This window comes from Ursus arctos, unplaced genomic scaffold (assembly GCF_023065955.2).
Source record: "Ursus arctos isolate Adak ecotype North America unplaced genomic scaffold, UrsArc2.0 scaffold_23, whole genome shotgun sequence".
Classification (NCBI taxonomy): Eukaryota; Metazoa; Chordata; class Mammalia; order Carnivora; family Ursidae; genus Ursus; species Ursus arctos.
In genome coordinates this window covers 39,535,859-39,665,554 of record NW_026622908.1, presented here as the reverse complement: position 1 = coordinate 39,665,554, position 129,696 = coordinate 39,535,859, and the positions used below count along the sequence as shown (strand labels likewise).

At 52.1% G+C, this 129,696-nt stretch overlaps 17 protein-coding genes and 1 non-coding gene across 39 annotated transcripts in view; 12 read left to right on the top strand and 6 right to left on the bottom strand.

Annotated features, from left to right (window-relative positions):
- The window catches only part of TTC9C (tetratricopeptide repeat domain 9C), an 8,552-nt gene extending 1,233 nt beyond the window's left edge, over positions 1-7,319 (bottom strand). The window contains exons 1-4 of one of the 5 annotated variants that reach the window (XM_026487745.4): positions 7,088-7,224; positions 6,237-6,531; positions 2,434-2,616; positions 1-500 (exon numbers count right to left, since the gene is read on the bottom strand). The exon at positions 1-500 is cut by the window's left edge and continues 1,233 nt beyond it. In XM_026487745.4, coding sequence (XP_026343530.1) covers positions 406-500; positions 2,434-2,616; positions 6,237-6,474 — 516 coding nt within the window. In that variant the 5' untranslated portion in view covers positions 6,475-6,531; positions 7,088-7,224 and the 3' untranslated portion in view covers positions 1-405. Of the gene's footprint in view, positions 501-2,433; positions 2,617-6,236 lie in introns of all 5 variants that reach the window. The other 4 variants (XM_026487744.4, XM_026487743.4, XR_006408385.3 and 1 more) reach the window with 4 other exon arrangements.
- Positions 7,320-7,899: 580 nt separating this feature from the next.
- On the top strand, positions 7,900-22,030 carry HNRNPUL2 (heterogeneous nuclear ribonucleoprotein U like 2). Its single transcript, XM_026487740.4, has 14 exons — positions 7,900-8,760; positions 10,701-10,836; positions 11,120-11,196; positions 11,401-11,540; positions 11,843-11,933; positions 12,031-12,143; positions 12,577-12,840; positions 13,030-13,152; positions 13,553-13,681; positions 14,329-14,497; positions 15,985-16,185; positions 17,226-17,299; positions 17,555-17,662; positions 17,777-22,030. Exons 1-14 carry the CDS (start codon positions 8,220-8,222, stop codon positions 17,855-17,857), a joined length of 2,247 nt encoding a protein of 748 aa, XP_026343525.1. The 5' UTR covers positions 7,900-8,219; the 3' UTR covers positions 17,858-22,030.
- A 1,323-nt stretch (positions 22,031-23,353) lies between these two features.
- Positions 23,354-35,620, top strand: BSCL2 (BSCL2 lipid droplet biogenesis associated, seipin). 5 transcript variants are annotated; one of them, XM_026487713.3, is made up of 12 exons: positions 23,354-23,997; positions 25,866-26,076; positions 27,539-27,855; positions 29,577-29,658; positions 33,003-33,146; positions 33,936-34,070; positions 34,244-34,341; positions 34,480-34,621; positions 34,750-34,816; positions 34,983-35,063; positions 35,164-35,244; positions 35,386-35,620. In XM_026487713.3, the coding sequence occupies exons 2-12, from the start codon at positions 25,999-26,001 to the stop codon at positions 35,526-35,528; spliced, it is 1,368 nt and encodes a 455-aa protein (XP_026343498.1). In that variant the 5' UTR covers positions 23,354-23,997; positions 25,866-25,998; the 3' UTR covers positions 35,529-35,620. The 5 variants fall into 5 exon arrangements, with proteins under 5 accessions (XP_026343498.1, XP_026343497.1, XP_057173173.1 ...); XM_026487712.3 differs by having other exon boundaries at positions 34,977-35,063; XM_057317190.1 differs by having other exon boundaries at positions 23,558-23,641; positions 34,977-35,063.
- On the bottom strand, positions 23,946-25,928 carry GNG3 (G protein subunit gamma 3). Its single transcript, XM_026487718.4, has 4 exons — positions 25,841-25,928; positions 25,262-25,480; positions 24,741-24,840; positions 23,946-24,465 (listed from the first exon to the last, which is right to left on the bottom strand). The coding sequence occupies exons 3-4, from the start codon at positions 24,837-24,839 to the stop codon at positions 24,337-24,339; spliced, it is 228 nt and encodes a 75-aa protein (XP_026343503.1). The 5' UTR covers position 24,840; positions 25,262-25,480; positions 25,841-25,928; the 3' UTR covers positions 23,946-24,336.
- Positions 35,621-35,920: 300 nt separating the features above from the next.
- LRRN4CL (LRRN4 C-terminal like) lies at positions 35,921-38,464 on the top strand. The gene is made up of 2 exons (XM_026487716.4): positions 35,921-36,444; positions 36,999-38,464. The coding sequence occupies exon 2, from the start codon at positions 37,004-37,006 to the stop codon at positions 37,715-37,717; it is 714 nt and encodes a 237-aa protein (XP_026343501.1). The 5' UTR covers positions 35,921-36,444; positions 36,999-37,003; the 3' UTR covers positions 37,718-38,464.
- A 2,113-nt stretch (positions 38,465-40,577) lies between these two features.
- UBXN1 (UBX domain protein 1) lies at positions 40,578-43,282 on the top strand. Of its 2 annotated transcripts, none has more exons than XM_026487641.4 (10): positions 40,578-40,679; positions 40,791-40,878; positions 41,018-41,071; positions 41,161-41,255; positions 41,351-41,420; positions 41,662-41,853; positions 41,948-41,999; positions 42,148-42,261; positions 42,783-42,975; positions 43,140-43,282. In XM_026487641.4, the coding sequence occupies exons 2-10, from the start codon at positions 40,820-40,822 to the stop codon at positions 43,187-43,189; spliced, it is 879 nt and encodes a 292-aa protein (XP_026343426.1). In that variant the 5' UTR covers positions 40,578-40,679; positions 40,791-40,819; the 3' UTR covers positions 43,190-43,282. The 2 variants fall into 2 exon arrangements, with proteins under 2 accessions (XP_026343426.1, XP_026343425.1); XM_026487640.3 differs by having other exon boundaries at positions 41,161-41,267.
- A 2,259-nt stretch (positions 43,283-45,541) lies between these two features.
- On the bottom strand, positions 45,542-46,775 carry LOC113246920 (ubiquinol-cytochrome-c reductase complex assembly factor 3). 2 transcript variants are annotated; one of them, XM_026487661.4, is made up of 3 exons: positions 46,581-46,775; positions 46,349-46,488; positions 45,542-46,265 (listed from the first exon to the last, which is right to left on the bottom strand). In XM_026487661.4, exons 1-3 carry the CDS (start codon positions 46,698-46,700, stop codon positions 46,193-46,195), a joined length of 333 nt encoding a protein of 110 aa, XP_026343446.1. In that variant the 5' UTR covers positions 46,701-46,775; the 3' UTR covers positions 45,542-46,192. The 2 variants fall into 2 exon arrangements, with proteins under 2 accessions (XP_026343446.1, XP_026343447.1); XM_026487662.4 differs by having other exon boundaries at positions 45,542-46,488.
- Positions 46,776-51,371: 4,596 nt separating this feature from the next.
- Positions 51,372-53,300, bottom strand: CSKMT (citrate synthase lysine methyltransferase). Of its 2 annotated transcripts, none has more exons than XM_026487810.4 (4): positions 52,816-53,300; positions 52,438-52,529; positions 52,209-52,360; positions 51,372-52,045 (listed from the first exon to the last, which is right to left on the bottom strand). In XM_026487810.4, the coding sequence occupies exons 3-4, from the start codon at positions 52,273-52,275 to the stop codon at positions 51,390-51,392; spliced, it is 723 nt and encodes a 240-aa protein (XP_026343595.1). In that variant the 5' UTR covers positions 52,276-52,360; positions 52,438-52,529; positions 52,816-53,300; the 3' UTR covers positions 51,372-51,389. The 2 variants fall into 2 exon arrangements, with proteins under 2 accessions (XP_026343595.1, XP_026343594.1); XM_026487809.4 differs by having other exon boundaries at positions 52,209-52,341.
- On the bottom strand, positions 52,606-52,754 carry LOC113247015 (small nucleolar RNA SNORA57). Its single transcript, XR_003313128.1, has one exon. It is a non-coding gene; the product is annotated as a small nucleolar RNA SNORA57 (small nucleolar RNA).
- On the top strand, positions 52,917-56,356 carry CUNH11orf98 (chromosome unknown C11orf98 homolog). Its single transcript, XM_026487811.4, has 4 exons — positions 52,917-53,023; positions 53,171-53,295; positions 55,513-55,610; positions 55,694-56,356. The coding sequence occupies exons 1-4, from the start codon at positions 52,985-52,987 to the stop codon at positions 55,801-55,803; spliced, it is 372 nt and encodes a 123-aa protein (XP_026343596.2). The 5' UTR covers positions 52,917-52,984; the 3' UTR covers positions 55,804-56,356.
- Positions 56,357-59,401: 3,045 nt separating this feature from the next.
- On the top strand, positions 59,402-64,000 carry INTS5 (integrator complex subunit 5). The gene is made up of 2 exons (XM_026487732.4): positions 59,402-59,545; positions 60,851-64,000. The coding sequence occupies exons 1-2, from the start codon at positions 59,466-59,468 to the stop codon at positions 63,828-63,830; spliced, it is 3,060 nt and encodes a 1,019-aa protein (XP_026343517.1). The 5' UTR covers positions 59,402-59,465; the 3' UTR covers positions 63,831-64,000.
- Positions 64,001-64,206: 206 nt separating this feature from the next.
- Positions 64,207-79,427, top strand: GANAB (glucosidase II alpha subunit). 6 transcript variants are annotated; one of them, XM_026487733.4, is made up of 25 exons: positions 64,207-64,305; positions 67,192-67,296; positions 67,443-67,551; positions 67,794-67,921; positions 69,649-69,828; positions 70,307-70,372; positions 71,185-71,254; positions 71,423-71,510; positions 71,598-71,694; positions 72,146-72,326; positions 72,912-73,065; positions 73,269-73,504; positions 73,587-73,713; positions 73,819-73,898; positions 74,347-74,490; positions 74,587-74,683; positions 75,016-75,117; positions 75,294-75,537; positions 76,924-76,988; positions 77,177-77,253; positions 77,358-77,432; positions 77,604-77,717; positions 77,840-77,952; positions 78,097-78,197; positions 78,336-79,427. In XM_026487733.4, exons 1-25 carry the CDS (start codon positions 64,268-64,270, stop codon positions 78,443-78,445), a joined length of 2,901 nt encoding a protein of 966 aa, XP_026343518.1. In that variant the 5' UTR covers positions 64,207-64,267; the 3' UTR covers positions 78,446-79,427. The 6 variants fall into 6 exon arrangements, with proteins under 6 accessions (XP_026343518.1, XP_026343519.1, XP_057173167.1 ...); XM_057317184.1 differs by lacking the exon at positions 64,207-64,305 and adding an exon at positions 67,012-67,099; XM_026487734.4 differs by lacking the exon at positions 70,307-70,372.
- Positions 79,428-80,426: 999 nt separating this feature from the next.
- On the top strand, positions 80,427-84,926 carry B3GAT3 (beta-1,3-glucuronyltransferase 3). 2 transcript variants are annotated; one of them, XM_044379904.3, is made up of 5 exons: positions 80,427-80,688; positions 81,841-82,015; positions 83,226-83,586; positions 83,758-84,048; positions 84,325-84,926. In XM_044379904.3, exons 1-5 carry the CDS (start codon positions 80,607-80,609, stop codon positions 84,349-84,351), a joined length of 936 nt encoding a protein of 311 aa, XP_044235839.1. In that variant the 5' UTR covers positions 80,427-80,606; the 3' UTR covers positions 84,352-84,926. The 2 variants fall into 2 exon arrangements, with proteins under 2 accessions (XP_044235839.1, XP_026343607.2); XM_026487822.4 differs by having other exon boundaries at positions 80,435-80,688; positions 84,426-84,926.
- A 166-nt stretch (positions 84,927-85,092) lies between these two features.
- On the bottom strand, positions 85,093-87,546 carry ROM1 (retinal outer segment membrane protein 1). Its single transcript, XM_026487726.4, has 3 exons — positions 86,352-87,546; positions 85,718-85,964; positions 85,093-85,604 (listed from the first exon to the last, which is right to left on the bottom strand). The coding sequence occupies exons 1-3, from the start codon at positions 86,939-86,941 to the stop codon at positions 85,386-85,388; spliced, it is 1,056 nt and encodes a 351-aa protein (XP_026343511.1). The 5' UTR covers positions 86,942-87,546; the 3' UTR covers positions 85,093-85,385.
- EML3 (EMAP like 3) lies at positions 87,455-97,138 on the top strand. Of its 4 annotated transcripts, none has more exons than XM_057317182.1 (22): positions 87,455-87,789; positions 88,606-88,777; positions 88,859-89,119; positions 89,223-89,336; positions 90,386-90,453; positions 90,625-90,745; positions 90,968-91,138; positions 91,331-91,400; positions 91,487-91,597; positions 91,844-91,939; positions 92,334-92,489; positions 92,652-92,793; positions 93,257-93,408; positions 93,492-93,617; positions 93,700-93,831; positions 94,291-94,358; positions 95,096-95,184; positions 95,256-95,353; positions 95,486-95,573; positions 96,110-96,208; positions 96,481-96,611; positions 96,698-97,138. In XM_057317182.1, exons 1-22 carry the CDS (start codon positions 87,768-87,770, stop codon positions 96,899-96,901), a joined length of 2,691 nt encoding a protein of 896 aa, XP_057173165.1. In that variant the 5' UTR covers positions 87,455-87,767; the 3' UTR covers positions 96,902-97,138. The 4 variants fall into 4 exon arrangements, with proteins under 4 accessions (XP_057173165.1, XP_026343508.1, XP_026343507.1 ...); XM_026487723.4 differs by having other exon boundaries at positions 87,456-87,789; positions 88,862-89,119; positions 90,622-90,745; XM_026487722.4 differs by having other exon boundaries at positions 87,456-87,789; positions 90,622-90,745.
- A 293-nt stretch (positions 97,139-97,431) lies between these two features.
- Positions 97,432-105,915, top strand: MTA2 (metastasis associated 1 family member 2). The gene is made up of 18 exons (XM_026487725.4): positions 97,432-97,940; positions 98,682-98,749; positions 99,200-99,293; positions 100,888-101,005; positions 101,139-101,202; positions 101,382-101,499; positions 101,797-101,899; positions 102,075-102,174; positions 102,331-102,519; positions 102,623-102,697; positions 102,823-102,881; positions 103,071-103,168; positions 103,290-103,429; positions 103,712-103,940; positions 104,144-104,233; positions 104,508-104,626; positions 104,727-104,875; positions 105,092-105,915. The coding sequence occupies exons 1-18, from the start codon at positions 97,913-97,915 to the stop codon at positions 105,255-105,257; spliced, it is 2,007 nt and encodes a 668-aa protein (XP_026343510.1). The 5' UTR covers positions 97,432-97,912; the 3' UTR covers positions 105,258-105,915.
- Positions 105,916-107,512: 1,597 nt separating this feature from the next.
- On the top strand, positions 107,513-117,954 carry TUT1 (terminal uridylyl transferase 1, U6 snRNA-specific). 2 transcript variants are annotated; one of them, XM_026487735.4, is made up of 9 exons: positions 107,513-107,687; positions 109,189-109,379; positions 112,770-113,085; positions 113,277-113,377; positions 114,630-115,096; positions 115,720-115,829; positions 115,986-116,096; positions 116,256-116,348; positions 116,767-117,954. In XM_026487735.4, exons 1-9 carry the CDS (start codon positions 107,606-107,608, stop codon positions 117,909-117,911), a joined length of 2,616 nt encoding a protein of 871 aa, XP_026343520.2. In that variant the 5' UTR covers positions 107,513-107,605; the 3' UTR covers positions 117,912-117,954. The 2 variants fall into 2 exon arrangements, with proteins under 2 accessions (XP_026343520.2, XP_057173164.1); XM_057317181.1 differs by lacking the exon at positions 116,256-116,348 and having other exon boundaries at positions 107,546-107,687.
- A 918-nt stretch (positions 117,955-118,872) lies between these two features.
- EEF1G (eukaryotic translation elongation factor 1 gamma) lies at positions 118,873-128,852 on the top strand. Its single transcript, XM_026487736.3, has 10 exons — positions 118,873-119,100; positions 120,182-120,340; positions 120,991-121,054; positions 121,210-121,352; positions 121,869-122,012; positions 123,759-123,888; positions 124,267-124,471; positions 127,984-128,156; positions 128,251-128,375; positions 128,616-128,852. Exons 1-10 carry the CDS (start codon positions 119,089-119,091, stop codon positions 128,772-128,774), a joined length of 1,314 nt encoding a protein of 437 aa, XP_026343521.1. The 5' UTR covers positions 118,873-119,088; the 3' UTR covers positions 128,775-128,852.
- The last annotated feature ends 844 nt before the right edge of the window (positions 128,853-129,696 follow it).

Genomic DNA, 129,696 nt, shown 5'->3' with positions numbered 1-129,696 from the left:
GAAACACAGAAAAAACTCTTTTGTCATTCTTTCATCCTTTACTAGCTCTTTCCTCTGTGTATGGATACATGTCACAACATCTATCATTAAAATCTATGCCACAGAGAGGATTAATTGCACCTATCGCTGATTGTATATCTCAAGGCAAACATCCCCAAGAATATCATGTATAGAAAGCTATACAAATACATAGATGGAGAGGCCAAAAAAACCCCCCAAAAACCAAACAAAACCCACCAAAGACACAGACTGCATAAATGCCAAAGACTTTGTGCAGGGCTAGAAACAGAAGAGAAATCCACCTGGGTCAGAGGTATGGGGTTAACTTCTCTTGCAGAGGCTCAGGTTTCCCCTCCATGGGTCTTTAACTTTCAAGTTCAAGTGGAAGAGCATCTTTCTTCTTTGTTAACCAAACATGCCCAGGTAGAGCTGTCTCTCTTTCTGATGATAGCTACTGAGTTCCGACTGTGTTAGCTGGAGGTACCGCCGGACATTGGCGTCTTAGAATAGGGCAAAGAAGGCAATTAGAGACAGTAAGAACACGATCACACCACCTTGGGGCAGGAAAGGATTGTTCACACACTTCCTTTTTTTTTTTTTTAAACAACTTTTTTCTACTTTTATAGAGTCAGGTATTTCCTCCTTAGCCATGGCTAAAATTAATAAACAAGCCCTCTGAAATGTCCAAAGCAAACGTATTGATTATAAATACTTGGGGAAAATACCAAGTTACTGTAACTGGCTTCTGCAAGCTAGCATTTTTACCCCCACTTTAGGGATGAGGTTATTTACAAAAATAGGTCAGCGATAATCCCAAATCACATTCCAAATAAATGATATAAACCAGCACTATTATTTCAAATCAAGATTCCAGTCTTTCAAAGGGACTTACTATAGAAAGTAGGCTTGAGGAGGACCAGATTTCTGAATCTGGAAAAAATCATTTGGGTTTACTTAGTATTATGCTGGAACAATTTTTTTTTTTTGGAGGTGTGTAAGTATCAGAATAAACATATTCTCTGGGGGAATAAGTTTGTTCAGATCTACAAAGTATGCAGAGTATTTTTTACTCTCTAGAGCCCAGGAATCTTCCTGTGAAGAAACACACATAAACGTGGGTATAGGACTTCAGCTGCTAATTTTCTTCAATGAGGCTTCTTCTCTACCTTTAGTTGTGGAGTCTGTTCTGCCAGACTTCAGGTTGATTTCTGGGGTATTTAGGATGATTTGATAGTTATCTAGTTGGAATTGTGGGACGAGGTGAGCCTAGGGTCCCCCTACTTCGCTGCCATCTCCCCCCTCCACATACTTCTGTGTTTAAAAATCTTTCTAAGATCTGAATATGTCCTAACTATTCTTTGCAATAGTAAATCTCATTCATTAATGCCACTGTGAATTTTTTAAAAAATCTCTGTACAGGAAGAAAAATCTCTGTACAATCAGGGCTGGCTGTTAATTTGATAACGAGAAAGAGTCTGAGGAAACAGCTGTTGTCACAACTATAAAGACTCTAGAGATACCATACATGGCTGGCAGTTCATCTATGCGAAGGTACGAAACACGAACAAAAGCCTCATGTTTTAGGTCTTTCTTAATTCACACTGGCTTTCCCATTCATTTATTCTACCATTATTATTATATTTTATATTTAGCTTTTATCTTTAAGTAATCTCTACACCCAATGTGGGGCTCGAACTTACAAACCCAAATTCCAGAGTCACATGCTCTACCGGCCGAGCCAGCCAGGCGACCCCCCCCCATTCATTTAGAGAGTTTTTGCTGCATTGTTATGTTAGGGGACCCTCTACTTCTAGCATCTCGTAGCTGCTCTAAGCCAGAATGCAAAATGCGAGACAGTTTTCAGTGCTGAGCCACCAACACAGGAATGAGTCTGTAATCCACTTCACGATATCCTTGCCTTGGAAACAAAGAACCAAGTCTCAAATTCTCTCTCAGTTGGTCTGCCCCTTTTCTAGGTCATACTGGGCTTCACTGAGCTAAAGGATAAAGTGATAGCTAAAGCAGAGGCCAGACCCAGTGGGGGAGCTGACAGAAATGAGGGTCATCGTGTATATTCGCTGGACTCTGGATCCTATGTCAGTTACAGTCTCCGAACTGACACTTGAAAAACAATGCTTTAAAACCTCTCTCACTGGGGGAAGGAGGGGAGACTACATATATGCCTGTCGAAGCATAAATACTTCTGGAGGGTGTACAGTACTGCTTTCCTGTGGAGGCAAGAATACAAGGAGAGAAGAAGGCCAGTTTACCAAACACCTCTTTATACTTTTTGAACTCTGAACTATGTGAATGTATGATTGCCTATTCAAAAACATTTAATAAATTGCAAAAGTAAAATAAAATACTGCCCCCCCCCCACCTCCACAGGACAATTTTATCTGTTCTCACCACTGCCAGCCCCTTCGCTCTCACCTTTGGGCTGCCTATTGACCGCAGCCAGGAGGTAGTACTGAGCCTGGTCGTAGTCCTGCAGATGGAAGAAGGCCACTCCAGCCCGATACAAGGCCTTGGCATTATCAGGTTGTCGTTCCAGGACTTTCTGACTGTATTCTTTCACTCGTTCGTAGTTCACTGGCTCCATCTGAAGGAGACAGGCTAACAGGCCAAATGAAAGGAAGACAGAAGAAGGAGGAGGGGCTTATTACACTCCGTTCCCCCGGCCAACTGGAGGCAGGACCAGAGGATAATACCAACAGTATTCACTCATCTAATGCATCTAAGTGTCTACCACATGTCAGACATTCTTCTAGGCACCGGGGCTGCAACAGCAAACAGAAGCTTTACATACCTTATAAGTGACTTTAATAGCTACCGAACGCTTATTATGTGCTAGTGCTGGGTTAGGCCCAGCTATAAAACTGATAGGAACGTACTTTAAAATGTATTTAAAATTCTTTTTCATTTTTCTTCTTCTACCCAAGGCTCTCTGTCTTGAACCCCCATTTAACCACAATTATTGTACTGCAGCTTTTTTTAAATAAAAGATTTTATTTATTTGAAAGAGAGAAAGAAAGAGTGCGCACCAGCAGGGGCAGGCAGAGGGAGAGGGAGTCAAGCACACTGTCCGCTGAGCAGGGTGCCTGAGGGAGGACTCAATCCCAGGACCCTGAGATCATGACCTGAAGCGAAATCAGACGCTTAACCGACTGAGCCACCTAAGCTCCCCTGTACTGCAGCTTTATAAACAACGGTTGCCATCAATTGTGTGAGGAAATAGCAAACCCTTTGCTTTGTGCGTGATAAAACATCATCTCCTTTAGGTATGCCTGGGTGGCTCAGTTGGTTAAGCGTCTGCCTTCAGCTCAGGTCATGATCCCAGGGTCCTGGAATCCAGCCCCATGTCGGGTTCCTTGCTCAGCGGGGAGCCTGTTTCTCCCTCTGCCTGCCTCTCTCTCTCCCTCTCACCCTAACAAACAACAACAACAACAACAACATGACGTCATTTAATCTTCTCACCCACTCTATGAAATTGGTGTTACTATCCCCACGTAATGGACAAAGAAATCAAGCTTGGTGAGATAAAGTAACTTGTCCAAGATCCCACAGGTTCTAGGTGGAATATGAAATTTGAACCAAGGACTCTATTTCCCAAATCATCATTCTTGATAATATACTTCACTACTACCTTGGATTATACTAGGGGACTTCCAAATACAAATCTGTTTGGGAGGCAATGTTCAGCCTTTCTATAATGAAGAAGGGAAATGTGTTCCCTATTTCATGACTGTAGGAGTTAAACATAGTGTTATTTAATCACGGTGCTGAGAAGAAAGGAGAATCGGGGCTTCCGAGGACATTAAAGGGCCCCGGGCTTACATCTGCATCCCTTCTACAACATCCCCACCAAGTGGTCATATGGCTTATACACTTAACTAATCCATCGCTGTAGCTTCATTCATCATTTGACAACTGGGTATGCAGCACTGACCATATGTTAGGCAGAGCTACGAGCAGCAGGGAAGAGGCACAGACAGACATCTTGATGAGTAAATACCACTTGCATCCTAGCCCCCAAGTAGGAGGAGTACACAATAAACAAATGAATTTTTAGAAGTGTTTTGAGGAAAACAGAACTGTGCTAGGAATAGAGTGAACGAGGTCGGAGTGATGCTTCATGACACAAGGCCTCTCGAAGAAAGTGACTTTTGAACCAAGATCTGAATGACCAGGGTCACTCAAGGGACAGGGCATTCTAGCCGAGAGAGAGAAGAAATCCTACAAAGCTGGAAGGTAGAAATAAATGTGCTTTGCAAATTCAGTGTATGGAGGATCCAGACCATGTCAGGCCCTACAGGTGAGGGTCTGAGTTTGGGTTTTTTCCTAAGTATAATGAGATACCACTGGAGGACTTTCGGCAGTGACACGATCTCATTCCCTTATCTGTACAATGGAGATAATCACAAGTACCTGGAAGAATGTTTATGAAGATGAGAAATATTGTAAAAAAAACTGGCTCACATGTTACAGGCATTCAATGAGTGAAAATGGTTAATTGAGGTGGGTTGTTTTGTTTTTTTTTTTTTAAGATTTTATTTATTTATTTGAGAGAGAGCAAGAGTGAGAGAGACTTGAGAGGATCTGGGATTATGACCTGAGCTGAAGACAGGCACTTAACCGGCTGAGCCACCTAGGCACCCCTGAGTAAGTCTTTACGGAGCATCTCCCAAGCACCTCCAACAGAGACTCTACGGATGGCTAAGCCATAGTCTTTGCCTTCAGGTCCACCTACAAAGTGAAGATACTGGCTGACCACTCTCTTTAAAAGTGAACATTCCCATGCCTGTGGCATTCAACGTCCCCATTCTCTGCTTTTTTCCCCAGCACTTAACATCATCTCATATGTTACATATGTCACCTTTGTTAATTGTCCATCTCCTTATTTGAATATACATTCCATGAGAGCAGCTCTTTTTATCGGTCTCATTATCCTCCCATATCCTTAGTACCAAATCAACGTTGACTTGAATGACTTGAAACATTAGCTACTATAATTACTATTATTGGTACTTGAGTCTAAGCGTAGTGCTGGACACACACTATATATAACAAAGCTAGATTTTCATCAAATCATAAGTGAAAAACCACTGTAGTAAAAAAATCACTTTTAAATAATCATCACAAAGTATAAAAACTAATCCTAATAATTTCCATGGCCTCAGCTGGGACCATTAAAATGCTTTAATATATTAAAAAAAAATTTCATTACCTCTATGGTTATTTTGCCTGCCATAGAACTACCTAAGAAGTCTACTTTCTTTTCACAGATTAATCCCAGTGATACTAATTCTGGCATCTGTCTCTTCATCCCAGGCCATATGGAGATGGATGACACTAGTTATCCAAGAGCTGTGTTTTTTTTTTTTGTTTTTTTTTTTTAAAGATTCAGAGAGAGAAAGAGAGCACATAACTTGTCAGAGGGACAGGGAGAGGGAGAAGCAGGCTCCCTGCGGAGCAGAGAGAGCCCCACTCAGGGCTCAATCCCAGGACCCAAGGATCGGGACCTGAGCCCAAGGCAAAGGCCCAACCGACTGAGCCACCCAGGCGACCTGCTGATTTTTTAAAAGATTTTATTTATTTATTTAAGAGAGAGAATGAGTGGGGGGAGGGGCAGAGGGAGAAGCGGACTCCCCGCTGAGCAGGGAGTCGGACTGGCTGGATCCCAGGCCCCTGGGATCAAGACCTGAGCTGAAGGCAGACGCTTAACAGACTGAGCTACCCAGGCACCCCCAAAGGGTGCTGATTTAAAGGAAGGAGGAAAACGAGGAAAAGTTGTCCTAAAAGATCTAATAATGACTGACACCGCCAGCTAAAGCAAGTGCCTTCTTTCCTCTATTTTACATATTAAAGAAACAATGCCGTAAAGGTAAGTTCAGTGTTTTCTCCAGAACGTGCAAAATTCCCTAAATCTATCCGCATCACCTAGGAGTTTGTTAGAAACGCAATTTGGTAGTCCTCCCCCCCCCCCTTACAAGCACACCTCAGACTCACTAAATTGGAATCTCTGCGGGTAGGGCTCAGTTAACAAACTCTCCAGGTAAAGTCTGAGAAGCACGGCCCTGTAGAAACTCATTTAGAGCCCTCTAGATTGGAAATACATTTCAGTTCATGGCAGAATAATTACATGACAGCAGAAGAGCACGCCCGTGTTTTTCCCAACCTTCAGATTTTCGCGTGCCTGCCTTGATACTCTACCCGCCCTTCAGCCCTGTTCTTACCAGCCAGATTGTTGTAGCAGTCTGTCTGGGTGGTGTGCAGTATGTTCTCCTGTTCAGGTGTGAGGGCCGGGCCCTGAGGTCCTAGATTAGGTATCGGGGAGGGCAGACTTGGATCCAGACCCCGCAGCTGAAGCAGAGCTCGATGGTACCTACTTACAGCATCTCGGTACTTCCCTTCTCGGTAACGCTGGTTCCCTTTCTCCTTGTACAGCTGAGCCTCCTGCAGGCGCTTCTCCATAACTCTTTGCCGCCCAGAGCTCTTGCGGAATTGGGAAGTGAAAGAGCAATTGAAGCTCTGGAGATAGGAGCAAAATAACTGATTTAGATAGCCGATTTAAGAAGGCAGGAAATTACCCTTCTCCAGGTCTCCCCCCAGGGAATGAGTTTTGCTTGTTTCTTCTACAGCCCCTTCCGCTCTTCTCTGCAGTATTTTTCAATCTCTAGATTTACAGGACTAAACAGGGAGAGGATGTATGAATAGTAAAGCCAGAGATTAAGTAATTTCTTAAAGAGATTGCGGGGCGAACAGACCCACCCGAAAAATCAAAGGCCGTACTAAGGAACTGTGGCAGGCGTGGGAATGCCGGCGGAATTTGCTTCCTCCTTTCTTTTGGACACACCTCCCTGACCCGGAAGTGGAAGGGAATGGGCGGGGACAACCGCTTAAAGGGGTCTACAGGGCTTGCCTCCACCCTTGCTCTTTATTTGCACGTATTCAATAAGCATTTGTTTATGCCTGTGTCAGAAGCTAGGAACCGAGCTGAATGCGTTCCGTGCATCCAAACCCCAGGAATAAACTGACGCGGCAGCAGAGCAGCTCAGTTGCAAGTCCACCAAGCCCCTCGACCAACCGCTCGCCCTCTGCAAATGCCCAAGCACGGAAGTCTCCTCCTCGGCTTCGGTATACGGGCGGAAGCTCCTACAGTACCGGGGACAGAGTCCCGACAGTTTGGTGTCTAAAAGGTCGCGCGCATTGCGCCACGCCGCCCAATCAAAAGCGGCCTCGAAAAAGTAATCCCGCAGAAACGACCCCGCCTCTCCAGCCCCCTGCGGATCAACCCGGAAAAAAAAAAAAATCTCCAGGCAGCTTCGCCAATTGGAAGAACCCGGGCGATCACGCATGACCAATCAGAATTGCAGATGTCGATTCAAGTTGGCCAATAAGAAAGCTAAAAGGCGAGGTCCGGGTGTCTGTTGCTGGGTAGAGAAGTTGAAGGATTCAGAGAAGAGGGCCAGGGGGTCCCTGTATATTCCTTGGTTTGGGGAAGCCCTTTGTTTACTAAAGAGAAAGACAATTGCTAGTAGGCTTTCAAGTTGCAACGGCTTCCCTCCTGGCTTTTTTTTTTTCCTCTCAAGAAGCTGCGGCACGTATAGGTAATAAGGAAGAAAGACCAGCAAGGAAGCCCTAAGACCACAGCGCGATCGGAAGCCAGACGGGAGTAAGGGTGGTGACGGGGTGGGAGGGGCGTATGGGAAGGAAGCTCCCGGCGGCTGCGCAGAGCCCGAGGCTGGAAGTACGGGAAGGAGGGCGCGCACACCCCTCCGTGCTACGAGGCACTTGAACCGTAGCCAGTCTTCCCAGTCTCCGGCTCCGGTGCGGCTGCGCGGTGAAACTACTGGCGGCGATTGGCTCAGGGGTGAGAGGGGGCGGGAGGTAAGGGGAGGGAAGTCCGTCGTCCTCGGCGCGCGCCCACCCGCCCGCGACAGGGTAACCGAGGGGGCTGTAAGGGAAGCAGTTCCCCGCTGCGTTGTTTTGCGCCCCGTGAGCCCAAAGGGGGAGGGGAGCAGAAGGAAGAAACAAACACTACTAAGCGGAGGCTGCGCGCGGCCTTCGCTGCCTGCGTGCGTACGTGCGTGCGCTCGCTCGCGCGGGCTCAGTGCTGGCGCGTGAGGCGGAGGCGGGCGGCGGCGGCGCCTGCGCGGTCGGGCTCGGTCGACGGTTCGCAGGGGAGGAGGCGGCGGGAGGCGGAGGAGGCGGCGGCGATGGAGGTGAAGCGGCTGAAAGTGACCGAGCTGCGGTCGGAGCTGCAGCGGCGGGGCCTGGACTCGCGCGGCCTCAAGGTGGATCTGGCGCAGCGGCTGCAGGAGGCGCTGGACGCCGAGATGCTCGAGGACGAGGCCGGCGGTGGCGGGGCCGGGCCCGGCGGGGCCTGCAAGGCGGAGCCTCGGCCTGTGGCCGCGTCGGGCGGTGGCCCGGGCGGGGACGAGGAGGACGACGAAGAAGAAGAGGAGGAGGACGAGGAGGCGCTGCTTGAGGACGAGGACGAAGAGCCACCCCCTGCCCAGGCCTCGGGCCAGGCCGCGCAGCCGCCGCCGGAGCCCCCGGAGGCGGCAGCCATGGAGGCCGCGGCCGAGCCTGATGCTTCCGAGAAGCCGGCGGAGGAGGCCACGGCCGGGTCAGGTGGGGTAAATGGTGGCGAAGAGCAGGGCACCGGCAAGGGGGAGGAAGACGAGCCGGAGGAGCGGAGCGGGGACGAGACGCCGGGATCCGAGGCGCCGGGTGACAAGGCCGCAGAGGAACAGGGTGAGGAGCTGGCAGCGGAGCCCGGCTCCAAACTGCCCCCGACGCAGCACCCAGCCGTGCACCGCGGGGTCCGATTCCTTGTTCTCACTTGCCTGAAAGCGCAAGATTCCCGTCGCCTTTTGGTGGGACTCCCCGGGGGAGGTGGCTTTCATTCTCTACCTACCTTTCTGGGGGGTTTGTCTGCCTCTTGTGGCCCCGCTCTCTGCAGGAGGGAGGTTCCTGCCTAACTTGATTCCTTGGTGGTAGTGGATGGAAGTGAGCGATTTTGCATGCGAACTGCTTGTGAGCTACCTGTGGAGCAGTCTCCCGCGGTACTGGTTATCTTTTCCTAAAGCGGGAATGCGCTGAGAAATTGGGCGATTACACGGACAGCCAGACCGGACTATTGGAGGCTTTGGCCTCTGGGTTACCTGACTATTGACATTTCTGCTTTAAAAATATTAAGCAATAAGCTAAGTTCGCCAGAGTTCGCTCCTTGCCGTTGCTGGGGCTTGAGCCACGCAGTAAATCTGGAAATCTAACCTTGCTCCTGCTCTAGCAGCCTGTGGTGTGAGGGTGTGGAGTTTAATAGTTAACTAGTGAAGAGAAGGACTTAATCTAGTGCATTTAGAACTAGCCAACCTCTTGGTAGAGGTTTTATCTTGCCTGAATTCTTACGATTAAATTTTAATCTTCCCACTGAGTCGGTGAATAGGCAAATTTGTGGATTTGCTGTACACTTGGTGAGCCTTTTACATTTTAGGTCCCTGACTTCCTGAACTGAAATGATTGAGGTGTTAGTGGCTCCATTTGAGTAACCTCGGAAGAGAATGTGTAGAGTCGCCCCAGGGAGTTAGTGACCTTTCTCTTTTCTTTTGAAGTGGTTGGATGGTTAGAGCTGATCCATACCTGTCTGTCAGAGTAGGCAGGAAAACTAGAGCTGCTTCCAAGTCTTACTATGAAGTGGGTTGCCTTAGTTTTTATAACAGATTTTTTTAAAGCTGCTATTAGTAATCATGGTATAATTGGAACCCATTCTAAGACAGTCACATGCAACTTCCAGATTGTTTGTTCTATGTCCTGGAACAAAAATCCCATTACATAACCTTTGACTTAACGTGTATCCCAAATAGCAGATAAAAAAGGTTGAAAGAGGACTACTTTAAAGAAATTATTATTAAAAATCTTTGTGTTGCAAATTACCAAAGCCTAAGGAAAAATTCCAGGTTTTTTTTTTCCTTTTGCAGAGAGTGTTGCTAAATATATGACAACACCTTTCTGCCCCAAATTCTGTGCAGTAAAGGTGCAGTATTATTTATGGGTCTCTTGTGACTTAATGGTTTGCTCTTGGCAACTTTCATTAAAAACCCATGATACAAATACAGCTGTATATATGCACCTGAGTCTGTTTGCTGTGTAAGTAAAAGCTGTGAATGGCTGTGCATTCTAACCTAGAAAGGCAAACTCTTGAAAACACACACACACACACACACACACACACACACACAATGAGGCATCTGTGCATTAAGCTGTGGAAGAGTGTTGGAAAATGTGTATTGTGTCTGGCATACATCGAAATCTGACAATCAAGAGTCAAAATTAAATTAACCTGTGAAGTTTTTTAAAGACTTAGGGGATTTTTAAAGATGTCATATTGGTGGGAAAATCTGCAAGTTTGACCTGATTTAAGCAGATAAATTTAGAATGCAAAAATTGTCCAATTTTTATCTACTGCTTGACTGTAATTAGCCCATAATGTCCGTCCTTTCTTTTTTTCTAAAATAAAATGCCAGCCAATGACAGGAAGATGATCTTTAGAAATAAAATGTTCTGTGGATGCAGTGGGAATAACCTGGCTGTTCTGATTAGACACTCAGCTCCCCCTTCAGTTGCTATTGGTTCTGAACTTATTCTACATTCCAGTATGAAAACTGCTGATTTTCTTTCCCTCCTTTTTGTAGGAGATGACCAAGATAGTGAAAAGTCAAAACCAGCAGGCTCAGATGGTGAGCGGCGGGGGGTAAAGAGACAGCGGGATGAGAAGGATGAACATGGCCGAGCTTACTATGAATTCCGAGAGGAGGCTTACCACAGCCGGTGAGGGAAACAGTCCCTTTCATTGAAAGGAGTGTTTGCTCTGATTTTGGTATACTTGATGTTGATTGGAGAGTTTGGAAAGAGGGGTGGATTAAAGATGGAATAGGTTTTTATAGGCATAAGTTTTAGGTTGAATCTGCTCTGAAATCTCCTGTTGCTGTTTTCTCATTTGTTGAAAGAAGCTAGAATTTTGTATTCACTGATAGTTTGAAACATTTTACAGACACCCCTCAAAGAAGAGGGCTTTGGATACACTGTATTTGCTTTTCTCTCATACCTACAGCTCAAAGTCTCCGCCACCCCCTGAAGAAGAGGCAAAAGATGAGGCGGAGGATCAGACTCTTGTGAACCTGGACACGTGTATGTATAAGGCAGATAAGATAGGTTAGGGTTTTCAACCAATCGAATGTGATTTGGGATATTAAAATTTCATGGCCCACAATTTTTAAGAGATTTAGCAATGGGAGACTTTGTATCCATTCTTGACCACTAGGTATATTTGTGTTCTGGTGGTGGCTTTCAAGGTTTGAGCTTTGGAATAAACAGATTGCTTCTTTCTAACAGATACCTCGGATCTCCATTTTCAAGTGAGCAAAGACCGCTATGGAGGGCAGCCGCTTTTCTCAGAGAAGTTCCCCACGCTTTGGTCTGGGGCAAGGAGTACTTACGGCGTGACAAAGGGGAAAGTCTGCTTTGAGGCCAAGGTAGTGTATGCAGTTCATCAAGACCAGTCATTCATTAAATTATTCATTAAACTATGTATTGGGTTCCTGCCCACCAGAATTTTATTAATGCAGTAAAAGACACCATGTTTTAATGATAATCTTAGCTCCAGTAACCAAGAAATTGACCCTTGTGGTTTTGGTTTAAGTTCATTGACAGCTGTTATTCTGATGTTGAGTCGTGATAGTTGTTTTTAGTTTATGTAAAGGTCTTCTCTTTCTAACTCCAACTTTGTTCCTGAGTTGGTCAGAGTATCTGAGAGTTCCTTTTCTGACTTGGCCAGGTAACCCAGAATCTCCCAATGAAAGAAGGCTGCACAGAGGTTTCTCTCCTTCGAGTTGGATGGTCTGTTGATTTTTCCCATCCACAGCTTGGTAATGTCATTTTTAACTTAATCATTTGTGTTTGCTGCCACATTACTTACTCCATGGGGAGTTTGGGTGTAGGTAACTAATTTGTTCACTGTTCTAGGTGAGGATGAATTCTCTTATGGTTTCGATGGACGAGGACTCAAGGCAGAGAATGGGCAGTTTGAAGAATTTGGCCAGACTTTCGGGGAGAATGATGTCATTGGCTGCTTTGCTGTAAGTGCGCCTAAAAGTTGTGGATTCATAGCAAGAAGTGCATAGAGGGTCCTGGGAATTCAATTTGCTTCCTTTTTTTTTTCCTTTTTTTTTTTCCCCCCCAAGTAGGCTCCGTGTTAGGCGGGAGCCTACTTCCTTTGCTTGTTGTCAAATTTCTGAAAGCAGGTAACGTCTGGAAATTATCAATGAGTTTGGTTGGTGCTTGAACTCATGACTGTGAGATCAAGACCTGAGCTGAGTCAGGTGCTCAACCCACTCAACCACCCAGGCGCCCCTCAGTTTGCTTCCTGTCAGCTCCTGTCTTTTGTGCATTTGATGCATTGTTTGCCTAGTTGTGTTCAGCAGTCTAAGTTTAAAAAAACATTAAATTGTAAGATTTAATCAGTCTCAAACCCTGTAAGGTCCTAAATGCTCTTGTTTGTTGTCATTGTAGAATTTTGAGACTGAAGAAGTAGAACTTTCCTTTTCCAAGAACGGAGAAGACCTAGGTGTGGCATTCCGGATCAACAAGGAATCCCTGGCAGAACGGGCCCTCCTACCCCATGTCCTCTGCAAAAATTGTGTTGTAGAATTAAACTTCGGTCAGAAGGAGGAGCCCTTCTTCCCACCACCAGAAGAGTTTGTGTTCATTCATGCTGTGCCTGTTGAGGAACGTGTGCGCACTGCAGTCCCTCCCAAGACCATAGAGGAGTGTGAGGTATGCCAGACAACACGCAAGGACCTCGTTAGTGCTTGTGCTTTGGGATGGTTGGTCTTAAGGCTTTTTTTTAAGGTTGCTTCTTAGAGCTTTGCTGAACTGGGGCAGGTGATGATGTTCTTAAATCAGGTTTTGTAAACATGATCCTCCTTTAGTTTTCATGGTATTCCTGGTTCTGTTTACCTCCAGGTGATTCTGATGGTAGGACTGCCTGGATCTGGAAAGACCCAGTGGGCGCTGAAATACGCAAAAGAAAACCCCGAGAAAAGATACAACGTCCTGGGAGCTGAGACTGTGCTGAATCAAATGAGGGTGAGTCGCTGGGGGAGGTGAGCTGTGGTGTTTGCTTTGGAGGTTCCAAGAAATGCCTGTAGCCTTTTCCAGGTGGAGTTGGGTCTTTTAAGTATCTGAGAACAAGGGTCCCACAAATAGAGAAATGAATTCTCAATACATGTTTAAAGTAGGGGTTTTTTTTTTCTTTGCTGTGTTGTTAGATTTCTGAAAGTAGGTGAAATCTGGACTATATCCAGATCAAGACTGGAAATGACTCTTAGAAAATGGACAATATACATTGACAGCATTGAGGAATAGGAGTGAACTGCTGTGATAGCTTTGGTGGCATTTAAAGAGGTGGCCTTTACTGGTGACTCTTGGGTTTTAACTTACTGCATAACTTCTTGAGTTTCTCATCACTTCCTCTCAAACTCACCAGATGAAGGGGCTTGAGGAGCCAGAAATGGACCCCAAAAGCAGAGACCTTTTAGTTCAGCAAGCCTCCCAGTGCCTTAGTAAGCTGGTCCAGATTGCTTCCCGGACAAAGAGGAACTTCATTCTTGATCAGGTATTGTTCAAACATTGGAAAAAAAAAAAACCCAAACCTGGGACACCTGGCTGGCTTAGTCGGTGGAGTGTGCAACTCTTGATCTTGGGGTTGTATGTTCAAGCCCCATGTTGGGTGTAGAGATTACTTAAAGAAAGAAGGAAAGAAAGAAAGAAATTTAATTTTACAGAAGGTCCAAAGATGAAAAATTATCTGGTAAAAATTGCTTACGGTCCCAAGTGGGATGCATACGTAGAGGGAGACTGAATTAACGATCAGAACCAGGTTACTTAATTATGACCAAGTGGTTATATTGTGGTCCTAATGTTTTTTGAACTCAGAGATGCCTTTTAGTCTTTTTACCAGAGAGTGTATGGACCCAGACTATAAAACATGTAATAGAGGTAATGGGAAACGCTTGATTGGATTCCTGGCTCCACCACTTGCTAGGTTTGTGACTTTGGACAAGTCTTGGTCTCTGAGTCTCAATTTTTCTGATGTGCAAAACAGGATGATATGTTAGGTAGAGTTTGAAGAATTAGAGGAAATTGTGTCTATAAGACCCCTAATCTCTTGCTTCACTTGTAAAAGATGCTCAGTAAGCGTTTTGGGTGCATATGAGTGGTAATTTTTATTCCTAAAACATCTGTTATCCTTCCTGTCCCTAGTGTAATGTGTACAACTCTGGCCAACGGCGGAAGCTGTTGCTGTTCAAGACTTTCTCTCGGAAAGTGGTGGTGGTTGTTCCTAATGAGGAAGATTGGAAGAAGAGGCTGGAGTTGAGGAAGGAGGTGGAGGGAGATGATGTGCCTGAGTCTATAATGCTGGAGATGAAAGGTGGGCTAACATGATACAAGTTAGGGAGCCTGTCCTTGGTCAGTGCACACCTTTCCAGGGCCTCTTAGCATCTGGAGTGCTTCTCCACATCTAAAAAGTAAATTTGGGGGCGCTGGGCTCACTCAGTCAGTAGAGCACGTGACTCTTGATCTCAGTGTCATGAGTTCAAGCCCCAGGTTGGGCATAGAGCTTACTTTAAAAAAAAAAAAAAAAAAAGTAAATCTGCAGAGTAAATTAATGGGTATGAGCACTTGTAGGTAAATGAATGAGAAGAGTGACTGGAGGGGCAGTAACTCCTTGACTCATTCCAGAGAAGATACAAAAAGGGAGGTAGTGATAGACCACAGGGTGATTAAAACTCAAAGCAGAGGCTTTGCTGAGTCAGTTATTCATTTGGTAAAAGCTTCAAGGATGTTTACTGTTTGTCCAGTACTATTCTAGGCATAGGGAATAGCCAGTGAAATGAGGCTTTGCCTTCATTGAATTTATGTTCTAGAGGGGGGAGGTTATTATGGTTCAAATGAAACTATGCTGTTTGGAGTGAACGGTCTCATCAGTATATCTGCTTTCTAGTATCACATTAGGCTTGTTCTTTTGTTTTGGTTTTTGGTATGTGCCGGAAAGTTTTAATGCAATACAAAGCCTTACAGCATTGTCTCCATCTTGATTGATTGCACTTCCAATTGTTCCCTTCAGAGTGTGATTTTTTTCCCCCTCACTGTGTTCACCTTCTGGCATCCCATACCTGTCTTACCAACTACTGGCTCTTTGAATTATGATAATGCCCAGGCATGGGAGCTGATGACACATCTAAGAGCTGGATTCCCCAGGTTAACTCAGAATGAACTCTGCCAGTCCATAACTGATATTCAGGCACTTGGAGGAATTTAGTTCAGTTTTGTAAAACTGAGGGTTAACTGGACTCATCTAGAATCAAGAGAGCCCCATTGAGCTGAATTGCATTGAGACCCAGCCTCTGAACTTGATGTCTAGAGACTGGCATTATAACGTGCTGGCCCATTGTGCACAGGTGGTAAATGAGCTCTCTTGTGTTCTTGTTTCCTGTTCTCCTGATCTTGGTTTGGGTCAGTATCTCATGGAATCTCTTTTAAAAGTGTATTTCTCAGCGTCTAATCTAATCAACACCAAAACTTTCTCAGTTATTTTTAGCCTCTGGCTACCTGCATCTGTCCTGAGAAGAAACTTTAACCCAATTCACTGTTAATTTATTATGGATCACTTGAGAACTTGTAAATCTACTTTGCAGATAGCCCTTTGCCTGGGGCTGTGACCATTTAGGGAAAAACTTTTGGTAAGGGAAGTGCAGTGTTCATTTAAACGTGAGTGAGTCTGAACCCAGCACCTTTGTGCGCCTTGGTAGATGAGGCTTAGAATATCCCATTCTTCCCATGGTGGGCTTTTCCCAGTGAGATCTTGCACATACGTGCGCTTCTCAGGTCTCACAAGCTTCTTTCTTCCTCTCACAGCCAACTTCTCTCTGCCTGAAAAATGCGACTATATGGATGAGGTGACATACGGGGAGCTGGAGAAGGAGGAAGCTCAGCCCATTGTCACTAAGTACAAGGAGGAGGCGAGGAAGCTGCTGCCCCCCTCCGAGAAGCGGACGAACCGCCGAAACAACCGCAACAAGCGCAACCGGCAGAACCGGAGCCGAGGCCAAGGCTACGGTGAGTCCCGGGGCCGTGCCGACCCCCAGCCCCAGTGTGCGGTCGGCGCCTCGGGGTGGTGTCGGTGCTCTGCACTGCAGGGTCCGCAGCCGGTCAGAGGCAATAAGGAAGTACCTTCTTTACGGAGCTCGTTCTTCCTGTGTCCTTCACCCCCCACCTTCTTAACGCTTTTCCCGGAAGCCTTCCTTCAGCGAAAGGTAGTTCTTTTGCAGCAGAGATGTTTGTTTCCCTGAACAGCCATGCTTGAGCCCCTACTCTGTCTGGTTTTCATTTTGACATACGAGCGCCCCGCTTTGTCTCCTCCTCACTGTTGCGGTACAGCCTAAGGACCTGTGCCGTGAAGTTGGACTCTCAACTTAAGGTTTCTTACTGCTTCGTTGGGTCAACGCGGCTTTGTAGACCAGAAAGTGAATGCATTGTTCAGTAACTTGGGGGGGTTACAAAGTAAGTTAGGCTAGTAGTGGAATTAATTTCCCTCCTGAATGTCTTGTTTGTCAGTGAAACCCCCCCCAAGTGTGCATTCACTGCCCTTTAAAAATGTTTGTGTGTGCGTGTGTGTGTAAGTCAACAACACTTTCGAGTGCCTGCTGTGTGCTAGGCGCTGGGAATACCTACTTCCTCCCCTAGCCGAGCTTAGTATTTAGGCTTTGTTTCACTGATATAAAATAATGGGTCCGGGTTGCAGGATATCTGGGGTCCCCTTCCAAGACTGAAAGTTTGTGATTCTATGAATGGCAGTTTTTACTCCTGCTTCTAACTCTGCCATGTATCCTTTTGCCATCTGAAATGTTTTGCAGGAATTGGGGAGCTTCAAAAGCAAGGTGGCTTGGTTTTCTTGTGTCTCTATTCCTCTGCCCTCCCCCTTCAGACTCTTTAAAAAGCTCCTGGCTGGGGCTTTAATTACCATTGTGTGAGCCTGACAGAAGCAGGCTTCCTATTCCCCCAGAATTGCCTTTGGCTCCGACTTTTTGATTTCCACTCAGACCTGGAGCCAGGACCCCATGCCAGCGGTCTGAGCGCGCTCTCCATTTCTCTTCCAGTGGGCGGGCAGCGCCGAGGCTACGACAACCGGGCCTACGGGCAGCAGTACTGGGGGCAGTCTGGAAACAGAGGGGTGAGTGCAGCTCTCCTTCTGCTCCTCCCTCTGGGTCGTGATGGCCATTCCTATTGGCTTGGGGGAGCAGAGTGGTTTGGGCTGTTTTCTCAGGGCTTAGGGTTTTGCCCATTTATTGTGTTCCTCTGGAAGAATGTATTCTGGGAAGATTAAGCCTGTTGATAATATCAAGCTATGATGTGTGTCTCATTTAAAATGGGATAGCAGTGGATCGTGAGGCTGACAACCCATAAATCTTTGCTCCTCCTTTCTCAGGGTTACCGTAATTTCTACGATCGATACAGGGGAGATTATGATCGATTCTACGGGCGAGATTATGAGTACAACAGATACAGAGACTATTACAGACAGTACAATCGGGATGTGAGTATCCTCTGGGGAGAGAGAGGGGGTGGCAGGACTAGAGGGATGAGTGTCATGCCTCTCTGTCCTCGGCCAGCTGTGGCTCCGAGTGATGGGGTTTCCCCTCTCTTCTAGTGGCAGAATTACTACTACCACCACCCCCAGGACAGAGACCGATACTACAGGAACTACTACGGTTACCAAGGGTATCGGTGAAGCCCCTGTCATTCTCGCCTGTCAGCCATTAAAGCTGAATCTCTAGGGGTGCCAGGCACCCCCCAAAACACAACCAAGGAAAACAGGGGCTGTTCGGGTGGGGCTGAGCTGCCGGGGAGGGGTGGTGGGGGGGAGGGTGCGCAAGCAGGGGCAGGGGAGGGGGGAGGAGGAAACAACAAAACTGTACATTTTTTTTAAAAGTTTGTTGAAAAGAATATTGTCTTATTCTATAAAACATTTCAAACCTAGTTAGATATTTGTAATCAAAAACATTTGCGCAGAAAGCAGCACTTAGGGCTGCCTGTCCTGTATCCTGCAGTTGGACAGGAAAAGAACTGAAAATGTCACCCTTCTGACATTCTAAGGCAGCTGGACTGGCAGCCAAGGAAGGGAGAGTGATGAGGCGGTGTGGAGAGGGTGGGCACGCATGTGAGGGCACTCTCTCCAGAGCAGGCAGGAGTGGGGACAGAGGGAGAGCTTGTGAATGGGGCAGTGAAAATAAACGATTGGCTCTTATCAATCACTTGCACCAACTAACCGTTTGTATTTTCTTTACCGACCTTTCCCTCTTGGGATATCTGGTCTGGTGGGCTGGGAGGCCAAAGTGTCCCTATCTCCACTCTGCCGCGCCTCGTGCTGTTTGGCTGAGGCGCGGAGACTTCCAGTTGGGTGGTTCTGTTATATAGGATTCCCAGGCCAAGGAGGCACGGGGACTGTTCCTGATTGCAGAGCAGAATAGCTTGCACCCTCTGGGTACCCGGTAACAGATTTCCACAGAACCTTGGGGGAGAACGGCATTGCCGCCCTCAGCCTGAAGACTGTGGTTTGCCAGTCTCTACTCTCTGTCTTCCAAGCTCGAGACAGGCGGGGAAGTCTCTGAAATCATCTCTGTTAGAGTATCCTCTTCTAGTGCGAGAGAAGGAACGTTTCTCAGGGTTTCAGCTCACACAGAAACGAGGCAGGATTCTTTTCGCTGCAGCAGGCTATGTATATAGGTGAATCCTGTGGTGTGGGCTGCCGGCCCCGGTGCTGAGAATAGCAACTATTTTATACAGTGTGGAGGGCACAAGCCCTGCTGGCTTTTTTGATACACAGGGAGAGAGTGGATAGGAGAGGGGAGGGGGGGGGGGGTGGGGGGGGCGGGAGGCAGCTCAGTGGGGCTGCCGAAACTGGGGAAGAGCAAGAATGTGAGCGTGTGTCCCGTGTGCATGAGAAGGGAGCACCCCCTCCCGACTTCTTGAAACAGGATTCCTCGAGGGGTGCTGTCCCTGCGTGTCCCCAGAGAGGCCTCGAGCCAAGAGACTTCAGTTGGGATAGTTTTTGTTTGTAACTTTACCAACACCCTCCCAGTTCTTGACAAACAGCTTCAGGTGGCTGGGCTCAGGAATTCGGGGGGGGGGTATGGGAATGCTCTTTCAGTACCCCGCTTCAGTTATGTAAGTCATCTTCCTGCTCAGCGCTGTGTCAGCCGAGAGCTTACTCCGCAAACACCACCGGACTGCAGTGCTTCCGAGTGGGGGCACCCTGGCTCGGGCTGCCTGCCGAGGCTTCACTTCTGTTTCCTCACCTGGGCACTTTCCGGGTTAACATTTTGTGCTGAGATTTGACCTCCCTCTCCCTCTGCCATCATTCCCTCCGTGCAGCCCTTCTCTAGGCACGCAGCCCACACCCCGGTCCCCCAGTCACCCCTGCCCCATACACCCTTCTGCCCGGCGAGCACCCGCGCCCCCGAGGCTGGCAAGGGGGTGCTGGTAGGAAGGAAGTCAGCTTGCTCCTAATGATGTCCTTTCTGTTGGCGCCTGCTTCTTTGTGGTGCCGTCAGGGGTCCGCGTGTGGCAGTGGGTGAAGTGATTGCATGAACTTTGCTGTAATCCACTAACTTCTTACTAAGGGAGTTTGAGAAAGCTTTGCTCGTACTGTCAGGCGAGGAGGTAAAAACTGGAGCCCAGAGAAATTCCCACAGGGCAAGATTATGTGACAATAGAAAATGGAATTTGAGGCAGAAGTTGCCATCTCTTTTTCAAATGTTCCATCCTCCAGCGAATAGCATCTTTTTTATAGTCTCTAGTCTCTGACGTGGTTTGTGGATGCTACGCCCTCAGGGCCAGGGGGACAAAGCTCAAGCTGTTTGGAGGTCTTGGGGGGGGGTGGAGGGCTAGAGGAGGGACTTGCTGTTAATTTTTGACACCAGAAAGTCATCTTAAAAAAAAACAAAAAAAAACCTGTTTTCCTGATGGAGAGTGAAACTGCCACATCCTTGTTGGTTTAACCCAAGAGATCACTTACAACAACAGTAGATGTCTGGGTTTTGTTTCTGTCTGTCTTTTTATTGTGAAAAAACAATGTTAAGGGGGGGTGGGAATGTGGATTACCAGGAGGGATCCCTAGCCTTGTTTTCCTTAGAAGACTTGTTTAGTGTTTTATCAGACGTCTGTTGTAGTTGTTGTAGATGGAAACGCACACCACATGGAGCCTGTAAATGTTTTTGCACAACCTGTAAAGCATTCTTGGAAGTGGCCAGTAAAAAAGGGTTTTACCGTTTAAAAAAAAAAAATGTAACTGTGTCATTGTTTACATCTGTAACTTTTCCCTCCCCTGTTCTCATTACATTCTGGCGAAAATGTAGGCACAGTAGCTTCCAGTTTTAGAATAAATAACCGTTTGGATTGAATTCACCCTATCTCCTGTGGCTGCACTGACTGGGGCGGAGTGTGTCCTCTGGGGGGATTGACTCATTTTTGATGCTCCTTCCTCAAGTTGTACTGGGTCCAGCCAACGATGGCTTTCCTCTTGCATGGCTACTATTCCCTTCCTGTTCAACGATTCACTTGGGAGCCAGCCATGCCTTCGCTTGAGGGCTGTTAGCTCCCTTAGTGCCTGCTTATGCTGGGCGCTTGAGCCATTGGAGTAGAAGAAAATAAATTCTAAGTCACGACCTCTCTGTATTTGGCCTATACTAAAACCAGTTGGATGCTTAAAGCTAAATGTAAGGTTCCATTCTGGGGCCAAATAAGTTTATTAATGAGTCGTTACGACTTAGGAGGAAAAGCCTTACTCCACGGAAGATATTTGTTGGGGGTTATTTCATAGTACATTTGGAGAATGAGAAGGTAACTTTAATTAACAAAAGCACTCTTGCGTTGTTAGCACTGAACTGATCCTAATTGTAATTTCTAATAAATGGTCAGGGACTTACTAAGGCTGAGATGCCACAGGTTCACAACCAGTGTTTTGAAAGAGTAGTGATAGAACAGATGCAGATCCTGCTCCGAGTCCTCCCTCCGTGTGGGACACAGATTCAGACCCCAGGGGCTCACAGCTTTGTATACAATAAAGGCTATCCTTGATTTCAGTGTTTGCACATTCTCTGGGGTATTTAAAGTCCGTTCTTGAGCTAATTAATCATTTTTAAGGTTAATGCCTGGTCTCTGGTAACCTTTTTTTTTTTTTTTTAAGGTTTTTTATTTGTCTTGGGGGGGGCATGTACAAGTGGAGGGTCGGGGGGACAGAGAGAGAAGCAGACCCTCTGCTGAGCGGGGAGCCCGATGCAGAACTGGATCCCAGGACCCTGAGATCATGACCTGAGCTGAAGGCAGGTGCTTAAGCGACTGAGCCACCCCGGCGCCCATCTGGTAACCTCTTAAAGCCCCCTTTGTCCCCAAACAGGGCTGCAGCCATTCACCGCCAATTTGATGAGTACGAAAATTGTGCAGAAAAATTGAGCAGAGGCTTAAAAAACAAAACAACACCTAATATCAAGATTACATTTATTGAGCACTTCTGTTCTGGCTTTTTACCAAGTCTGAGCTGATGTGGAAATTTTCAACTTACTCTCCTGGAATTTGCCCAACACTGTGATGCAGTAGAAAAAGAGAGAGGTTCTTGTGTCTGCTCTGCATTGCTTGCTATTTAAGCATATATAGTACAATCATTCATTCAATATTTGAGTGCCAGCTATGTGCCAGACACTTTCAGGATGCAGGGATTAAAACAGATTTGATCCTTGGGGCTCCTGGGTGGCTCGGTTGATTTCAGCTCAGGTCATGATCTCCTGATGAGACTCGAGCCCTCCTTGCCCTTATCCCCACCCCGGCGCTTATCGGGGCGTCTTCTTGGCATTGTCTCCCTCTGTACCTCCCCCGCAATAAATAAATCAGTCTTTAAAAGAATAAAGAAGAGACTTGATCCTTTCAGGAGTTTTCATGAAACACCAAGAAGGAAGTCATGGGGACTGCTGAACAGAATGGGGGTAGGTGCCCACCTCAGGAGGGCAACCAGGTTACTTTCCCTGTTTCTTCATCTCTAGGATGAGGTAATGAGATGACCTTCAGGACCTGTTAGGGCTCAGAAATTCATCAACAGCTGGAAAGGCGCTGTTCCTGAAAGTGCCCCAAGTTCGTTGGGTACCCCTGGACCTGTGGAGACATCCATAGGAGACTAAGTTCAATTCCCAGAGAATGACTTTCATTCCTTTGGTTTCCTCTCTGCATTCCCCTCCCCTTGCTGTCTCCTGTGTAAAGGTGTGGGGAAGCTGGGGGTGATGGCTATCCCTAATACCTCCTGTTACTGCAGGGTGGCTCCTCCCACCCCCACCCCCCAAAGTGTATCCCTTTTTTTTTTTTTCCCCAAGATTTTATTTATTTGACAGAGCATAAGCAGAGGGAGCAGGAGAGGGAGAGGCTCCCTCAACAAGGAGCTGGCCGTGGGTCTCCGTCCCAGGACTCTGCATGATCTGAGCTGAAGGCAGACACTTAACTGAATCACTCAGGCGCCCTCTCCCAAAGTGTATCCTGACACAAAACAGGAGCTGGCTTAGGCTTCCCCTGGGAAGGATATATCCCTGAATTTGGGGGATGTGGATAATGCATGAGGAGCAGACACACTGGGACTGTTACCTTCCCTGCCTTGGCCCTGGTCCCACCTCCATATGTTCACCCTTGGAAGGAAAAGGCTTCTAGAAAAGCATGCCGGGCTTAAAACCTCCGCCAAGTTTGAGTCTGGGAGGCGCTCGTGAGACATTAAGCCTTGGTTTTGGCATCTGGCCAGATGGCAAGCTGGGATCACTAGGAAGGTTGGTAGGCACACTAGGGGCGGGGACGTTGCTTCTGGCGGATGTGACAGAGTGGGCCTGAGGAAGAAATGGGAACACCGCAAGCCCTACCAGGAAACCCAAACTGAAACAATTTCGGGCTCATCCAACTCCTAGGGAGCCCAGGAGGCGACCGAGGAATGGCGCCGAGCACCGGCCGCACACTTCTGTTTACACCCCAAAGGGAGCCTCCACTTGGCAAGCTGTAGAACCTAGATTCCCACGCAAGATCCACGCGACCAGCGCCTGCTACGCTGTGCTTGCGAGGGTCCTCTTGTCCCATCTTTGCTTATAGCCACCCGTGTGCCTTCACCTGGATCAGGGGGACGTCGACTTTAAGACTCCGGGGTGGGTAGGAATGGGCATCGAGTTGGCAAGAGCCAGGGCAGCCATTTTGAGACCAGATGAGCACAGAAGGGACCATATTGAGAACTCTTGCTGCCTGGGGCCGCCATTTTAAGTATGGGCCTAGCTCAGAAGCCCTGTACGTGAAACCCAGTGACGGGGGGCTGCCATATTGGCGCGGGTCCCATGGCGGTGGCCATCTTGGAAAAGGGGCCCGCTGTGGGCGCGGCCATCTTAGAAGTAAAACCGGCCCCCTTCGCAGGAACTGGAGCCGAGCTCCTCCCCTCCGTTCCAGAGTTGCTGCGATCTGCGATTGCCCTCGGAATCCCTCCCTCGATCTACCCCGTTCGGTCTGTTTTCGTTTTCACTTGTGTGCAGTGCTTGCGCGCGCGCGTGTGCGTGCGTGTGTTAGTGTTCTCCGTAGCCTCTGAGTCTTTTGTAACTTAATTCTTCCACTTGAGACGCTGTCTCGCGCCCGCCGTCCCCCCCCCCCCCCCGCCCATCCCGGCGATCTCCGATCCTAGACAAGTCTAACCTGATTTGACTGGCCCTATTCCTGGGGTACGGCAAGCCTTTCACCTGCCGCACACATTCCCAGGTCTACAGACTGATGATCCTCTCCCCAAGAACGCTAACACAGGAGCTGTCCTCTGAGACTCTGGATGACTTTATTCTTCAAATGGCTTTACCCTTCTCATAGCTCCAGGTGAGACTGAGAGCAAGCACCCGGCCCATCCCTCTCTCCATTGTCTTGAGCGGGTCACAGAGAGAAGCCGGCAGGACGCTGGCAGAGTCTGAACGGCCCTCCTGGGGATGGAGCTAAGGGGGCCCTGGGTCAGGGGGTAGTTGGGGTACGCCGCAGTGGGCGAGGAAATGGGGTCCACAGATCCGTGACGGAGAGCTTTGTGCTTCAGATAACCTCATAGGGTCGGACAAGGGCTAGGGATGGGATGCAGGGACCCTCAGGGGCTCACGACAGTTACTGACCTAAGGAAGGGCCTAGGAGAGGGAAAGGTGAAGAGCTTGTGCCGAGGGACAGGGCAACTTAGAGGAGGGCACAGAAGAACTTCTTCTCCCGGAAGGGGTTCTCCGAAGTGGGCACAGGGGTGATGAGGGGATCCTCACAGGCGTGGGCATCACAGTAAGTCATCAAGTCGGCTGCTGCCTTGGACACCTGGGGCACAGCCAGGAGGGGAATTGTTAGCAAGATCCCCTGAGAGGGACTGCAGCCTCCCTCCCCAAATGGGTTCTCTTTTGCCATCTCTAGGGCTTCTTAAAACAGTATTCTCGTCCCTCATCCCCCAGATTGGCCTGGGGACAGCTGTCCTTACAGAGCCAGAGACTCCTCCCCTGATCGCAGGGAGTCCAGGAAAGAAAACATCTCCTAACCTGACATTTGGGGACCTACTGCACAACTGGGGCAACTAATGGGACCCAGGGTCCGCCCACCTTTATCCGGCACAAGCTGGCTTCAATCTTAAGCTGTTCCACCATTTTGCGGGCTTGCCCAATACTCATAGTGCTGTTCACAGGGGTCTCCCCTTTCATCCTGGAGAAAAGAGAGGGATACCTTAGAGCATGATGTGGGGGGTGAGGGGCTGCATAATCTCATCTGAAGACACCCCCCCCCCGTCCGTGTTCCTTTTTCATCAGTCTTTACAAGACTGGGGTCATGTGCCCCAATATTTTGTTCCTTTTATCCTCATCCTCCAGTGGCCTTTCCCATCCCTGTCTTCCTGGGCTAAGGAAATGGAGAGGGTTGGATGAAATGCCTTCCAAACTCCCACACGGCCTGGGCCACAGATCATTAGACATAAAACCGATTTAAGGCTTTTCAGCCCTTCCAGCCATGTGTGTTCCCAGCTCTGAAAGCCTGAACCAGAAAAAGCCCCGCCCTGATGAGGACACATAATCTCCCCCACCGCCCCCTTGAGCCCCAGGGGGAGAAAAGCAGGATGTTCCCTACTCACCTGAGGCCACAGGCAGCGGCAGCCCTGGGGAGTAGTCAGTGGGGTGCACAAAACCTGCCTGAGATGGGTGCCCCACTTTGCAGGGAGTTGCAGCTGGAAGTATCTGCTGCAGCAGCAGAAGCAGCTAATACAAAGAAGTCCACTGGGGAGGTCAGGTCAGAGGTCTGTCGAGGGCTGGTCCCAGTTGCTGCAGCTCAGGCACTGCCCAGACGCTGGTACCTGAAGGATGAAGGATGCTAGAAGGAGCTGCTCAGATCCTGGAGCATACCAACTGCCCGGCCAGTGGGGGAGCCTGGCTGCTGACTGCAGCCCCTACGCACACCCCCACTGTGAACTGTCTCCCTAGCTGCCCTTCCCCCATTGCAGGCATTCCGAATCTGGACTAGGACGGGGCTGGAAGGAGCTGAGGCCCAGGCCGACTCCCCCCTCCCCTTAAATGGGGTGGTCTGGACCTGTGACATCGCCTGCAGTGGAGTCTGTACTGGCTGCGGGGGACCCTGCTCATTTGAAAATCTGACATCAGCTGGGCAGTCGCCCCCCTCCTCCCTCCTCCCTCTGCTCTGACATAGCCCGTAGTACCTGAGTCTTCTTTTTTCTTTCCCAGGGACCCTCCATTCCCTGTATCCAGGAAAATGTGATGAGCTACAGGTACCAGCTTCTAGATCACCAACCACTTCATGTTCTAGCCACAAGTGACTCGAGTGGAAGATCCAGGGGCAACAAAGTACGTCAGGAAGATGCCTAAAGAACAAGGAGAAGAAGCTGCAGGAAAAGAGGTGTGCAGATACCAGATCAAAGAATCGGACAAAGAAGAGGTAGGGGGCACTGTGGGGAAAGTTATTGGGTGTTTCTTGAAATAGATGAGCTTCCAGGGTGGGTTTTGGGAGTGTGGGTATTGGTTTGAGAGATTACATCCCAGGCCTGCAGGGTCGTGCTTGGTACTGTGTGGAATGCGAAGATGTACACAATATTAACCTTACCCTCCGAGGGATCTTATTTGGGGTGAAGAGTCGTATACAAAATAGAAGGTACCGTCTGCCAAGATCTCGTGTACATAACGCGCTGCGGGTATTCCGAGGGAGAGTCCAGTTGGGGTCAGAGGAGGTCGATGACATTCTAAATGCTGGAGACAAAAAACGGAGCTGAAATGCTATCACTCTTGTGATAGGGGCCGGCCAGTCAGCCGGCCAGCAGGGCTCTCTGCCTTGGACGCCTACAGGTCCAAGGAGCTGTGGGCGATAAAAATCAGCGCCTGCTGAATATCCGCCCCTCTCCCCCTTTGCGGGGGTTTAAATGGCTGGTGGTGAAGGTGTGGGTGGAGGGCCGGGATTGCGACCTCGAAGGGCGGGCTGAGGGGGATGCTGCTGACTCATAGCGTGCCCTGGGGCATATCCTGAGGCCTGGAGGGAGGCGCCTGCCCTCTTGGGTCTGGGAATCGGACCGCGGGGAGGGACCATACGCAGCGCGCGTGGTGGGAAACCCGCCGCCCGGCAGGCCCCGCCCCTTGCGCCCGGCCCCGCCCTGGAATGAGGTCCCGCCCCCTCAATCACAAAGGCGGCCGGCGGAAGTGGGCGGGGCTTCCCCGGGAGACGGAAGTCCCTTGTCGCCGTTGCCCCAGCAGCCTGCGAGCTGGTGAGTCTGCAGGATCGCGGCGGCCGGCGAGCTGGTTTCCGTGCTGGCGCGGTTAGGTGGGGGCTTCGGGCGCCGCGCCCACCGCCAGCCGGAGGGGGTGCTGGCGGGGAGCGGCCGTTGGCTGCAGGACGCCCTGCCTAGCGTGGGCCGCGGCCCTGTCGGGGAGAGAGCACAACTCTGGGCGTAGAGGAGAAAGTCGGGAGGCAGCAGCGACCGCGCTTAGGCTGCTGGCTTTGAGTGCGGCTGTACGACCCTAGGCAAGTCGCGCATTCTCTGGGGGCAGCCACCTCGCGGTGTGGACTCGGCGTCATCATGTGTGTAAAAGCCTTTTAAGGTGCTCATCCTCTGTATGTTATATATTGTTATGAATGAGTATGAACGTGGCCTGTCCCAGAAATCAGGTGTCCAGGAGACAAATTCAGCTGAGGTGTTGGGGCAGTCGGGCCAAAGGAAGCACAGTGAAGGAAAAGGGAAGGGATAATTGGTTGAGAAACGTAATCACCTGGAGAAAAGCCCTATGAAACAAAGACTTTGCTGTGTTCTGCCATCTCTGGTTCCTCAAACCCAGTCCAGTAAGCTTGTCCTTTTTGTCCCCACCTCCCCTGGGAAAAGAGCCATTCTCTCCCCCTCTCTCTCTTTTTCCAGGAACCACCAGCTGCTTCATCCCATGGCCAGGGGTGGCGTCCAGGTGGCAGAGCAGCTAGGAACTCAAGGCCTGAACCTGGGGCCAGACACTCTGCGCTCCCTGCCATGGTCAATGACCCACCAGTACCTGCCTTACTGTGGGCCCAGGAGGTGGGCCAGGTCTTGGCAGGTCGTGCCCGCAAGCTGCTGCTGCAGTTTGGGGTGCTGTTCTGTACCATCCTCCTTCTGCTCTGGGTGTCTGTCTTCCTCTATGGCTCCTTCTACTATTCCTACATGCCCACAGTCAGCCACCTCAGCCCCGTGCATTTCTACTACAGGTGAGAGTGGTCTTCTACCGAAGTAGAGGAATTCTTTGAGAAAATTGCTGTTAGGGCCCTTAGAGTTTATTTACATAGGAGAAAATTTGAGCCCACTGTGTTTATATGACTTCTTACCTTTCACAGCCAAGGCTGAGGAAGCTCTGGGTCAGTAGGGCTCTAAGGTCCTAGTTCTACCTCTGGTTACTGAAATACGTTAAAAAGAAGAAAAAAAAAATCCCCTTTTAGACTGTCACTGTGAGGATCAATTCTGTTTGGATTGGGTCAGATCGATCTCAGGGCCACTGTAGACCTCTTAACCAACCAGATCCCTTGAGTCCTCTCAGAACTAACTTGGCCTTCAGTAGAGAAGGTATTAGGAAAGCAGCAAGTTGCCTTGTACATTACTTTCTCCCACTCCCGATAATCCCGCACATTAGAGATTATGGAAACACAAGGTGACAGGGAACATCAAGTCCTAGAGTCCTGCTTCTTACCTGGGGCCCAGGTCTCCTGATTTTACAGACCTTGCCAAATTCTCTCCCCTTCTCTTAACAGTGGCCATAGGATTGATCAAGAGATGCTGATAGGGGCATTCTTATCAATGGTCCAAAGTCATTTGTTTCCCTGTCTTGAGTCCCTGATCATGAACTCTACTTTCTAAGAGCTGCTTAAACTTTTAGGAGGTATGATCTCATGAAAACTTTGGCCTTTCTGCTGTAAAAACATGTATGCACAGGGACACCTGTCTGGCTCAGTTGGTAGGGCACGTGACTCTGACTCTTGATCTCAGGGTTGTGAATTCAAGCCCCATGTTGGATGTAGAGCTTACAGGAAAAAAAAGTTACACGTACACACACACATACATATAAATGCATGCCCATGTGTAATTTTGCTTACACGTTGAGGTTTGTGAGCCTCTTAAAGACCATCTGTGCGGGCACCTGGGTGGCTCAGTCAGCTAAGTGTCTGCCTTTGGCTCAGGTCATGATCCTGGAGTCTCAGGATCCAGCCCCATGTCAAGCTCTGCACTCAGCAGGGAGCCTGATTCTCCCTTTCCCTCTCACTCACTCTCTCTCAAATAAATAAAATCTTTAAAGGAAAAAAAAAAAAAGTCCATCTGTGGATCCCTCGGGAGGAATTTTCTCAAATTAGGCCCCAGACCAGAAATAGTCAGAATCTGGGGATAGGACCCAGGAATCTGGTGGGGTTTTTTTGTTTTGTTTTTTTGTGGTTTTTTTTGAGAGAGAGAGAGATTGAGAGTGTGCACGCACACCGGTGAGTAGGTGGCCGGGGTGGGAGGCAGAGGGAGAGGGAGAAAGATCCCAAGCAGACTCCACCCCCAGTGGGGAGCCCAACACAGGGCTTGATCTGAGGACCCTGAGATTATGACCTGAGCCGAAATCAAGAGTTGGACACTTAACCGACTGAGCCACCCAGGCACCCCCCGGAGTCTGCATTTTTATCAAATTCCCCAAGTGAGTCTTGAGAAACACTTCATTCTGAAACTATTCAACTAAGTGTTCATTGAGTCCCGTGTAAGAATTTCCGCTCTCACGAGAGGAAATAAGCTGAAGTAGCAAGAAGAGAATGAAAGAATCGTTCAGGTGTCTTGAATCTCCTGGCTGCATTTCTTTTCCAGGGATGGGGGACAAGAGGGAGCCCTAGGGGGCCAAGGAGGTGTACGGACAGGTAAGGCAGACTCGATAACTTAGTGGAGTATCATCCCCATTCTCATCTAGGACTGACTGTGATTCCTCCACCTCCTTACTGTGCTCCTTCCCTGTTGCCAATGTCTCGCTGGCTAAGGGTGGACGTGATCGGGTGAGTATGGGAGCTGAAGAGAGGTTTCATTAGAGCTTTGAAGACTTGAGATCGGAGGGATTGAGAAAGACCTGGCGAGCAGGGATTGAGTAATAGAGACTCAGAGGAAAGTTCTCAAGGAAAGGGAGGTTAAAGAAAAATTAAAGTCCGAGCCGTGTGGATTATTCTTTTCCTGCCGTAGATGTTAGCAATGCCCTTCTCCCGATTGTTTCAGGCAGGCCGTATCTACTAGATGAGATGTGTTTTAGACCTCAGTGAACCTAAATTAACCAGTCAGCTATTTCGCCGGATGAGGTTGGACTCCACCCAAGAGTTTTGAAAGCCTGTGTGTGAAATTATGAAGCTCTTGACAAATGTGTGTGATCTGCCATTACAAAGGGTACTGTGCCAGGAGATGGGCCGGATGCCAGTAGGACTTCCACGAACCCGGAAGCTCTGGGAAGTGCAGGATGGCGGGTGCATCTGTTTGTAATGGGCAAGCTGGTGGAGGCTCTGAGAGGGGAGGAGGATCCCGGCATGCTTCAAAGGGCCGTTGGAGCATCCACGTCATTGTTGAGTTGTTAGTCAGCAGCCTAATTCGTAGTAATCAGCAGTCACACGTACTAAGAATTTTTAAAGCATCTGAAACGTATTTTTTAAAAGTGGTTCATGGGAGGACACTGCCTGCCACAGGATAGACCTCAGTGGTCACTCCGAAGGGAGGAGTGTAGGTTGTAGCATCTGGGGGCCTCTGAGATTGGTGTTCAGACTGGCGTTGTTTGGCAGTACGAATAGCCTGCTCTGTGTCCTTTGACCTCTTCCTTTGACCAGGACATAGCCATACACCGTCAAGAAGATGTACCAGGTCCCATGAGTTGGGTCCCAAATGGATGTAGTGACGTGGAAGGTTGGATCTTGTAAGGCAGAGATTGGTCGTTTTGTTTTACTTAGTTATTTGAGGTGTGGGGAGCAGAGGGAGGGAGGGAGAATCTTAAGCAGGCTCCACGCCCAGTTCAGGGCCCGATGAGGGGCCTCGATCTCACCACCCTGAGATCGTGACCTGAGCTGAAATTAAGAGTCAGACGCTCAGCCAACCGAGCCACCCATGGGCGCCGAGATTCATCATTTTAATCCAGCTATTCAGAAAAGGAGTTTGGAGGTGATTACAGAATCTTCTGTGAAGACGTTGATTGGATGTGCTTTTGTGGCTAAAAAAAAATAATAGACTATGCTAAGAGGGAGCGCGAAACAAAGCCACAGCACGTCTGCCCCTGAAGTGGGGCGTGTGGTTGTGTGGCGGCCTGTTGCGAGATCCTAACGGTGGTTCAGGGAGCCTAAAACAACTGGCTGTGAAGCTGCGGGGTGAGGAAGGAAGGGAAAGGTGAAGGGTGGGGGGACTCCGGTCAGGGTAGTCTCTGATAATTAAAGCAGGTTGACCATTTTCTCCATCTACAGTGAACATTTAGGAAGGAAGGAATAGAGGAAGTCATGTGTCTATTTTATGTGTAACACTTCGCTGGAAGTAGAAGATGGGGTCCTGGTTTCAAGGAGCTCACAGGATGGATAGAGAAATCTATACGCTGCATTAAGCAGCAAAGTGTAAGGCGCAGCTTCTGCATTTCTGAAGAATTTGAGGGATCAGTGTGAGACTGTGGAGATGGCGAGGCTCGAAGTGGACCTTGTAAGGAAGGGTGGACGTTGTATGGGAATGGGGGAACAGAACGAGAATCTGCCCATCAGATGTGAACACAGGCATGGAGTCATTCACAAGATTCTGGTGGTCGAGTCCGTGGATCCCGTTGGAGGAGATGATGTTTGTTTAGACAGAATTACTAGTTGAAAAACTTATATAAAACAGCTTTATTCAGAGAAAACTCACATACTATACAATTCACCCGTTTAAAATGTATAGTTCAGTCGTTTTTAGTGTATTCAGAGTTGAGCAGCCAGACCCCCAGTTAATTTTAGAACATTTTCATCAGCCCAAAAAGAAACGCCTACCCATTTGCCGGCAGTCACTCCCCATTTTCCTCCAACCCACCCAGAGAACTACCTATTAAAATGTTTCAGGGGTGCCTGGGTGACTCAGTTAAGCATCTGACTCTTGATTTCAGCCCAGGTCATGACCCTGAGATCAAGCCCCGTATCAGGCTCCATGCTGGGTGTGGAGCCTGCTTAAGATTCTCCCCCCCCCACCCCGTGGCCCTCCCCCGTCCTTAAAAAATGTTTCAAAAAATTCAGTGAAGCAGCTGTCTTCATCTGGCGTCTTCCAGGGGCTAGGAATCTCATGGAATCCATTTTTTCAACAGATAATTCATTCTGAAAATAAGAATCTGTACAAAGACTTTAATCAGCGATTTTCTGCTTTTTTATCCTGGTGTTAGTGCTCAGAGCACCCTCAGCCGTGTCTGGATTTTGGGGGGTGGTTCGCTGTGGGTTTTTTTGGGTTTTTTTTTAATCCATTCCCTCTGTTTATTTTTATTTTTTTTTTAAAGATTTTATTTATTTATTCGACAGAGAGAGAAACGGCCAGCGAGAGAGGGAACACAAGCAGGGGGAGTGGGAGAGGAAGAAGCAGGCTCACAGCGGAGGAGCCCGATGTGGGACTCGATCCCATAACGCCGGGATCACGCCCTGAGCCGAAGGCAGACACCCAGCCACTGTGCCACCAGGCGCCCCCATTCCCTCTGTTTAAAAACAAAAGCTTTACTCTTGCCCCTGTGATTCTTGCGTACCACCCTGAGGGGTCATGCTCAGATAAGAATAGTTGACTAAGGATTAGAAGAATATAGGAATGGTCAGGAAAAACCAGGGTATGTTTGGTGGCAAATCTTTAACCTTTGAGGTTAATCCCAGTGAAGAAGCCTTCCCACTAGGAGTCTCAGGGTTCTAGCAACAGAAGCAAGGTAAGGGCCCCAGAGTGACCTGAAGTTGATCTGGAGCGACCGAGACTGGGAGGGGTGGCTGGGGAGTTGGTGCGCACTTCTGGCACTTGGTTAATTAATCATGTAAGTGAAGACAGGCTGGGCCCAGGGGGGTGGCCTCACGGGGACAGAGGCCTGAGTCACAGATGGCCCAGTTGGCAACATGACGGTTCACTTTTGGAAGAAGGGAAAAAAATGTGACCCAGCGTTTCTCAGAACAGAGCGGAGCGTGATTCAGCGAAGTCGCAGGATGCTGATCTCAGAAGTGGGAGGGACCGGCCACCACAAGGGGGCAGCACCTTCCTGGGAGGAGAGACTGAGCTGCCGGCTGCGCTAGCCAAGGAAGGGGGGGGTGGCGGTGTTTGGAGGGATGGGGGGAGGTGCAACAGCATGGTTTAAAAAAATAGGGCTTTTGTTAAGAGATGGGGCTACCTTGGGCAGGTGCTGATGTATGGACAGCCGTACCGCGTTACCTTAGAGCTTGAGATCCCAGAGTCCCCCGTGAATCAAGATTTGGGCATGTTCTTAGTCACCATTTCATGCTACACCAGAGGTGGCCGCATCATCTCCACTTCTTCGCGCTCCGTAAGTGTTCCTGGCCTGTCTGGGAGGGTGCGGAGGTGACAGCAGATGTCAGAACACCTGAGTAGGGCTTCAGGAGAAAACATCCTAGCTCTGAGGTCACAGACTCCTCAAGATAGGGAAGAGGAGTCAGTTTACCAAGCCACTCAGACACCCCAGGTGTCTGATGAGCATGTCCAGTTTGGGGGCAAAGTCTGAAGAGTGGAGGCAAAATGGGCTGAAGTCCTCACTCGGAAACATACTAGCTGAGAAACAGCTTCTTTAACCCCTTGGTTACAAAGCATTACTAACTGGGGATGTTAGTAATAGTCCCGTAGCAAGACTAGTTTGGATTCGGTGAAGAAATGGACAGTGCTTATGATCCCACAGTGGGTGTTCAATAGATATTAAGGCTCCATTCGTACATGAATTATCAACAGAGCCACATGATGAAGCAAATGCCTGAATGTCTACACGGAGAACAAAGCTTCGGGTGCTGCACTGAAACTTAGTCTATTCTGAATGGTAGAACTGCTTGGGGGGAAAGATCAGAGACTGAGTGGGGCTTAACCCTCGCAGGTTCTTAGAAGAGGGGAATGGAGACATGGTCTGGCAGAGCAGGCCTGTTACTCAAGCCGCTGGAATGGCTGGGCCAAGGGTGGGGGAGCATGGTAGCAGGTGCAAATGAGGGAGCAGGGGACCTGAGGAAGAAGCTAGCTTCACAGACCGTTCAGGAGCCTCGGTGCGGGGTGGGTAGAGCTGTGGAAATCGGGAGGTACCTGTCCCCAGCCTCTCCCCTCCTGGCCCTGGTAGGTGATGTTGCATTACCGCTCAGACCTGCTCCGGATGCTGGACACGCTGGTCTTCTCCAGCCTCCTGCTGTTTGGCTTTGCAGAGCAGAAGCAGGTCCTGGAGGTGGAGCTCTACCCGGAATACAGGGAGAACTCGGTAAGGGGGTGAAGGGAGACTAGAGACTGCTCTCCCCACGAGCCCAGAGTTCTGCCTGCGGAGCCTCTGGGCTTTGTCAGCCACGGAGACACTGGGGGTGGGCTTCGGCCTGGGCGGGTAAGAGTGACGGCAGCAGGATCGGGGCTTCATGCTCCCCGCCCTGCCGTCCGCAGTACGTGCCGACCACCGGAGCGGTCGTCGAGATCCACAGCAAGCGCATCCAGCTGTACGGGGCCTACCTCCGCATCCACGCGCACTTCACCGGGCTCAGGTGAGGGAGCAGACGCAGGCTCCGCGACTCCCCTGAGGGCCGGCCTTAAGCGCAAGAGCTTGCACCTTCCTAGCAGTGAGTTCTGGGGAGAGAGAAGGTCAGTGCCGTCCAGTAACTGCCACCCTCTTCCTGCGTCAGGTACCTGCTCTACAACTTCCCGATGACCTGCGCCTTCGTAGGTGTCGCCAGCAACTTCACCTTCCTCTGCGTCATCGTGCTCTTCAGCTACATGCAGTGGGTGTGGGGGGGCATCTGGCCCCGACACCGCTTCTCTCTGCAGGTCACAGAGGACCTCCTTCCCCTCCCCTTCGTGATCCTTCTTTGGTTGAGGAGTGGGCTGGGGCGCAGCCAGGGCCGGGGCGCGAGGTCCCTGATCACACTCGCTGCTCACAGGTTCCTCCCGCACAGGTGAACATCCAGAGAAGAGACCGTTCCCGAAAGGCAGTACAGCGAAGGATCTCGGCCCGTCATCCAGGTAAACGGGACGGGAGGGGGGCTCCTGTGTTATCCAGTACGAAGCTTTAGGCCCTCACAGCGGGGCTGAGGGGCAGAGGACAGGCTGGGGGAGGTGAGCTTGGCCCCGCTGCCTGGGAGCAGCCGCATTAGCCCTATCCCGCTCTCTACCCACTTTGGAGGCACAGGGCCCCAAGGCCAGGAGGAGTCAACCCAGCTATCAGACATCACAGAGGATGGCGAGAGCCCTGAAGATCCCCCAGGGGCAGGTACGGTGCCGCAGCTCACCCGCCCACCCTCCCCACAAGTCCTCAGTTGTCCCTTGCAGCCTCTTCAAGCCTGACCTCTGCCTTCCCCCTGTGGCTGCAGAGGGCCAGCTCCTTGAGGAGGAGAAGGCAGATCAACAGCCCTTGAATGGAGAGGAGGAGCTGGAGCCAGAGGCCAGTGATGGTGAGGGGCGCTCGGCACAGGGGTCTGGGTGGAATGGAGGTGGCATGCGGGTAGGAAGGAGGTTATATTGGTTGGGGGAGAAGAGCCCCAGGTTACTTAATTTCCCATTTGGGATTTTTGTTTCTCCCTCCTCTGGCCCAGGTTCAGGCTCCTGGGAAGACGCAGCTTTGCTGACGGAGGCCAACTTGCCTGGCCCTGCCCCTGCCCCTGCCCCAGAGACTCTGGGCAGTTCTGAACCCCCTGTGGGCAATCTCCGACAGCGCTCCACCTGTTCTAGTTCCTGAGGAGAACAGGGCCGAGTCCTCACATTCCAGTCCTTTCCCACCTGACCCCTTCCCCTCTCCTTCGGTTCCCCCAATAAACTATTTTCATGCCAGCTGCTTGCCTGACTCCTTGAAAGGGATTCATTGCCATTGGAGAACCCTGTGTTCCACGGGCATCCTCCCCGCCACCCTGCATTGGAGGAGGTGGTCTTGTCGGGGGCTGCCTGCTGATGGGGAAGGTCTCCAGACCTGGACCATTCTAGGTACAGCCGTCTCCATTCAAAGCCTAGAAAGTGCAAGGCGAGAAAACCTATCCTGCCTACTCCATCCACGTGACTCTGGGGAGGGGGATCGTGTAGGGCGGGTCTGGAGAGCCGGGCTGCATCATTCTGGCCTCTGCACCCCTCCCTTTCTCTGTCCATTGGGAGGCCGAAGACAGGAAATGACTGCCATGGATGTGGTAGGATTTTAACTGAAACAGCATTTTGAAGCCCAGGCCCCATGCTGTCACAGCTGTTTTCTCCTCTGATACCAGCCAGGTGGCCCCCTCTGTTCCCCTCCTCATCCCTCCACATAGCTTCAGCCCTGTGATTCTCCGCTCCTGGCTGCCTTCCACATTCCAAAGCCGTCTCTGAACCCAGGCATCCTGGCCTCCAGATGAAACAGCTGCTGTGGCTGCCCCCGATCCCCGGCCCCGTGACTCAGGCTCTCTGAAGGGACCAGCCCGTTTCTTGGCATTCACCGGGAAAGGGGGGGGCAAGGGAGGGGGGCTAGGTGGTGACATCAGAGTGGAAGGGTATAAAAGCTGAGCAAAAACAGGACTGAAATTGAAGACACCGACAAAACCTGCCGGCTGCCTGTGCTCCTGGGGTCGCCCCAGCCTTGCACCCACAGACCTCTGGCCGGAGATCTACACTGCCGCCAGACCTCCCCGCTGGTGAGGGGCTGCTGGGGGCAGGGAAGGGGGGGTGGGAGGTGGGGGGCAGGGATTGGAGCTCCCTAGACAGGTGGGGGGATTCCAGGGTCCTTAAGTTTCCCCCTTCTAGCCCATCTCTTCTTTCTCATTTCTGTCCGCTCTACTTTTGGGTTTTTGCATGTGTCGCTGACGGACAATTATTTTACTGAGATCTTTTCTTCGGGTGGCAGCTGGGAGTTATTCCACCTTTCTTCCGCAGACTGAGTAAATCATTTCCTCCTCTTTTCCCCTCCAGCACTTGGCTTATTCATGAACTGTTTCTGGTACTTCACCCATTGCCGGTCACACACCCATCTCTGGGGTCAGCCCACGTTTGTTGTTTCCCCCCCCAAACCAAGTCCAAAAGTTCAGAAGTCGGTTGACAAATAAGTGTGTCTGCCTCCTTTCCTCCTCTTTCCTGTTCACTTTTTGGCCCCCAGTTGTGTGTCCCAGTCCCCAGAGGTTTTGTTGAGGGAGGGGGCCTAGAAGGCATGGGGTTTGGACAGTCTTTACCTCTCCACCTCCTTCCCTTCCAGACTCCATGCTGGGCTCTCCCTGCCTTCTGTGGCTCCTGGCTGTCACCTTCTCCTTAGTTCCCACAACGCGGCCCTTGGCCCCTCAAGCCCTTAAGGAAGAGGAGGAAGATGAGACACCAGGGCCGCCTCCGCCGGCAGTCCTCTGTGACTACGACAGTTGCCGCCACCTGCAGGTGCCGTGCAGGGAGCTGCAGAGGGCCGGGCCCAAGGCCTGCCTGTGCCCTGGGCTCTCCAGCCCCGCCCAGCCGCCTGCCCCGCCGCGCCTGGGAGAAGTGCACGTCGTGGCCGAGGACAGCAGCGCCGTGGTGCACTGGTGTGCCCCCTCCTCCCCGGTCCACCAGTACTGGCTGCTGCTCCGGGAAGGCAGTGGGGCTACCCAGAAGGGGCCCCCGCTCAACTCCACGGTCCGCCAAGCAGAACTGAAGGGACTGATGCCTGGGGGCGTTTATGTCGTTTGCGTGGTGGCTGCTAACGGGGCTGGAGAAAGCAGCGTACCCCCAGCAGGTGCAGAGGGCCTTGAGGGGGTGGGGGGCCCCGCTTTCGGGCCCTGTGGCAGGCTGGCCGTGCCCCCCAGACCCGTTACCCTGGTGCACACGGCCGTAGGGGTGGGCACGGTGCTGGCCCTGCTGACCTGCTCTGCTCTGGTCTGGCACTTCTGCCTGCGGGAGCGTTGGGGCTGCCCCCACCGGCCGGCCTCCCAGCCAACAGCAGGGCTCTGAAGCAGCCTGGGGGCCTCTCGGGCCCAGCTGAGCCCGGGCTTGGAGAGGACAGCTCCGCCTGGACTCCCTGGGAGGGGGCGGTTGCCGCTGCAGCCCTGAATAGAATAGAAGGCCAGGCGCCTGGGGCCCCAGCTGAGTCTCAGGGCTCAGCCCGAGAGCTTGTTCACCTCCCAAACTTTCCGTCCTGCTCCAGGCTGCGGTTCTGAAAGGAGCAGAGGGGTTTGGCAACTTTTTCCTTAAAGGACCAAATAGTAAATCACATACTGCCGTTCCAGGGCATAAAATCAAAGATAATATGTAGGTACTTCTGCAGCCACGTAACCATGTAAAAACATAGAAACCATTCTTAGCTCATGGGCCTTTTCTTTTCAAAATCAGGCCCCAGCTGTATTAGGTCTGTTGGCTGTAGTTAGCTGATCCCAATCCCTGTCATAGACCCTCAAAAGAGCCCTGTCACATTGGTGGCTTCAGTGGGATTTTGAGAACAATCACCGCGGGATGGGAGTTTGGGGCAAGACTACTCCCTCTTTTACCTTTCATGTAGATATTGAAGATGGGCACACCTGAGTCAGAATCCAACTGTGTCTGAAGTGGGTGGAGATCAATGACTGGCATGGGGTAGAGAACCAGGGACTGCTTAAACTGCCGTCTGGGGCATTTCCCAGATCCAAGGATTTCCCCCACTCTCCCTCAATCTGTGTCTGTTTTATGTCCACTGTACCAACATTAAAGGAAATATAACAGGAAGACATTTTCATTTTTCATGACCCTTTTCATTCCCCTGTCCGCGCACCTATTTCTCAGAGTAGTGGACACTTTTAAATTCATCTGTAAATTCACTGGATGTAGGGGCGCCTGGGTGGCTCAGTCGGTTGAGTGTCAGACTCTTGGTTTCAGCTCAGGTCATGATCTCAAGGTCATGAAATCAAGCCCCGAGTGGGGCTCCAAGCTGGGCGTGGAGCCTGCTTGAGATTCTCTCTCCCTCTGTTCCCGGCCCCCCCGCCCAGGAAAATAAATAAAGCCTTAAAAAAAAAAAAATAAACCAACTGGATGTAGAAAAGTCTGAGTTGCTACAGAGTATAATCCTCATTTTTGCTGGTCTTACAACTTTTAATTATAGAACTAACATTTATACAAATTTCAAATACTGCTGAAGAATACAAAGGAAAGTTCCTCTTTTTCTCAAGAGGTAATCACCCCTAGCAGAGCAGATTTTTATTCAGTGACGGTATTTTCTTTGTTCACTCAATAGATGTTCCATGTGGGTAATCATAGTCTCCTTGGTTATGTTAAAGGCTGCACAGCTTTCCGTAGGACGATGATCCTTGACGGACAGAAGCCGTGGCTCTTTACTGGAACATTTGTCTTCAGTGCTGTGGGGATCTTTATGTATCCTCACGTTTGTGATTTCTATAGGGTGCTTACCTGGAAGTAGATGAAAGACGCAGTATCGGGGTGCCTGGGTGGCTCAGTCGGTTAAGCGTCTGCCTTCAGCTCAGGTCATGATCTCATGGTCCTGGGATTGAGCCCCACACTGCGCTCCCTGCTCAGCGGGAACCTGCCTCTCCCTCTCCCTCTGCTCCTCTCCCCTGCTAGTGCTCTCACTGCCTCTCTCAAAATGAATAAATAAAAAATCTAAAAAAAAAAAAAAGATGCAGTACTATACAATTAATGATTTTTTTAATCATTGGACCTCAGGATAAATTTAGAATAAATGCGTTCTCTCTAACAACTTACCACACTGTAGTGAATACCGTGTCGGTTTTATTTGCTCCCCTATTTCCTTGACATTTATTCATTTACAAATGAGGGCCCAATCTCTCATTACAAGGCCTGCTCTGCATACATTTACTCTTCACAAGAGATAGGATCGGCTGGGAGGAGGCGAGGAATTTGAAGCTCTAAAGGGTTTGAAGCGACAAGTAAGGAGTTGAGTTAGGATGCTGTGGAGAGGGAACATAGCATAGCGGTTTAGTGAATGCGTGCCGCATGGGTGTGGATCCCAGCTTGGCTACTTGCCAGCTTTGTGACTTTAGGTAAATTATCTCCTTTTTCTGTGTTTCCTGTGACTAATAATAGTATAATCATACAGATTGTTGTGAGGATTGAACAGGCATTAATCACGTAAGTCTCTAGTGGAGCTGGGAGGTGGAAAGGGGGTGGTCAAGGCAGGATTCCCTTAGAAAGCAAACCTGGGGTCCAGTCTCAAAAATGACTGGGACTGCCCGGACATCCCAGGCAGAGGGACTGGTAGGTGTAAAGGCCTGGACGAGCCTGAGGGCCTGTTTTGTAATATGCACGAGTTAGCAGCAAGTGGTGGGAGATGACACTGCGCACTACCAGTATTTACACGGTACAGCCTTGCCAGGCACCCAAGGCAAGTGCTTACTGTTCTTTTACAGACAGGACTCTAAACAAACAACAACAACAAAGAAAACGGACGAAGCCGGACTACTAGCACTTAAATTTCATCCTAAGAGACTAGGTGTCATGGAGAATTTTTAAGCAGGGAGGTGATGGCAGGATCAGATAATCGTGTTCTGCAAAGATCCTTTGGCAGTGGGACGGAGGATGGCTCAATTCCCCGGAGAGGATGAGGGGGTCAAAGACCACGCACATTTCTATGGTTCCAGATCAACAACGCCAAATAACATTCCAATTGGTTGCGCCCTGGGACCCCATGGAGAGCTTGCTACAGTCCGCCCACGGGTTTCAGGGCCGCACCACCCTTCCTCCCCACCGCCGCCGGGCGGCCCAGCTGGGGGGTCGCCTCCCGGGCCGCGACCCCGACGCGCCACCCGTCCCCGCCCGCGCCGGGTCCCGGCGGGTGGGCCAGGCCTGTGTTTTCTGGCTCTCGGCGGCACCCGTCCACGCCCGCTTCCACGTGACCCAAACAGATCCGGGCACTTCCGCTTGCCCTCGGCTTTCTTCTCGTCCGTGTCCGCTGAGGGTCCAGAGCCGGGTACGTGAGAGAGCGCCCAGCTGGGGCGTCGGGGGCGGGACTGCGCGCGGACCGGCGGCACCCCGCGCTGACCCCCACCCCCCCTGCGCCCTCCTTCGCGCCCTCCCCCAGGTCCCCGCAGAAGCGGCGGTGGCGGCGCCATGGCGGAGCTGACGGCTCTGGAGAGTCTCATCGAGATGGGCTTCCCCAGGGGACGCGCGTAAGGCAGCCCCCCAAACCCTGGCCCGCGGGCATCGCGGACCTGTCTGGCCTTTCCCCCAGCCTGGCCTCAGGCTCCACGCCCCAGCCTGACCAGCACCATGGCTCGCGGGCGCTATTCACGGTGTTTCTGCCCCCAGGGAGAAGGCTCTGGCCCTCACAGGGAACCAGGGCATCGAGGCTGCAATGGACTGGTGAGCGCTCAGACCGGGTGGCAGGGGCCTGGGGGACTGCTGGGAGGGGCAGCGTCAGTGGTAACCTCCCTCCCGACATTCCCTGCCAGGCTGATGGAGCACGAAGACGACCCTGATGTAGACGAGCCGCTGGCGACCCCCCTTGGACATGTCCTAGGAAGGGAACCCACCTCCTCGGAGCAAGGTGGCCCTGAAGGTACTGACTGAGGGACGCAGTGTGATTATTCACGAGGGCTCGAGGAGGATGAACGGGCAGTAATACTGATTGCTTGTTTGTAGGAACCGGCTCTACTGCCGGAGAAGGCAAACCCGTTTTGAGTGAAGAGGAGAGACAGGAACAGACTAAGAGGTATAGTAAGGAACAGTGTCGCGTTTCGGAGGGTCACCTTCCATCTGTCCACAGTACACAAGTCTGATGAACGAACTGGAACTTTACACTTTCCTTCTGTCCTGCCTTGGCGGTTTCCTTTCTGTTTTTTTTTTCATCTCTCTGGATACGTGTTCTCATATTTCATTTTGAGTCCCTGTTATAAACTCAGCTTCTCGATCTATGTCCATTTCTTTTGAGCTCTTTCTTTTCTGCAACATAGGATGTTGGAGCTGGTGGCCCAGAAGCAGCGGGAGCGGGAAGAAAGAGAGGAGCGAGAGGCTTTGGAACGGGAACGGCAGCGCAGGAAACAAGGGCAAGAGTTGTCGGCTGCTCGACAGAGGCTTCAGGAAGATGAGATGCGCCGGGCTGCTGAGGAGCGGAGGAGGGAAAAGGCTGAAGAGTTAGCAGCCAGGTCTGGGTGATGGGGATGTTGGATAATGAATGAGATGGGAAGCTAGGTTTGCTTTGTCAACGTCTGACCTACTTTCTTTCTGTCTGCATTCCAGACAGAGAGTCCGAGAAAAGATTGAAAGAGACAAAGCAGAGAGAGCCAAGAAGGTAGGTGATCGGGAAGACACTGGGGTAAGGAAGTAGATGGGCTAGTAAAAAAGAGTGCCTTTTCTAGCTTCAGAAGGAAAGGATGGGCATTCGATGTTCCTCTCAAGAGTGGGTGAGAGCCTGATCAGTGTTTTCCTTTGTCTTCCAGTATGGTGGGAGTGTGGGTTCTCGGCCTTCTCCACCAACAGAGCCAGGTCCTGTTCCCTCTTCTCCCAGCCAGGAGCCTCCCACCAAGCGGGAGTATGACCAGTGTCGAATACAGGTACTGATTCTAATTCCTGTCTTGCGTCTGGGACCCCTTCGTTGGCCTATGAGACACCTGGCTCAGAGGTTTATGCAGTGAGATTCTCTTTGCCAAACCTCTCCCTTCTTTGTAAATGACTTTTGAAATCCTATCTCTTCTACTCTTAGGAAAGATATCAACTTTCTCTTGCCCCAGTCTTAATTTAAATCCATACCTCCCTCTTACTCAGCAGTTACATTTTTAGTTTATGTTTTCATTTGGTTTATTACGTAGCTATTTGCACGATGGGGTATTTATCTAGATATTTTTGTATGATTTTTATCCTTGTGTTTGTTAAAATGTGAGGAAGCTGGAGCCTCTCTTCACTGCTTAGTAAAGCAAAGAATAAGTGGTTGTTCATTAGGGTGCTTTAAATAGTGATTATGCTGGTTCAGTCTCTCGAAGAGGAAACAAACCAACTTTGCAGCTCTTGTTTTCCTTACTTGGGCACCTCAATCAGTTTTGATGCTCAAAATACTGTATTTCTTGCTTGCCTTCAGGTCAGGTTGCCAGATGGGACCTCACTGACCCAGACTTTCCGGGCACGGGAACAGCTGGCAGCTGTGAGGCTCTACGTGGAGCTCCACCGTGGGGAAGAACCTGGGGGAGACCAGGACCCTGTGCAGTTGCTCAGTGGCTTCCCCCGGCGGGCCTTCTCCGAGGCTGACATGGAACGGCCCCTGCAGGAGCTGGGTATGCCGTCTGGGACCAGAAACAGGACTTAGGGGAGGGGAGGGGATGCCTGAGAAAGGAAGGAGTGCCAGGAGAAGACTTTGTGGAGATGGTGTGAGGCCAGAAATTTTGGGGGGCAAAAGACAAGGGTCTCTGTGGTCAGAGCTGTTTTCTTCCATCTTCAGGACTTGTGCCTTCTGCTGTCCTCATTGTGGCCAAGAAATGTCCCAGCTGAGAGGCCTTTATCCCACCATCCCTCTCTGACCTCTTCATCTTTGATAAAGCACTGACATCTCCTTCCTAATAAATAGACCCTCTGAGTTCTGTATGTGCCTGACTCCTTCCTGAATGGCTGGGAGGGACAAAACTGAGGCAGAGGAGGAAGCCAAAGAGAAGGCATTTAGGATAGACCCTACTTTTCATCTTAAGTTTCTTTCTTTCTTTGTTTCTTTTGTCAGAGAGGGGGAGAGGGCACACACACACACACAACCAGAGGGAGAGGCAGACAGGAGAAGCAGGCTCCCTGCTGAGCAAGGAGCTGGACAGGGCACTCGATCCCAGGGTCCTGGGATCATGACCTGAGCGGAAGGTAGATGCCCAACCCACTGAGCCACCCAGGCGTCCCTTTTTTTTTTTCTTTATAAGATTTTTTTATTTATTCATTTTGAGAGAGACAGCAAGAGAACAAGCAGGGGAGGAGAGAGGGGCAGAGGGAGAGGCAGGCTTCCTGCTGAGCAGGGAGCTCCATGTGGGGCTCGATCCCAGGACCCTGAGATCACAGTCTGAGGTGAAGGCAGACACTTAACCAACTAAGCCACCCAGGAGCCTTTCATCTTAAGTTTCTCACAAAGAAACTCAGTAACAATTTCTGGGTCTTTTTACTTGCTTGGGAAGTTGAGAGGGGAGAATTGTTGGGGTTGGGGCAGTATAATGGATAGCACTTTTTGCTCTTACAGGTAAGAGGCAGTGCATAGGCCTGAAATCCTTATTCCTGTGCCTTGACTTTTTTTTTTTTTTTTTTTTTTTTGCATCCTCCACTTGCCCATGCCTTGACCTCTTGATGCCAGCCTGGTTGCTGCTTTAGTAAAATAAGGATGATAGTGCCTGTTAATTCAGATTGTTGTGGGTATTACATAATGCTGACAGGGTGTTGTAGCACACTGCCTGGCACCTAATAAGTTTCCAATAAGTATTTACTAAAAGGGTAATTTAAAAAAAAATTATTTAAGACAGCGAGAGCAGGGGAGAGGGGCAGAAGCAGGCTCCATCCCAGGACCCTGGGATCATGACCTGAGCCAAAGGCAGGCGCTTAACTGGACTGAGCCACCCCTGTACCCCTAAAAGGGTAATTTTTAAAATGCAGCCATTCACAAATGGCCAGAGGAGCTTTGCGGTGACCTTTACAACTGCATTTCCTCTTCACTAAAAAGTACTGAGCACTTAGTATGCACCACACCGTTCTAACTGCTGTGTATGTATTAACTGAGTTAAGGCAGGTATCTGGGAATAGGGACAAGTATCCCATTTTGGAGATTGGGACACCAAAGCGCATGGCTCGCTGAAACCAACACAGGTAACCAACGGTGGAACCTGGGCACACCTGGGGAAGCCCGACTCTAGGGCTCAGGCGCTCAACCTCCAAGCTTCTGTGTCCTAGCCCCTCACTGCTGCTGATCACCACACCCTAATGCTCCCTCAAAGAGCTGCTAACCTTTTCCCTCTCATTCCCAGGGTATGGGACATAACAAATGTGTTTGGCTTAGGGCTTCACCATCCAGCAGCTGAAAACCAATGCTCCCATCTGGGTTTATACCTCCCATCTGGGTTTATACCTCAGTGTTACCAAGCTATTATTTACTGTTCTTGCTTTATTCCCGGGGACCTGGGATCGAGCCCCACATCGGGCTCCTCTGCTGGGAGCCTGCTTTTTCCTCTCCCACTCCCCCTGCTTGTGTTCCTTCTCTCGCTGCCTGTCAAATAAATAAATCTTAAAAATAAAAATAAATAAAAGCAAGCCCCCTCCCTTTCCCCCTTCAATTGAAATCTTGCTTGGAACCACAGGATGTAGAATAGATAACAGGGGGCACCTGGGTGGCTGAATTGGTTAAGGGTCGCACTCTTGGTTTCGGCTCAGGTCATGATCTCGGGGTTGTGAGATTGAGCCCCCCTCCTCCCACCATCTGCACTGAGTGGAGAGTCCACTTATGACTCCCTCTCCCCCTCCCCACCAGGGTCTCTCAAATAAATCTTTTTTTTTTAATTAAAGATTTTATTTGTCAGAGAACACAAGCAAGGGGAGCGACAGGCAGAGGGAGAAGCAGTCTCCTTGCTGAGCAAGGAGGCCAATGAGGGACTCAATCCAGGACCCCAGGATTATGAACTGAGCAGAAGGCAGGACACTTAACAGACTGAGCCACCCAGGCATCCCTCAAATAAATCTTAAAAAAAAAAGAAAACAGACACCAGGGAGTGAATTGGTTGACTTGGATGTGGGGTGTGACCCAAATGCCAGCTTTATCTTTCCTTCAGTGGCATCTGCAAGAGATCCCATGACTGGATTCAGAGATTGTGAACTACCACCTTGAAATCCTTGGAAGGGGAACGCCCCTCTTTATTTATTGAAAGGCAGCTCTGTGCCAAGCAATGCACTTTACATTTCCAAGTTAATGTTTTTACAACAACCTTCAAGATAATTATCACCTTTTATGGAACAGGACTGAGGCTCAGACAGGTTTTGTAATATGCAGGACTTTAATCAAGATGTCTGACTCAAAGCACGCGCCTTTCACTCCTAGCAAATTGGCCTCCAACGGTTCAGTAGCCCCAGTAAAGCATCATGGCACATGCTAAATGCTAGCAGCCCCTCTCCAACCTCAAAGGACAGGAAACCCAAAATGCCCTCCATGGGCATCTACTGCTACAAGATTTTCCAGGACAGTTTTGATTTCGAGAATGTCGCCAGGTTATCACCTAAAGTACACGCAAACAGACCACATGACCTGACTTGTGTTTTGAAGATGTGGTCGTTGCAGGGCAGGTGGGAGCCACAGTCATCCGCGTCCACCGCACGGGCCCGCAGAACACTCAAAACACAGGCGTCAGACCACAGGGCTCAGTAACTGGACCGAAGAACGAGATTTATTGGTTCCTTCAGTTCGCCACATCCGACGCCCCGGCCCGCGACGTAGGACGTGAGAGCGCAGTCAGGGCAGCGTTTGGGGGCGGACGAGGGACATGCTCACCCCGCAGCGGCTCCCAGGGCGTCAGGGAGGCCTGGGCGCGGCATCCCGGGTCCGGACTCCCTGCCGGGCCTAGGGAGGAGAAAGGCCGCGTCGGACTTCTGCGCGGGAGCAAGGTCCCAGCGCCCACGAGGAAGGTCGGGGCTCACGCTGACCTCCCCCCGCCGCCGACCATCCAGTTCTTCCTCCAGGCCACGTTCTCCTGCGTGGCCGCTGCCTCCTGCAGAGTGGCCAGCACTAACTCTTTGGTCCTGGCCGCCTCGTCCCTGCGCCGCGGGTCCTGCTCGGGCATCTCCTGCGGGCAGGAAGGGAGGTTCGCAGTCCTGACCCCCCAGCCCGGGGCTCTCCGCCCGCCCAACCCCACCTCGCACCACCAATTACTCCCACCTTCAGCATCGCCTGTTTCTGCTGCTCTCCCGGGGTCACCAGGACAAAGAGCGCGGAGCCCACGCCAGCCCCCGCGCCCAGAAGGGCACCCACGAGCAGCGCTTTGCGCAAGCCCTCCATGGCCGACCGCGCTACCGGCGAGGCGCCCTCTGGAGCCTCCCGCCCCCTAGGAAGCCAGCCACGCCGTCTCACCGCCCCCCGCGCGGGCTAGAGCGGCCCGCAGAGGCAACCATAGAGAAGGGGCCGGGCTAGAGAGGGCCTGATCGGCCAAACGCTCCCAATCTGGAGCGCCTGGGTCTTAAAACACTGGGCTTAGCGGGGGAGGTTGAGCGCGTCCCGAAGCGTTGGCATCGAAGGGCCGAGCACCAGACCCATTGTCACGAAATTCAAAGTGGGATTGCTAAGGGGAGCGTGCGTGTCAGAGTGGCTGTCGGCCTGGTTGCTGTGGGTTTTGCAGTTGTCCAGATCCGAAAGTTCCTGATCGATGCAGCGCGCTAGGACTGTGCTCTGTAGTTTCCTACAATGATTTGTGCATTTTCAGTACAGCACATACATCCAGATGCTTACACACATCAGTCGGCTGACCCCCTCCAAATTCCCTCAATTTATGAACAAAAACTCAAAGCCAAGTGTACTGGGTGAGGAAAAAGATTATGGGTGAGGAAAAAGATTATATATATGTATGAGTGTGTGTGTGTGTATATATATATAATTTGTAATATATGTATATATGTATATAAGTAATATACGTATATTATATGTAATATATATTACATATATAATAACCATACATTTTATATATTATTACATACATAATAAATTACATATTATTACATACATGTAATAATAATTACATATATTATATATATTATATATATCTTTATTTACTTCCTTTTTTAAAATTTTATTTTTAAGTAACCTCCACACCCAATGTGGGGCTCGAACTCACCACCCAGAGATCATAAGTTGCAGGTACCACTGATGGAGCCAGCCAGGCACCCCTGTTTAACTTGTTAAAAGTACATTTGTTGGGGGCGTCTGGGTGGTTCAGTCAGTTAAGCATCTGCCTTTGGCTCAGGACATGATCTCAGGGTCCTGGAATAGAGTCCCACATCGGGCTCACTGCTCAGCTGGGGTCAGCTTCTCCCTCTCCCTCTGCCTCTCCCCCACTGCTCGTGCTGTATCTCTCAAATAAGTAAATAAAATCTTTTTTAAAAAGGAGTAAATTTGTTGTTTTCTCATCATGGTATACCCTTGTATTCCCCCACCCCCCAACCAATGAAAACTCTGAATTTGGAGTAACATACTGAATTCTGGTTTGCAGAAGAAAGCACCCTTTAGTTGGGTGACTCTGGACAAGTCGTTTAAGTTCTTTGTGCCCTGGTTTCTTTTTTTTTTTTTTTTAAGATTTTATTTATTTATTTGACAGAAAGAGACAGCCAGCGAGAGAGGGAACACAAGCAGGGGGAGTGGGAGAGGAAGAAGCAGGCTCATAGCAGAGGAGCCCGATGTGGGGCTCGATCCTATAATGCCGGGATCACGCCCTGAGCCGAAGGCAGACGCTTAACCGCTGTGCCACCCAGGCGCCCCTGTGCCCTGGTTTCTGCAACAGAAAATAGGGCTAATGACAGTATCTATCTCATAGTTCTAGGATAATCAAATGAGTTTATATATAAAGCATTTAAAACCGTTCCTGGCAAACTGTTAACACCATATAAATATTCGTTAAATAAGATACAAAGAAATATGGCAAATCAGGAGACCCAGTGAGCTAAGGAATCAGGAAATTCCAAATTTGTTAGCAAAGCTCTTCACTCACAGGGCTTTAATCCAGATGCCCTTGTTCACTCCTATCCCTCCTGCCTTTCCCAGGCTCACCCAGGCAGTGAGGAGACACAAAGCTCCTATTCCACCTCTTGGGATTTTCCCCTCCCCTGGAAGGCCCATAATCTCCTAGCTTGTCATTCTCTTCTCAGAAGTGATTAAGGGGCCAGGCTCCAAAGATTAAAGAAGCAGTCTGTGGAGTGTACTGAGCTGGGTACTCCACTTTGAGTTCAACCACTCTGTACTCCAAGACTTAGCACCCATGGCCCTTGTGCCCGGGAGCAGTGAGGGTGGGCCTTGGCCTAGAGATAGCCCAGGCTCCTCCCAGCACCCAGAAAGTCCTAGGCTGACCAACCCTCTGTGGATGGACAGAGGAGAAATTGTCAGGGTCGAAGGTCACCAGGATGCTCAGGTTAGTACTTCCCCACCCTGTGTCCGGCTGCTGGCTCATCCTCCAACCTGGTCCATGCGCCCTGCTGTCCCCATTCAGGTTGTCTCCCAAAAGACCCGCCTGCCCTCCATTGTGGTGGAAGCCTCAGAGGTGAGCGAAGACAGCGGGGAGCTTGGCTGGCCACAGGAAGAGCTGCTGCTGCTCACTGATGAGGAAGAGGAGGCCGAGGTCTTCTTCCAGGACCAAAGTGAAGAGCCAGGTGAGGGAAGCGGCTGCTTCAGTGGGGTCGTTGTGACCTGGATATTCTGGGCAGGACTGAGATGGAAAACTCAGTTGTGTCCCCTGCGCCAAGGAGTATAGGTACACAGTAGGTGCTTAATAAATGTAGTGGAAAAAAACGTATGGGTGGAGAGAAAAGTCAAGGTGTCTAGCAAAGTAGAACTTTAGAGGGAAGTTCTGAGGTCAGATGGGTGATGCCTTTTAATTATTTTTAATGTTTTAAAATATTCACATTGTTTGGGGCGCCTGGGTGGCTCAGTTGGTGAAGTGTCTGCCTTCAGCTCAGGTCATGATCCCAGGGTCCTGGGACTGAGCCCTGCATCGGGCTCCTTGCTCAGCGGGGAGCCTGCTTCTCCCCTGCCTGCTGCTCCCCCTGCTTGTGCTTGCTCTCTCCCTCTCTCTCTGTCAAATAAATAACTAAAATCTTTTTTTTTTTTTTAAGATTTTATTTATTTATGTGACAGACAGACAGCAAGAGAGGGAACACAGCAGGGGGAGTGGGAGAGGAAGAAGCAGGCTCACAGCGGAGGAGCCCGATGTGGGACTCGATCCCGGAACACCGGGATCACGCCCCGAGCCGAAGGCAGACGCTTTAACGACTGCGCTACCCAGGCGCCCCTAAATAACTAAAATCTTAAAAATATATATATTCACAGTTTGTTGTGGGGGAAAAAAGGTAATAAAATTATCCCAAATCAACTACCCAGAGATAAGTTACATTTTGGATGCCTTTTCTTCCAGAGTTTTCCCCATGTCTGATACTGTTCTAGAAGCTTATTTATTAGCATTTACAGTGCTTTTATCTCATGATTTCCAAAACCCAATGAGGGAGATCCCTTCATCCTTGTGAGGAAACAGGCTGTAAAATTAGCCTTTAAAAAATTTTTTTATTTTTAATTTTTTTAATCTACTTAACAGAGAGAGCGCACAAGCAGGGGGGATGGCAGAGGGAGGAGAGGGAGAAGCAGATTCCCCGCTGAGCAGGGAGCCTGATGCAGGGCCGGGCCCAGGACCCTGGGATCACACCCCGAGCCAGATGCTTAACCTACTGAGGCACCCAGGCACCCCTGAAATTAGCCTCTAATTTTTTTTTTAAGGTTTTATTTATTTGAGAGGGAGAGAGCACAAGCAGGGGGAATGGCAGGCAGAGGGAGAGGGAGAAGCAGACTCCCTGCTGAGCAAGGAGCCTGATGCCGGGCTCGATCTTAGGACCCTGGGATCACGACCTGACCCAAAGGCAGACACTTAACTGACTGAGCCACCCAGGCGCCCCTGAAATTAGCCTCTTAATTATAATTGCTGTATTACTTTTGTAATAAGAAAAAATACACAAATTTGTTTCATCTTTTTGGAAGTCAATAATAGATCAGGAATATTTTTCATTCTTAATGGGCTCTTCAACTCCTCTCTCCCCCAGGCTGGACTTGGAGCCCACTGGACCCCAGATCTCCCTTAAGAACCTTTAACCCAGAACTCGGCTGGGGGCAGGAACAGGGAGAACAAGAGGTCTCCTGGCTTCCTGGGGACACAGAATATCAGGAGGCCTCCAACCCCTGTCCTCTCTGGAACCCAGCAGCAGGCTCCCGTGTTTGTAGAAGCTGTTTTGTGGAATATTCGCATCTCCTGCCTCCCAGGAGCTTTGAGGGTAAGTATCGTTCTGTCTCCTGCAATATTTCCGTGGTTTGTTATGAGGCCCATCTATCAGTTCTTTCAGTCTTCCCCTTTTACAGGTGAGGACAAGAGGCTTAGAGGTGAGGCTGCTGGCTCACACAAGTCAGTCAATACTGGGATTTGGATTAAGAACTCCTCTATTAAAAACTCCTCTATTAAAAACTCCTCTAACAGGGGCACCTGGGTGGCTCAGTCGGTCAAGCACCCGACTCTTGGGCCCTGATTTGGGCTCCGCGCTGGGCATGGAGACGGCCTAGGATTCTCCCTCTGCCCCTCCCACCTGCTCTCTCTCTCTCAAAATAAATCTAAAAACAAACAAAACTCCTGTGTTTTTAGGAGTTCCAGTTCGTTGGGGCTGGGGAAGGAGCCACTGCACCTTCTCTATTTAGCATCCCTCTTGTGCCTGCCATTGCTAAATGCTCCACGTTTCACCATCATATGTAATCCCCTAATTCCGGATATTATTCCTACCCTGCTGCCAGTGCATGAACCGGGGCTCGGAACATTCAATACTCTGTGCACTGAGCTAGTAAATGTGGAGGCCAGGCCTCAAATCCTCACTTCCCAGCTATCTTACAAAGTTGAAAAGCTATATCCAACGCTCTCCTCACCCAACAGAAAAATTCAGGTCAAGACTGAAGTCTTTAATGAGAGCCTTGAACCAAGTAAGCAAAGTAGGTGATGCCCTTGAAAGGGCCTAGCTCCTGCACAGTCACAGTCCAGCCTGGGGACCCTTGCTCCAGGCAGGGCAGCCGCACATCAGGGTCCTCGTCTGAGAACTGAATCAGGGTCCCCTGGGGGCTTAGGACCCTGAGGCACTCAGACAGAAGCTGGTAAGCCCCGGGGCCACCACCCCGGGCAACAGCATCCCAGGTGCCCTTATCCAGCACTAGCTGGAAGGACCCCGAGGAAGCCACTGGCTCCAGGTTCTGGGCATCAGCCTGCATGAAGTGGAGCCGGGAGGCAGGGTGCCCAGGGAACAGGGGTGTTTGGCCTTCGCCACCTTCCAGAAGACTCTTCATGTGGGCCACAGCCACAGGAGAGAAGTCCACCCCCAGCACATGCACGGGACGTGGGCACTTGGTGTAGAGGCCCGTACACAGGCTGGAGGTCCCACAGCCCACGTCCAATACCCGCAGTGGGCAGGCAGCCCGTGCCTCCTGCAGCAGCGGCAGGAGCAACCCCTGGGCTTCCTCGTACCCAAAGAACCAGTCGAACGTGGGGACGCTGCCCAGACGGGTATCGGCATGGAGCTTATCCCAGAGGCTACGGTCGGCCAGGCAGCTACTAGCCAGGGAGCCTGTGGACACGAGCGCAGTACATAGGTCACCCAGCGCCCATGTTACATCAAATATGCTGCAGAAACGTTGCAATATACCCTGGGGTTTGAAGAATCACAATTTCAGGGACTAGACTCCCAGGTCACTAAGAACCCTCCCTCCCACTCTGTCCACCTTCCCTACCCGCCAAAGCGCGGCACGCCCCAGCAGCCAGGGTCACCACGTGGAGGGTTCGGCGTAGCGCGGCCATCTGGAGATCCCTTCAAAGTCGGCCAGAGAACGTTCCGCGAAATGTCGCCCGCACTCCCGCAGGAGCCTGAGGTCCAAGAGAAAAGCTGCAAATTCCGCTTTGTGGAATAAGGCGTACAGCCTCCCTAACAACAACCTCGGAAAAAAGAACGCGGACACACACCTACTAGGGTACGAACGGCCTTTATTGTTTGCAACGGGCAGTGAAAGGGGAGGGAACACTACAGCTCCGGCTCCAGGGGCGGTTCCAAAGACCTGAAATCAAAGCGGAAGGCGTGAGCACAACAGGGAGGAGCCTGCAGAACCTTGGTTCCGCCACGCTTCTCAGAGCCCTTGTCCCGGCGCTTGAGGATAGAACCGGCGGACTGGAAGCCGCGGGCACCGAAGACATGACGCCGAGGGGGCCGGAGCCCTTTCCCTCTGCCTCCGTACATTACGGGGACCGGGACCGCACGCCCGACCCCCGCCAAGAAAAGGAGGGTGCGCAGGCCTCGTCCAGAACCCCCAACCCAGCAACCGGTTCCGCAATCACAAGACGTACCTCTTACGTCGCCGTCCTCCAAAAGACCGGTACCGCGGCCGAGCGCATTTATAAAGCCTCAGGACCCGCCTCCGAGCTGCGATTGGCTCGCGGAGGATGAGGGGCGGGGCCGACGCTGACGCAGAGCAGAGCCAAAACGCGGTCGCAAAGCCAGGTTCGCTGCGCCGCCATGGGGGCTCCTGGCGGAAAGATCAACCGACCCCGAACGGTGACTGTGTGGGAGCCCCGACTTTGTTTCCCCAAGAGTCCTGGAGCCCTTTAATCTCGCCAGAGATGGGATCTATGGGCTGGAGTCGCCGGGTGTGGGGTCCTGGGTCACGGGTTTCCGTCTGATTAGCATCTTCCTCCCCATTAGGAGCTGAAGAAGAAGCTGTTCAAGCGACGGCGGGTGTTGAACCGGCAGAGGCGACTGAAGCACCGGGTGATCGGGGCTGTGATAGACGAAGGGCTGATCACGCGGCACCACCTGAAGAAGCGGGCGTGAGTGCCAGACCTTCTTTGCTTTGCTCCTCCCCACCGAGTCCTCTTTCCCCTTCCTGCCGAGCTCCACCGCAAGTATGCCCCTTGCTTTCCGTGTGCACTGACGTTTATATAAGCAGCGTTTGTGAGCTGTGCTTGTGCCTGCACTCCGCTAGCTAGCCTGTCACAGGACCGGTAGTTCACAACCTCTATGGGTCTTGGACCCCACTAAGAACGTAAGACCTGTCGACTCACCCACCTCCCCAAGTAACATTGTACGTCCACATAGATTTTTATAAATAAATTTAAAGCATACATGGGACGCCTGGGTGGCTCAGTCAGTTAAGGGTTTGCCTTCAGCTCAGGTCACGATCCCAGCGTCCTGGGATCGAGTCCTGCATCGGGCTCCTTGCTCAGCGGGAGCCTGCTTCTCCCTCTGCCTGCAACTCCCCCTGCTTGTGCTCTTTCTGACAAATAAATAAGATCTTAAAAAAAAAATCACATAAATAAGTGTGCACGTACTTGATGAATTTTCACAAAAGTACCTGTGGGATTTTGCATATAGGTCTCAAGGACCCCACCCCCTGCCTTGGGAAAGAGTTCCCATCCCATTCTTTCATTGATTTCTTCATTGTAAATATTTACAGTTTTGTAGTATAATAAATCCATTTGGTCTTTGTCCCTGGTTCCAGGCACAGAGCTTCTAAAACCCCTGCAATTTCCTGAGTGATAGAGTGTCTGTTACGGCCTTTTTGTGCCCTTTTTGAGCACACCTAGGTTTATGCTAATCACAACTTAAGGTGGGCCTGGTCTCCAGAAAAACCAGGTGATGAGAGGGTTGGGAATTTAAACACCACCTACCTGGGAAGATTAAGCTCTATAAACACTCTTGAATAATAAGAGATTTGATGAGCTTCCTGGTTAGTGAACAGGTGGAGGTGCTGGGAAATTGGAGAGAGTAGGCAGATTCCGTCACTGTTCCCCGGACCTTACCCTATGTGTCTCCTTCATTTGGCTGTTCCTGAATTGCCTTTTACCATAAATAAGTAAATGCAAGTAAATGTTTCCCTGAGTTCTGTGACTGTTCTAGCAAATTACTGAGTCTGGGAAGGAGATCGTTAAGAACCTTGATTTATAGCTGGTCATTCAGAAGTACACCATCTGAAGTGGGGGGCAGTCTTGTGAGACTGAGCCCTCAGCCTGTGGGATCTGATGCTATCTCCAGGTAGATGGTGTCAGAACTGAGTTAAATTTGTAGGATTCTCAGTCGGTGTCCACTGAATTTGAGAAAGCCTTGATGTGGGACAACCCCACACCTTTCTGGTGTCAGAAGTATTGAAAATAGGGGTATCTGGCTGGCTCAGTTGGTAGAGCATGTGACTCTTTTTATTTTATTTTATTTTATTTTATTTTATTTTATTTTATTTTATTTAAGATCTTATTTATTGGGGTGCCTGAGTGGCTTAGTCAGTTAAGCTCAGTTTGGCTCAGGTCATGATCCCAGTGTCCTGGGATCGGGTCCTGCGTTGGGTTCCCTGCTTCCTCTGCCTGTTGCTCCCTGTTTGTGTGTGCTCTCTCTCTCTCTGTGTCAAATAAATAAAAAAATATATATATAAAAAAAACATGACCTGAGCAGAAGGTAGACACTTAGCTGACTGAGCCACCCAGGCGACACGAGCATGTGACTCTTGATTTCAGGGTCGTAAGTTCAAGTCCCATGTTGGGTGAGGAGCCTCCTTAAAAAATAAAAGTATTGAAAATAGAGGAGAGGAGAAAAGTAGCTTTCCTCTACAAGTTTCTGCCATATACCAAATTTTAACATTTAATGGTAAGTACTTTATATATGTACGGGGGTAGTATTAAGTATGTTAATGGCTAAGTGTTGGAGAGATAGAACTCACTACCTCAGAGCCCAGATTTTCAAAGTCTTTTTACTTTTTTTTTTTTGAAAGATTTTATTTATTTATTTGACAGAGATAGAGACAGCTAGTGAGAGAGGGAACACAAGCAGGGGGAGTGGGAGAGGAAGAAGCAGGCTCATAGCCGAGGAGCCTGATGTGGGGCTCGATCCCAGAACGCCGGGATCACACCCTGAGCCGAAGGCAGACGCTTAACGACTGAGCCACCCAGGCGCCCCCAAAGTCTTTTTACTTGACTCCAAAGACCTTTTCAATAGTCAGAACCATCGTACATTGTTTAAGGTTAACCTGGGTATCTTTGCTCCTACCAACCCTTCAGGTCCAGTGCACGTGCCAACATTACTCTCTCTGGGAAGAAGCGCAGAAAGCTCCTTCAGCAGATCCGGCTGGCCCAGAAAGAGAAGGCAGCCATGGAAGGTGAGACTGGGGCACAGAGGTGGGTAAGGGGGCAGCCTGGATTTGTTGGGGTTCTTTAATACTTCCGCTTTCCTTTTGCTCAGTGGAAGCCCCCACAAGGCCAGCCAGGACTAGTGAACCACAGCCCAAGCGGCAAAAGAAGACAAAAGCCCCCCAGGATGTAGACATGGAGGACCTTGAAGATGAGAGCTGAATCTCTCACCCCTTCCATCAGAAGATTCTCAGCTGGAGCCAGAAGGATTCTGGTTGTTTCAGAGGACTTTGGAAAAAGCATTGCCCCTTTTCATTCTCCTCAGATGGCCTAGTGACCTGTCCCAGAGGGATGTGTTGAGAGAAAGAGGACAGAGAAGAAAGACTGGAGAATGGGGCTCCCTCGCAGTCCGCTCCACTTGTAATAAAGCCCTAGAGTTCTCACTGAGCGGCGTGTGATTTAATGTGGGAATGGAAATGGGCATTCTTTACTGACTGAGCCAGCCAGGCACCCCAGGATTGTATTTTTAGTAAACTGAAAACTGAGCATTTTTTTTCCCGTTTAACATCCAGAACTTCTGTTGGAAGCCAGGGCTGGGGTGTTTAATTAAAGTGAAAAGCTGCCTGTACAGAGGTGTGTTCAACAGAGGAAAAGCATATTCTCTCTGTCCTGTTTAATCAGGCTTCCTGGAAGAGGGAGGGTTTGGGCCCTGTGTTGCACCTCCCATCCCAGCTTTATTTTGAATTTCAAACCTTCAATAAAGTTAAGAAATTAGTACAATGAACCTTTATATATGCACTCAGATTTACCAATTTTTAACATTTTCCTACACGTGTTCTTTCTCTATGCACTTGCAAATATGTATGTCTGTGTGTTTTTGTCTTTGCTGACTTATCTGAAAGTCAGTTGCAGATGAGATTTTACCCCTAAGAACATTCTATATAGCCAAAATACTATTGTCACCCCTAACACATTTAACATTGGCTAATATTGAGTTTTTCATATCCGAATTTCCTTAGTTCCAATAATCTTTTTTTTTTTTTAAGACTTTATTTTTAAGTAATCTCTACACCCAACCTAGGACTCAAATTCACAACCTGAGATCAAGAGTCACACATTCCACCGACTGAGCCTGCCAGGTGCCCCCAGAAAAGACATTTTAATATTTTGGTATGCCCGTTTTTCATAATTTTGTTGTACCCCCGTGTCTAAGGTGGAAGGAGCTTGCTGTGTTCAAAGAAGAGTTTCTGTATCTGGCATTATGCTAAGTCTTTTAATAAGTGATCTCAAGTGATCTTTGCAAAACATCTGTGAGATAGGAGACATCATACCCATTTTTACAGATGAGGAAATTGGCTTCAACTTACCTGGTTCAAAAGCCTCCTTTTTCAGATCGAAAGCGGAGGCTCTGCGATGGGAAGTGTTGGGTTCCAGTTTGAGGCAGTGTTAGGAGCAGAAATTGTCTCATACTACTGTTCTAGAACAGATTTTCCGGGTAAGTAGTACATACACTCTGTAAGTGTATTTAAACTTACAAAATGTAAGAACAAAAAAAGAACCATAGGAAGTCATTTAGCTTTTAAAACACAATCACTTCAAAAGTGTTGTTGGGAAACAGACCTCCGTGCTTCAGAGCCAAAATACAGCAGGAAGACAAGAGTCTGGGATAAAGAGGAAAATTGGCGCCTGTAGCAAGCTATGGCCATCAAAAACCGTAAGCCCACCGGGAGGAAGGGGCTCAGAGGAAGGGGTCGGGGAGGTTTATAGGTAAATATAGGGTCTAGCTGGTTTCTGCAGGGCTTGTGTAGATGCTGCCAGTCTCCTTAGTCCTTTCCAGAGTGGTACCAGGTGACTGAAACAAAAGGCTAAAAAAGGAGAAGAAGTTTGCGGGAGAGGAAAAAGGTCACTTTAAAATCGAGCTTCGCTGAAGGATTAGCGCAGCCATCTTGATTTTTGTTCAATTCTATGTTTTTAAGTGGTTTCAAAAGTATCTTCAGAAACTGCCATCTGGTATTATGCTAACTCACACTTCCACTGAGAGCAGTAAGCCTTCTGGCCTCAGAACCGATTCTCCTTTTCATTTATTCAACCAACTATTAAGAGCCGACTACGTACCAGGCAAACACTATTGTAGGGAATGAGGATATAGCCTTCAACAAAATAGGTGTCAGAGAGCTTATTTTCTGGAGTTTATTCAACAAATATAATAAAAATAGCGAATGCTTATATAGTGCTTACTTAACCATTGCAGGCGCTAAGTCCTATACAGTGAATGATGTGGGGAACAAAGGCTAGAGAAATATAGAAAAAAATTAAACTTCCTTACAACTTACAGCCCATTGACGAGTACTCGAGACAGGCAGAGTGACCTTCCTCCAAGAAGTCAACTGCTTCAATGTTAATCCTTTGCTAGAGGCAAAAGGCAACCTTTGTTTGACATTAGCCGGACCTTCAGGATCCTCTAAGTCTTCTTTCACAAACGAAAATCCTTTTGGAAACCTCTTTCATCTCTATCACCCCCCACCCCAAGATACATGTTAGCAATCATCCTCCAAGCATACGAGCCAATGATCTACATCTGAAGGGTCTCATGACTAAAGTTTTACTAGACAGTAGTAAATGAGCCCTCAAGGTCCTGGAAACCTTAGAGACTTACAGTCTCCCTGACCCCCTCCCAACTTAAAAGCATATAATCAGTCACTCCTCACAACCCCAGTGCAGCTCTTTCTGCCCACGGGTCCTGTCCCTGTGCTTTAATAAAACCATCTTTTTTGCACAGAAGACATCTCAAGAATTCTTTCTTGACCGTTCGCTCCCAGACCCCAACATTTCACATCAGTGAACATATTCCCTTGTTTCAATTTTCACAACAAACCCTATGAGGTAGTTGTACTATTATCATCCTCATTGGAGAAGAGGAAATAGGCATACAGGGGGTAAGTAGAGTACACAGCCAGTAAGTGGAATAGCTGGAACTTGATCTAGATAGACTGGCAGTTGTGGGGGCTCTTCAAGAGGTGCATATGAGCTCCTCATATAGTTACCACACTCTCTCTCTGCAAGCGAGAGCAGGGGTCCTGAGTTGGCAGGTTGGGGAGAGAGCAAAGCCTAAACAATGAAGACTAACAGACGGACAGAAGTACCAGCCGATAACTGGGAGAACACCTCCAGCCCAGCCAGCCCAATTTATTTTGGGCTTCCTCTCCTTCCCTTTATTTCCTTTTCCTCTCTTAGGAGTTTTCCCTCCCTCCCTCCTTTCTCATTCTCTCTCTTCCTCCCTCTCTCTCTCAGGCTCCCCACCACCGCGCAGCCCAGTGCGGGGCTTGAATTCACCGCCCTGAGATAGAGACCTGAGCTGACATCCAGGCTCCAGGCTTAACCAACTGAGCCTTCCTGGTGCCCCTCCCTCCTTTCCGTCTTTTTTCCGCTTTTCCCATCCTTCTCTTCTTTAACTGCTTTTCCATGGTCACTGTTCGTTTCTTGTTTGTTAATTTATTTAATATCGTCACTATTTATTGATTAAAATGTTTCCTAGTGCTTCATTTTTTAAAACCTCGTGAGTTGAACACTTTGCATTTTTGGCTTTCGGCAAAATAATTAAATCCAACTGTGAATAGACGCAGCTAGCTTTAGTTTGTGTCTTAAACGCCCTTTGGCGGGGGGGAAAGGTTTCATTGAGGCCGGGGCGGCTTCTCGCTGTCACCGTCTCAGCCCCGTTCTGGGATCCCGATGCGGCCCGGAACCAATGTTATGAGGGTCCCGGACGTCGCCGGACGGGTTTTCCTGAGAAGCCTAGCCGCTGGTTCCTTTCGGGTTTCCCGTCAGCGCGCATGCGCTGCCTGCGCTTCGCCGCTCCCGCCTCGGGCTCGGGCTAGGGCTCCGGGATGTCCGCGTTGTGCGACCCTCCCGGGGCCCCAGGGCCTCCCGGGCCTGCCCCGGCCACCCACGGTCCCGCGCCGCTCAGGTAGTCAGAGCCCCTGGTATCTTCCCCCATCGCGCGGCCCTGCGCCGATCCCCAGCCTTCTCGGCAGAAACCCGGATCCTACCTCGAGAACTCGCGTCAGGGTTCTCAGAGATTCCTGGTCGGGTCTTCCCAGAACTCAGGGACTGCCTCACCAAAACTCTGGGCTCCAGTGCCCGCACTCCTAAGATCTCGGTCCTGCCTCCTCCTAACCCCCAACGCTTAGTTACCCCAGATCCCGGCCTTGTTCTCCCAAGAGTTGGGGATATCAGAACTCTTGGGAACCCAGCTGTCCTGCCCCTTTAAGACCCGAGAGAACCCAGGGTCCCCTGACTTCATGGAGACTCCCTGGGAACCCAGGCCCGGAAACCCACAAAATGCTTCCCTCTAGCCTTTGCCTTGCCCTCCAACTAAGCTACTTTCCCTCACCTTAGGGTGGTTGATTTGTTTATTTATTTAAGGAATCAGAGAGGGCACAGTCGGAGCCCTATCAGCCCCTAGAGGATGCGGTCTTCTTTGGCAGAAAAGGCAGTAAGAGGAAGGGGACTTTGCCACTTCCCATAACACTGGCTTCTGAATGCCTAAGACTGAAGCCATATGTTTTGGGAGGGGAAGAGTTGAAAGGCAGGCATTACCTTGTCTCTATTCTGGACACTGTGATTCCTAGGCACACCGAGGATGCCTGGAAGGTGGTTGTTGATGTGGAGTTCAAGGGGTGGGTGGTTAGGATGCTTGCAGAATATGGGGAAAAACAGGTACTAAGAGGCCTTTATGAGGGACAAGTTGAGTTTAGGATTCTCTTTAAGAGCATAATCCTGGGTGCTTGTGTTTTGGAGGGAGGGTAGTCAAGCTGGAAAGGTGTTTTTAAAAGCAGATATTGTAGCCACACAAGATATATTTACTCAATTCAACAAATACTTATGGAGTACTTCCTGTATACCAGGCACCTCATAGAACGAGATTCAGTGTTGAAGAGCATTGAAATGTTTACTACCCTTTTGGGGCTTATAGTCTGATCACTTAACGTTGATTTCCTTATCTGTAAAATGGGATCATACCTTAATTGGGCTGTTGTCTGGATTGAATTAATACCTAACATTGATATTATTGTTATTATTGAAAGAAAAATATTTATTGGGTGATTAGTGTGAACTTGATATGGTGCTTAAGTGTTTCATGTACATTATCTTAAGGAGGGAAGTACAGTTACCCTTATTTTACATGGAAAGAAACCAAAGCTCACAGGGGGAATGTAATGTGCCTAACATCTCCCAACGCTCTAAGTCTGCTTCTCTTGCTTCCTTTCAGTGCTCAAGAGCTGTCCCAGGAAATCAAGGCTTTTCTGACTGGCGTGGACCCTATTCTGGGCCATCAACTCTCGGCCCGGGAACATGCTCGCTGTGGTCTTCTCCTGCTCCGCTCTTTGCCACCTGCTCGGGCTGCCGTGCTTGACCACTTGCGAGGTGTCTTTGATGAGAGTGTCCGGGCCCACCTGGCTGCCCTGGATGAAAGCCCCGTGGCTGGCCCCCCTCACCTCCGTCCACCCCCACCCTCCCATGTCCCTGCTGGGGGACCTGGTCTAGAAGATGTGGTGCAGGAAGTACAGCAGGTGCTGTCTGAGTTTATCCGGGCCAACCCAAAGGCCTGGGCACCTGTGATTAGTGCATGGTCTATTGACCTCATGGGGCAACTGAGCAGCACATACTCGGGCCAGCACCAGCGTGTGCCCCATGCCACTGGCTCTCTCAACGAATTGCTGCAGCTATGGATGGGCTGTCGGGCCACCCGCACGTTAATGGACATCTATGTTCAGTGTCTCTCAGCTCTCATTGGTAGTTGCCCAGATGCCTGCGTGGATGCCTTGCTGGATACCTCTGTCCAGCATTCCCCACACTTCGACTGGGTTGTGGCCCATATTGGCTCCTCTTTTCCTGGCACTATCATCTCCCGAGTTCTCTCCTGTGGCCTTAAGGATTTCTGTGTTCACGGTGGGGCTGGAGGTGGAGCTGGTGGCAGTGGTGGAAGTTCTTCTCAAAACCCCTCTATTGACCCCTTTCCTGGATCTCCTGCTATCCCTGGGGAGAAACGGGTGCCCAAGATTGCCTCAGTTGTAGGCATCCTAGGGCACCTGGCCTCCCGCCATGGAGACAGCATCCGCCGGGAGCTTCTGCGAATGTTCCATGATAGTCTGGCAGGGGGCTCTGGGGGCCGGAGCGGGGACCCGTCCCTTCAGGCCACAGTTCCCTTCCTGCTGCAGCTGGCAGTCATGTCACCAGCTTTGCTGGGCACAGTCTCTGGAGAGTTGGTGGATTGCCTTAAGCCCCCAGCTGTGCTGAGTCAGCTGCAGCAACACCTGCAGGGATTCCCACGAGAGGAGCTGGACAACATGCTGAATCTGGCTGTGCACCTGGTGAGCCAGGCCTCGGGGGCAGGTGCCTACCGCCTGTTGCAGTTCCTGGTGGACACAGCTATGCCTGCCTCAGTCATTACCACCCAAGGCCTGGCTGTGCCGGACACTGTGCGTGAGGCCTGTGACCGGCTGATCCAGCTACTGCTGCTGCACCTGCAAAAACTGGTTCATCACCGGGGAGGGTCTCCTGGGGAAGGGGTGCTGGGCCCGCCCCCACCCCCCCGCCCTGTGCCCTTTCTAGATGCGCTAAGAAACCATGTTGGAGAGCTGTGTGGAGAGACCTTACGATTGGAACGGAAGCGCTTCCTCTGGCAACACCAGCTCTTGGGCCTGCTCTCTGTCTATACTCGGCCTAGCTGTGGACCTGAGGCCTTGGGCCATCTCCTGAGCCGGGCCCGAAGCCCTGAAGAGTTGAGTCTGGCCACCCAATTATATGCAGGGCTGGTGGTCAGTCTCTCTGGCCTCCTGCCTCTGGCTTTCCGAAGCTGCCTGGCTCGGGTGCACGCAGGGACTCTGCAGCCTCCCTTCACTGCCCGGTTCCTGCGCAACTTGGCACTGCTAGTGGGGTGGGAACAGCAGGGTGGTGAGGGCCCTGCAGCCCTAGGGGCCCGGTTTGGGGAGTCTGCATCAGCCCATTTGTCTGACCTGGCTCCTCTTCTGCTACATCCTGAGGAGGAAGTAGCTGAAGCTGCTGCCTCCCTCCTGGCCATTTGTCCCTTTCCTCAAGAAGCCCTGTCCCCCTCCCAACTCCTGGGACTTGTGAGAGCTGGAGTACATCGCTTCTTTGCCTCTCTGAGGCTGCATGGCCCCCCAGGTGTGGCTTCGGCCTCTCAGCTTCTTACCCGCCTCTCTCAGACCTCCCCAGCTGGGCTCAAGGCTGTCTTGCAGCTGCTAGTTGAGGGAGCCCTACATCGGGGCAACGCAGAACTGTTTGGAGGGGAAGTGGATAGGGACAATGAGACTCTTTCAGTTGTTTCAGCTCCTTTGGCTTCTGCCTCCCTGTTGGACACAAACCGACGGCACACGGCAGCTGTGCCAGGGCCTGGAGGGATTTGGTCAGTTTTCCACGCTGGAGTCATCGGTCGTGGCCTAAAACCACCCAAGTTCGTCCAGTCGCGCAATCAGCAGGAAGTGATCTATAACACCCAGAGCCTCCTCAGCCTCCTGGTGCACTGCTGCAGTGCTCCTGGGGGTACTGAATGTGGGGGCTGCTGGGGGGCTCCCACCCTGAGCCCCGAGGCAGCCAAAGCGGTGGCAGTGACCTTGGTGGAGAGTGTGTGTCCTGATGCAGCTGGTGCTGAGCTAGCCTGGCCCCCTGAGGAGCACGCCCGCGCCACCGTGGAGCGGGATCTCCGCATTGGCCGGCGCTTCCGGGAACAGCCCCTGCTCTTTGAGCTGTTAAAGCTGGTAGCGGCTGCTCCTCCAGCCCTATGCTACTGTTCCGTGCTCTTGCGGGGGCTACTAGCCGCCCTTCTGGGTCATTGGGAAGCCTCTCGCCACCCTGATACAGCTCACTCTCCCTGGCACCTGGAGGCATCCTGCACCCTGGTAGCTGTCATGGCAGAGGGAAGCCTCCTGCCACCAGCCCTGGGTAATATGCACGAGGTATTTAGCCAACTGGCACCTTTTGAAGTGCGTCTGCTGCTGCTCAGTGTCTGGGGCTTTCTCCGGGAGCATGGGCCATTGCCCCAGAAGTTCATCTTCCAGTCAGAGCGTGGCCGCTTCATCCGGGACTTCTCCAGGGAGGGTGGAGGTGAGGGTGGACCCCATCTCGCTGTGCTGCACAGTGTCCTCCACCGCAACATTGACCGCCTGGGCCTTTTCTCTGGCCGTTTCCAGGCGCCTTCACCGTCCACTCTCCTTCGGCAGGGGACATAGCTTTTTCCAAGCTTCGGAAGCCAAGGGAGGTTGAGCAGTGAGAGAGATAGGGAGCTAAGGTGCTGCAGAAAGGTGGAGGTTTCTCTTCTAAAACCTTGGCCTAAAGAGCGCTGTCACTTTTTTCCTCCCCCACCTTTTTTTTCTAAATAAAATTTGCCGAGTTGAGAAAAGCAGAGTCCAGCGCCTCTGTCTGATGCTTAGAGCTGGCAAAGTCGGACAGCGCCTGGCTCTGGACAACCCCGCCCCCGCCCTCAGGCCACGCCCCTGGCCCCGCCTGCCGCCGGCATTTATTGTGCGCGCTCTGCCAATGGGACAACCACCCGGCCGCTCTCTGGTCGGGCCAATCAGAAGGCCGGAAGGGGCGGGCGCTAAGATACGTGGCTCAACGCGCGCGGGGGGAGGAGAGGCTCGGGGTCAAGGAGCAAACCCGGCACAAGATGGCGGCGGTAGCGGCAGTGGCGGCGCGTAGGAGGCGGTGAGGAGCCCGGAACCCGGGGGCACGCCCGGGACGCCCCAGGCCCCCCAAACCCTATATCTCTCCTTCCTGTGTGTCCTCCTGAGACTCTGTTACCCCCTGGCCTCGTGAGCACCCTTTGTCCCTCTGGAGGTGGCCTCAGGCTCCCCCCGTTTCCTCGCGGTAGATCCGCGCGGCGTTGGGGGCCCTTGCTTCTGGGGCTCCCAGCTCCAGCCCGGCGGTTCAAGAAGGCCGCAACCGTTCGCTCTTCTTGGCCTTGGCAGCTCTCAGCCGCCCCCGCCCTTGGCGGCTCGCGGCGGTTAACGCTGCCGCCTCCTTCCTGCAGTGTGCGGGACCGTCCGGGCGGGGGACTAGACGCGGCCGGGCTTCTGGGAACGCAGTCCGCTGCCCTGCGGGCCCCTCACCCGGGAAGCACCGCGGCCTGCTGTCCCGCCTGCACTACTCTTCTTGCCCTACCCCCCCCCCCCCAGAGTCCCGAACCCTGCCCTGCCCTTGTCTTCACGTGGACACTAATCCTGGCTTATTCGGTGTTCACGGTCGCTGGGCACGGCTGGGGCAGGATCCCGTTAAGTTCACGGTCTGCCTGGATGATGGTGCTCAAACACAACATGCAGTCGAATGTTTTGATCTGCGCTCTCGAGTTTCTATTACTGAAAAAAAAAAAAAAACCGGTTCAAAACAATCACCAGCGCCACAAAGCGTTTACCTGGACGTAACGGATGTACTGGGGTGGGAGGCATGTACTGTCACCAGCAGTGAAAAAAATATTGGACTGTAAACTCAACTCTCTGGAAGCCTGTGATCTGCAACAATAAACGGGTGCACCTTACCCTGCGGCTCATTCCTGACTTTGGCTTGTGACCACCTCTTGCTCTGGGGCGTTCAAAGCGTCCCTGAGTTCCTAGCGCCTTCCAACAGGTCACATCTGAAAGATCTTTTAGAAATCCTATCCTCATTGGCGTTTCTCCCAAGTCCATTGCATAGATGTGCAAATAGGACTCCAGAGGGTATTTCACTCACTGTACTTCTGATTACTGCTGCTTTGGGCAGGTGGACATGGGGCCAGTGGTGCAGGGTGCCTGCTGCAGTCACTCCTTACCACCTGGGTGGGCCACAAGCCTTGCTGTTGAGTTTTCTGGTAGCATTTTTTCTGCTTGTTTTGCTACTAATTATTCCTGTTTGGCCTATCAAAAGACAGTGCCTGGTGTTTTCCTCACTTTTCTGTGTGCCCTGGCTTGCTCTGCACATTCTTCTGTAACTGGAGGGCTTACTGTGTTCTGCCATCTCCTTTTTGGTGATTGTCTTACCTTTAGCTTTCAAGCAGATGCTGAGGCTAATGCTGGATACAATGTATATAGTCTTTAGTTACCTTGTTAGTTTGCAAAGTTTTAAGACTTAGAAGAAGAGAAGCCTGTGTTTGTTTTCTCTTCCTATTTGGGACACTTTCCTAAGAGTGTGCTCCTGGACAACCCACATCGGTCTCTGGGAAAGCATGTTTAAAATGCAGAGTCCCCCTGGGTTCGGGATTCTACATTTACTAAACACGGCAGCTAATTCTTAACAATGAAGTTTGAGAACCTCTGTTTAGGATTTACTCAGAATTGATGAATGTATCTTTCAGACGAACTTGAATTAGTCCCTTGTCTGTCATTTGATAGCACATTGGGGAAGTGACAGTTTGTGGCAACCTTGGGGTAATGGTCCTCAATGAGGCAGGCCCTGCTGGTAGGTAGTGTGCTGTATTGTATATCATGAAGTACGGGGGCCCCGGAGTCTGGCAGAGCTGAGTTCAATCCCAGTTTCACCCCTTATTGGCAGTTCAGTTTTGGATGGAATATTGAAGCTTTTATGCTTCAATTTTCCCATCTGGGAAAAACTCTAACCCTACATTCACCAAGAAAACAATAAAAGAAATGAAAAAGAGGTAGTGTGTATCAAGAAGTGGTTTTGAATGATGGTTGCCCATTAGAGGAGATTTTAAAAACTCTGATGCCAAGGCTCCACTTTGTACCGGTTCAATCAGAATCTGTGGGGGTGAGATTGGCACTTTTAAAAACTTCAGGCAGGCGTGCCTGGGTGGCTCAGTCAGTTCAGTGTCTGTCTTCTGCTCTGGTCATGATCCCAGGGTCCTGGGATTGAGCCCCACATGTGGTTCCCGGCTCAGCAGGGAGTCAGCTTCTCCCACTCCCTCTGCCTCTTCCCCTGGTCATTCTCTCATTCTCTCTCTCTCTGTATGTCTCTGTCTCAAATGAATAAATAAAATCTCAAAAAAACAAAAACAAAAACTTCAGGTGGAGTTTAAAACTGGGGATATAGGCAGTTAGCCTGGCCCCTGGGGGTATGTTAGGATTCAATACATGTGGCTGCTGTTAGTCTTTTCAGGCTTAGTTCATGGTAGTGGCGACTTACTTTGAAGATCTAGGAGTGGAGATCAGAGGATCAGGATGCCTGGGGTAGCTAGGGATGTTGGGACTCTAGGTATTGTGGCAGCAGTCCAGCTGAGGGTACATCTTTAATTTTTCCACTGTAGCTCATGTGGAAAGGCATGGCTTGCTTTGTTTCTCTGTTCCTCACATGGTGCCACCATTTCCCCTGGGACAGCTCCTTTCCTCTGAGAAGCTGATGTAACCAGAGTCAATACCAGGGCCTCTGAAGGCCAAAGATCCTTTGTCTACTTCCTCTGCCTTTTGAAGGGAAGGTGTGAGTGAACCAACTCCTCAGGCCTGACACTTTACCCCATGTCCACTCTGCCTTCTCTTCTACTTAACCAGACTCTATCTTTCTCCCCTTTTAGGTTTGTGGTGGGAAGGGGCCTTTCCCTGTGAAGGTGGGGCCTTTTCTGACCTCTGCGCTGATTGTTTCCTCTTTGTTTTTTTTCCTCCTCAGGTCTGGGACAGGTTTGGTACTTGCTTGTTTAGGGGTCTGCCTGGGAGTTACCCTTGCTGTGGATAGAAGCAACTTTAAGACCTGTGAAGAGAGTTCCTTCTGCAAGTATGATATTTCTTGGAGAGTGGGATGGAAAATAGGGTACTGTGGGAGGTGCTGTGGCAGGTGGAGGGTAGCCTGGGGACACTGCAGGTGGTAGAGGGACCTAGGAACATTGGGGAACCTCCCCTCCTTCCCATTTCACTTGGCAGGAGGCAGCGAAGCATACGGCCAGGCCTCTCTCCATACCGAGCCTTGCTGGACTCTCTACAGCTTGGTCCTGATGCCCTCACAGTCCATCTGATCAACGAGGTCACCAAGGTCAGGGGAGAAAAGATGGGAGTCTGGTGGGGGTGGGGAAATGGCTAAGGGGTAATTCAGCAAAGGTGAACCTGTAGCCAACATCCTGTCCCAGCCATCTTGGGATTTTATGAGGAATTCAGATCTCGGGTCCCTTAGGTAAGCGGGTAGAAGGAGGAGACCCCTCAGGAGGGAGTGGGTTCAAAGGGCATTCCGTGGTGTAGCCCTCTCCCTTCTCCAGCTCCAAACCTCTGCCCCTGCAGGTAGTGCTGGTGCTGGAGCTCCAGGGGCTTCAAAAGAACATGACCCGCATCAGGATTGATGAACTGGAGCCCCGGCGGCCCCGATACCGGGTGCCAGATGTATTGGTGGCTGATCCCCCCACATCTCGGTAAATTTTTCCTGAGAAACCTGTCCATTTCCATGGTCCTTTTTTCTTCCCGATGAGCCTTTATTTGGCTGATTTTTCCCCCCCACTTTGTGATAACAGCTGACTAGCATCTCGTCACTCTCCTAACCTTGCTCCATTTCTCCCTCTGTTTCATGCATTTTCCCTTCTGCCCTTTTTCTTCTTTCATTCTGCAAACAGATAGCGCTTCAGTTCTGTCCAGGCCTGTGCTAGGGGCTGGTGAAGCAAGAGTAAATAAACAAGGCCCCAGGTCTTGCCCTCCAGCATTAGTGCCTGTGTGGTTGGTTCCTCCCGTCCTTCCCCTTCCCCCTACTTTTCTTTTTTCCCTCAGATATTCGTGATATGATTACTCGAATTCTTGAGTCAGGACACAGTGTCATTATGAGTATTCCATGCATGGCTTGCTCTCTCTTTTTAAAGTTTTTTTTTTTTTTTTTAGTAATCTCTACACCTGACGTGGGTCTCAAACCCCCAACCCCGAGGTCAAGAGTCACATGCTCTGCCGACTGAGCCAGCCCAGCGCCCCATGCATGGCTCTCTATTAAGTACTTAATTTAGAAAATGATATGATAAACCCTCTTCCCTGGATACCCTTTACCCAACCATACACTTCTTACCATCCTGGGGTCCTGACTGCCCTGAGAGGTGGTTGTTATTCTAAAGTTTATCATTCTCTTGTCTTGGTCTTACAGTTGTGTCATGTGTATGCATATAAGAACATAGACACACAAGCGTATTTGTGTTTGTGTGCCTGAGCCATAAACTGTGTAGGTGTGTTTGGTTTTGAGTGTTATAGGGCAAGTATCCTAGTGAATGTGGGCTTCTGGAATTTCCGTTTTTGACATAACTTTATGTAACTGTTGCATGTAGCTCTAGGAATTCATTTTTACTGATACATATATTCAGATGGTGCCCCATGGTGTTAGCGTTTTCTGAGTTGTGTTTATTTTTATTTCTTATAATTTTTAAAAAGATTTTATTTATTTATTTGACAGAGAGAGAGAGAGAACAAGCAGGGGGAGCTGGAGGCAGAGAGTGAGGGAGAAGCAGGCTCCCCGCTGAGCAGGGAGCCTGTTGCGGGGCTTGATCCCAGGATCCTGGGATCATGACCTAAGCCGAAGGCAGCCGCTTAACTGACTGAGCCACCCAGGCGCCCCTTTAAATTGTGTTTAAATAATTCTTTATTTCAAGTTCAGAGAAATATTTATATTTTTTTCTTAAAATCTTACCTTAAGGACGCCTGGCTGGCTCAGTCAGTAGAACATATGACTCTTGATTTCCGGGTTGTGGGTTTGAGCCCCATGTTGGATATACAGATTACTTAAAAGAAAAAAAAAGAATTAAAAAATCTTACTTTAAAATGTTACGTCATAACCCGTCTGGAGTTGATACTAGTGTCTGGCATGAGGTAGGAATTTGGTACCATTTCTTTCCTACTCAGGAAATCTGTTTTTCTGACTTCGCTATTGAATAGTCCTTTCCTCACCAAACTGCCTCTGTTACATTTTGAAGTTCTGAGTATGCTTGGGTCCACTGCCAGGCTCTTCTTTGGTTCCTTTGGTGAATCTGTCCACCCTGGCACTGTCCCCACACCGCCTATAGCTCTTAGCAGAACCCCCCCCCCCCCCCCCCCCGCCCTGGGTTCTGAAGTGTCATCACTACTCTTGGCCCTTTGCACTTTTTTGTATCCCTTTCGATCTCTTTCCCAGGCTTTCTGTCTCTGGCCGTGATGACAACAGCGTGGAGCTCACTGTGGCTGAGGGACCCTATAAGATCATCTTGACAGCGCGGCCATTCCGCCTGGACCTGTTAGAGGACCGCAGTCTTCTGCTCAGTGTCAATGCGCGAGGACTCTTGGATTTTGAGCACCAGAGGGCCCCCAGGGTCCCGTGAGTACAGGGCTTGGGACCAGAGAGGACCTAGTGTGCAAGAGCCCAGGGGTGGGGTGGATTTGGGACTGGGTCCCTGGGAGGAGACAGGGTGGCAGGACCACCAGGTAGGGGCTGGGGCTGGGAGAAGCTGCTCTCAGGGAGGGTAGGAAGCAGACCCGGGTCTCGGTTTTCTCCGTTTCCTGTACAGACCAGGAGGCAAGTCACTTTTGTCCCTGAGCTGTACCCTGGGCACCTCCTCTGGGAGGCCTGCCTGGGTCTGCCTTTCCCTCTTCCCCTTCTCATACCATCACATTTCCCAGGTTTATTTTCTTCCTTTGTTTTTTTGTTTTTTTTTTGTTTTTTTTTTTTTGTTTCTTTTCCGCCCCACCCCCCCATCTCTGGAAGTTTGTCGACTGAAACTCACTTTTATGTTTCTGTTTTTGTGTTGGTTTTGTGCCTCCTTTTCCCCTTCCCTACCCATCTCCTCCTGCCCCAGTTTCTCGGATAAAGTTAGTCTCACGCTCGGTAGCATTTGGGATAAGATCAAGAACCTTTTCTCTAGGTAAATCCATGGCCACTGGTACTGTATCTGTTCCTCTGCCCTTACCTGCCCTTCACTCTGGCCCCCAGGGGAAGGTGCCCCAGACCTTCCTATGCCCTGCCCTTCACTCACCCTTCTTTCCCCAGATATGTGGTATCTCGTCCCTGTTCCCTGTTCCCCTGGCTGGGAGCCCCCTGGGAGAAGGAAGATGAAATGCTGGAAGTCCTTAAGGAATGTAGGGAGCTTCTTGCTTTGCCAAGGGGTGGAGAGATACTGCCTAATGCTGGGGTTTCTGGCTCTCAGCGGGGGTGCACTGAGGCTGTAGGTGGAACTGCTTGCCAGCTGCCCTTGAAAGCATTCTTTGGCAGAACCTCTTGTTTGAATCCCTGCATATAGCTGTAAAGGCTTGGCCATGGTATGACCCACTTGCCTTTGTAAAACCCTGGTGTCAGGCCAAGAGGCTGAGGCCCAGTGAGAGTAGTTGGGGCCAGATTCTCTCGGAGACTGCAGAGCCAGCCCTGACTATCCCAGTCCAGGCACTTGAACCATCCTGCCTGTCTCCTCTGGAATGCAGGCAGAGGCTGGTGATTTAGTCCTCTGTGTGGAAGGCACCTCCTGGTAGCATTTAATCATTTCCCTTTCTCATTTCTCTCCCCGTCCTTTGCATATTGATCTGCTCACTGGGGTCCCTTGCCTAGCTTTAACATTCAGTCCCTTCCTCCAATGCCTTCGTTCCTTTGGACCCTTGGCTCTCTATTCCCTTACCCCTCCTTCCACTAGCCCCTCGTCCCTGCCCCCTCTGGATTGGAGCAGACAGCTCTCCTACCTTCCAGGCAAGGATCAAAAGACCCAGCTGAGGGCGGTGGGGCCCAGCCCGAGGAAGCACCTGGGGATGGTGACAAGGCAAGTTGGTGGGCTGGATGGGTGGCCACAGGGTTGTCTGGGAGGTTGGAGGGGAAAGGCCCACAGGAAACTTGAGCTCAGTCTCCCCATCGGGGATGGGATTTAGAAGAGGGTGGGGGAAGAGAGAGCTAGCGTGTGATTGGAGGTGGTCTGCTTTCCTCCTCACAGCCAGAGGAGACCCAGGGGAAGGCAGAGAAAGATGAGCCAGGAGCCTGGGAGGAGACATTCAAAACTCACTCTGACAGCAAGCCATATGGTGAGGGACTGGGAGAGCCTTGGGCAGGGACGCAGGGACTCCTTGTCAAACAGAAGCTCTGGAGCCCATCTTTTGCTTTCCTTCCAGGCCCCACGTCTGTGGGTTTGGACTTCTCTCTGCCAGGCATGGAGCATGTGTATGGGATCCCTGAACATGCAGACAACCTAAGGCTAAAGGTCACTGAGTGAGTCCCATGGTGACATCAAGAAATGGGGGGAAAGAGGGGTCGGACGTTAGGGCTGTGGGGTGGTGTCCATGTAGTTTGGATACTCCAGACAAGTGTGGATCATTTCCTATGGCCAGATCACCTTTGGTGATCAGAGAATTCTCCTTTGAGGGGCGCCTGGTTGGCTCAGTCGGTTAAGCATCTGCCTTCGGCTCAGGTCATGATCCCAGGGTCCCTGCATCAGGCTCCCTGCTCAGCGGGGAGTCTGCTGCTCCCTCTCCCTCTTCCTTTGCCCCTGCCCCCTGCTTGTGCATGCTCTTTCTCTCATAAATAAATCTTAAAAAAAAAAAAAAAAAAAAATTCTCCTTTGAGAAAGGGCAGGGGGACCAGTTCTTACCACTCACCTGTATCTGGCGGGTGGAGGTCGTGGGTGCCACAGCCTAGGGCCAGTCTGTCTGTCTGCCTGCAGGGGTGGGGAGCCGTATCGCCTCTACAATTTGGATGTATTCCAGTACGAGCTGTACAACCCCATGGCCCTGTATGGGTCTGTGCCTGTGCTCCTGGCACACAGCCCTCATCGGGATCTGGGCATCTTCTGGCTCAATGCTGCAGAGACCTGGGTTGACATCTCTTCCAACACTGCAGGGAAGGTGAGCATGTAGGCAGGGAGCAGTAAGAGAGTGCGTCTTCAGCCCTGAGACAAATGGCTGTGCTAGGGGCATTTATTTTGAGAGGCTGGTGAGAGGCTCACGGGGTGGGAGAAGGGGCCCTGAGCCTTGGGAGTGGAGCAGCATTTGAGTTCCCTGGTCATTCCCAGAAAACACACACTCATGGAGAAAAGTATTGCTCCTTCTGCATTTGTCAGTACCTTTGTTAGTGACCAGGTGTCACGTACTAGACAGTCTTGTAGGTGCTGGGGATACATCGCTGATTAAAGTAGGAAAGGTTCTCACTCTGAGGGTGGGAAACATGTTAACCAGGTAAGAAGGTGGGGTGAGTTCTACGTTGGTAAGTGTAGAAAGAAATGCAGCGGTCACGTGGTGAGGACGGAGATAGTGCTCTTGTAGATGGCAGGGTCCAGAAAAGCCTCACTGAGGAAGTGATGTCTAATCTCAGCCCAGACTGACTCGTGAGGACCCAGCTGTGTGAGGACTCAAGGGAACATGGCTGCTTTGTGTGTGGGTCAGGGAAGAAGAGGGTGGGGGTCAGAACCATGTCTCTGGTCCCATCTGTAGACCCTGTTTGGGAAGATGCTAGACTACCTGCAAGGCTCCGGGGAGACCCCGCAGACAGATGTGCGCTGGATGTCAGAGAGCGGCATCATCGATGTCTTCCTGCTGCTCGGGCCCTCCGTCTCCGATGTGTTCCGGCAGTATGCCAGTCTCACAGGTACGTGCGTCCCCTCTCTGCCAGCCGGCGGCCTCCTCTGCGGGCCCTGTCTTCTTGAGAAGGGCGACTCAGCCTGCTTACTAGCCCAGTACCCTTTACGCTCTCCCTCTCTCTCTCACTTGTCGACAAGCCTCCCTCAATTTCTGAGTGCACCCCGTGGCCCCAAGTTGGGCCTGACCCCACTGTGACCCCCGTGCCTGCAGGGACCCAGGCATTGCCCCCGCTCTTCTCCCTCGGCTACCACCAGAGCCGCTGGAACTACCGGGACGAGGCTGATGTGCTGGAAGTCGATCAGGGCTTCGATGATCACAACCTGCCCTGCGATGTTATTTGGCTGGACATCGAGCATGCTGATGGCAAGCGGTACTTCACCTGGGACCCCAGCCGTTTCCCCCAGCCCCTTACCATGCTGGAACACTTGGCCTCCAAGCGGCGGAAGGTAAGAAGGCTGTGGCCGTGCTCAGTCTTCTCAGGCACAGCAGCCCTGGAGAGCTCTGAGCACCCCTGTTGCTTGCCTGCAGCTGGTGGCCATTGTGGACCCCCACATCAAGGTGGATTCTGGCTACCGCGTACATGAAGAATTGCAGAGCCGGGGTCTGTACGTTAAAACCCGGGATGGCTCTGACTACGAGGGCTGGTGCTGGCCAGGTAGGTGGGCCCAGAATTGAGGGAGAGGCTATTGTGAGACCAGGGAAGTTAGATGCTAGCCATTTTGCCCCTTGAAGGTTGACAGCCACCCTTAATTTGTCCTAGGCGCTGCTGGTTACCCTGACTTTACCAATCCCACGATGAGGGCCTGGTGGGCTAACATGTTCAGCTTTGACAACTACGAGGTACGGCAGCCCCTCCCCTACCTACATCTGTCTTTCCTGCCCTGCCTCCTTAAGTCCGTCATTCTCTGCTGGCTAGCCCTGCTGTGGTTGGTTGCCTGCGTTTTTTGTTTTTTTTTAAGATGTATTTATTTGAGAGAGAGAAAGAGAGTGTACGGCTGGGGGTGGGGGTGCTCAGATAGAAGGAGAGAAGCAGACTCCCTGCTGAGGGCAGAGCCTGAAACCGGGCTTGATCCCATCCTGAGATCATGACCTGAACGGATATCAAGAGTCGGTGCTTAACTGACTGAGCCACCCAGGCACCCTTGGCTGTCTGGATTGATTCGGAGGTCTTCATGGTCCTCAGAGGACCCTGAGAAATGCTTTTTGGATTCCTAGGAGTTCTCTGCTCTCACAATTTGTCTTCTTCCTCCCCTATGTCCTTCTGTCCCCACTTTCTGCCTTGTGTTAGGGCTCAGCTCCCAACCTCTATGTCTGGAATGACATGAACGAACCATCTGTATTCAATGGTCCTGAGGTTACCATGCTCAAGGATGCCCAACATTATGGGGGCTGGGAGCACCGAGACGTGCATAACATCTATGGCTTCTACGTGGTAAGAGGCTGAGTGAGGAGAGCTGAGGGCTGGGGAACTTGCACATGACAGCAGGCTTTTGCTCCTCACTACCCCTCCTCTCCTGTCTCCTTCCAGCACATGGCAACGGCAGACGGGCTGGTGCTGCGTTCTGGGGGCCTAGAGCGCCCCTTTGTCCTGAGCAGGGCTTTCTTCGCTGGCTCCCAACGCTTCGGTAAGATTTGGAGACTAGAGCTGTGACAGAGTGTGTGAAGGCCAGATTGGAAGAGTGGTGCACCAAGGCCTGCTTCTCTGAGAAATCTGTCCACATGGCTGTCCTCTTGAGAGCAGCAGGCTGCAGTCCCTCCCCTCCCCATGCACCTGTGCACTTTTAAGGGGATCCGGGGAGGGGGAGTTCCAGTCCCCTTTCAAGTGCTGTCGTGAATTCTGTCATCTTGGGCAGGACCCTGGGGACCTAGAACAGATGCGGCAGGTCGGAGGAGTTGGCTGTATGAAAAGTGGAGCCCCTTCACTGTTGGCAAGCTCCATCTCTCTCGTCTTCCTTAGGGGCTGTGTGGACGGGGGACAACACTGCTGAATGGGACCATTTGAAGATCTCTATCCCTATGTGTCTCAGCTTGGGGCTGGTGGGACTTTCCTTCTGTGGAGGTGAGAGGGGGAGGAATTGGGCATCTTGGTTTGGTGGGAGAGGAGCCAGGTAGAGGGCACAGGACCCAGGCACAAACAGAGAGCTGAGAGTCGAGGGTGGGGCCTGGGGGAGCTCATAGGTAGCAGCCCTCTTTTCACCCTGTTTTCCAACCTCTTTTCTCCCTCCCCTCCCCCAGCGGATGTGGGCGGTTTCTTCAAAAATCCAGAGCCAGAGCTGCTTGTGCGCTGGTACCAGATGGGTGCCTACCAGCCATTCTTCCGGGCACATGCACACTTGGACACTGGGCGGCGAGAGCCCTGGCTCTTACCAGCTCAGTACCATGACATCATCCGAGATGCCTTGGGCCAGCGATACTCCTTGCTGCCCTTCTGGTACACCCTCTTCTATCAGGCCCATCGTGAAGGCATTCCTGTCATGAGGTGAGGCATTTGGCTGGGTCTGTGTAGAGTGGGCTGAGGTGGCTGAGGGACAGTGGGGACTGGGCTCCATCTCTGAGCCTCTTCCGCCACTCACAAGGCCTTGTAAAGGAGCGAAATTCTGGTTTCAAGGTCAAGAGTAAGAAGAGACATGGGGATGAGTAGCAATAAACATTGCCGCCAGGCATTGTTCATCACTATCCCCAGAGCCAGAAACAGGACAGACAAGTATCCTTCCATCCTGGGGAGTAAGACAGACAGACATGTACACAGATATGCAAATAAGAAAGTTGCCGGGGCGCCTGGGTGGCACAGCGGTTAAGCGTCTGCCTTCGGCTCAGGGCGTGATCCCGGCGTTCTGGGATCGAGCCCCACATCAGGCTTCTCCGCTGGGAGCCTGCTTCTTCCTCTCCCACTCCCCCTGCTTGTGTTCCGTCTCTCGCTGGCTGTCTCTCTCTCTGTCGAATAAATAAATAAAATCTTAAAAAAAAAAAAAAATAAGAAAGTTGCCAACAGTGATAAGCTCTTTGAATAGGGTAATGGAATTTGGTTCTACAAATGGCCTTTTAGTTTTTATTTTTTAAAGATTTTATTTATTTATTTATTTGACAGAGACAGCCAGAGAGGGAACACAAGCAAGGGGAGTGTGAGAGGGAGAAGCAGGCTTCCCACCCAGCAGGGAGCCCGATGCGGTGCTCGTTCCCAGGACCCTGGGATCATGACCTGAGCCGAAGGCAGACACTTAACAGCTGAGCTACCCAGGTGCTTACAAATGGCCTTTTTAAGAAGAAGGACATGGGAGCGGCACCTGGGTGGCTCATCTGGTTAAGCGTCCGACTCTTGATCTCATGAGTTCAAGCCCCACGTTAGGCTCCACGCTGGGTGTAGGGCCTACCTAAAAGGAGAAGGGCATGTGAGATGAGGCCTGACTAATGAGGAAGATGGACTTTTGTGATCTGGAGGAAGAACGTTCCCAGCACAGGAAACTGCAAGTGCAGACATTCTAAAGTGGAAATGAGTTTGTTGTGTTCCAGGGATAGAAAGGACCGCTGTGTCTCAGGGTAAGGAACCAGAGGGAGAGGTAGGACATGACATAGGAGAGGAAAATTTGATCTGTTTCAGGATGATGAAATTGCCACTGGCAAGTTGCCATGTGGACTAGTTTCAGGAGGGGGCGGGGGAGGAGGCAGCATGGAGGTGGGTTAGGAAGTTCAATGGCTAGACCAGGGGTAGGTTGCATAGCTGAGGCCTCCAGTGCCTTTGGGCTGTCTGGCTACAAGCTCCTGGCTTGTACTCCTGTGCTGTTCTTACCTCCGGTTCCTGGGGTAGCATCTCGGACCTCTGCCAAGACAGCAGGTGTCTTCCCTTCTCATCTTGCTTCCTTCCTAGGCCCCTGTGGGTGCATTATCCTCAGGATGTGACCACCTTCAGTATAGATGATCAGTTCCTGCTTGGTGAGAAATGGAGGGGACCGTTGATGGTGGGTTGGGATAGGGCTGAGAAGAAGTAAGCACCCGTGGGAGAGATGTCTGTGGATGCCCAGGGAGGGAGGAGTGAGTGAGGCCGGTGGCGCAAGGCGTTTTGGTGTTCCCTGCCTGGAAACTGGTCCCCTCAGTTCACAGCTGATTCTGGTGTGTTTTAGGGGATGCATTATTGGTTCACCCTGTATCAGACTCCGGGGCTCATGGCGTGCAGGTCTATCTGCCTGGCCAAGGGGAGGTGAGTTAAGGAAGAAAGGGCGTGGTGGGGAAAGGTGGTGAAGGCCAAAGAGGGTAAATAGGACGGGGGCCTGTGCAGTGACCTATGTCTTCTGCCACCCACAGGTGTGGTATGACATTCAGAGCTACCAGAAGCATTATGGTCCCCAGACCCTGTACCTGCCTGTAACCCTAAGCAGTGTGAGTATGCCTGGCCCAGCTGCCAGCTCCATCCGCCTGTCAGTTTCCAGAAGGGGAGAGTGTGTACTTTGGGGTCCAGTACCTAAGTGGGCACAGACGGACAAGAGCAGAAGATACTGCCGGGCCCAAGATCGGACAGTGGGGCAGCTTCATCCCCTGCTCTTGCCCTAGATCCCGGTGTTCCAGCGTGGAGGGACAATTATCCCTCGGTGGATGCGAGTGCGGCGCTCTTCTGACTGTATGAAGGATGACCCCATCACTCTCTTCGTCGCTCTCAGTCCCCAGGTGAGCATGTGGGCAGGGAGCCCCCTCAACCCTCTGCCGCCCTTCCCTGGAATCAGTCCCCGGGGGAGTGCCCCCCACTCCCTCTTGGGCTCAGGCTCTCGCCTATCCCACTTCCTGCTCAGGGTACGGCCCAAGGAGAGCTCTTTCTAGATGATGGGCACACATTCAACTATGAGACTCGCCATGAGTTCCTGCTGCGTCGGTTCTCATTCTCCGGCAACAGCCTTGTCTCCAGGTAATGAAGTGCTCACTCATCCTTGGTAGCCTCGGGGGATGTGCACTGTGTTCTGTTCTTGCGAATGACCTTGCTCTGGGTCTCCTCCTTCCTTCTGCTGGGACATCTTTCTCCCTGACGGCCATCTGTTTTTGTTCTCTCTAGCTCAGCAGACCCCAAAGGCCACTTTGAGACACCAATCTGGATTGAGCGGGTGGTGATAATAGGGGCTGGAAAGCCAGCATCCGTGGTACTCCAGACAAAAGGTGAAGAGTGAGACCGGCCCCCAGGGTGGGAAAAGAGGGAAAAGAGGGGCAGCTGGGGACACCTTGTCTGTAGGAAGGTAGTTGCTGTGCCATAGCCGATTGCTATGACCGTGGAACGCTTTCTTTTTTCTCCACCAGGATCTCCTGAAAGCCGCCTCTCCTTCCAGCATGACCCTGAGACCTCTGTGTTGATTCTGCGCAAGCCTGGTGTCAATGTGGCATCCGACTGGAGTATTCACCTGCGATAACGCAAGGGATGTTGGGGGGTGGGAGGGGCGCAGTGGTGACGAGAGTTCCTCTTCCTTCTGCCTTGGAGTTTGACCCTCCCCAGACTTCACCTTTCTTATCTGAAAACTCAGATTCTGCCAACATCTGGGCAGGATGAGAAGCTGTCCCTGGGCTCTGAATTCCTCCTGTGACCTGACCTCTGACACCAAGTCTCCCATCACCCCCCAACACTCTGTTGCTCTAACGGGAGCACATTCACCTGTGAAGACCGGGGGACCATGAGGCCCTTGCTTTCCCTTCTTTTTCCTTTCTTTTGGGGGCCCTGAATCTCCTCTGTACCCTCTTAATTCATACCTCTTGTGTGTTGATGCCATTTCTTGGAATAAGATGAGGGCAGTGAGCTTTAGGGCTCCTTTTCTCCTTCCCATTCCCTCCCCACTAAACTGCTCTCCCTCCTTTTATTTCTTTCTCCCGATTCTTCTCTGTCAGCCCTCCCCTTTTTATGCCCCACTGATACACTGGGACCACCCCTTACATGATAAGGGGTGAATGGATCAAAGGAGTGAGGTTGCTGGAGAACATCCTCTTCCCTGTCGCCCCAACCTTTCCTCTCCCTGATTGCTTCTAGAGCTGCTGCAGTTCTGACGGGGCAGTTCTATCTCCCCTGTCCCTTGGGGGAAAGAAGTTTCCACTCTTCCTTAAGAGGGGATGGGCATTCAGCTTCTTTTGCCCCCTTTTTGTGCCCTTGGGGGGCATTCAAGATGGAGAAATCAGTTGTGGTTTCATTGAATCACGGTCACCTGTATTTATTGCTAGGAGAAGGCTGAGGGTGGGGAGATGATCATGTGTGCCCAGGGTTGGCCCAAAGCCCTGGGTGGGGGGTGGGGGAGGACTAACTGGGGACAAGGGGGAATATTTGTGGCAATTTTTTTTACTTCCTCTTGGCCCCCAGCTGCGACAGGTTTTGATAAAAGGAGAAACAATAAAGAGATAAACCATAAATAACTGTTGGTGTCCGGATTCTGGTTCTGCCCTGAACCATAGACCCTTAGAAGCCTAAGGCCCTGACATTTTCATCTAACTTCAGCATAAGCCTCTTCAGTTCAGCAAAACAAATGAGCGTAAGTCTTCTTCAACTTGCTAGATGCCAATATTTTCATAGGGGAGCCCAGCAAGGTCATCAGATTTTAGTAGGCCTCCTTAATAGTGGGGTCCTTCTTGAGTAGAAACAGCTTTACAGTCATGTTCTCATGCAAAAGGCTGCTTCTCCTTAGCGTCACTTTTTAAAACTCCCCATTGATTTGGTGGCAGGAAATAGATTTCCATTTTGGAGACTACAAGTTTTAGAGAAACAAGAGGGTGGTTTTTTAGGGAAAATGATTGCTCAGAAAGGCTTGTGCCTATGAGTAGTTAGGGGATGTGTTCATGTAATTCTCAGCTCAAGTATTCCCAGTTTCCTGGGAGGTAGCCCACTGCCTTGGCTCCCCACTCCCTATGCCCTCCCTACACCGCGACCCCTGTTGTCCTACGGTTAAGAAACGTGGGTCAGAGGAAACGGTAAGATTTTGGAGACCGGTATCTAGAAGGGACATAGAAAACTGCATAGTGGCAGTTTCGTAGTTTTTGTCAACCTTGGTTACTTGTCCGTAAAATGGGGGCAATGCCATCTGTCTCAGGATTAGAGTGAGAAATGCAATGCGTGAGACACCCAGAGCACAGGCCTGGCACGTGAGAAGTCTTAGCTTTCATTCATTCGTGTAACAAGCATTTGTAGAACTGTTAGGGTGCTGTGGCTGATAAATGAATGAAAATAAGGAGGAAATCTGGGCACACGGACTGTAGTTAAAGGGGACGATCTCAAAGTCGCTCCCACCAGGCTTCTGACTGCCCGCCACGCGAGCTCCGCACGGCGGATGTGACGTCACCCACTCCCGTGGTTCCCAGAACCAGGCGGTGGGACCGGAAGTTAACTCGAGGAGCGGGGTGCAGACTGACCGGAAGTGGGCCCGGGCGGGCGCCGCGGGCCCCAGCTCGCGGGAGCCGGGGGAGAGGAGCGTGAGGAAGGCGGGACACGGGGCGGGGCCGCTGCAGGGGCGGGGTCTGCAGGCTGGCGGGTGGGGGGCGGGGACCCCCTCGCCCCCCCCGGACCCCGCCTGCCCGGGCGCCGGCGGCGGCACGGCCATGAAGCTGAAGCTGAAGAACGTGTTTCTCGCCTACTTCCTGGTGTCGATCGCCGGCCTCCTCTACGCGCTGGTGCAGCTCGGTGAGCGGAGCGGGGCGGGGCGGGGGTGCGGCGGGCCCGCCCGAGGGCGCCCGCTGCCGTGCATCCCGCCCTGGGGAGGAACCCCCGCGCAGACACCATTCAGCCGGCGCGGCTCTCCGAGAGCCCTCTGCGGCTGCCGGCGCACTCCCCTCGCTAGGACGCACCGCGGCTTCTCGCCGCACGTCGGATGAAATGCAGACTCCTTCCCCGAGTCCGCAAGGCCCCGCATGATCCTGTGGCCGTCAGCCTTTCCAACCCCATTCCCTTTCGCACTTGCTCGCCCTGCTCCGGCCGCACTGGCTGCATGACAGTTTCTCAAAAAGCCCACGCTTATTGCTCTCTCAAGCTCTTAACCTGTTCCTTCTGGCTGCGGTGCTTTTCTCCCTGCTCTTCCCTGGCCGCCGCTTTCTCATCCTTCAGGTCTCAGCTCAGATGTCACCGCCTCAGAGAGGCCTTCCCTGACCACCTTAGCTATAGCGCGCCTCTCCTTTCTCTGGATTCTCGTTTATTCTTTATCTTACGTGTTTCCTTCGTGGCCCTTATCACAATTCGTAGTGATTTTTACTGATTTGTTTCTTTGCCCCGTGTCGGCCTCCTCCACTAAACTGAAAGCTCCATGAAGGCAGGGACCATGCCGGTTTTGCTCCCTGCTGCATCCCCAGCACCTAAGGCTGTGCCTCCCACGAGGAGCATTCAATAAATACTTATCCAATAACGGAATCAATGAATTTTATGAGTCTTTGGTCACACAGCCAAGGGAACAGATGGAACGTTGCCTCTTGCACAGAGAGACAGGCCTGAGGGCTTGACCCTCAGGTATTTAAAAGACTGCCCTGTTTCAGGAGATGGAGTTGTTCTTTATAGCTCCAGAAGGCAACGTTAGGATCAGCAGCTAGAAGGGATGGAGGCAGATGATCAGCTCAGTATCCGAATGAAAGCTGTAACAGATGGAATGGATTGCAGTTGGAGGGGGCTGCTGATGGAGGCCATGAGCCCCCCACCCCCACCCCAACGAGGGGTGTGGAAGAGGCTGTCGGGGAAATTGTCAGGAGATTCCTACACTGGCTGGGAGTTGAACAAGAAGGTTATGCCCCTTTGGGATGCTCACTGTGCTGTGGTTCTCTGCCCCCCCTCCCTGCTTCCTGGGACCAGGTCAGCCATGTGACTGCCTCCCTCCCCTGCGCGCAGCAGCGGAGCAGCTTCGCCAGAAGGATCTGAGGATCTCCCAGCTGCAAGCCGATCTCCGCCGCCCGCCCCCTGCCCCGGCCCAGCCCCCTGAACCTGAGGCCCTGCCTACTATCTATGTTGTTACCCCCACCTATGCCAGGTATGGGCGCTGGTGTATCCCAGAGGCCTGCATAGGCCAGGAGGTTGGGGTCGATGATGAGTCTGGGGGGCACTGGGCCAGGCATGTTTCTCAAACTAGGGCATGCCAAATAACAGGACAAATGAACCACATCTTTCCTCAAAGATTTGTGGGAAAAGGGTTGTTTTTCTAGTGAAATAGACAGAGGTATACTGTGAAACAGAATACACAGTTCCTAACAAATTTTAAGGTAGAACTATAAAGTTTCAAAGAAATGTTGAGCTTGCCCATGAATTCACTCTCTCTCTCAGGGATCCTTTGGTGAGAAAGTTTGAGGATCCCTGACTAAATTGAAGTAGGAAAGGGCTTGGCCTTAAAGTCATACTAGGGTCTAGAAATAGTTATACCAGCTATGATTTACAGTGTGTTTACTCTCTACCCGGAACTGTGCTAAGTAAGGGCTTTACTTTTTTTTTTTTTTTTTTTTAATTCAAGTATAGCTTTCTTTTGGTACAAACCAACTGGGGAACGTGGTTTTGGATCTATAGCTAAAGAGCCTGCCAACACCTCCCTGGAATCAGGTGGCTGACCCACGTAGGCACAGGCCCCTCTAGACCCTGTCCCCTTTCACACACACAGCACCAACCCTGGGGCAGACAGACCAATCTGAAAGATAAAGAAGCCTAGAAGAGACTGGGCCACACCTTCCCAGTTTCTTGTCTAAAACTCAGGTAAATCCTCCCTGGAGAGGAGTGAGGCAAAGGGCTCCTCTAAATCTCTACCTGAAAACCCAGGAAGAGGACCTGGCCCTCCTGATATTTTAGAAAGTCATTATAATTCAATCTTTAAGACAACATTGTTGTAAAGTATGGTTATTCTCATTTTCATAGCCAAGGAAACTGAGGCTTCGGGAGATCTGACCCATTTCCTCCAGGGTCTCACCTACTAAGTTACAGAGCTGGCATTCGAACCCAGATCTGTCTGATTCCAAAGCCTGTACCCTTCACTTGTAGTCTCCCACAGCTAGAGCCCTGAGCCCGCCAGACACGGGCTGCAGGAACAGGGAAGGCGAGCGCAGTGTGCAGTTGATAGGTAAGACAGGGAGGTTGGGTATTGGTTGGGGAAAGACCATGGGGGATACTGGAAGGGGCCCCGGAGAAGCTGTGTATACGGGCCAGAGCGAGCAGATGGTGGCGACCCCTCGCTCTCCTCTGCATCTTTCCCACTGCAGGCTAGTGCAGAAAGCGGAGCTGGTGCGGCTGTCCCAGACGCTGAGCCTGGTGCCCCGGCTGCACTGGCTGCTGGTGGAGGATGCCGAGGGCCCCACCCCATTGGTCTCCGGGCTGCTGGCTGCCTCGGGCCTCCTCTTCACACACCTGGCGGTCCTCACCCCCAAGGCCCAGCGGCTCAGGGAGGGTGAGCCCGGCTGGGTTCGGCCCCGCGGTGTAGAGCAACGGAACAGGGCCCTGGACTGGCTCCGGAGCGGAGGGGGCGCTGTCGGGGGAGAGAAGGACCCCCCTCCAGCCGGCACCCGGGGAGTCGTGTACTTTGCAGATGATGACAACACCTACAGCCGGGAACTCTTTGAGGAGGTGAGCCCTGGGGTGAGGATGGGGAAAGAGGCAGGTGGAGCCAGCCTCACCTGTTGTCTTGGTTATCGGTGTGAGGAGGGGGAGCAGTGGGGCAGAGTGACCCCAGTGGCCCTTCCTGCTGCTCCCTTGCCCCTGGGCCACGCCCTGTCTGTTTCTTCTGTCCTCTCTTAGATGCGCTGGACCCGTGGTGTCTCTGTGTGGCCTGTGGGGCTCGTGGGCGGCCTGCGATTCGAGGGCCCTCGGGTACAGGATGGCCGGGTTGTGGGCTTCCACACGGCATGGGAGCCCAACAGGCCCTTCCCAGTGGATATGGCAGGCTTTGCTGTGGCCCTGCCCTTGCTGTTGGCTAAGCCCAGTGCCCAGTTTGATGCTACTGCTCCCCGGGGCCACCTGGAGAGCAGTCTCCTGAGCCACCTCGTGGATCCCAAGGACCTGGAGCCGCGGGCAGCTAACTGCACTCGGGTAAGGAGCTGGAGGTGGGCGGAAACCTGGCTCTGGGATATGGAAGGGTGATGGGGGAAGTGGAGTAAGGCCTTGGGGAAGAGGATCAAAGGATGGGCGTTTGAACCAGGAGGGACCCTCCAGAGCTCGGACTCAACCTTGCTTACTCTGCTGCAGGGGAAGCTGGGAGCCAGGCAAGGAAAGTGGTCTCCTGAGCACCCACGTAGCACAGAGGGGGTAAGGGGATAAGGCCCCATTCTAGAGGCACTAAAGGCCCCTGCCGTTCACACTTCGCAGTCAACGCTGTGTGTGCGGATGGGGTGAGGGGTTCCGTCCTGTGCCGAGGCCCCGAGGCCCCATGCCGGCGGCCGGCTCTAACCGGAGCGCTCCCGGGACAGGTTCTAGTGTGGCACACACGGATGGAGAAGCCCAAGATGAAGCAGGAAGAGCAGTTACAGCGGCAGGGCCGAGGCTCAGACCCGGCTGTTGAGGTGTGACGACAGCCCCACCCTGACTACCACCTCGTCGGGCACGAACCTGGGGGACTGGGCCCCTGGCCTGCCCAGGATGCAGTTTTCCATATCCTGACCCCTCAGAGCCAGGGGCGGCCCCTCTGCCCCCTCAGCCCCAGGGCCTGGCCCAGCTGCTTCTCCCCTCCCCCAGCCTGCCATGTGGCACTGCCCACAGGCTGGGGACAAGCGGCCCTTGTGTTGAGCCAGGTCAGCTCCGTCTGGGGCGGAGCAGAAGGACAGACACTCAGGAGGGAGGGCTGCTGAGCAACTTCGTAACTTATTGGGGCTGGGCATGCACTGGGGGGCTGGAGGAGCTGGGCTGGACCCTCCCCACCTGAGCATGCTGACCCCCCTCCTACCTCCAGAATAAAAGATCTCAAGCTGGAAGGGGCCTCTGGTTTCCTTCATTGTGCACGTCTGGTTCTTGCATTTGGTCCTTACCAGAGTCAACATCTAGGCGTCCTGGCTTCTCTAGCAGACAGAAATCAGTTCTCCCAGAGCCCCCCCCCACCCCCCCCGCCCAGCCCCCTTGAAGAGGAAGATCAGTGGCTTCAGTCCAAAAGCTTTATTGAGTCTGTGTGCCAGGAGCAGTCTCCAGTCCTTCCCCCGTCACCTTCCCATCACCCTGGGTGCCTTGTGTTCCCTGGTGGCTCTTGGCCACAGGGGCTAGGCCCTGGACACCTAGTTTTGTGCCATCCCCAGTCTAGCTCCGTGACTATCCTTAACCCCTCCTCTAATCCCAGGGACCCCCCCTCCCCCACCTGGAGCCTTGGTAAGGAGTCGTGAGGTTTTCAGTCCTGTCCATCCCTCCCCTTCCCCCCTCCCAATCCCCCAAGTTTCAGGCCACTAGGCCTCAGGTAGACCCTCCTTAGGAGGTGCCTCTTCTGGGGGGGCCTCCTCAGGTGCCGGCCTGTGAGCCACCCCTCCCTGTCGCCACGCTGTTTTCAGCATGTCCTTCAGCCCACTGGGAAAGAGGTAGCCCTGGGTCTCTCCCTCCCCGTCGATAACTCCTCCGAGCCCCTCCAGTGCCGTCTGCAGGTACCGCAGGCCCACGAGCGCCAGAATCTGTGGGGAAGGCGAGGGGAAAGAGGTCTGTGAGGGTCGACAGCTCCGGAGCCAGGGCTGGAGGCAGGGAGGGGGCCCAGATGGAGGGAGTCCTCCGATGCTTGCCGACTCACCTGCAGCAGGAAGGTGACAGCCAGCGCGCCGCCCAGCGTGCCCGCCAAGCCCTGCAGGTGCCCCAGCAGCACCCCGTGGCATCCGTGGGCCCAGAGGTTTAGGTTGGGCTGACGGGGATCGAAGAGAGGGTGGGCATGGGGCTCTGAGAGCCGGCTTTGCAGGCAAGGTCTGGGCGAGTGGGGGTTGCAGCAGGAGAAGGGGACACCATCAATCAGATACAGGCCTTCCACGTTGCTCTGGAGGCGGCTGCGAAGAGAGGGGCAGGGGTGTTAGGATGTCTGGAAATAGAGGCCTGGGGGAGAAGCTACGGGGCGCGGGATTTGAGAAGAGAAACATGGAAGACCTTTGCTGACCGGTTTACCCCGTGCGAGGCATGCATAATTCATTTATCTTCACAATAAGTCTGCAAGATAGGTCCTATATCGCCATTCACAGAGGAGGAAATGGGCCCAGAGCAGTTTGGTAACACGCCCTAGGTCACACACCTAATAAATGGCAGATCTATAACCAATTCCCTCAATCACTAGACTCTATTTATTGCCTGTGGGGCGAGGTGGGTTTCAAGGGGGGAGGAGGCAAAGGAGGGGAAGGAGGCTGGGAGGAGTGAGGGGAGGGGAGAAATAAAACACTCACTCAAGGACATCCTGGTCATTGGGATCCAAGTAACGGCTGCTGACCCACTGGATCCCAAACCAATCCTTGTACCCGTGGCGCCCGCAGCAGTGGTGTCTCAGCTGGAGCTCATCCAACAGCCGTTTGGCATGACAGTGTCCGGGCACCTCTGTGTCTTTGTAGTGAGCCAAGGCAGTCCCCAGGCCCTCCTCCAGCCCGGTGTCCAGACTCCCAGGTAAAGCCAGGGCTAGCGCCAAGGCGAGGACTAGAAGACCCCCGCCCCCAGCAGCGCCTACCACCAGCAGTGGGCCCAGGACCTTTCGCCAGGGAGGGTACTGAGCCGCATCCAGGCTGGCCCTGCTGGCTCCCGCACCCACCAGTCCTGTGCCCAGAGCCACCGCACCGGCCGCCAGGGCAACCTGGGGCAGGGCAGCAAATGGGCAGGAGGGAGCCAAGAAGGTGCCGAGCTGCCACAGCTGGGCCAGGAGGTGCCCGCTACAGAGGAGGGCGAGGCCACCGGCCAGCGCCAGCAGCCAGGAGAGGAGCCAGAGCCCCTGTGCCAGACGGATGCGGGGCTGGAGGGGCAGCACCAGGGGCAACACCGGCGCCATCTCCCATCTCTGCCCAAGGGAAAGCAAGAGCTGTCAGGGACGACGGTTGGCGGGGGCAGGATGCTGAGTCAGCCCATCCCGGCTTGAGCTGGGCTAATGCCACCCTGACCCCAATACCCTGGGAATCCGCCCACCTCCCCCCTCCCCAGCCTTAATAACCCCCTGCCTTGGCCACTGCCAGCCCCAATTCGAGGTGCCTTGGCCTTGCCCCTTAGGAAAAGCCCCGCCCCCGGGCAAAGGACCCATTTCGTGACCCCGCCCCTGCCCCCTCGCGGAAGTGGGGAGGGGTCGGTCGGCTCTGCCCCCAGGGGCTAGGGGCTGGGGCAAGGAGTCCAGAGAGGACCCCAGGGAGCCCGGGGGCGGGGATCCCGGAAGAGCCTGGGGGGCGGAGGCCCGGAGGGGGCCCGGGGGTCAGCGGGTTGGCCCTGCCCAGGTCCTGAGCGGCGAGGCCCGGACAGGGAGGGGTTACCAGGCGGCCCGGCCCCCCCCTCGTCCCGCCCCCCCCTCCCGCGCTTCCTGGCGGCTCCGCGTCCGGCGCCTGTTTGTGCCGCGGCGCTGGGGCCCGGGACGGCCCCGCCACCCCACCCCCGGGAGCCGAGAGCGGCCCCGGGAGAGTCCAAGGCCCCGGCGGGCCCCGGAGCCTGCCGCCCCCGCTCCAGAGCGCCCCCTCCAGGCCCTTTCCCCGCGCCCGACAGCGCCCCCGGGGGGCGGCACGGCACCCGAGCGCGCGCGCCCCGGGGTGCTTCCCCTTCCCTCTCCCTGGCCATGGCCCCGGCGGCTTAGAAGCCTCCTCCGCCGCCGCCGCTCGGAGCAAGCCGGGGGCCGGATGGACGGGGCCGGGGGGCCCGGTGAGTACGGGGCGGGGCGGGCGGCGTGCCCCTTCCCGGAGCGCCGGCCGCTCGGCCGCTGCCAGTGCCCGACGGCAGTCTGGTGGCGTCCCCGCGTGCTCCTCGGCCTCAGGGGTTCTGAGCATCCTCCACTGTTCCTCAGGTCGCTCTCCCTAGTTATTTGGATCTCCTACTGTCATTTCGAACTTCCTCAACGTCATCCACTCCCCATGTTACTCTGGGCCCCTCGATGTTTCTCTGTCCCCTGTGTTACTCTGGGCCTCTTCTCCTGGTTTTTCGGGTCGTTTTATTTCTGACGGTCACCGTAACCCTGGGACCTTCACTATGACTCCGTCTCCACTGATACCCTCTCTGGTCATTCTCGATCTCTTCTCCTGGTCCTCTGAGCCCTCAGATGACTGTACTCTCGTGTCCCCCCTCTTCTTTCGCGCCCCCTCCTCAGTTTCTCTGCCTTCCCTGGAGACCTGAGCCTGCTCTGGGGTGGGCGGTCGTCCTTCGGCGCCTCCCTCTGTGGTTCCCACGTTCCTGGGCAGTACTCCATATTTCCCCCCTGGTACTCCATGGTACTCCCTGTCTTTGCGGAGGCTGAGACAGCAGCAGGAAGGGAGCTCTGCCAGGCTCCTCGCCTGCCCTGCCAGAAGGAGGCCCTTGATCCTCTACCACCCGTCTCCTCCCCTCCGGGACAGCCTCCAAGCTTGGGGCTGCTTGAAGGGGGTAGTCCTATTGGACGAATGCAAAGTCGGGGGAAGACAGAATCCCCTCAACCCTTTCTTCAAGTGGTGGGTATGTTCTGAGTGCTTCTTGCCCCTTTTCCAGGTGAGGGCCCTGCTCAGGAGGCCCTGCAGTCCTTGAGCCAGCGGCTTCAGGTGCAGGAGAAGGAGATGGAGCTGGTAAAAGCAGCCCTGGCAGAGGCCCTCCGCCTGCTGCGGCTGCACGCGCCCCCCAGCCCCCTGCAGGACCCTGACACGCCCGCTCCGACACGGGACAGGTATGCCTGTTGTCACACACCCTCTTCCTCTTCCTTCCAGGGACCTCTAGGGGCATCAGGTTGATTTCACTGTCTCCCCAGCAGCCCTGCAGCGCCCCCAGGACTGCCACCCACATGCGGCCCCTCCTTGGTGAGCCGGGGCACCCAGACAGAGACAGAGGTGGAGACCGAGCCATCCCCTGGACCCCCTGGCCTGAGCAATGGGCCCCCAGCCCCGCAGGGGGGCAGTGAAGAGCCTAGTGGGACCCAGTCTGAAGGAGGGGGCAGCAGCAGCAGTGGCACTGGCTCCCCGGGCCCCCCGGGGATCCTCAGGCTTGTGCAGCCCCCGCAGCGCGCTGACACGTAAGTGTCCTGTGCCAGAGACCCTGGAGGGGTGGGAGGACTGCGGAGCACGAGCAGAGGAGCAGAGGGACTGATCTTTACCTGCTCGCTATGCTCCTCCCAGGCCACGGAGAAATTCTTCCTCCTCCTCATCCCCCTCAGAACGGCCTCGGCAGAAACTCTCCCGGAAGGCAGCTTCCTCGGCCAACCTGTTGTTGCGGTCAGGGAGCACGGAGAGGTGGGCGAGGCTCCCCCCACCCTGAACCCCACCCCACCCCAGGCTCAGGCTCTTGATTTCCACATCCCTCACCTCACTTCCCTGGGTGGGGTGGGGGGACCTCATTGCCCAACAGGAAGAAAGGAACAAGCACTCCTGGGGCGCCTGCTGTGTTCCCGGCACTGTGCTAGACCCTCGACCTCCTCCATCTCATTCAGTTCCCTCGACATCCTTGGGGGGTAGGTGGTCTCATGCTGTTCATTGTCCAGGTGAGGCAGCAGGCTCAGAGAGGGTAAGTCATTTGCCTGGGGTCACACAGCTAGAGCTAGGATTTGAACCCTACTCTTCCTGACTCTGGTTCTACCAAATCACCACATACCTTCCAAGATTCTAAGAGGTACCAGAAGCTCTCATGATTTTCACGGACGACTGTTCTCAGAAGAGTTTCAGCCCTACCCCTCAGCACTCCCTGCCCCATCCACCCCAATCTACCAGGCTTTATTTCTGGAGAGCGAGGGGAAATCCTAGTGGCTGAGTATAGTTGGCTCAGAGTGCATACAAGCGCCAGGACACCTGAGTGTTTATTCGAGCCCTGTCCTTGGTCTCCTTTATTCTCTGAAGAGCTATTACCGCCTTAGTATTTAGTGACAGCTGTTTGTGGGATTCACCTGTTACTTTCCTCTGGAGAGATAAGGACTTTCTTGCTGACCTCCCAGATCCCTGAAAGGCAGGGCTGGTGTGCATTCTGGATTCCCTTTGGTCCCATTTTACAGATGGAGAAATGAAAAGGCCAGCCAGAAGCCTGGTGGTCTAGAGGGAAAGGGCCCCTCCTTGCCATGCTGCACAGCCTTTCACAAGCGTTAGGGCTTTGTGCCGTGTGCTCTGCCCCTTTGGCCTAAACTTTCTCGTCTCTTACATGGGGCTGCAAGTCCCCATCTACTTGGGGCCCCTAATGTTCCGAATGCAGACATCACTGGGTTCTAGAGGAACCTCCTTTCTTGTGTCCTGCCCTTTCCCACTTAGGTCTTGGGACCTGACCGCATCTCTCTGCTTTTCTCTCTTCCCAACAGCCGTGGGGGGAAAGACCCCCTCTCCAGCCCTGGGGGTCCTGGGTCGCGGAGGAGCAACTATAATTTGGGTAAGTACAGAGGAGTCCGGAAGAACTGGGATGACGGACTTGGGGTTTGGGCTACAGTCCCAGGAGCTATTGTGGGGGACCTGTGAGGTGTGGTGGGTAGAGTTCTGCTCTGGCTTTCCTGAAAGGGAGGCTGCAGGGTGGTGGTTGACACCCCCCTTTTCTCTGTAGAAGGCATCTCAGTGAAGATGTTCCTTCGCGGCCGCCCCATTACCATGTACATCCCATCTGGCATCCGCAGCCTCGAGGAGCTGCCCAGCGGCCCACCCCCGGAGACCCTCAGCCTTGACTGGGTGTATCCTGCCCCTTCCAGTCCCACGGGAGCCACCTTTCCCATCTTGGGAACCCCCCCTTCCTGACAGTTTCCCCCTGGGTCTGCGGGATCAGAAAGCCCTCTGAGTCCTGCCCTACCGTCCTCTGCTGATGGTGCTGTCAGCCAGAAGCTCTTTCGTTGTCCCCTCTCTTCCTCATTCTGCCCTTGGTCTGACCCTTTCCTTGACTGCCATCCCCACTCCAGTTATGGGTACAGGGGTCGTGACTCCCGCTCTAATCTGTTTGTGCTGCGCTCTGGGGAGGTGGTCTACTTTATCGCCTGTGTGGTGGTGCTATACCGGCCGGAGGGGGGCCCAGGGGGTCCTGGAGGTGGCGGCCAGAGACATTACCGGGGCCACACGGACTGCGTTCGCTGGTGAGGGGCCTGGAGCGTGGGAGTGGGCAGCTCTAGGCGTGGGGATGGTGGGCTTGGCAGGAACAGGGTCTGGGCGGGTGCGGAGGAGCAGGAAGGAGGAGCTGCCTTGCCGCTCTGCAAGCATGGAGAAGGTGTCCTGGGGGGTCTTGAGAGACCGACCCCCTTCCCTAGAGCGTCTCCTCCCCCACCTAGCCTAGCTGTCCACCCCGATGGTGTTCGTGTAGCCTCAGGACAGACAGCTGGAGTGGACAAAGATGGAAAGGTAAGGCCAAAGTCGAACAGCAGGCAGACAGGATGAAATTCCCGCCTGGCTTTCCTTCACGGCCCTGACCCCTTCTCCTCTACCAGCCCCTGCAGCCGGTGGTTCACGTCTGGGACTCAGAGACCCTGCTGAAGCTGCAGGAGATTGGACTGGGGGCCTTCGAGCGGGGTGTGGGAGCCCTGGCCTTTTCAGTGGCGGTGAGCTGGCTCTAAAGCCTCTAGACCCCCCATCTTCCTTGCCCAGGAACCTCCTTCTTGCATTTCACCAGGACACCTCCGAAGTTCTGGCCTTCCTGAACCCCACCCAGCCGATTTTCCTGAGAAAGGGACAGGTGTCCACTTCTCCTGCCCGCTCAACCCGCGATGACAGCCCTTGCCTGATGACTGTGAGCCCACAGACCTCTAGGCCTCACTCAGCCCCTCCGCTGTGTCCCCCGTTCTCAGGATCAGGGTGCTTTTCTTTGTGTGGTGGATGATTCCAACGAGCACATGCTGTCAGTGTGGGACTGCAGCCGAGGCACAAAGCTGGCTGAGATCAAGGTGAGGAGGGAGTCCAGGTGGCCTGGCATGGCACTGAGGTTAGGGAGCTAAGGGCCGTGGAGTACAGAGAGAACTCTAGACTTCCCCGTACCTTGACTTCATGTCTGGCTGGCTCACCTGGAGTGAGCCCCTTAGCCTCTCTGAGGCTGTGAAAGGGAACTATGGAAGTTCTGGCCTCCTGAGGGACCGACCACGCGTCAGGCCTTAGGGCAGTGCTGGCATCATGAGTGACTGGGAGGGGTGGTCGTAGGGGACCAGGTCTGGGTCCAGAAGGAAGGCGTGTCCCGAGGTTTTGGGACTTCAGCAGACCGGCCGTCAGGATGCAAACTGAGGAGTCGAGTGAAGTGAGGGTGCTCAGGGCTTGGGGTGGCTGAATCTGGTATCTTCCCTTCAGAGTACAAATGACTCAGTCTTGGCCGTTGGCTTCAGCCCTCGTGACAGCAGCTGCATTGTCACCAGCGGGAAATCCCACGTCCACTTCTGGAACTGGAGTGGAGGAACAGGGGTTCCTGGGAACGGGACCCTCACCCGGAAACAGGGTGTCTTTGGGGTGAGGCGTGGATGGGTGCAGTGTGGTGCGGGAGGACAGAGTGGAGGTGGAAGTGTTGGTCTGAGTACTGTAGACCCTAATACTACCCAACTGGCGACGGTCTGTGACTTTCAGTCTTGGCTTTTCTCTTTGACCCCTGCTCTCTGCTCGCCTCTCCCCCAGAAATACAAGAAACCCAAGTTTATCCCTTGCTTTGTGTTCCTCCCGGATGGAGACATTCTCACTGGGGATTCAGAGGGGAACATTCTCACCTGGGGGCGGAGCCTCTCAGATTCCAGGACCCCAGGCAGGGGTGGGGCCAAAGGTAAGTGGTTGGGGGTGATGGTATCTGGGAAGTCTAGTACCCCAGAGGGTCTGTGGGAACAGAGAAGAGGATTTTCCTTTTTTCCTTTTTTTTTTTTTTTTTTTTTTTACCATGAGAGTTGATAGTTGTCTGTGGGCCCCAAGGGGGCCCTCTAGGAGGGCTGTCTAGAAGGGTAGGGACACCATGGCAAAGGGGCAGGGCCGGGGCTTTGGAGTCTGCCAGATCTTGGGTTCACATTCCAGTTTTGCCGCCAGTTGTTTGGCCTTTAGGAAGTTACCTCATGTCTTTGGAGCTCAGTTGTCCAGTCTGTAAACTGGGTAAAATAATAGCCGAGGATCAGAGACCATATTCAGTAGGTACTCAACAGCTGGGAGTTATTACTTCATTGTGACGGCCAGGGCTGCTCCAGTTCCCCACTGCCCGGCACCCCTATGGCGTGACCCACTCATGACTTTGCCAACAGAGACCTACGGGATTGTGGCCCAGGCCCACGCTCACGAAGGGTCCATCTTTGCTCTGTGTCTCCGGCGGGACGGGACTGTGCTGAGTGGTGGCGGACGGGACCGCCGGCTGGTCCAGTGGGGGCCAGGATTGGTGGCCCTCCAGGAGGCTGAGGTGAGGGCTAGGCTGGGCTTGGGGGAGGGGGGGAGGAAGAGGAATGGCCAGTGGGCCCCTGACTTTCCGCCACCATTCCACAGATTCCTGAACACTTCGGGGCTGTGCGGGCCATTGCGGAGGGGCTGGGCTCTGAGCTGCTGGTGGGAACCACGAAGAATGCATTGCTGAGGGGAGATCTGGCCCAGGGCTTCTCCCCTGTAATTCAGGTTCGGGGGCAAGGGCTCCGGGCAGGAGGGTGGGAAGAGCTACTGAGGCGGGGCCGAGGTGACAGCCCATGCTCTGCTGCAGGGCCACACGGATGAGCTCTGGGGGCTCTGCACGCATCCCTTCCAGAACCGCTTCCTCACCTGTGGCCACGACCGGCAGCTCTGCCTGTGGGATGGGGAGGGCCATGCGCTGGCCTGGAGCATTGACCTCAAGGTAGAGCCCTGCGTCCCTGGCTCCCCAATGCCACACCCACCATGGCTTCTGTGGCTGCCACTCCTTCCCCAACATCCTTTTCTGTTCTCCCCAGAGGCAGCCCGTTTGTACTGGTATGGCTATATGGGCTACTAAAATCTCCATTCTTCTGTGCAGATGCCTCCATTGCCCCCGAGCACTGCCCTCTTGCCCCCGAACCCCCAGACCTCCCCTTGATGCGCAACAAACAGTTAATCTCCAGCACAGCTTCCCAGCTCGGTTCTGGCTGTTAAACATTTTAAGTATCGCCTCATTTAGGCTCCAGTGACACCCTGCCTCCACCCCAGGTCTACTGTCCCTCTCCTCCCCGTCTCATCCTTGGGAGGAGAAGGCTTTGGTGTTACCAACATGACGAGGTGTCCATCCGGGAACCTTCACTAGAAAGGCATCTTCCTGAATTCACCTTCTCCCCCCTCCCAGGAGACTGGTCTCTGTGCTGACTTCCACCCCAGTGGGGCAGTTGTGGCTGTAGGACTGAACACAGGGAGGTGAGAGGAGCCAGGATTCCTGGGAGGGGAAAGCAGGAGGTATGGGAAGGGTTCCTCGGTAGTGGGGTGTGTGTGTGTGGGGGGAGGAGTGTGGCTGCTGCCTGCTCAGGAGCCCCAACTGCACCTTCCTGCTCCTCAGTGCTTTTCTCTGCAGCCCGGGGCTCCCCAGCTCTCCTATGGCAACCGTCATCACACTCAAGCACTCTCCCCTCCGAGCCCGGGAGTGGAGGAGGTGGCAGCTTAGGATAGAGAAGCAGTGGGAATAGGAGGGGTATGGGAGAGACTAACAAACGGAAGTGACAAGCTTACGACTCCATAAGGTCCTCCTAGGAGGCCCTTGTACTCCTTTCTTAGAGGCATCAGAAGCCCCTCAACCTTGATCTCTCCTTAGCCCCTTCCCGTTTCCCAGCATAAGAATGCAGCATAGGGGGCACCTGGGCAGCTCAGTTGGTTAAGCGTCCAACTCTTTGATTTCGGCTCAGGTCATGATCTCAGGGTCGTGAGATCGAGCCCTGCATGGGCTCTGTGCTGGGCATGGAGCCTCCTTAAGATTCTCTCTCTGCTTCTCCCTCTGCCTCTCTCCCCACTCTTCCTCTCTTTAAAAAAAAAAGGATGCAGTGACAGCTTGTCTACATCGCAGCCTTTCTGTCGGTGTCTCTGAGACTCTCCAACCTGCCAACCCCCACCTTGCCCAGGACAGGTAACCTCATACCTGCTTTCCACCCCCTCCCTTCCAGGTGGTTGGTTTTGGACACAGAGACCCGAGAGATCGTGTCGGACATCACTGACGGCAACGAGCAGCTCTCGGTGGTCCGGTACAGCCCAGGTGGGAGCCACCCCCACCCTGGACCCACACCTGTGCCTGGCCCTTCCCTCTCTGAGTGACTGTCTTTGTAGATGGGTTGTACCTGGCCATCGGTTCCCATGACAACATGATCTACATCTATAGCGTTTCCAGTGATGGTGCCAAGTCCAGCCGCTTTGGCCGCTGTGTGGTGAGGAAGCTGGGGTGGAGGGTGGGGCATTCCCATAGCAGGTAAACTCCTTGAAGGGGTCTAATGCACTAAGGGGGATTTGGGGAGGGGAAACGGTAGCTACATTTTTAGTCTCTTGACCCTTGCTCCTAGGGTCACTCCAGCTTCATCACTCACCTTGACTGGTCCAAGGATGGGAGTTTCATCATGTCCAATTCTGGGGACTATGAGATCCTTTACTGTGAGTGGAAGTAGGGGAGAGCATGGGGAATAGGTAACCAGGTGGGTTTTATTTGTTTGGGGGGGGGCCTCCTGGTTGGGAGGGGTTGCAGGAGAATATGTAGGAGCTCCAGGTGGAGGGGCTGTTACATAGGGAGGGGGAAGGTGGGGTTGGAATTGTACACATAGGAGAAATACTGTGATTTGGAAAACCCCACACACAGTGTTACACCAGGTCTTTCCCCAGGAGGACTTGAGGGAGCTGAAAAATGTACTAGGAAGAGGTGGTTTTGTACATGTTTCTCAGGGCAGGTGTGGAGGGATTGACTTATGTAGGGAGGAGGAACTGATGAGAAGCGGTTAGGAGAACTTCAGCAAGAATTCAGGAAGCACATGGGGCTGAGTTTTGTCCTGGGCCAAGGGCTACCACGGTGACCAGATCACATGCCACTACCTCAAGCCCATCTTTCCAGCCTGCCCTTCTGGGTGTCTTCCTGACTGAGGGCAGTGTTAGAGCTGAGCTGGGGGCGGGGGGGGGGGGGGGCTCCCTCTCCCTAGGGGACGTGGTTGGAGGCTGTAAGCTGCTGAGGAATCGCTATGACAGCCGAGACCGGGAGTGGGCCACCTACACCTGCGTGCTGGGCTTCCATGTCTATGGTGAGTGGGGCCGTGGAAACTTGTGGGAGGGGTGGGGAACGTGGAGCCCGCCCTGGGCTCGCCATGCCGGTCATGTGTCGAGGGGTGGGCGTCAAGAAACCGGCAGATCCAGCCCGGGAGGCCCCTCAGGCCCTGGGCTGTCGGGACTGGGAAGGATTACCTGGAACGCGGCCGGTGGGTCGCCGCGGCTGCCTGAGCGCCGGAAACGGTGCGGCCCTGGGCAGTGGGTGGCCACCGGGAGGAGGCCGCACTGAAGCCGGCCGCCGTGCTAGGCGTGTGGCCAGACGGCTCGGATGGCACCGACATCAACTCCCTGTGCCGCTCCCACAACGAGCGCGTGGTGGCCGTGGCCGACGACTTCTGCAAAGTGCACCTGTTCCAGTACCCGTGCGCGCGCGCCAAGGTGAGGCCTCCCGCGGCCTCTGGGGCCGGGCGGGCTGGGGCTCGGGGCTCCGCGGCGGCCGCAACTCGGTCTTCCTTCCCGCCCAGGCGCCGAGCCTCGTGTACGGCGGTCACGGCAGCCACGTGACCAGCGTCCGGTTCACGCACGACGACTCGCACCTCATCTCGCTGGGCGGCAAGGACGCCAGCATCTTCCAGTGGCGAGTGCTGGGCGCTGGGGGCGCGGGGCCGGCGCCCGCCACGCCCTCTCGCACCCCCTCCCTGTCTCCCGCCTCCTCTCTCGACGTCTGACCGCTGCGGGAGGGGACCCACCGGCCCTGCGGCGCGGCTCCGCCTCACCCGAAACCCCCAGGACCAGGGGCCGACCTTTCCTGGACTTCGAGACATTCCCGATTGCGCGTTTCCCTGGAGGGGGCGAATGGCACCCCCGCATACACTGTAGAGACCCGCTGGCTGAGCCGGGCAGCCCCAGCCTGGGCCCTGACTCCCGCCGCCTGCTGAGGGGCAATAAACCAAAAGCAAAGTCGCCTCCCAGTCCTTTTGTGGGGCGCGGCTGGGGGCCTCCGGGGCCCTGTGGGGGTGGCGATGAAGAAAAAGAGGAGTTTGGAAAGGGTAGGGGAGCGTAGGCCACTCATGCAAATAACAGGCAAAGCCGCTTGCAAATAACCCGGCGGAGCGCAAAGGCACGCGAGTCTTTCGGGGCCGCAGGCGGAGTTGCGGGGCTCCAGCGAGGAGAGAGTTAAGCCCAACTCTTCTCCCGCCCTCGGAGGAGGGGCCGAGCTGCAACGGAAATAACCGAGTGCCGGGCCGCGGTTGGCCGGAGGGAGTCGAATCTCTTCCGGAAGTAGCCGATCTCTGGGGTCTCGCTCTCCGACCTGAGCCGAGCGCCGGGCCTTGTTCTCCGGATCGGCCGAAGGTGTTCCGGAAGGAGGCGAACCCCGAGGCGGGCAGGGCAAGCCTTCCCGGCGGCCGGCAGAGCCCAACGTCTGGTGGGGCTCGGCGAGGGCGGGGGGGAGCCGGAGTCTGGCTCCGGTCCGGCGGGAGCCGAGCTCGTTCCGGAAGAGGCCGAGCGGACCGGCGCTGGCCTCGGCGTCCCAGGCGTGAGGCGGTAGCGGCGGCGGCGACAGCGCGGGCCGGGATGAACCGCGACGGCTGAGGCGGCGGAGGTGCCGGCTGCGCGGGCTCGACCGAGACTTCCGCGAAGCGCCAGCCCCGCGCTCGGGGCTTCGCCTCGAGCCGAGCCCTGCCCCCGCGAACCTCCCGGACCCCTTTGTGCGGCCGGAGGCGGCGGCGGGAACGGCCATGGCGGCCAACATGTACCGGGTGGGGGGTGAGTACCGGGCTGCGGGGTCCGGGGCGGCGGGAGAGGTCGGGGTCGGGGTCCAGAGAGGCTCGGCACCCGGCAGCGCGGGGAGCCGCGCCTGGGGCGGCGTGGTCCCGAGCGCGGACCGGAACCGGAACCGGGAGCACGGGGAACGAGGGTGCGGGGAGGGCGACGCGGCGGGGCGCCGCGGCCGCCGGAGAGGCTGCGGGCAGCCCCGACGGCACTCTCAGGGTTGCGTCGGGGGCCCCTGGGTCGGGGAGTGGGGCCTGGGAAAGTGGTTCGGAAGGAACTGACAGGGCAGGCAGGGGGCGCGGGGGGCCGAGGCGACCGCTCTGCCACCTGAGCGGGAGCCGACGGGAGGTTTCCTTCCCCCGGGCGTTGTTGTGCGTCGGGGTTCTAAAGGGTGAGGGCCCTGTGCTAGAGTCAACAATTGCTCGCTTGGCCGAGACTGGGGTGCAACTCCACCGCTGAGTTGTGGGGACTGCAGGGGGACCCCCTGCTTCTCGTCTCTTCCTTAAGGCTCACTTTTGAGTGAAGGATTTGATAAAAGAACTAGGTGGTCAGGGGTGGTGGTGGGGGAAACCCCTTGTTTTCTGGTAGTGTCTCCACTTTCACATTTCAGCGTCGTCTCTACCTGGACCCTTATACTTTTGGTCCTCTTAGGCCTACTTTGTCTTCTACCCTGGTGCTCAGTCTTTCCCATCACCTCCTCTGATCTTCCCGATGCTTCCCCACCCCCTCCTACAGATTACGTCTATTTTGAAAATTCTTCTAGTAATCCTTACCTGGTTAGACGGATTGAGGAGCTCAACAAGGTGAGTGGAGCCGAGTCCCACCCCTGTCCTGCCCTGCCTCCTCCCTCCCCCTGCTGGGGGGTCTTTTTTTCCTGAGGTCACTAACTTCAGGTGGAAGCCAGAGGGGTGGGGGCGGGGAAACAACCCTATCCTAAGTGCCCATTCATATTCATTCATTCATTCATTCATTCATCCATCCATTCATTCATTCATTCATTGGATGTATTCAGGAAAGGCTTTTGAGAGTTGGGTGGGAACTTTCCCGTTCTATCTCTTGGGGGCTAAGGAAAGGGAAAGTCTGGGGGGAAAAAAAGTTTGGAAGTCTGTCCTTAAGTGTAAGTCTCTTTATTCATAATTTCTTGGGTCTTTGTATTTACACCCCTTAGAACCTTATTCAATGTTGTTAGTTTCTTCTATATGTGTTTCTACTTTAAAATGACCAATTTTAACTGCCACTTTTTATCCCCTTAGACTGCAAATGGAAACGTGGAGGCAAAGGTTGTGTGCCTTTTCCGGCGAAGGGACATTTCCAGTAGCCTCAACAGCCTGGCTGATAGCAATGCCAGTGAGTGTCTTCGCACCCCCACCTCACCCTTACCCCTCCACTCCCCCTCCCCATGATCTGAGGCCTGGGCATGCCCCTGCAGGTGTTTCCCCTGGTAGCATGCCCAAAGCAGGGGTGTGAGTTTGGGGGTGGGAAATGCCTGGTCTGTGGAGGAAGGCCTGTTTTTACATGTTGGGGTTGGAAGCACGGTGAGAGACCATGATAAGGAAAGCCAGAAGAAAATGGCTTGTGTGTGACTGTGTGTGTATCTGAATGATGGGTATAAAAGAGATGATAGTATTTAAATAGGGGATGAGGAAGGGGTTTAGAGAAGCAGGACCCTTGGGGGACAGTTTTGGGTACATTGGGACAACGGGTGGTGACTGTAAAGGTCAAGGTTGAAGAGGAAGAGCTTGTACTTAGAAGCCTGCGTAACAGGGAAACAGCCTAATTTCATGATCACGAGATAGTGAGAAGACATTGAAGGGAGAGAATAGGAAGCTAGTAAAGTTTTCTTGCCTTTTTCCTCTTTCTCACCTGTTCTGTCTTCTCACCACTCCATTTTACATCTTTCTCTTTTGCCTTATTTTCCTTTCTTTATGCTTTCATCTTCCTTTAAAAAACATATTTCCTTCTGTTTTCCTTTGTTTCTTTTTCCTTTCGTGTTTTGGCTTTCTTTCCTCTTCATCTTGTTCCTCCTTCTGAAATTATTTTCCTTATTTCAGGCTGCTTTGGGCATGAAGGGGTTAAGGAGGAGCTAGGCCTACCAAGTTCTCTGGCCCTGTGGGGTTTCCAGCCCCATCTGGCAGGGGCTGACCTTGGCCTTGTCCAATCAGAAGGGGTGGGGGGTGTGGTCCCCCCTTGCCTTAGCACAGGGTTTCCGGAGCACACAGGCGAGGGGTGGAGCCTGCTGCACCCCCCCACCCCCCTTCTCCCTGAGGTTGGGAACAATACACCAATGAGCCTGGGCCTGTGGCTGTCCTGCCCCCTCCCGCTTTGGTTGGCCCCCAGCCAAGTTAACCCTTTCCACCAAGGTTTTAGGGCAAAGTTGCAGTGCCTGGGGAAGGTGTTGGCACTGACTTGAGGGGTACTGTCCTTGGAAACCCCACAAACCAAACTGTCATTAGCCAAGTGGACAGTGAAGGGTAGTTAGGGTTGCATGATGTTTAAGATCAAAGAGACTCCTGAAATCTGAAAAGAAGAACTGGTAAACACAACCTTGTGTGATGATTTTTCACCTTATTGGGTTTCTGGACCTCAGGCTGGTTTAGCAAGAGAGACGAGTATGATATTCTTGCCGGGCCCAGTGTGGGCAGATTTGTGATTTATGAGTGGCGTCGGAGCATAGGCACCTGGGTTTGGGATGGGTTTCTGTGGCATTCTTTGCACTCTTCAGCAGCTATTCCCAAGGCGTTAGCAATGGGGAGTTGGGAGCACTGTAATGGGGAAGAGGGCTAAGTGGGAAAGCTGGTGGGCTAAGGGTATGAGCTGCAGATGCCTGGGGAATGTGAAAAAACCAGCTAGAATAGAAAGTGTTCTCCCTGGGTTAGAGTTTCCAAGGTGGCTTCTTTCTGAATTAGTTTCTGACTTGGCTCCTTCTTCCTTCATCTCCCAGGGGAGTTTGAGGAGGAATCAAAGCAGCCAGGGGTGTCGGAGCAGCAGCGACATCAGCTGAAGCACCGGGAGCTTTTTCTTTCTCGGCAGTTTGAATCGTTACCAGCCACCCACATACGGTATGGGACAATCCGGGCCACTGTAGCCTGCGTGCACTTCTTTAGAAGATGGAGAGGGGGGAGCGGTGTATTGGAGATGCTGTGGAAAGGGAATGAGGGGCTCACCCAGGGTTTTTGGACCTCTCTTCTGTAGGGGGAAATGCAGTGTGACCCTCTTGAATGAGACTGACATCTTGAGCCAGTACTTGGAAAAGGAGGTGAGAAAGAGGTGCTGGGAGAAGAAGGAGGGAGGTGGGTATGCCCCAAGAGGCCAGAAGAAAGTAGAACTGTGAGGAGGTACAGGTTGAAGACTGCCTGTCTCGGGAATTCTGGATCCTCCCCACCGCCCCCTGCCTTTGAGGACTGCTGCCTGCTTACCTTTTCTTCCCGTCTCCAGGACTGCTTTTTTTACTCGCTGGTGTTTGACCCTGTGCAAAAGACACTTCTAGCTGATCAGGGGGAGATCAGAGTTGGTTGCAAATACCAAGCTGAGATCCCAGATCGCCTGGCAGAGGGTAAGCAACAGGACAGACTGTATGGCTGCTGGGTCATCGAACATGGTAGTGTTTGTGAATGGTGTGCCATGGAGTTGTACGCTGCCCAGTCTTCATGGCTCTGTGCTGCCACCCTGATGGGATGGGACCCTGGAAACCTGAGAGGGGCAAATGGGCACAGTTGGGAAGAGAAGTCTGAGAGTTGAGATGGCTGATAAGTCCAAGCAGGAGACAAGGGGGAATGAGGTGCTGTTGTGAATGTCAAGACACTTCTCCTTCTTTCCCTGTCCCTGATGTTGCCATCGCCCTGTTTCCCAGGAGAATCTGATAATCGGAACCAACAGAAGATGGAGATGAAGGTCTGGGACCCAGACAACCCTCTCACAGACCGGCAGATTGATCAGTTTCTCGTGGTGGCCCGGTGAGGGGTGGGTGGATGGGGAAGATGGGCTGGGGGCGGTGTGGACATCTTGCATTGAATTCTCAGAGGTGGACTTGATTTTTTTTTTGGCATGGGTGTTTTCCTTATTTGGCTTAGTTCCTCAGCCCACTCATGCCTCCTTCTTTCCCTCTTGACTTCTCAATCTCTCCCTCAGAGCTGTGGGCACCTTTGCAAGAGCCCTAGATTGCAGCAGCTCCATTCGGCAGCCAAGCCTGCACATGAGCGCAGCCGCCGCCTCCCGCGATATCACCCTGGTGAGCAGATGCGGCTGGGCAGTCGGACAGGCTGGGCTCTGTGGGGACGTGCAGAGTCCCGGGACAGGAGAGGGAGGGTCTCTGAGGGTGTGGCGTGCTGAGGGTGTGGCGTGCAGGGGCTCGGGCCATCAGTGTTGTTTCCTACCTTCCCTGTAGTTCCATGCAATGGATACGTTGCAGAGGAATGGCTATGACTTGGCGAAAGCCATGTCGACCCTGGTGCCCCAGGGGGGCCCGGTGCTGTGTCGGGATGAGATGGAGGAGTGGTCTGCTTCGGAGGCCATGCTGTTTGAGGAGGCCCTGGAGAAGTATGGGAAGGATTTCAATGATATTCGCCAGGACTTTGTAAGTAAATGGGGCTGGGAGGAGAGGTGGAGAAGATGACAGGTGAAGGAACCAGGATCTGGGGCCAGATGCCAGCTCTCTTTGCTTCCCTCTGCCTCCTTAGCTGCCTTGGAAGTCACTCGCCAGCATAGTCCAGTTTTATTACATGTGGAAAACCACAGACCGCTATATTCAGCAGGTACGGGCTGGTCTGGGAAGGCTGGACCAGGGGCCTCTGGCTCACCTCTGCTTTTGGAAGTGGATGGCATCCTCCTGCAGAGATGCTCTGATCCTTCTCTTTCTTTCTTTTTTCCCTTCATGCAGAAAAGATTGAAAGCTGCTGAAGCAGACAGCAAACTAAAACAAGTCTATATCCCTACCTAGTAAGTGTGGTAGGTGGGGGAGGCTGGTGCATTTTCTTTTTCTGCCCTCCCCCGCAACTCCTGCTTTTCTCAGTGATTGGCGGTGGGCAGGAGTCAGGGTCAAAGAATCAAATGATGATAGAGACGAGGTGGAAATGGGATTCTCTTCCTTGACCAGTTCCTGGTTTCTCCCCACACTGTTCCCATTAGTACTAAGCCAAATCCTAACCAGATCATCTCTGTGGGCTCGAAACCTGGCATGAATGGGGCTGGATTCCAGAAGGGCCTGACTTGCGAGAGCTGCCACAGTGAGTTCCAGGGAAGGATAGGGATGTTGGGGGTGGGAGAGGTCTTCTCTGGCCCAAGCACCTGAGGGGCTCAGCTTGCGTATTTTTCCCAAACTCCCCCCTTCTCTCCATGCTCGTACAGCCACACAGTCTGCGCAGTGGTACGCCTGGGGCCCACCCAACATGCAGTGCCGCCTCTGTGCTTCCTGTTGGATCTACTGGAAGAAGTATGGGGGACTGAAGACCCCGACCCAGCTTGAGGGGGCTGCTCGGGGCACAACAGTAAGGACTGATGGGGACCAGGCAGGGGAGAGCAGTAGGCATATTGATGTGAGCTTTACGTGAGGGCCAGAATACCCAGCCGCTTAAATGGTGATGGTTTGGTGATGGTTCGATGTGCATGTGGGTGGAGAGGGTGTGCTTGATGGTGGTTGTAGAGACAGGTAGGTCGGGATGGCAGTAAAGAGATCAGGCAGGAATAAATTGCTTTTTGCAGAGAATGGAAGAAAGGAGAGCCTCAGTGCACATCTGGGTTTTCCCTTTTTCCCAATGTCTTTCTTCTAGGAGCCACACTCGAGGGGTCATTTGTCTAGACCTGAAGCCCAAAGTCTCTCCCCCTATACGACCAGCGCCAACCGGGCCAAGCTGCTGGCTAAGAACAGGCAAACATTCCTGCTCCAGACCACAAAGCTCACCCGTCTGGCCAGACGCATGTGCAGGGACCTGTTACAGCCGAGGAGGGCTGCCCGACGACCCTATGCCCCTATCAATGCCAATGCCATCAAGGCGGAGTGTAAGGGCAGGAGTGGTGGGGCTAGTGGCAGGTCGGGATGCTCTGGCCAGAAAGCAGAGCAGAGACCGGTGTTTCTCTGGATGTTTAATGACAGCAGGGATAGCAGGCCACAGCACTTGGGTAGGAGAGTAGATATGGCTCCTGGCCGTAGGAGAGGCCTGAATAGTGAAGCCCCTTCAAGAGCTTTCTTCTTTGTTCTCTAGGCTCCATTCGACTTCCTAAGGCTGCGAAGACCCCGTTGAAGATTCACCCCCTGGTGCGGCTGCCGCTGGCAACCATCGTCAAAGATCTGGGTAGGGAACTTGACTGGTTAGGTGGTGTCAGGTTCTCTGTCATCCTTTCACTGTCAAAGTCCAAAGAGATTTAGTCTAACAGCCTGTACTTTTTTTGGATGTTAACAGTTCTCATAAGCTATCCATAGTGAATGAATGCTAAGATCCCGTTTGTGTGCTAATTGTTTGCCAGACCTCTCCCCCCATCACTGTTTTTGGGGATGCCCAGGGAAACTACATAGAGAAGAGAAAGCCCGAAAGTTCTCTAAGTTTTCTCTTATGTTTTTCTTGGTAGTGGCCCAGGCGCCTCTGAAACCAAAAACACCTCGAGGTACCAAGACACCAATCAACAGAAACCAGCTGACCCAGAACCGGGGTCTGGGGGGCATTATGGTGAAACGGGCCTATGAAACTGTGAGTTGACAGCTGGAGTGGGCCAGGCTGATTGGATGGGCTTTTATTTCTGATTGGAATCTGTGAGTCAGCTCTCATTGCGCTGCCCACCCCCTTCCAGATGGCAGGAGCGGGGGTCCCCTTCTCTGCCAACGGAAGGCCTCTGGCCTCAGGGATTCGTTCAAGCTCACAGCCAGCAGCTAAGCGTCAGAAACTAAACCCAGCTGATGCCCCCAATCCTGTGGTGTTTGTGGCCACAAAGGATACCAGGTAGGGAGGCCACCATGGGAGGGGCGGAGAGGTTGACAACCCAGACTGGTGTGTAAGGATAACAGCAGTTCTGAGCGAGACCAGCTCCAGGAAGACTGGGTGCGGGGTGGGGATGGCAGGAAAGAATGGGCCGGAAGGCAGAACTGGAGTTTGGAATGTGGAGTTTCACCTCGAGAGTCTTAGCCTTTTTTATTCCACTCTTCTTTTCCTGGCCAGGGCCCTGCGGAAGGCTCTGACCCATCTGGAAATGCGGCGAGCTGCCCGCCGGCCCAACCTACCGCTGAAGGTGAAGCCACCACTGATTGCAGTGCGGCCCCCAGTCCCACTGTCTGCACCCTCACATCCTGCCAGCACCAATGAGCCCATTGTCCTGGAGGATTGAGCATCTGTGGGGGAAGGGAGGTGGGCTGAAGGCTAGAGGGGGGGTGCCCAGGGCATCCAACCTCCCTTCCCTCTAGTATCAAAGGGAATGAGGAGTGAGTGAGGGAGGGAGCAAGTGAGTGTGGTCCTTGGAGGGGTTGGGCGCCCTCTGGTGTTACCACTTGGAGGCTTGTCCCCTTCCCACGTTTCTCCACACCTGGTGGTGGAGGGCACAGTGCAGGAACTTGACCCATTGTGGGAACCTAGCCTGTTTTGGGGGGTAGGACCCACAGTTGTCTTGGACAGTTTTGGGGGGAGGGTTTTTTAATTTTTTAAAAATTTTGCCTCCCTTTGTGAAAGGGGATGGGGGAGGGGAAGAGTAAATCGATAGGAGGTGGTGGTTGGGGGAGGGGGGCGTGCACTGCCATGACTGCCATGTCTATCTTTTTTTTTCTAATGGGGCTTTCTCTTCCTGTCCGGTGTCCGGACTTTCCTAATTGGAGTTTGAGGCCCCTAAGCTGGCATCAACCCCAGCCCATGCTCTCTCTTTTCCTTCCCTCCCTGTGCCCCCTCCGCCTTTTGTACGCCAATTCTCAGAAATAAAGATCTTTTGTCCGTTTTTTTAACCTCGGATTCTGTAATTGGTTCTTATAGTAACAAATAAAAAGCTGTTTTCTTCAGCTTCTCCCGGCTCAGCTGTTCTCTGCCATGGGTGTGTGTGGGGTGGGGTGGGGGCGGTGTCTTCAATTGGGAAAATAAAGGACAAAGGATAATGAAGGAGATACAGATGGGACTTGCCCTGGGAACAGCTTTAGGAGATAGGCAGCATGGACAGGCAGCCTGTTCCAGCTAGCTTTCTCCGGGGCCCAAACTGATCCCCAGATCCCTATGGGGCTGGAACCCAAGCTCCTCTTGATACATTCAGATTCGTTCAGAATAGTCGGAATGAGAAGACTGGATGGTTGGGGCTTTTCCTTTTATTTCCCAACCCTCACTCACCTCTGTCTTAGGAAATTCTGGGAGTTGCTAGAGGCCAGGGCAAGATGCAGCCTACCTTGGGGGTATTGCAGTGTCTTACCAGCCAGCTCTGTGGTATATTTGCATGGACTGCTGCTCAGGGATTCCCAGGACCAGCCTCAGCACCTGCCTTGATATTGAGGCCCACTCTAGAACTGTCCCCTGCTTTCCCGGGTTTGGGAAGCAGAAGCCTGAGCAGGGCCCAACAGGAGCAACACCCTTGGAGCATGTACAAGAAGTTAAGCCTACTATGTGTTCCTTCTGCACTTCCTTATGGATAGGGGAACAGCCTCAGCAGTTGGGACTTGCTTAAGGTTACAGATCTCCTGATGCCTGCCTCAGGTCCAGTGTGCTTTCCACAGTCCAAAGCCGTGGGCCGGTAACCACAGCAGGGGCTACTTAGCCCGTCTGACAGTCGTCTCCATCTCCTGTTTTCTGCCCCTCGGGCCTCCCCAGCTCCTTCACTCTCCCCATTCCGAGCTTACACCTGGGCAGTATCGGGAGGAATTGACCACTATACCGCTTTTGGGACAGCAGCATTTTCTCCCAACAATGTCTTCACTCTGCTGCCTTGAAGGCATAGTAGGTCCCACGGCATGCCTTGAAGTGGGCCGGTGGCTCTGGCCTCATGGCTACACTCCACGCAGCCCACTCTTGGGGAAGGAAAGCCTGACTCACGGAGCCGCAGCGATCTGGCTGTGGCTGAGTGGAGTCTGGGAGGTGCCCAGTGGGGGCAGAGCTCCCCGACCAGGGCTGGGAAGTGGTCGCAGAACATCCATTTGCGGGGAGGACCGAGGGCAGAGGGAGAGAGTAGCGGCTCTACGGAACTCGGGCCTCGGGAGTCCAGGGACAGGCTTGAGCTTAAGTCTGCTCATCCTCCGCCTTTATTCGCCCGGTAAATACGGGTTTGAGGATGGAGCACCGCGGGTCCCTATAGCCCCTAGAGGGAAGGTACCTACAGCGTAAACCGAAGCAACCGGCAAGGAAACAGCCCGCTGACTTCAAAGGGCCCCGGTGCCGGCTTTTGTGGCCGCCTTCATGAATATTCATGAACCTTGGGGCCAATCAACGCCTGAATGGCTCAGAGAGCACCAATCGGCTTACCACATGCAGATAAGTCTCAAAGACGGGCGGCTTTTCCTGAAGCTGGTGGAAGAGATTTAATGCGGGGTGGAAACGGAACCCTGAATCGGAGGAGCTCAGTTTCCCGAGGAGTGTGCCTGCGCACTTGGTCGGTGTACGTCACTTCCTATCGGGCTGGCGGAAGTTGCTTCCAAGCGCGTTGCGATTTGTAGGCGTGAGTTCCGGTTGGTGGCCGAAGTGCTTGTGTGTTGTCGGTACTGGAGAGTCGCGATGGCGGCATTGGATTCGGATGTCCAATCGCTGCCCCGTGGGGGTTTCCGCTGCTGCCTCTGCCACGTTACTACAGCCAACCGTAAGCGGTGGCTTGTGAGGGGGTGGTTGTGAGTTCTCGTCTTTGGGTCCTAGCGAAAAGGTGTATAGGTCATAGTTCTTGTCAAGTCGGTTGGTAGGGTCACTCACCTCCGTTTTCACTCCGCCTGTACGAAGGGATTGGAGAGTGGCGAAAGTCCCACCACCTTACCCCCTCCTTCCTAGTATCAGAAATCTCCACAACGAAAGTTTCATGATCTTATTCCCTCTTTAACGGTCATCTGTTGGACGCCACCTTTGTGTCTGGTACTCTGCTGGGCTCTCGCGTGGGGTGAGGGGATTCAGAGATGAAGGAGTTAACCGCGAGAGGTTGAGAGAATTCCAGTGCTCAATAGATATGTTTGGAGAGCTGTAGGATCACAGAGAAAATAGTAGTTAACTCACGGAAGCCCTACAGAGGAGCTACCCAAAGGCAGAGATGGACAAAGGAGCATGGCATGCATGACTAGGAGATGGGTTTGGCAAAGTAGACAGGCTTCTTGTATGACAGCGCAGGGGACTCCATGAAACCTCAAATTCCACTTTTTTTTTTTTTTGAAGGTTTTATTTATTTTAGAGAGAGAGTGCGCACAAGTGGGGGGGGGGGGGAGGGCGGAGGGAGTAGCAGGCTCTGAGCCTGATGCGGGACTTGATCCCAGGACCCCGGGATCTTTACCTGAGCCGAAGGCAGATGCATAACCGACTGAGCCACGCGGACACCCTCAAATTCCACTTCTGAAGTCTGGAATCATGATCTTCCCTAAACAGGATCTTCTGTTCTTTTTCTTTGTGAATGGCATTATCACTATTTGTCCCATAGGGCAAGCCAAAAATCTAGCATAGTCTTCTCTGGCCCCACATATATATTGGTGACAACAAACAGATGACCCAGAATTTAATAAAAATAATAATTACTAACTTTTCGCATGTTCAACATGTAGCAGACTGTGCCAGGTATTCTATTTTGCATAATACCCGTGTGGTAAGTACTATTAATATCTTCATTTTGTGTCCCATGAAACTGATGCACAGAGAGGTTAAGTAACTTGCCCAAGATCTCACACAGTTTGCCAGACCTGGGATTTAAACCTGGGTAGCATGACCTCAAATCTTGCACTTGCAATCTCTGTACCATACCTAGAGACCATCCTTGAGGGAATAGTCTAGGGTCCTACTTTATTTAGTTCTTCTGTATATGACCTGGATAAGTCTCCTGTTAATTTTTTTTTTTTTTTAACAATTTGCAGGTGTTGCTCTACCTAGCACTTACAGGTGGTTTAAGAAAAACTTGTAGCTAGTTCTCCTGGAAACCATTTAGAATACCTTATATAGACACATGGACAAGAGAGGAAGGTGACAAGAGCCAGGACTTTGTATATTCAAAGGTCACACTTTTCTGTGGCTTGGAAGGATTAGTAGGATTTAGGAGTGCATTTAGGTAAAGTCAGGGGGTAAGTACACTGAAGAGTGATTTGGATGTTTTTGTTTTATGTTTATCTTTGCAGGACCCAGCCTAGATGCCCACTTGGGGGGCCGGAAGCACCGGCACCTGGTAGAACTACGAGCTACCCGAAAGGCCCAGGGACTTCGAAGCGTGTTTGTCAGTGGCTTTCCCCGGGATGTGGATTCTGCTCAACTCACTCAGTACTTCCAGGCATTTGGACCCGTGGCCAGTGTTGTCATGGACAAGGACAAGGTAGAGTAAATGGCTCTTGTGGTAAAGAATGAGTCAGGTGTGCCACATACAAAACGAAATGAGAGAGAAACCAGCATTCCTGTTTCAGCTGGTGCCTTATATGGGTTGTCCTTGATGGATACCACAATACTTGGGCCAGGCCAGCTTTGTGAGCCTCCTCCAGCATCCCCCCGTGGCCCCCCCCCCCCCACCGGCAACTCTCCCACCTCCCCGGCTCCTTCTTGGATTTTATCAGTTCACTAGAGTTCGTCACTGGTGGACTTGTTGGTCATTAATTTAGTCAGTCACTCTTCATTTTATTTGCCAAATACTAACTGTTGACTTTGTACTAGGCACTGTGTGTAGAGCTGCATTTTTTTTTTTTTTAAAGATTTATTTATTTGAGAGACAGGGAAAGAGAGAGAGAGGGAGAGAGAATCTCAAGCAGACTCCACACTGAGCATGGAGCCTGACACAGAGCTCGATCTCACAACCCTGAGATCACGACCTGAGCTGAAACCAAGAGTCGGATGCTTAACTAACTGCGCCACCCAGGTGCCTCAGAGCTGCATTTCCTTTTTCTTTTTTTCAGATTTTACTTATTTATTTGAGAGAGAGAGAGAGAGAGAGAGGCAGAACACGGAGGGAGAAGCAGATTCCCCACTGAGCAGAGAGCCTGATGCGGGGCTTGATCCCAGGACCCTGGGATCATGACCTCAGCTGAAGGCAGACACTTCACCGACTGAGCCACCCAGGCGCCCCAGAGCTGCATTTTCAATAGTAAATAGGATAGATGTGGCCCGTGCAGGCGCAGAGTTTGTAGTCTCGTGAATAAAGTAGACAATTAAGTGCGTAATTACAATGAAGTAGGTGCTTTAAGAGCACACCATCAGGAGAGCTGTCCTAACCCCACAAGAGACTGCTTTATAAACCAGCTAGCAGTTCATTAACTTACAGTGAGAGGTACTAAAATTAGCTGGTCAAAATACCCTGTCTTCTGGACAGTGCTAGACAAAGAAGCTTGTTCTTTGTAGTCCTTTTTGTCTTCCAGGCAGGCCTTTTGTCAGTTTCTCTTTAGTCCTTCGAAAACGTTCACTGTTGTCCAGCTGTGTTGTGTCGTCATATCGTAGCTCCGAGATTGCTCTCTGGTTTTGTGGGCGTGGCTTAGGTGATCCTGAATGGCTTTGGCAGCCCATGTCTTCTCTTAGGATGGGCTGGGGTGTATTTTTCTTAGAGATGTTCGGTAACTGACCCACAGGGGCTTTAACAAAAGAGGTTTAATTGTTCTCTTTGACAAGAAGTCCAGACCTGGGCAGTCCAGCACTTTACTGTTTTCCTGCTCTGTCGTTACTGGCACGTGGCTCTCCCTTTCTGGTTACGATAATGCTGGTTGCACATCTTCAGGTAAGAGAAAGGGGCAGGCTGAAGGACAGAGTATGAAAGGCTAGTGCCAGCTGAGTCTGACTGTCTTCCCCTGCTTTTCTTTATTTTTCAGGAAAGTATCTTTCCCAGGGCCTCTTCATTAGACTTCTCCGTATAGCTCATTGGCCTGAATTCTATCACATGGTTACGCCTAGCTGCAGGCAAGCCTGGGAAATGAAGTTTTTTAGCTGGACACCTTGCCCTTCTGAACAAGAATTGGGATGCTGTTAGCAAGAAAGAAAGGGAGAATGTATATTGGGAAGGCAGTTGGCAGTGTCTGCCCCAGATTCCTTTTTCAGAAAACTCAGTATCTCCGTTTTTGTTCGTGTTTATTTGAATTGTCGAGAATGACCTTTTTTCTGAACTTAAACCTCACGTTTCTGAGGCTTCTAATTATTTTGACAATAATGACTAAAATTTTTATTGAGCAATTATCACACCCCAGTCATGTGCTAAGTGGTTTATATACAATATCTCATTCATTTCCACAAGGTTTCCTTGATTGACAGCATCACTGGGAAGTTGGAGATTTGAGGGATTAAGCCCTTACGTGGAGGCAGTCACAAGTTATTTAACTTCTCGGAGTTTTAGTTTCTTGAGAGAAATGTGCGCTCAAAGACAAGGCCAGGCAAAGAGACACCTAATTTCCAGCTGGGGCTTTGATTGCATACTTGGTGTTGAACTGCAGTCTGTGAGTAGTGTGATTCCTCAGAGTCAAAAGATTGGCGTGGGCAGGTCCAGGTGGCTGCCTTTCTCCTTGGTTTCACTACGGTTCCTTGCCATGTTTGGCATGGGGTGGAAGTGAGGGTAGGAAGGGTACCCCCCCTTCGCCCCCGCCCCACTGCTTGTATTTTCGATTGAGGTGTGACTTACAGAGCATAAATTTCACACTTTTAAAGTATACAATTCAGGAGTTGTTAGTGTATTTACAAGGTTCTGCACCCATCCTTTCAGAATGTTTTATCTCTCCTCATGTGTGAGTCAGGCCTGTGTGCTGGTGACGCTGCTCCCCCCTGCCCCCCCTCATTAACTTTTTTATATGGTGTAAGGTAGGGGTCCAGTATCATTCTTTTACATGTGGCTATCCAGTTGTCCCAGCACCATGTGTTGGGAAGACTATTTTTTCCTCATTGAATGGTCTTGACAACTTCGTTGACAATCAGTTGACCATAGAGGTATGGGTTTAATTTCTGGAGTCTTCGTCTCATTTTCTTCATCTGAATGACTGTCTTTGTGCCAGTACCAATGTGTCTTTTTTCTTTTTCTTCTTTTCCTTTTTTTTTAAGTAACCTCTACACCCAGTGTGGGGCTCAAACTAGGATCCTGAGATCAAGAGTCACAGGCTCCAGGGACTGAGCCAACCGGGCATCCCAGTATCCCACTGTCTTGGTTATTGTAGCATACATTGTTAAAAGTAGGATGAGGCTCTATCTTTACTACTGAAGAGAATGTAAAAGAATATGGACTTTTGCCCTGAGGCAGTCATTTTTCCTGCTCCTGCTAACATTCTGCCTTAAAATATATATAGCCCAGTGAATATCGTGGAACTCAACCAGATCATAGCATCACACTGTCATGTTGCTGTTATTTCTAAATAGGAAGTCTGTTCAAGGTAGGGTATGTTTATATTTCCACCTAGCACAGTTCATTATATGGATTCTAAATAAAAGGTCTAATTAAGTTAAAAGGAAAAGTTAGGGGATGCATCAGAGTATAAGCAGTGAAATCATGTCATTGACAAGAGTAGAGGAGAATGGAATAAGTAACACGGGATTTTCAGAGGCAGACTGGGATGAGAGTAAAATGTGTGGGATGGGAGTGAGGGAGAGAATTGTTTTTCTAAATATGTTCCCTGTTCCAGAAACATTAGGCAGATATTCTCAATTTATAGGGTGGTCCCCTTTTCAAAGAATGTCACCCACTGTCAAACCATGTGTTTGGATTTTTTATTCCAAAACCGTGATCCCTGCCCCTGTTGTGGTTTGCCAGGGGGTGTTTGCTATCGTGGAGATGAGAGACGTCGGGACCCGGGAAGCTGTCTTGTCACAGCCTCAGCACACCCTGGGAGGACATCGCCTGCGGGTCCGCCCACGGGAGCAGAAAGAGTTCCAGAGCCCAGCCTCCAAATCCCCCAAAGGAGCTGCCCCTGACAGTCACCAGCTGGCCAAAGCACTAGCTGAGGCCCCTGATGTGGGCGCACAAATGGTGAAGCTTGTGGGGCTGAGGGAGTTGTCTGAGGCTGAGCGGCAGCTTCGGAGCCTCGTGGTGGCCCTGATGCAGGAGGTCTTCACAGAGTTCTTCCCTGGTGAGTCCCTTCCCTTCCCATGTCGGAGCCCTCCCTCCCCTCCCTCCCCCATCCCCAGTCTGCACCCCCGGGTTCTCCCTCAGCCAGAGACGTTTATTTGGCTGTGCTTCCTTCTTCGTGGCCCACTGTGTTCTTCTACCCCATACTCCTCTCTCATGTCACTTGACCTTTGTTTTCTGCTCGGCATCCAGGCTGTGTGGTCCATCCTTTTGGCTCTTCCATAAACAGTTTTGATGTCCATGGCTGTGATCTTGACCTCTTCCTGGATCTGGGTGACTTGGAAGAGTCCCAGGTGAGTGACTGGGGAGGCAGCTGGGAAGAGTCAGTGGGGATGGTCATGGGACTCTGGGCAAGCACCATCTCTCTCATGCCTTAGTTAGTCATTTGTAAAATGGGGTAATGGAACCTGAGAGGGTTATTGCAGTTGGAGAAATGTGAAAGTATTAGATGGGTATTAGATAGGATGAATATGAATTGACACAGGACACATGGCATTTGTAACAGGAAAAAACCAGATTTCAAAATGGTGTATATAATATTGTATTTGGAAAAAAATATATGAAAGGACTTACAATAACATAATTTTGGGGTTATGTTTTTACTTATCTGTATTTTCTAACATCTAATGTACAGATTCTGCTTTTGAAATAGGAAAGGGTCGTTAGTATTTTTTTAATAGGCTTTGTTTTTTAGAGTAGTTTTAGGTTCACAGCAAAATTGAGCAAAAAGTACAGCTTTCATATACTCCCTACTTTACAAAAAGGGTTATTTTAAAGATTTTATTTATTTATTTATTTGAGAGAGAGAGAGATTGAGCTCCAGTGGAGGGAGGGGGAGAGAGAGAGGGAGAGAATCTCAAGCAGACTCCACACTGAGTGCAGAGCCGGATGTGGGGCTCAGTCTCACAACCCTGAGATCATGACCTGAGCCGAAACCAAGAATCAGATGCTTAACCGACTGAGCCATCCAGCCGCCACACATACAGGGTTATTTAAAAAATAAATTTGTTTTATCAGTCTTTTTTTTCTCTTTCCCCACATATAGACACACACGCGCACACACACTTTATAATTTCAGAATCTTTTGAGAGCAGGGTGCGTACATGATGCCCATAATAGTCCAGTGTCTATTAGGGAGACACAGAGGCATCCTCGGGTACAGCTGCGGTACCATTAGCAGGACGGTTGCGTTACCTGGTGCAGGTGTCAGATGTTATAAGGTTGTAGTCTGCGGCCCATCCCGTGCATTCATCAGCTGCCCACCAGCACGCTAGTGTTGGCCCCTCCGTCGTCTTTACAGTTCCTCTGCCGTCTTCTGTCTTTCATGACAGTGACATCTTGGTAGAATACAGACCATTTATTTTGTGGTAGTAAAAGTTATTTTTAATTTTAAAAAGAGGTTGTGAGGATTAACTGAGTTAATATATATAAAACCCTTGGGATGGGACCTGGCACGTAAGCAGTAGTAGATATATCCCGGGGAGTGTTGCCCGGATGGGGGCAGCAGGAGAGGCAAATATTCACTGAGCCCATTTCTATCCACAGCCAGCCCCAAAGGCCCCAGAGTCTCCATCTTTGGACTCAGCCCTTGCATCACCACTGGATCCTCAAGCCCTGGCCTGTACCCTGGCTTCCCCTCCAGACTCACAGCCTCCTTCTCCCCAAGACTCAGAAGCCCTGGATTTTGAAACTCCTTCCTCTTCCCTGGCACCCCAGACTCCGGACTCTGCTTTGGCCTCTGAGACCCTCGCCTCTCCCCAGTCCCTGCCTCCAGCCTCCCCGTTGCAGGAGGACCGGGGAGAGGGGGACCTGGGGAAGGCCCTGGAACTAGCAGAGGCCCTGAGGGGGGAGAAAACAGAGGGGGTAGCCATGCTGGAGTTGGTGGGATCCATTCTTCGGGGCTGTGTCCCTGGGGTGTACCGAGTCCAAACTGTGCCCTCTGCCCGACGCCCTGTGGTCAAGTTTTGCCATCGGCCTTCAGGTCTTCACGGTGACGTCTCCCTCAGTAACCGGTACCTTTGTTTAAGAGGGTGGTTGGGGAAGGCCAGCCGAGCCTTCTGGGGTGGGTGAGGAGGGAGCCCTCGTGTGGGAAGCTCCTGTACTTGCTGAGCCTCGAGGTTATCCTTGTTGGGTCCCGTCCCTCTTTCTGCCATTTGTCTCCTGTCTGGCATCCATTTTCATGGATGTAAAGTGTGTTCCTTGGAATACTGTTTTTAGGGGATTTAAGAAAAGAGTTCCAGGGTTGAATAAGTTTGGGAAATGCTAAGTTAAATGCAAATCATTTTCTCCCTTCTCACCCTCTTCCCCACTTCCTCTCCCTCCCTTCCAGTCTTTGTTTCTTTGCATATGAAAGGCATTGAGCAGTCATGTAACAAAACTCTTCTAGAATATCCTCTCCGGGATGAATATTCTATCCAGGACTGGCATATAGAATGTAGTGTTTCCCCGAACACATGTGACATCCTTTTGCATGCCCTTTCTTTGCATGCCCCTTCACATGACCGTGTCAGCAAACACTTGGGAAATGCTCTTTTGGCCTCATTCCATCTGGCCCCCTGTTCTGCAAGCCTGGAATAAGAGCTGGGGTGATAGGTTCAGAGGGTCTCTAGCACTGACACCTTTGTCTTTGTTCCAGGCTGGCCCTTCATAACTCTCGCTTCCTGAGTCTCTGCTCTGAGCTGGATGGGCGAGTTCGGCCCCTCGTGTACACCCTCCGCTGCTGGGCTCAGGGTCGAGGGCTGTCGGGTGAGAATGAATCAGGACACACTTGGGGTTGAGCTGGTGTTGGGGAAAGGGGGGGCCTCAGGGGGGGAGGGGAGGAAGGTACAGGAACCAGGGTTGAGAGAACCAACCAGGGTGTTAGATGCACCTCCAATCTAACCGGAATTATTGTTTACCCAGGAAGTGGCCCCCTCCTCAGTAACTACGCCCTGACCTTGCTCGTGATCTATTTCCTTCAGACCAGGGACCCTCCTGTGTTGCCTACTGTGTCCCAGCTCACCCAGAAAGCAGGTACAGCGGTCTGGCCTCCACCCTCTTTATCCTGTTAGCTTTGGCTTTCCTCCTCTTTGTTTCATTTAGACGCACTAAGCTACCCCAGGAATGAGATATCTGCTGTCATTCCCAATCCTCCTGCTTCCGAGCTGACCCTCACCTTACTTCCTTTCACAGGTGAGGGCGAGCAGGTGGAGGTGGATGGCTGGGACTGTAGTTTCCCCAGGGATGCCTCAGGACTGGAGCCCAGCACCAATAAGGAGCCCCTCAGTGAGTTTGGGGAGCACGGTAGAGGATTAATAAATGATGTTAATCACAACTGTAGGTTATATCCATCAGTTACTATTTATTTGCCGGGCATGGTTCTCATAGCAACCTCGTGGGATAGCTAGTATCGTTAATACCATTTTACAGATGAAGAAACCACGCTTTGGAACAATTAAGTGGCTTGCTCAAGGTTACACTGCTAGTGAGGGGAAGGAACAGCATCTGGGGAAGGACGTTGCTCGGGACATGGGGAGACAGGCTGGACCTCTTGTTTATATAGAGGTCAGAGGAGTCTGGCTTCTGACATTCTTCTGAGCTACTTGGAAGGGAAAAGAAAGTCCAAGAGAATGCCTGTAGTGCAGGCCTGACTTGGTTCTGGCCTCTAAGTAACCCCTTCTGCCTGGTCTTCCTCCTCCTCCAGGTTCTCTGCTAGCCCAGTTCTTCTCCTGCGTCTCTTGTTGGGATCTTCGTGGCTCACTGCTGTCCCTGCGGGAGGGTCAGGCACTGCCTGTGGCAGGGGACCTGCCCTCTAATCGCTGGGAGGGTCTGCGCCTTGGCCCCATGAATCTCCAGGACCCCTTTGACCTGAGTCACAATGTGGCAGCCAATGTGACCAGCCGGGTAGCTGGGCGGCTACAGAACAGCTGCCGAGCGGCAGCCAATTACTGCCGAAGCCTCCAGTACCAGCGCCGTTCCTCCCGGGGTCGGGACTGGGGGCTGCTCCCCCTTCTGCAGCCCAGCTCCCCTAGTTCCTTGCTGTCTGCAACACCCATCCCCTTACCCCCCGCTCCCTTCACCCAGCTCACTGCTGCCCTGGCCCAGGTGTTAAGGGAAGCATTGGGGTGCCATATAGAACAGGGAACCAAGAGACTGCGGTCAGACAGAGGGGGACCTGAGGAGTCTCCTCAGGGAGGGACAAACAAAAGATTGAAACTAGATGGAGAGGAAAAAAGCTGTGAGGAGGGGCAGGAGGAGCAGCAGGGATATATTGGGGACCACAGTGAAGATGGGGTGGAGGAAATGGTTGTAGAGGTTGGAGAGATGATGCAGGACTGGGTGCAGAGCCCGGGGCGGCCAGGGGAGCCACCCCACATGCCCAGAGAGCAGCTAGCCACTGGAGAAGAGGGGCAGTCAGGCCATGCGGCACTGGCAGAGCAGGGGCCCAAAGGACCCGAGGCAGCCAGAGCAGGATCTAGGGGTGAGACAGGGAGGGTGGTGTCGCTCTCCTCAGTGAGCTGGCGCTGTGCCCTGTGGCACCGAGTGTGGCAGGGGCGGCGGCGGGCCCGGCGACGCCTGCAGCAGCAAACCAAGGAGAGGGGCAGAGGCGGTGCTGGCACTGCAGAATGGCTGGCGGTTGAGGCTCAGGTCACCCGGGAGCTGAGAGGACTGAGCAGTGCTGCACAGCGGCCAGAGGCTGAGCCGCTCCTGACCTTTGTGGCATCTGCCTCCCAGGTCAACCAGACTCTGACTGTGACTCCAATCCAGGATTCTCAAGGCCTGTTCCCTGACCTCCATCATTTCCTACAGGTTTTCCTCCCTCAAGCACTTCGGAACCTCCTCAAGTGAAGACGGGGACCCTGAGGGGCAATAAAGCTGCTAGTTTCATGAACACTACAGTTTCCTCTAATTTCCACCTGGTAGTAATCTGCCTTCCACCCGGTACTTCCCCTCCCCAGACCTTAGTGCCTTTCCTCAGACGTGTCTTTGGCTACCCTAAAATAGGTCTCAGCCTGTCTTCCTTACTACCGTTTATCACAACCTGCCTGCGATGGCGTATCCCTGCACCCGGAGCCCGCTCAGTAGGGTTCCTGAAGGATGGAGTGCCGGGTGGGTGGCTTGGCCAGTACCTGGAGGAAGAACTAAGTTTGCCGCCACATTCACCTTGCCTCTGGGATTTATATGGTGATGGCCTGAAACTGGGGTTCAGGCATCTTCGCCCACTCTCTTACTTAACCGAATTCATCCTGTTCTGGTTAAAATGGGGAAAACACTTTCCGACCTGAGCGTGGGTAAAGGGCAGCCCATCCTGGGTAAACTGGCATCCCCTACAGGGTGATGGGCGGAAGGGATCCGCCGTGTTCTCCTTCGGCCCTCGCCTGCTGCAGGCCCGGCACCAGCGACTGCATCGCGGAGCCGCAGGGTGGTTTAACGCGAGGAAACCTCACTTTGGCAGCATGTCTGACTTAGGCTCTGGTTAGATATTAATCCTCTCTAAAAAAAAAAAAACCAGAGCGGGAACAAATGGGACTTATCCACGCAGGACTTGTTTCCGCTCCTGTGAGTGTCCCACAGTCCCGATGTTAGGGGCCTGGCAGGATCTCCGTCAAGTCACCGCGGGTTCCGGAGCTGGAGCGGCACGCCTCTGGGAGCCGGCGCGGCGCGGAGTTGGCAGCTGTGCCACGTCGCAGACAAGGGGAGGTTTTCCAGCTTGTTCTCACAGTTTACCCTCCACGCCTTCAACCTCCACGTCGGGACTCGGATTGGCCAAGCCTGAGGGGCGGGCCAGCCAAGAGTCCCACTGCGCAGGCGCGAGCTTTCTCCTAGCCGACCAGCAGGCCCCACCCCTTTTCTTTTTCCAATTCAGCCGCCGCGGGATACCGAACTGTCGTGCGTATGCCTTCTGTGCCGTCCTCGCTTTGCGGCTGCTGTTTCTCCACGGCTCTCCCCTTCCTCCCCTTCTCTCCCTGACGGCTTACTTTGCGGCAGCGCCGAGAGCCCCACCCCCTTTCTCTGCGGAATCACCATGGCGGCTGGGGTAAGTTTGCCGGCTCCGGCGAGCCAGGTCACCGTATCCGACGCCATCCTCTGCCCGAGTAGGACCCTGCGGCGTCAGAGGAGTTCTGGAGGCGAGTGGGGAAGTGATTCGGGGTCTAGAGACCGTACTGTTGGAGAGCAAGGCTTCCAGGCCCCGGAGGGGAACTGAGGCTGGGACTCTTGGAGGCCAAAGAGGTGGAAGGGTCTCGGGTAGAGGAGAATAGAGATATCGGATCCCGGCCGTCCGGGGCCTGAGAAAGGGGTTCGGGTTCATTGCCGCCTCGAGACGTGGGATCCGGGCAGGTTGACAGAACTTTTGCGACCGTTTTGTGGGGCAACAGCAGGGACGGAGTGAAGAGGAGGGTCTTTGTGGCAGGTACGGCTGTCTCCGGTTAAGGGTCGCCCCGCGGGGAGGTTTGGGAGAGGGAGGACTCTCCGGACGGTGGAGGCAGACCGTGCTGGCCAGGCTAATAGAAGGAGAAGGCAACGCCGGGGAACTCACTGCGGGACAGGACCGGAGGGACGGTACGCGTGACAAGTAGGAGTGGTTCTGTGGGGAGAAGGAGTTGATTTAGGAAGGAAAGATGCCATTCGGTTTCTCTGGCTGTTCTGAGGGGAACTTGGAAATGGTCGGTGCGTGTGAGGGACAAGGGTGACGCTTTGGAAGGGGTGAGTGGCTCGGCGGTAGAGTAGGCAGGTACTCGCTCACCATCAATGAATGAAACCAGGGCTTCGCGAAGGGAGGAGTGTGTGTGTGTCGGCAGGTGGAGTCTGAGAGAGCTACAAGTTCTAGGTTTCTAGACGATATATTTGAGGAGATGAGAATGCTTCTAGAGGTGTCCTTAGGGAAGGTCAAACCTGTCAACAAGCTTTATTTAGCAGTTGGTGTGTAGTTCTGTCTTCGGTATTTCAGAGGACTCTGATTACACATGATGGATACTAGAGAGCTTGGTTCACCAGAGCGAGTAAAAATGAGTTGAACAGATGGGGAATAACTCAGGGAATTTATCCTGGGAGGTGACATTTAGGACTGGGACCCTTTTACTTGTTAATATTCCCTCCCCTCCCCCTTTCTCCCATAGACCCTGTACACATATCCTGAAAACTGGAGGGCCTTCAAGGCTCTCATTGCTGCTCAGTACAGCGGGGCTCAGGTCCGCGTGCTCTCCGCACCACCCCACTTCCACTTTGGCCAAACCAACCGCACCCCCGAATTTCTCCGTAAATTTCCTGCCGGCAAGGTAAGTAGGAAAGTGGAGAGGGGTCTTTGGTCCTGAGAACTCAAGGAGCCCTGAGATTGTCTCACTCTGAAGATGGTCTCCATCTTTAAAGGGGAGCTTTTCCATATAACTTTTTTTTTCTATTACATTTCAGTGATTTAAAATTCTTTTTATTTTGAGATAAGTGTAGGTTTACATGTAGTTAGAAATAATGCAGAGCTGTTCAGTGACTTGTTATAAAATTCACAGGTTTCTTTGTGTTTGTGGGATAGAGAATGAGTTTTGATTGTTTTCGGTGCAAATACAGCAAGTATCTGTATGTGGGAGCACCACCACACTTTCAAGAGCATAGAGATAGGACACTTGGTTTTTGATCTTTTGCCTATTTGATTGAGGGATTTTATATAAACGGTTGATAATATCTAAATTTTTGGGGTTTCGCTTATGAATTTAGATTGTAAGGGATACCAAGTTACTTAAATATTTCTGGTTCCTGGGTTAGAGATAGTACCAGTAGTTTGTATCAACAGTCTGCTTAGTAAGGGTTGTCAGCCTTATATAAGAACTTTTATCCAAAATTATTTCAGTTCCTGGGATTGGCTAGTGAGAAATTACTGAGTATTTTACTTATTTTTCTGAATTTTACTTATCTTTTGACTGTTTTATCCCAGGTTCCAGCATTTGAGGGTGACGATGGATTCTGTGTGTTCGAGAGCAATGCCATTGCCTACTATGGTAATTTGCAGTGGGTGTGGGAGTGGGGAGATCTGGCATGAAGGAGGTAGGACAGGATGAGGGTGAGCTGGAGTGGACAGTAGAGGAATTTTCATGGACTTGGATTGATGTTGGCATGACCCCAAAGTTCTGACCTTTGTGTTCTGACTCTGCAGTGAGCAATGAGGAGCTGCGGGGAAGTACTCCAGAGGCAGCAGCTCAGGTGGTGCAGTGGGTGAGCTTTGCTGATAGCGACATAGTGCCCCCAGCTAGTACCTGGGTGTTCCCCACCTTGGGCATCATGCACCACAACAAGCAGGTAAGCCTTGGAACTGGGGGAGAAGCCAAGGGCAGGGATGGCATCAGCTCCTGAGTGTCAGGGAGTGAGAAATAAAATAGATTGAGAAAAGGAGATGCTAAGAATATGTGGATAATAAAAGACATCATCTTCGGCATGTGAGTTTGGAGCACTGTGGTTAATGGTATCTAGGTTCTTTGTCACACAGACCCAGTGGAGTGGTGAGAAAAGCTATACCAAATGGTAGGGGAGTGGTTAAACCAGGTGACCTCTAAGGTTCCTTCTAAAATCCAAACATAAAGGACGAGATCAGTAGAGTGGGAAATTAATCCAGACTGCACCATGAAGAAATTTGACCTTGAGAGCTGCATTTGTGATACATTTGGAGTGATCCTAGGATCTGACTCCATTGAGGGAGGATGGGGATGAGCCAGAATTTAATAAGTGAAATAGCTACCTTGGTTCTGTTGTTGGGGGTGGGGAGCAGGGAAAGGGATGGGTACCCACTATTAAGTTTTTGACATTTTAAATCACTAGGCCACAGAGAATGCAAAGGAGGAAGTGAGGCGAATTCTGGGGCTACTGGATGCTCACTTGAAGACAAGGACTTTCCTGGTGGGCGAACGTGTGACACTGGCTGATATCACAGTTGTCTGCACCCTGTTGTGGCTCTATAAACAGGTGACGTTTATAATGAATCAGGTTGGCAGAGGGTGGGGGAAGTGTGGAGTCTTCAGGTTACCCTGTATTCTGCTGAGGACTTGGATATGAGAGAGTGTCTGCTAACAACTAGTCCCTAGGAGTCCCAAGTTTGAGTGCCATGACTGCTTTCCCTCCTCCTCAGAAGTTTGGTAACATTCTGTATCCTGAGTTTCTGTTTGGCAGTGAAGATGCTTAGTTTGTTTCCGTTTTTTTTGGGAGGCCCAGCAGTGCTTGTGCTTAGTTGTAAAGACAGAGGTAGGGCTGGTAGCTTCAGTATCAAGATCTTTTGGAGGCAGGCTAAGTTCAATTCTTGGCTTCATTACTTACTAGTTGTAGGGAGGGGGATGTGTATGTGTGTGAGAGAGGAAGAGAGAATTCCTTTAGTTCTTTTTCTCCTCTAAGCTATAGAACTGGCGAGGTAGTTATTAGTCTTGAGGTTCCTGTGTCAGAGGAAATGACATGTTGCAGAGCAGCAGCTCTTTTTTAAAGTTTTTTGAAAAAAATTTTTATTTAAAATTTATTTATTTATTTGTGAGAGAGAGAGAGAGCGCGCGCGCACAAGCAGGGGGAATGGCAGAGGGAGAGGGAGAAGAAGGTTCCCCTCTGAACAAGGAGCCTGACGCGAGACTTCATCCTGGGACCCTGGGATCATGACCTGAGCCGAAGGGAGAGGCCCAACTGACTTGAGCCACCCAGGCACCCAGCAGCTCTTGGACTGATACTAGCCCAGAACAGTAGTGTAATAATTGGGGGCAAAAGCACCTACTTTGTGTCCGATCCTGTTCCAGAGGCCTTGCAGGGATCCTCTTAGTCTTCACCTGCTCTATGGTGAGAGGTGGAACCTGGACCAGCGGCATGTAGCTAGTCAGTGGTGGCAGAGAATTTGAACCCAAGTACTTACTGCAGAGCCAGTACTACAGAACTGACTGCTTTAGTCCGTCTCCGTGACAAGGTTATTTTTCCTCAGATCCTAGCAAACTAAAAGATGGTAAATGAGTTTGTCACGAAGCTAAGTTTAGTTTAAAGGACTGTTTGTTAGTCTGAAATACTTTTTTTTTTTCCCGAATATTCTTTAGTTTCTGAAGTTTGGTGAAAGAAAAATATATATCGTGTAGTTAATGTAGATAGTTTTTGTTATCTTGTTTATTTGGCAAAATGAGTAATTGGCAGCTATGTTGCCCTAACTTTGTTTTTAGTTTTATTGACATGTGACTTTTTTTTTAAGGTTTTATTTATGTATTTGAGAGAGAAAGAGATAGCGAGAGAGAGCATGAGTGGGGGGCAGAGGGAGAGGGAGAAGCAGACTCCCTGCTGAGCAGGGAGCCCCATGAGGGGTTCGATCCCAGGACCCTGGGATCATGATCTGAGCTGAAGGCAGACGCCTAACTGACTGAGCCACTCAGGCGCCCGATACATGACATTTAAAAAATTAGAATGTGTAGCTGTGAAATGGTTTTGTAAAAGGAGTAAGGTGCCATATAAACATATCTACCAAGTAGATTTATAGTAAATGAAAGATGGGATCAAGTTTCCAGAAAGTTGGACTGTACTGTGAAAAAGAGGAAGGTAAATGGGGAGCAGCCTCCAGGGTAAGATGGTGTTCTCGGCAGCTTGTCCTCTCGGGTTGAGTGGAAGGTGGAGTTTGGTGTAGGAAGAAACAAGGGTCTCTGGCTTGAAACCCCTCAAGACCTCCTCTCCTTTGCTTTCACCCTTATGTTCTGACAGGTCCTGGAGCCTTCTTTCCGCCAGGCCTTCCCCAATACCAACCGCTGGTTCCTCACCTGCATTAACCAGCCCCAGTTCCGGGCTGTCTTGGGGGAGGTGAAACTCTGTGAGAAGATGGCCCAGTTTGATGGTAAGTGTGTGGAAATAGAGGAGTGTGTGGCCTGGCTCAGGGCTGGTTTGCTCAGTCTCAATCCCTTGATTTCCCATCAAGCTCTTGGGTTATGTGGACCCACAGAATGTAGGGTACCCCACGTAGTGACTAATATTTTATACGTACGCATATTTTCCCTCATTGATGTTAACGTACAGAAATTGTGGTGCACGTGTTTGTTGCCAGGTGTTGTGTTCTTGCTCCAGGACGTGCAGGGAGCTGATGGCAGAGCAGCGCAGGGCCTGGATGCCTTAGTTGCCGCCTCCGGAGGTTTTCCTCCATTACCTTGCTCACTGCCTGCTTAGAGGCGTAGGGAAAGAGGCAGGACACTGACTACTCTCCCTTTCTCTGCACCAGCTAAAAAGTTTGCAGAGAGCCAGCCTAAAAAGGACACCCCACGGAAAGAGAAAGGTTCTCGGGAAGAGAAGCAGAAGCCCCAGGCTGAGCGGAAAGAGGAGAAGAAGGCTGCTGCCCCTGCTCCCGAGGAGGAGATGGATGAATGTGAGCAGGCACTGGCTGCCGAGCCGAAGGCCAAGGACCCCTTTGCTCACCTGCCCAAGAGGTAAGGCTAGTGGAGGATAGGGGGCATGGGACTCAGGAAGGCCGGTTTTTACCTATGTGTGGTCCCCTCACACAGCTAGGGCTGTTTTACGTTGTCCATGTAGAATTGAAAGATGTTTTGTTTGCAAGGAAACCAACTTCTTGAGTTTATCCTCAAGAATTGGGTGACATTTTTTTTTTAAGATTCTATTTATTTGAGAGGGTGCTTTTGCACCCACAAGCAGTGGGGGAGGGGCAGAGGGAGAGGGAGAAGCCGACTCCCCCGATGAGCAGGGAGCCCGATGTGGGCCTGGATCCCAGGACCCTGGGATCATGACCTGAGCTGAAGGCAGACTGAGCCACCCAGGCGCCCTGTATTTTTACTGTTTTGATGAACAGACAGTATAAACATTCTCACTGAGAAGGGAGGGTGACCATGACTCCATAGTGCCTGTCTGCTTCACTGTTCCCAGATTGGAGGACTTAAACCCCTCAAGAAGGAAAAGAAGGAAGTAGATGGGATGGTCATCACCCCATCCACTGCCAGCCTTTTTGGTAAAGGATGAGGTTCTTGGAAGAAAAGAATATAGTAAAAGAAAACTTTTTGGTGTGAAAAAAGTGGGGCATCTAGTACTTGCCGGCTGTTCTGTACTCAAGTCATCAGCGACTGCCCTAGCATTTCGTTAGAATTGTAAGCATGATGAGCATGTCTTGTCTGTACCCGCTTCACATAGTTCTCCTTGCTCCCTGCTTTTCTTACCCACTCAATTTGCCTTTCCCAAAGCCATCCAGGCTTTCACTAGTTGGTCAGTTGGGGTTCAACAGGGTTCACCCTCCCCTGTTTTGTAATGGTATTTTTTTGTTTGTTTTTAAGATTTTGTTTATTTGGGGGGGGGGGCTGCGTGAGCAGCGGAAGGGGCAGAGGGAGAGAGAGAGAGAACAGGTTCCCCATTGAGTGCGGAGCTCAAATGAGGCTCGATCTCACAACCCTGAGATCGTGACCTGAGCAGAAGTCAGGAGTTGAAATCAAGAGTCGGGCACTTAACTGACTGTGCCACCCAGGCTCTCCTTGTAATGGTTTTTTATGGGATAAACCAGCATGAAGGCGCGCGCTGCTGGTGGGCATAATAGGGGCGAGGAGAGTTGTAAATGGCGAGCATCCCAGCACCAGATGGCCACAGTAGGAGCTGCTGTTTCCCCATTTGGGGAGCAAGGAGTGTAGCTCTTAGGCCCAGGCACTTCATACCAGACCAAGGAAACCTGCAAATGCAGCTGTTCGTTACAGATACGTTTCTTTTTGAACTGAAGTGATTGACCTTGAACCGAACACAGGAGCAGGTCAGGAGTGAGCAGGAGGTTTGGTGTGTATATAAGCTCCGATAACCTGAGTTACATATGCTGTTGTAACGGAGACCCAGTTAATTGTTAGCTAGAGATTTTCACATATATTAGGTCTGTATATTCTGGGCAAAAAATAAATCACCAGTAGACTGAAAATCTTTAATAAACTTAATATCCTTTTGGGAATATTGATTAATACCAGTTTGCTGTATTACCGTGGTGCTCTGTTGGGCTGCCGAGATGATTTTCCCCAGGATTTTTAATGTCACAAAGGTAATGTCTTCAAAGATGAAGACTGCTACTTGTCAAGAGTTAGTTCCAGTTATTTATTTATTTTAAAGATTTATTTATTTGCCAGAGAGAGCACAAGCAGGGGAGGGGTAGAAGGAGAGGGGCAAGCAGACTCCCCGCTGAGCAGGGAGCCAGATGTGGGGCTCGATCCCAGGACCCTGGGATCATGACCTGAGCTAAAGGCGGACACTTAACCAGCTGATCCACTCAGGCACCCCAGTTCTAGTTCTTTTAAGGCCTTCCAGCTACACTTGTTTCAGGAGCCATTCAGAGCCTGTCCTCATTTGGGGGGAAATGGATACAACGTGGCCATAAATAATAAAGTTGGAACAGTTGGGGAGGGTGTGAGGAAAAAATCCCCAGGCCCTTTTCTGAGGGTGGTTGAGGGGGAAGCTCCCCAGAGGAGGTCTCTGTTGTATATTTAGGAAGGAACGTAGGACCCAGGGTTCAAGGGCAGCCTCTGCTTTGCTATATTGGAACATTGGGCAGGTCACACCACTTAACCTTATCTGGAAAGAGGGAAAGGAATGGTTTTTAACTCTAGGGTTTGTTGGCATTATTTATACTAATGAATAATTGAGCCAGTTAAGTATTCGGTGAGGGTTTTTTTTAAGTAGGTTTATGGCACAGTCGTACAGTAGAGGATTATTTAGCCATTAAAACATTTGTAAGGGGCGCCTGGGTGACTCAGGTCAGTTAAGCGTCTGCCTTCGGCTCAGGTCCTGATCCGGGGTCCTGGGATTGAGCCCCACACCTGGCTCCTTGCTCAGCAGGAAATCTGCTTCTCCCTTTCCCTCTGACCTTCCCCCCCTGCTTGTGCTCTCGCTTTCTCTCTCTCTCAAATGAATAAATAAAAAATCTTAAAACATTTGTAAAAAAGAATCCATATTAGGGTGGCAGTATTAAATGAACAAACTACACGCATCGTCTTTGGAAAGCCACCAGTGGGAAGTACGTAAACATTAATCAGTTCTCTTGTTTGCTGGCATTGCGGGTGATTTTCTTCAGTCAGCACGTGTTTTTATAACTGGAAAGAAAAGAAAGCACCCTGCCACGAGGGGAGGGACACTCTACTGCGGCAGAGCCTTCCCAGCTCCTTCTCAGCTCGTGTGCCAGGTTGCTTCAAAGATCATCTGAACCTAAGGGCTTTTCAGCATTGGGGCTTGTTCCTGGGCAGAGCGACTCAAGGCGGTGGGTATAAGGTCTGGGGCGGAGATAACGTTTGCCACTTACATTGCTGTCATACTGTTGTGTGTGTAACCCCAAGAGGCTGTGGTGGAGGAAGGTACGTGGGTGAGTCAGGGACCGAGTGTGACTCAGTGGGAAAGGGCCCTGGAAGGGACAGGCCACGAAGGAGGTGCGCTCATTCTGGGTCTCCACCAGGGGGCAGCAGTTCGCCGTGCTTTTTGGGGGGCAGGTCTTCCCTCAGACATACCCCCCACCATGGGTCCCACCCTCCTCAAGCTTAGCTGACTTAGGTTGCTGATAGGGAGCAGGGGAGTGCCCTAAGCTCCTCTTTATTCCCTTAGTGCTCTTCACTTAATAAGGTGGTACCCATCTGCCAGTCCAGTGACCTCTTCCTTTAAACCAGTACATTTTAGGGGCGCCTGGGTGGCTCAGTCATTAAACGTCTGCCTTCGGCTTGGGTCGTGATCCCAGGCTCCTGGGATCGAGCCCCGAGTCAGGCTCCCTGCTCAGTGGGAAGCCTCTTTCTCCCTCTCCCCCTGCTTGTGTTCCCTCTCTTGCGGCCTCTCTGTCAAATAAATAAAATCTTTAAAAAAATAAATAAATAAACCAGTACATTTTAAGTGAAATTTGACCTTAGTTTCCCTTACCCTGGCAACCCTTTGTTGCTTCAGTAGGATCTTCTCCACATTGACCTTGCTTTTTTTCTCCATTCAGTACCTTTGTGTTGGACGAATTTAAGCGCAAGTACTCCAATGAAGACACTCTGTCTGTGGCGCTGCCATATTTTTGGGAGCATTTTGATAAGGATGGCTGGTCTCTGTGGTACGCTGAGTACCGCTTCCCTGAAGAGCTCACCCAGACCTTCATGAGTTGCAACCTCATCACGGGTGAGAAGAGGGTGGGTCTAGGAAGAGGAAGAGGGAGGATAAGGCAGTGGGTGATGTGATTCTAAAGGCTGTGTGTTCTCCCTCGCCCCTTCAGGAATGTTCCAGCGGTTGGACAAGCTGAGGAAGAATGCCTTTGCCAGTGTCATCCTCTTTGGAACCAACAATAGCAGCTCCATTTCTGGAGTCTGGGTCTTCCGAGGCCAGGAGCTTGCCTTTCCGGTGAGGAAAGGTGTAGGGGAGGAGTCTGTCTCTTTAGGGTGGGGCCAGGGGCTGGGAAGTCCACCTTCATTCCTGTGCTTGTAGGCATTCAGGAGAGTTCCAGGAATGTGTACAGGAAGGACTGCCATGGTCACGGGCATTTTAGGATCTGATGACATGTGTCTGAGCTGGAAGTAACAGGTGTGGGACAGTGTCTGATAACCTGACCACATGCTTCTTAACTTGGCTTTCTCTCCCCAGCTGAGTCCAGATTGGCAGGTGGACTACGAGTCATATACATGGCGGAAGCTGGATCCTGGCAGCGAGGAGACCCAGACGCTGGTTCGAGAGTACTTTTCCTGGGAGGGGGCCTTCCAGCATGTGGGCAAAACCTTCAATCAGGGCAAGATCTTCAAGTGAACATCTCTTGCCATCGCCTAGCTGCCTGTACCTGCCCTTCAGGGAGATGGGGGTCATTAAAGCAAACTGAACATTGAACCCTTACCTGTCCTGCCTCCTTTATGAGTGATGACTTCTTCATAGGGGAGTAGATATGTTGAAGCAGGGTGTTTCCTGGGCCCACAGTACCTCCCTTTGCAGGAGAGAAGTCTTCAGACGGGCAGAAAAGAGGCCTCTCTCAGTTTTGATGGTATTTGCATTGCCTGTACTGTGATGAGTCTTCTAGCTGGGAAAGACTGGATGCAGTTGGGTGGGGGTGGTGACATGGAGCTTTGTAGCTCCCTAATTTTTCAGGACCAGATTGCTAAGGTATGATAGCGCATAGGGTGGGGGAACTTGACGTTATTGCTCACAGATGCCTGGGAGCCTCGAGGGTCTTGGTTGAGATATTTCAAACAGGCAGGAATACCTGGCACTGACTGCTCAGAACAGGCACTGGCCTGTTGGCCCTAACCTGGCTGTGGATCATCTCGGGGGGATTCCGAGATTTAAGTGACTTGCCTGTGAAGACAGGGTTTTAACCCAGTGGGTGTCCCTGAGCCCGTACTTGAAATGTGCCCTGCTGCTTCCTGGAACGTGGAGCAGTCCTATTTCCGCCTAAGAACCCCGCTGAGACCTGGGGGTCTCAAGTTTTTCTCTTGAGCTTAATTTTTTATCATGCCCCTTTCACAGGGTCTTCTTGCTATTTTGTCTCTTGTCCTGCTGTCTTTACTGAAGAGCATTGAAGGTTTTCCCTGTGTATTACCAGTTCAGGTGAAGTTGGAAAGCTCTCGTTTGATTCACATTTTGAGGCAGATGCAGAAACAGTCATGATTTAACCTTTGGTCTCTAGTTTATGGTTTTATGTGTGTTCTTTCTCTCCCACCCTTAGTCTAAGCACAGA

Bases quoted from the DNA above. Each gene is read 5' to 3' on its own strand.
- ROM1 (XM_026487726.4), bottom strand. From the start codon at position 86,941: ATGGCGCCGGTGTTGCCCCTGGTGCTGCCCCTCCAGCCCCGCATCCGT. The intron at 85,965-86,351 runs GTGAGTGTTTTA...CTCTCTTCGCAG, and splicing joins AATGACCAGGATGTCCTTGA to CCGCCTCCAGAGCAACGTGG. The intron at 85,605-85,717 runs GTGAGTCGGCAA...CCTTCCCCACAG, and splicing joins CTGTCACCTTCCTGCTGCAG to ATTCTGGCGCTCGTGGGCCT.
- EML3 (XM_026487722.4), top strand. From the start codon at position 87,768: ATGGACGGGGCCGGGGGGCCCG. The intron at 92,794-93,256 runs GTAAGTGGTTGG...CTTTGCCAACAG, and splicing joins AGGCAGGGGTGGGGCCAAAG to AGACCTACGGGATTGTGGCC. The intron at 96,209-96,480 runs GTGAGTGGGGCC...CCGCCGTGCTAG, and splicing joins GCTGGGCTTCCATGTCTATG to GCGTGTGGCCAGACGGCTCG.
- HNRNPUL2 (XM_026487740.4), top strand. From the start codon at position 8,220: ATGGAGGTGAAGCGGCTGAAAGTGACCGAGCTGCGGTCGGAGCTGCAG. The intron at 11,934-12,030 runs GTAATGTCATTT...TCACTGTTCTAG, and splicing joins TTTTTCCCATCCACAGCTTG to GTGAGGATGAATTCTCTTAT. The intron at 13,153-13,552 runs GTGAGTCGCTGG...CAAACTCACCAG, and splicing joins CTGTGCTGAATCAAATGAGG to ATGAAGGGGCTTGAGGAGCC.
- B3GAT3 (XM_026487822.4), top strand. From the start codon at position 80,607: ATGAAGCTGAAGCTGAAGAACGTGTTTCTCGCCTACTTCCTGGTGTCG. The intron at 83,587-83,757 runs GTGAGCCCTGGG...GTCCTCTCTTAG, and splicing joins GCCGGGAACTCTTTGAGGAG to ATGCGCTGGACCCGTGGTGT. The intron at 84,049-84,425 runs GTAAGGAGCTGG...CTCCCGGGACAG, and splicing joins GGGCAGCTAACTGCACTCGG to GTTCTAGTGTGGCACACACG.
- EEF1G (XM_026487736.3), top strand. The intron at 124,472-127,983 runs GTAAGGCTAGTG...TTCTCCATTCAG, and splicing joins TTTGCTCACCTGCCCAAGAG to TACCTTTGTGTTGGACGAAT. The intron at 128,157-128,250 runs GTGAGAAGAGGG...TCGCCCCTTCAG, and splicing joins GAGTTGCAACCTCATCACGG to GAATGTTCCAGCGGTTGGAC.
- UBXN1 (XM_026487640.3), top strand. From the start codon at position 40,820: ATGGCGGAGCTGACGGCTCTGGAGAGTCTCATCGAGATGGGCTTCCCC. The intron at 40,879-41,017 runs GTAAGGCAGCCC...TTCTGCCCCCAG, and splicing joins GGCTTCCCCAGGGGACGCGC to GGAGAAGGCTCTGGCCCTCA. The intron at 42,976-43,139 runs GTATGCCGTCTG...TTCCATCTTCAG, and splicing joins ACGGCCCCTGCAGGAGCTGG to GACTTGTGCCTTCTGCTGTC.
- BSCL2 (XM_026487712.3), top strand. From the start codon at position 25,999: ATGCCTAAAGAACAAGGAGAAGAAGCTGCAGGAAAAGAGGTGTGCAGA. The intron at 33,147-33,935 runs GTAAGTGTTCCT...TGGCCCTGGTAG, and splicing joins TCTCCACTTCTTCGCGCTCC to GTGATGTTGCATTACCGCTC. The intron at 34,342-34,479 runs GTGAGGGAGCAG...TTCCTGCGTCAG, and splicing joins GCGCACTTCACCGGGCTCAG to GTACCTGCTCTACAACTTCC.
- LRRN4CL (XM_026487716.4), top strand. From the start codon at position 37,004: ATGCTGGGCTCTCCCTGCCTTCTGTGGCTCCTGGCTGTCACCTTCTCC.
- LOC113246920 (XM_026487661.4), bottom strand. From the start codon at position 46,700: ATGGAGGGCTTGCGCAAAGCGCTGCTCGTGGGTGCCCTTCTGGGCGCG. The intron at 46,489-46,580 runs GTGGGAGTAATT...TCCTGCCCGCAG, and splicing joins AGAAACAGGCGATGCTGAAG to GAGATGCCCGAGCAGGACCC. The intron at 46,266-46,348 runs GTCAGCGTGAGC...TCTCCTCCCTAG, and splicing joins ATGGTCGGCGGCGGGGGGAG to GCCCGGCAGGGAGTCCGGAC.
- CUNH11orf98 (XM_026487811.4), top strand. From the start codon at position 52,985: ATGGGGGCTCCTGGCGGAAAGATCAACCGACCCCGAACG. The intron at 53,024-53,170 runs GTGACTGTGTGG...CCTCCCCATTAG, and splicing joins AGATCAACCGACCCCGAACG to GAGCTGAAGAAGAAGCTGTT. The intron at 55,611-55,693 runs GTGAGACTGGGG...CCTTTTGCTCAG, and splicing joins AGAGAAGGCAGCCATGGAAG to TGGAAGCCCCCACAAGGCCA.
- GNG3 (XM_026487718.4), bottom strand. From the start codon at position 24,839: ATGAAAGGGGAGACCCCTGTGAACAGCACTATGAGTATTGGGCAAGCC. The intron at 24,466-24,740 runs GTGGGCGGACCC...GCTGTGCCCCAG, and splicing joins CCAGCTTGTGCCGGATAAAG to GTGTCCAAGGCAGCAGCCGA.
- CSKMT (XM_026487810.4), bottom strand. From the start codon at position 52,275: ATGGCCGCGCTACGCCGAACCCTCCACGTGGTGACCCTGGCTGCTGGG. The intron at 52,046-52,208 runs GTAGGGAAGGTG...TCGTGTCCACAG, and splicing joins GGCGTGCCGCGCTTTGGCGG to GCTCCCTGGCTAGTAGCTGC.
- GANAB (XM_057317184.1), top strand. From the start codon at position 67,044: ATGTCCACTCTGCCTTCTCTTCTACTTAACCAGACTCTATCTTTCTCC. The intron at 67,297-67,442 runs GTATGATATTTC...TTCACTTGGCAG, and splicing joins GAAGAGAGTTCCTTCTGCAA to GAGGCAGCGAAGCATACGGC. The intron at 75,538-76,923 runs GTGAGGCATTTG...CTTCCTTCCTAG, and splicing joins GAAGGCATTCCTGTCATGAG to GCCCCTGTGGGTGCATTATC.
- TUT1 (XM_026487735.4), top strand. From the start codon at position 107,606: ATGGCGGCATTGGATTCGGATGTCCAATCGCTGCCCCGTGGGGGTTTC. The intron at 115,830-115,985 runs GTGAGAATGAAT...TTGTTTACCCAG, and splicing joins TCAGGGTCGAGGGCTGTCGG to GAAGTGGCCCCCTCCTCAGT. The intron at 116,097-116,255 runs GTACAGCGGTCT...TTCCTTTCACAG, and splicing joins CCAGCTCACCCAGAAAGCAG to GTGAGGGCGAGCAGGTGGAG.
- MTA2 (XM_026487725.4), top strand. From the start codon at position 97,913: ATGGCGGCCAACATGTACCGGGTGGGGG. The intron at 101,006-101,138 runs GTATGGGACAAT...TCTCTTCTGTAG, and splicing joins TTACCAGCCACCCACATACG to GGGGAAATGCAGTGTGACCC. The intron at 101,203-101,381 runs GTGAGAAAGAGG...TCCCGTCTCCAG, and splicing joins GCCAGTACTTGGAAAAGGAG to GACTGCTTTTTTTACTCGCT.
- INTS5 (XM_026487732.4), top strand. From the start codon at position 59,466: ATGTCCGCGTTGTGCGACCCTCCCGGGGCCCCAGGGCCTCCCGGGCCT. The intron at 59,546-60,850 runs GTAGTCAGAGCC...GCTTCCTTTCAG, and splicing joins CACGGTCCCGCGCCGCTCAG to TGCTCAAGAGCTGTCCCAGG.